General features: G+C 27.8%; 3 protein-coding genes, 1 long non-coding RNA gene and 1 other non-coding gene across 5 annotated transcripts; 3 read left to right on the top strand and 2 right to left on the bottom strand.

The window, feature by feature from the left end:
- The first annotated feature begins 20,875 nt into the window (after window positions 1-20,875).
- Window positions 20,876-22,209, top strand: LOC136087288 (uncharacterized). The gene is made up of 2 exons (XR_010641691.1): window positions 20,876-20,960; window positions 21,046-22,209. It is a non-coding gene; the product is annotated as an uncharacterized LOC136087288 (long non-coding RNA).
- Window positions 22,210-41,604: 19,395 nt separating this feature from the next.
- LOC136086719 (uncharacterized) lies at window positions 41,605-42,897 on the bottom strand. The gene is made up of 3 exons (XM_065809037.1): window positions 42,329-42,897; window positions 42,085-42,220; window positions 41,605-41,939 (listed from the first exon to the last, which is right to left on the bottom strand). The coding sequence occupies exons 1-2, from the start codon at window positions 42,692-42,694 to the stop codon at window positions 42,188-42,190; spliced, it is 399 nt and encodes a 132-aa protein (XP_065665109.1). The 5' UTR covers window positions 42,695-42,897; the 3' UTR covers window positions 41,605-41,939; window positions 42,085-42,187.
- Window positions 42,898-50,635: 7,738 nt separating this feature from the next.
- LOC136087659 (small nucleolar RNA U3) lies at window positions 50,636-50,846 on the top strand. The gene has a single exon (XR_010641971.1). It is a non-coding gene; the product is annotated as a small nucleolar RNA U3 (small nucleolar RNA).
- Window positions 50,847-74,752: 23,906 nt separating this feature from the next.
- Window positions 74,753-119,741, top strand: LOC105843992 (uncharacterized). The gene is made up of 6 exons (XM_065809733.1): window positions 74,753-74,901; window positions 99,569-99,634; window positions 108,209-108,355; window positions 114,856-114,960; window positions 117,484-117,597; window positions 119,533-119,741. The coding sequence occupies exons 1-6, from the start codon at window positions 74,808-74,810 to the stop codon at window positions 119,652-119,654; spliced, it is 648 nt and encodes a 215-aa protein (XP_065665805.1). The 5' UTR covers window positions 74,753-74,807; the 3' UTR covers window positions 119,655-119,741.
- A 592-nt stretch (window positions 119,742-120,333) lies between these two features.
- LOC100201231 (uncharacterized) lies at window positions 120,334-137,076 on the bottom strand. The gene is made up of 9 exons (XM_065809036.1): window positions 135,746-137,076; window positions 135,405-135,577; window positions 134,955-135,195; window positions 132,110-132,308; window positions 129,559-129,815; window positions 127,947-128,038; window positions 124,854-125,012; window positions 123,042-123,231; window positions 120,334-122,908 (listed from the first exon to the last, which is right to left on the bottom strand). Exons 1-9 carry the CDS (start codon window positions 136,827-136,829, stop codon window positions 120,477-120,479), a joined length of 4,827 nt encoding a protein of 1,608 aa, XP_065665108.1. The 5' UTR covers window positions 136,830-137,076; the 3' UTR covers window positions 120,334-120,476.
- Window positions 137,077-144,179: the final 7,103 nt, after the last annotated feature.

Here is a 144,179-nt window from a genome sequence, read left to right as displayed (position 1 = left end):
TGCTTTGCAAACAAGTCGGAATAGTAATTTCTTTTTGCATTTTTGCGGAGTTTTTGGAAATTATTTTTATAAATTAAGTAGTAATTTTTATAATTTACATTTTAGATATTTAATATACAGTTTTTGTTTCACTTTCGATGATTTTTTAAGTCCTTTAGTTATCAAAAGACACGATACGTTCATGGCGTTAAGGATTATCTCACGAATAGGGAAGTTTGCGTCATAGATGGATTTAAATGTTTAAAAAAAAGAATCGTAAATCAGGTTTATATCATCATTGTTAATATTGCTCCAGTTTTGAAATTTGTTCCTTAAAGCATTTCAAATTATTGTATACACGCTTTTTTATAGTTGTTTTTCTCAGGAGATTTAATTTATAAATTGCATTTATAGCAAAAAAAAAAAAATAATAAGAAAGTGATCTGAGACATCTGTTTTAATACTTTTTTTAAGCAGCTTAAAAAATGTATTAATACAAAAATTTTTTACAACTGCTTAAAAAATTTTAAGCAGTTGTAAAAAATTTTTATGCTTTGGTTTTTATTATACTCAAAACAGTCCAAATTGAAGTCCCCTACTATGTAATATTGTTCTACTATGTAATATCGTGTTTTAAAAAGTTGCTTAAGTGTTCAGTTCTTCCAGTAGGAGGCCGACAACAACAGCTTTTTTGAACGTTTTTAGATTTTTTGTTATTAATTTCAAATTGTTAAAATCTCTTGATCTTTAGCAGAAACACTCATACCGCGACTAATGTTATAAAAAATATTTTCTTTTGTGCAAAAAAGTACTCCTCCTCCTCGCTTATTAACTTTACATTCTATAAAAAGCGAATTAAAATCTGGGAGATGGAGATTAGAATTAGAATAAAAAAACTCTTTAGAACACAACGTTTCCGTTAATCAAATTATGTTAAAAAAATTTTCTGTTTCGCATAATAAATTTAAGTAACTTTCAAAATTTTTTTTAGACTTCGAATATTTATGTGTATGACATTAAAATAATCACTATTTTGTTCCATAATAAAATAATTTCTTATTTTATTTGGATAAAAATTAGAGCATTCAAACTCAGGCGTATTAATTTCGATAAAATAATTCGTTTTCTGGGTCAGATTCATCGTCTATGCTAAAATAGTCACTTTGAAAAAATTTAAAAGTTTTTTCAAAGTCATTGTTAATAATTTTAGCCATTTTCGCAGCCAATTATTTTTTGGAAAGAAAAAAAATATATATATAAGTAGTATATTTTTTTAGGACTTTGTGATTAATTTATTGTAAACCATTTTAGCGTATTTACCAGAGGCAAGAATTTCTTAGGCTTCGGCGAAGAGTTGCTTACGAATATTTATAGTTCTTTCGCTGAAATCTTCGTTTATGTAGACATATTCGTTCCAAAGTTTCATTTTTCGTATTTTTCTAGAATTAGTTCGTTAAAAAAATCGTTTAAATTATCCTTTTTTTTTCGAGTTTTAATAACAATGTAAACATTTTTTACGCTGTTTTTTATTTCTAAGTACCTAATTGAGCTTCAGTAAATAACAAACTATTGTTAATTAGTAAATAACTTTAGCAACATGTTTTAGGCATTGTTGACTGGATAATTTTTGATACCATTGTATGTTTATATTGTATGTACGTATATTATATTGTATGTACGCATGTCGAAATTTAGCAATAATAAAAAATAAACGACATAAGTTCCGTCTAAAGGTTATCTATACTTTATTATAAACAGCTTGGTGGTTAATTTACGCAAAAAAGTTGTATAGAATTCAAATTTAAAAGTCCAAAAAAGTAAAGAAGTGTTTAAGATAAATCTTTAAATTACTTTACATTATGTTGTTGTTTGAACAATTTTAAACACAACAGGTTTTTAGCATATTTATTATCAATTCTTAACAACTTCTTGGTTCTTTTATATCCACTTCTTCGCGTAATCTCTTAACACTTTTATAATCACTTCTTTTTTTTTTTTTTTATTTATTTATTTCGCCGTTTAATAACTTTTACAATTCACAAGGTTTATAAATAAATAAAAAAACTGGCGGGGCAAGTAGAAGACATTATTACGTCTTATCACCGAGCCCCAATCGTATTTACAATAGCCGGATAATATATTTATACTTTACAAACTATTTATTAAAATTATAAATGTAAAAATAAATAAAAATTAGTTTAACAACAATATTTATGTTAAGAGTAATATTCAAGTAAACAAGAAAAACTGAAAGAAAAGTAAAAAAGAAAAAGAAAAAATAAATTAATTAATTAAAGAGCACGTATTTTCAAGAGCCACACTATATAAGTATATTATACAAAGTATTTGTTGAAGAATATGAAAATAAAATTTATAACAATTTGTAATAAAGTAATATTTAAATAAAGAACAAAAAATTCAAAATATAAGAGTACTTAATTTAAAAAAACCGTTTTATGTATGTATATTTTTTAACCAATTTAATTAAAAGTAAAATAAATAACAACTCATTAATAGTTAAGAGGAAACACCATAACTGAAATAATGAAAGAACAAACAAACAAAAATTGATAAACTCTGAGACATATTTTATATAATTGAATTTTAGTTTAAAAGAGGCATTTAAAATCGGATATATTAAAATCCATAAGTAATAACACCTGTTTCGATTCTTTTTTAAACTGATGTATACTAACTTTTTTCGTATTTGCAATATTAGGAAACTTTTTCCACAAATAGGGTCCACGATATTGAATTGAATATGTAATTTGTTTTGAATTATATTTAGGGACAATGTAGCAACACGCATAGCTACAGGTTTTTAATCTGCCTAGCAACACGCATAGCTACAGGTTTTTAATCAGAATTGCAAGCTATTTTTTTTTTTTTTTATGTTATTTAATAAACTTATTTAACAATGGGTAAATCATGTAGAGTCAAACAAAGTACTCAAAGTAAAAAATCCAGAAAATTTTATTTAAATAGATACACTAAAACTTTGCCAATCGATTCATCTCTATTAGTTGCTCCTGTTATTAGTTATGAAAATGATCATATTTCTTGTAAACCTTCTTTAAATTTATCGATATCCTCAATAAAAATTGAGAAAATTGAGACAACTCAGCATAATAAAAATAAAACTGTTGGTTATTGAACTGTTGGTATTGGAATTTTGTCTGGTGTAATTAATCAACTATGTTGTTAAAAATGTTTTCAATCAGAATTCAATCTTTCAGAATATTTCCTCCAAAAAAAAAGGACTCAACTCAATGTTTAATATTTGCTGCTCTAACTGCAATGAAAAAACTGAATTTTATACTTGAAGAAATATTCTGTGAAAAAATTTTAAATTTAAATAATAGAATAGTTTATTCAATGCATCATGCGGTCAAGTTATTTCAGGATCAGAAAAGTTTATATCTTTAATGAACAATCCTAAACGTATGATTAAAAATGATTACAACAAAATAAATAAATCTGTCTCTGATTGTGCTAAAATTGTTGCAAAAGAAACAATAATTGATGCTGTTAAAGAAATTTGTCAATCATCTTCAAATATTATTGACACTGCATTATCAGCTGATGGTAGCTGGCAACATAGTGGGTTTTCTTCATTAAATAGAGTTATTACAGCAATATCAATGGCCACAGGTAAAATTCTTGATTACGAGCCAATGAGTTGGTCATGCAACGCACGTACTCTAAAGTTAAAACTTAAAGAAAATAATCCTTTTGCATTTGAAGTTTGAAAGTTATCACATGTTTGTAAATAAAGTTATCGTGGCTCTGCTTCTGGCATGGAAGTAATCATTGCACAAAGAATATTTGGTTGTTCTATTTCACAAAGTAAACTAAGGTATGTTAACTATTATGATGATGGCGATTGTAAAAGCTTACTCTTTATTCCTGGTATATATACTCTTCAAGGCTGTTCAACCATAAACCTAAAGCGTTTAATTTTCATAGATTATTAAAATCGACCAACATCTAAAAAGCGAAAACAAGTTATTCGTGGATGCAAAAAAAAAAAGATGACTCAGAGAATGACCAAGAAGATTATCTATATGATTCTGGTTCTTGTTCTTATAAATAACAGATTTTAAATTAAGTATTTGACATTTTTATTTGGTAAAATTGTTTATGTAATATTTAAATGCTTTTTTCTCAAACTATCAATTTTTAACCTCCCGGCCATCCTATCTCATTAACCGTATGTCAGATTTGCATGAAATTTTCACCAAATGTTTATTGCATCTAGTTTTACAATTGGAACTAAAAGTTTTACAATACTATTAGGAGTTTTTGATTTATAGAAGATTTAGTTCACAAAAATGCATTTTTTTAAATATGCTATTTTGAAAAACTCAGTATAGCTTAAATACTTTGTTTTTAAGAACAATTTTAGTTCAGTTTGTAGATTACTATGTTGTTAATCATATGCCAAAAAGTTATATTCTATATACTTTCGGTTACTGAGATAGAATGGCCGGGGTGGCCTAAACATTTTTGGGTGTCTGCCATTTTACTTCGTAACCATGGCAACTAATAAATTTATTTTGGATTACTTAAAATCCTGTTATATAGTTGTTTCTCAGAATATACTTGGTTTTTTGTTAAAAAGATTTTTTCAATAAATAATTTTTTGAGGGGTCTTATACCTTAATAACCACTTCTTTTTTTTTTTTTGCCGTAAAAAAATATGAATACAACAAATATTTCCAATATACAGATGGCCGGGGGCATATTTTGAAACCCTATACAGGCTCAGAATAGGCAGAAAAATGAGCAATCTGATTCGCTGATTTTGAACGAGAGGCAAGTGCGACTTAGTTGAAAAATATAATAAAATCAAAACAAACAGATTTTTGAAATAAATTTCAAAGTAATGATATAATAAGTTTATCAATACAAGTCATGTGTTACTATCAACACAGGAAATTCATTTTATTTTAGTACTCTTCAGAGTATTTAAAATGTATCAAAAATCTATTTTTACAAGAGAATTTTCACTCGTAAAAATTTCAATAAAGTTTATCTTGGTGATGAAGATTTTATCTATTGTTAATTAAAAAAAAATGTGTTGAAGTAAATTTGAAAAAATCTACAAATGTGTTTCTCTTAAAATATGCTCTTGGCCTTAAAGCATTCTCAAATACATAGTTTATATTAGTATGTTGTACGAGACTAATAGTGAAGCACTTATGCATACAAAGTTTATATGCAGTTTTACGTGACTACTGGCGAAGAACTTTATTTATAAACTGATTTACATGTTTATTATAAAGAGTTGAAAATTAGAGTATTTTAAAAAAGAAAATTTGTACTAATTGCAAACTAGCTTACATGTTCCATGTCAATATATGAGCTCTGAGGAGATTTTGTATTCATGCTTTGTTTCAACGATAGTTTGGAGGAGGCTGATATATTTTTTTATTACGTAACTTTAATAAAACCTCGTGTTAAACCATTAAAAACTTTTTTAAAATCTTAATAAAATTTTGGCAGGCTACATTAAGTTATAAAATATTTGAAAATTTAACAAAAGAAGTGATATTTATGTTTGTCTACAGAACAGTAATTTTGTACAGTTACATATAAACACTGACATTAAAAGCAAGAAAAATATTGAAGTCAAATAAGTTAACCAAATAAAAGTGGATTAAGGCATAAGTAAAAGTGGATTATGGCAAATGATTGTGGCATTTTTTGTATTGTATTAATTGAAAAAAAAAAGATTTCAAAAACTAAACTAAGTGGTTAAAATCGAACTTTTTAATGAAAAAAGAATAAGAAAAAAAAGAAAAAAAAATTATCAAAAAAAAAAAAAAATATATTGTCATGCTATGAATATTTTTGCTATTATAAAATGTGTTTTGTATGTATAAACTCTTGAAAAATTTTCCTTGAATTTGCATGTGTGCAATTTTGCAAGATTTCTAAGTGTGTTTCTCATCAAATATAATGTCCGTGTTCTATAAAGCATTCTCAAAACAAAGTTTATATGCAATTGCACCAGGCTTCTGGTAAAGTACTTAAAATATGCAAAGTATAAAGCTTGTTAATTATAAACAGTTTAACATTTAAAATTTTGGAAAAAGAAAATTTTTACAGATGTTTTGCCAAACAAGCTTACTTGTTCCGTATAAATCTACGAACCCTGAAGAAGTTACTGTTCAACCTAAATTTTGAGAAGGCTGATAAGGCGTACATCAATATTTTTCTTTATATAAATTATATAGGATGAAAATTGGATATTAATCTAATGGAAATAATTTGAATAATAAATTGGATAATAATCTATCAGAAACTTAACTGAGTATTAAAGTCAAAAAATTTAACTAAATAAAGGTGAATTGTGGCAATTTTTGTAATAAAAATAACTTCATCAAAATTAGCTTTTACATTTGAAGAAGCAAGTTTTCAAAAAAATTATTAATATTACATCAAAATAAAAAATGACGCATCTCTGTTTTTATATTAAAAAACAAGAAATATTCATAGAAATTTAAAAAAAGAGCACTTATTTTTATCGGTTATACCAAAAATTACATAATGAAACTATTCATAAAATTTGTAAATATGGAGTACATTTTATTTAAGGTTTTTTTTCTTATTTTTTTAGAGCAGACATATTTTCTTTTTCTTCTGGAGTATATAATGTAAAATAAATTATTAGCATTATAAATATATAAAATTTATCAAAGTTTGCTGCTTTATTTAATACTATTTACCATCAGTTGCTATTAAAGGATACACATTTTATATTAATTATAAAATACAATAACGAGTATTTTGTTCAGGTTAAAAGCTATATTTATACAAACATGTATTGAGTTTTGAAATTGAAATAAACAACAACATGAACTTGCATGTTTGCAATCTTTCTTGTTTCTACCTTTTTACACTTAGTTTTTCATAAAGGTATGGTAAGTTGAGAGTTATTTCTTTTGGTAATCAGTTTACTATATCAAAACACACTTGTGGACATCAGGTTATAAATTTTTTCTAATAGCTTATTATGCTACAATGCTTTGTGATCTTTATTACTATACATTATTAAAAGATATCTAAATTCGCTCTTGCTTACAATTGCTTTTAATTTAAGAGTGTTGCAAATCATCTGGGCTAGCTATAATAACCAATAAGCAATATTCTCAAACTTTTTTAGTGTTGTATATAGTTTATATATGGGAGTAATAAGTGTAAAGTTCTAAAAAGAAATTAGGCTATTTTTTCAAAATACTTTTCTTGCTAAATCATTGGATAAATGGGAACTTAATTTGAAAAAAATTATACCAAGTTAATAATAGTCTATTGATATTAGTAGATAAATTTTAAAAATGTTTCAAAAAATCTATCGTATGAGAATCACAGCATAGTCAAGTTTTACCATCTGGTTTATAGTTTGTTACAATGATTGTCTTTTTTATATATTAGAATTATAAAAAAAATTAGAAAAACAAATTTTTTTAAATCTTTATTTTTAAGAAAAAATTCTGAAAATCACGGATGTTTTGAGTTGTGAGAGTTGTAAGCATTTGTACTATATTGCACAAAATTGGATAGAAAAATCATATTTTTTTTTGCTATAATTATTTGGTTTTTTATAAAATTACTTTAATTCACTTTTATTATTCAATACATTTTTGACATTTGCTTTGATTTAAACATACGCGCAAAAGCCTCTCTTTCAAAATCAGCGAATCAGATTGCGCATATCTCTGCCTATTCTGAGTCTGTATAGGGTTTCAAAATATGCTGGCAGGGGCAAGAAGAAGACACAATTTGTCTTATCGCCAAGCCCCGAGATTGATTTCGTAAAAAAAATTATAATTTCGTATAGATTATATAAATGTTACCAATATATATAAAAAGTAAGACTTTATTTTTAAAAAGATAAAAAAAAACAAAAAGTTACAGGGTCATAAAGAATTTTTTTTCAAAAAATTTAAAAAAAAAAAAAAATTGAAAAACTTAAAAAAAAAAAAATTACTTTTAGAGTAATAAATTAATGAATAAAAAGTAAAATAACAAATCTTAGAAATAAATATTAAATAAATAAGTATAGAAAGATTAATATAAATTTGTACAAAGTAAAACTTGCAATAAAAATAAAAAATAAAAAAAAAAAATTTTTTCACGTGATACAATCTTTCTTAAGTCTTTTATAACCACTTTTTTACGTGATACAATCTTTCTAGCTCTCGTACAACTAACCTTACCACTTTCTTGCACAACCTAACTGAACAACTGTCTATTGCAAATCAATTTTTAATTCCAAAAAAAACAAAAACTATTCCGTAATAATGCATGGCGTAAATATTGGTACATAGTTCTTTCTTAGAATAAAAATTATATCATTTTTTTGGCACGTCTTTATAATGATTTTCTTAAAACATTCTTAATTATCAAAAATTCTTTAAGGATTTTCTCTTATTTTTCGCAATGTTATCTCCTCATTCAAGATGACTGCCGATGCAATCGTTTTCGTTTGACGTCAGAGCGACTTAATGAATTAATGATTTAAAAATACGATAGCTTTGTTCAATTCATTAAGTTCTTTTTCTTATTTATTTCCTTTCATAAATCCTTGTTTTCTTCTTTCATATTGATCAAATCATTTTCCAGTTTTTGAATACGGTCATTGAAGATTTTGATTATGGTATTCTCGAGCATTTCGAGTTCTTTTACTTTAGATAAAGAACATTTATTTGTCATTTCAATAAATTTTGTAAATCGATTGATTTCAACGATAAAATTGGATAATAATAGTAATAATTTTCTTATAAATTGTGTAATGCGAAACTTTAGTAAAGTTTCGCACTAATATCCTACTCAGTTTTCGATTAACAACTTTGTTTTCCAAGAATTCATTTAAAATTAAGCTTTTACCCGTGGATCGTTTATATGGAAACTTTTTTCAAAATTTATTATAAAAAGAATAATGTTCAAAACATATATTTGGAACAGCTCAGGAAAGAATGAAAGAGTCTCTTATTGCAAAAAGACTGATTTAATGTATCTCTTTTAAAATAAATACATAAATAATAAAAGTTATCTAAAAAATAGTTATTGACACAATTTTAATTAAATTTAATTTTTTGTTGAAAAACTATAAATATACATATTTATATGTATATTTATAAAAAATTATTAAAGATTAAAAACAACTTACCCCTATAACATTTTCAGGTTACATTACGTATTGTAACGTAAACGAGATTCGTTACGTTACGTGCAAAATGTCCGTTATTTTTACGTAACCGAGACGAAAGATTTTACGTAATGATACGTAAAATTGTAACGTAACAATACGTGCAAAATGTCCGTTATTTTTACGTAACCGAGACGTAAGATTTTACGTAATGATACGTAACATTGTAACGTAACGTTACGTGCTAAAGTATAATTTTTACGTATCCGAGATGTAACGAATAGCGTATTAATACGTAACATTTTGACCTAATAAGACGTGATCATGAACACCTGCGGCGGCTTTCTTATTGGCGATATTTAATTGTTATCTAGTATGCCAATAAAAAACTAATTATTGGCCTACATTAATGCTGCAATTTACTCTTGAAGCCTATTATAAAATAGCCTAATAAGAGTATACCATCGTCCAGGGAGTAAGGAGTAGACTGATACATGTCACACAATGTATATCACATATAAACTTAAACAAAAACCTAAGTATTAATTATATCCTCATCATATTATAACAAAAAATCTTACTATAGTGTAATTTAATTCTCAATAACGGATTGAAAAATTGTCAAAATTGACATTATATACACGTTTTTGCTTGTGGGACAATAAAAACAAAAGAAGTGTTACGCTGATTAAACAAAAAAAATTTAAAAACGTTTTATTTATATTAAAAGTTATAACGTAATTAGATTTACAATATTGTAATTAACATTAATAATAAGTCGTTTATGTGTTGTGTATGTATATATATATATATATATATATATATATATATATATATATATATATATATATATATATATATATATATATATATATATATATATATACATATATATATATATATATATATATATATATATATATATATATATATATATATATATATATATATATATATATATATATATATATATATATATATATATATATATATATATATATATATATATATATATATATATATATATATATATATATATATATATATATATATATATATATATATATATATATACGGACCCGTAACGTGAAAATTTTTAGAAAAAAGTCAGATTGTAATAGTAAATATATGTTTTTCCTAATTTTGCATTTAATAGGTGTGTGTAATAAAGAGAATATGCAAATAACGGGGGATCGATTGCACCGGATTAGCCTCCGCCCTCCTCCTCATATATATTTCAAATTTCATATAAAAATTATTGATGACGATTAGAAAAAAGCATTTAATTCAGAAGTTTATTATAACGAAAAAAATAATTAACATAGTAATAATATATTCTGTGTACATTTTGCCTTTAACTACTGTCTTTGGTAATCGAACTATCATCGTTGCAAATATCATCAAAGGCGTTACTGTCAGAATTATCATTACCAATAAATTCAGGTGCAATACTAGCCTTCTTTGGTGCCCGACTTGGTATGCCTATTAATGCGCGTTTCGCATGCATTGATTACTGCGCGTTTTGGATGCATTGGCATTCGTTTTAATTGATCCCCGAGCGCCTCTGCCACCTTATGGAGATTAATGCGTTTTTGCAATCTTAGCTGCAGAGAATCTTTAAAATATAAAAATAAAATCTACATCTTTAAAGGAATAGAATCGATAAAAAAAATAAAAAAAAACATTTATCCAATTACACAATTATTGAAATCACATTAGCACAACAGTAAAACTTTTTTTTAAAATATAAATAAATTTAGCGGCAAAACACCTCGAATAATGCCCCAAATCGTCCCCAAATTATTTGACTTTGAGCGCAAGGTAAATCTCAATATTTTGTAAAAAAAAAAAATGCTAATGTGATTATAATGGTCCAATTTCATTTTTAGATTATTGTGTCTTCTGGTTTTTTCGTATTTGTTGTTTAAAATAAAATAAAGTTTCGCAAAATTTAGTCAAAAAAATAAAACTTTATTGCGTATTTGTCCATAGTTATTTTTTTTCTAAATCTTTTTTTTAAACTTAAACAATATTTATGAAAAAACTGGAATACATGATAATCTAAAAAAAATTTGGGTCATTATCACATAAGAAATTTTGTTTTCAGAAAATACTTAGCGCATTTTCCGGGGTTTTTTGCTGCTTGAGCACAAGGTAAATGTCAATATTTTTAGAACTTTTTTTTTTGTAATCGTGTTTTTTTCATATTTGTTCCATATTGGGTTTCTTGTGATTTTCGTTTTATAATAAAAAATTTTTGAACACCCCTTATGTCTAGTTTAAAAGCCGAAAAATTCAAGCATAATTTTAACTATCATTGGTAATTGTATATGTATAAATGTATTTCTAATTAGGAGTCGTTCATTAAGTACGTACGCTTTTATTTCAATCCTTCTTCCCCTTCCCCTTTTTAGTACCCTCCACCTCAATAAAAGAACCTGCGCTTTTAACGTACCTACCTTTTTTTTAGTTTAGTGTCTTCTTTCTTTTATAATTGACCCCTGATTCCCCCCTCCCCCAAATCGTGTTTACGCCATTTACATATATAAATATAATGTTCAGACGCAATGGAGTGTTCATACATCAACTGTGTATTGTATTATGTACCTCAAAATAATACTTTTCTACCGCATTGAAATCTAAGTTTTAATCAAAAAAGTTGCAAAAAAACTTGAGTATTAAAAATGTTTTAATATGCCGTCTTCGGATTTATTAACGATTTACGCCGTTTATAAGACTTTAAATAAGTTTCATTTTAAATCAAGCCCACTAGCAGACTGATTTTGCTATTTTATAAGAAACAGGAATAATTTGAGATTTTTCACATGTAAATAAGAATTAAGTGTATATATAATAATTACATTGGATTGCTTGTGGGTTTTATTCAACAAAGATTACTTTCTAAACTTATAAATTTAAAAGCTTTTGATCAAATAAAACGTGATGTAACTTTATATAATCTAAATGTGAGACGCATTTAAAACACCTATAAATTTTTTTGACGTTATGTTGCGTCTTAGTTTACACTTATTATATAAGTGTCATGGTTTTTTTTTAATTAATATTTATAAGTTAAAAAAAACCATACTGGTATTTTTTTAAACTTTTAACAATATACAAAAAATTAGTTCTAATTTTTTTTTATAACAAATTTGTCACGAAAACAACGTTTCGATTCGCGAAGTTGCAACTTTGCGATTTGAATTTTTTAACAAAAAAATATTTTTCTAAAACTTTTTTTAGTTACTATTGTCTTAAGAAATGTATCGTTGAATACCATAACTCATAAATGAATTACAGTATTTAACAAATTTGTTGAATTAACAATATTGTAAATGCCCTGAATGCATTTGTCCAGACCATTGTAATAAAAAAAGTATTTAAAAAAAAAACTAACCCACAAGCAATCTAATTCCTTATATATATGATCTTTACTGTAACAATATGACACGTGATGTTACGTATTTAGTAAAAATTCATTCGCGAATTTAACGCGTCACAAATTTAATTTATTTTACGTTACCTTACGTCTATCTTGATACTTGTTAGAGTGTAACCAATTAAGACATAATGTTACGTTAAAAAAATCCATTTACGTCACGTAGTTTAGTTACGTCTCGAATCTGTATTTATTAACGTTATGTTACGTCTTATTTGGTTACACTTTATAAAGTTAAAAAGAAAACTAATTGAGACGTAACGTTGCGAATTGAGAATTTTTTTTTTTTTCGTGACAAAGTAACCAATTGAGACGAAGCTATTTTACAATAAAAATAAAATAAAAGATGATTTTTAGCAATACGGCAATATAAAACAAATATTTACTGCATTATCAAATTTATTTACTTAATATTAAATTAAAAGTTAGAGAATGTAACCTTTTACCAATTGTAACCGATTAAGACGTAACGTAACTTTAAAATGTTATAGGGGTTATAAGTTGTTTTTAATCTTTAATATATTTGCGTTATGTTTCCACACGTGTAAATAAACGTGTTTAAAGTTCTTATTTATGTGCTTAGCGACATTTTATTCCTGTATTTAAACTCAGTGGCGGATCCAGCATTTTTTGATCTTTAAGCTAACTTCCAGACATGGAGCTAACTCCAAACATTTATATATTTATACTTATATCAAATAATGAGGGTTTGCAAAAAATTGCGATGATTCGAAGCTGGGAACAAAAAGTCCACAAATTTTTGCTACATCTGCCCCAAACGTGAGAGCAACAAGTTGATGAAATATTTTTTGCACTATTCTTAACTAGACTTATATTCATCGATAATTTTTAAGTTTCATAGTATTATCTCTCAGCTTTCAAATATTATGACCATATAAAAATTACAACCCCCTCAAATTGAGGGGGGTTTAAACTTTATATGGTCATAATTTTTGAACGCTAAGAGATAATACTATGAAACTTAAAAATTATCGATGAATATAAGTCTAGTTGAGAATAGTTCAAAAAATATTTCATCAACTTGAAACTGACAATATTTCAACAACAAGTTGATAATTCTTTTTTAAATTTGCTCAACTAAACCTATATTCATCTATAAATTTTAAATTTTATACAAAAATCTTTTAACATTCCCAAGTTATTACCATATATAATTTATAACCCCCTCATATTGAAGTGAATAAACTTTAAATAGTCATATTTTTTTAACACTGACAGATAATTGTATGAAATTTAAAATTTATCGTTAAAATAATTTTAGATGAGAATGTTAAAAAATTAATTTTATCAACTTATTTTTTTTTTAATTTTTTTTTCAGGTGCCCCAAGAAGTCCTAACGGTCTTGTCACAGATTTAACCAGGAAGTTGACGCCTCCTTTCTTACCGTGACGTTGAAGTCCTGCATTATGGCGCACATGTATATTTCATACGTTCACCTACATCTAGAATTTGCAGCACAAGCCCGTTTTTAGTCACCTTTTTTAGCTTAAGACATAGCCAAACTCGAACAAGTTCAACACCGAGCCACATAACATATTGCCACCTTAAAACATTTTCTGTATACTCAGAGACTATCGAGCTTTAACCTAACAACACCAACTGAACAAAAAGAAATAGGAGACCTTATCGAGCAATATAAAATTATGAGCAAAATTGAAAAAGTTAACTTTCAGGTCCCTTAACTTCAACCAAACACTGAGTCTTCAAAGTACAGTCTTGACACTAAACAACTAAAAGCAGAACTTGTATGAAACTGCGCTGAAAGAAACAATTACCTTACCAACCGTATTGTAAAATTATGGAGTTCTTTAACCCAAAATGCAGTGGACGCAAAGAACCTGAACAATTTCAAAAACGAACTTTCTCTGCTCCGGTATTTTTACTTTAGCAGCCGTGGCACAGTGGTAACGCTCTTGCCTCAAAAACAAAGCATCCGTGGTTCAAACCCCACCTCTGAACAAGTTTTGCGACATCGGTTAGGAAGGAGGCGTGAACTTCCAATTAAATGCTCATCCTCGGTGTTCTGTGATAAGATCGTAAGGACTTCTTGGGGCACCGAAATAAAATTAAAAGATAAAAAAAAACTTAGGCTGAAATCGAAAAACTGTATTTTCATAACAGAGAGGCCTGGTGTGCCGCTCTTTGTCAACAATTTATAAATTTTGTTGACAATGAATGAACCAAACCTAACACAAACTATGTAAAATTGACAACATGAGACTTTACATTTTGTGGAGGGCGCAATTTTTGCATAGTACTAACTTTTGAGCGTTAAAAGATTGTAATATGAAACTTAAAGCCTGTCGATCAAATTAAATTTAGTATGGTATGTTAGTATGGTATGTTAGTGTTATGGTATGTTAAAATTTATATTTCATTAACTCATTGCCCTCACGTTAGGTTTAGGGGAGCAAACTTTTATGATACCAGGCTCCAATTGCCGCGTTTTTTTGTAAAACATTCTGATTTGATGTGAGCTCAAACATATTTAAAGTTAGAATTAACACAATGCCTGAAAGTGTCATATCTATAATATTAAAAAATTCTGGCTACGCTACTGTCACAAAATTGTTAATTATTTTTTGTGTTTTTAGCTAACAAAACTAAATTTTTCTAACTTCTTTATGTTTGTGATGGAGATTATGGTTGGCATGTTTGTGATGGAGATCATGGTTAGCATGTTTGTGATGGAGATCATGGTTGGAATATTTTAAAAAGTTAAAGTTTATTATTCAAATTATTTTTGTCTTATATTAGTTTCTTTTTTGAAGCTCTTTCTTTTTATCAGTTATTTAGGTGCTCTAAAAAGTTCTAACGGATTTATCACAGAGCACCACGGAATAGCATTTAACCAGGAAGTTCAAGCCTCAATTCTCATCAACGATGCACATATGGCCAGAGTCGGTTTTGAACAACGGACCTTCAGTTCTGTAGCCTGAACTCTAACCACTACACTGCTGCTTTGAGATGATGAAAAGATGGCGCAAGTTATCTAATTTAACTAAAAGTTAACAAATTTGTTTTTTAATTAATATTACTATTGGACAATAGTGATATTAATTAATATGGTGAAATGAATATTGAATTGTTAAAAGTAAATAAATGGCTCAGAGCTAATAAACTCACAATAAACTCACAATAAACGTAGAGAAAACTCAATTTACATTATTTTATAAAAAAATGCAGGAAGAAAACCTGCCACTTAAATTACCATTTCTTTTTATAAATAGTAAACAAATTAAAAAACAAGATTGTTTAAAGTACCTAGAAGTCTATGTAGATAAAAACTTATCTTGGCTTTTGCACATAAAATACATCGAATCAAAAATTAAAAATACTATTGATATAATGTATAGAGTCAGTCCTTTAATTAATACTTAAAGTCTTAAATAATATACTTCAGCCTAATTCATAGTTATATTAATTATGGTAACGTTGTGTGGGCAAGCACACAACCCTCTAAACTTAAAAGGATATTTAGTGTACAAAAACATGCTTGCAGAATTATTTACGGAAAAAAATTGATTTGAGCGTGCATGCAAGATGATGAATGTACACGAGATAAATACATTTCAACACATGATCTTTATGTATTATCATTTATAAAATCTCACACCGAAAAACTTCGAAACAAAATTTAAGATAAATCAAAACAATAACTACTCTCTGAGATCAAACGAGAGGCTCACATACACACTACCTCGTAAACTAACTAAATACAAAGAATATAGTATAACATATCGAAGGCCTAAGATATGGAACAGTTTTAAAAATAACCACATCAATATGGTGAAAACAGTTAATTCATTTAAGTTTTATAAAAAAAAAGAAATTTTGAAATCAATTGACAGCTTCGAAACTTAATATATACACTATCGTTTTTTTAATACACACAATCGTTTTTTAACGTAACTTTTTGATATATTCAAAGGAATTTATTCCTCTTATTGTCTTTTTTTTTTTTACGGAGTTTTGTTATTTTTTTGAAAATTTAAACGGAGTTTTTTTATTTTTATTTTTTTTTATAATTACAATTTTATTTTATTTTCACTTGTTAAAGCTCACATAGGGGCTCTATGAAAAGATTGTGGTGACTCTGGTCATCCATATCTTCTTTGAGCCCCGGCCTGTTTATATAAATATATATATTTTCTTTTTTTTTATGAAATAATTTTTTTATATTATTGTATGAACAGCAAAATATATGAAATATATAAAAAAAATATATATTGTTTCTTTTTTATTTGTTTTTTAATGAAACTTTAAAGAAATAGTTATAATAATAAGCTATTTTATAGGGATAAATTAGACACGCCGAGTATCTTATTTAACGTTTGTGAAGTAACAAATATAAAAATTAATTAAATATTACTTTATCGTGACTTTATAGTATTTTATGTATACATCACTTTGTAAAAACAGTTTAACAAAATACTGACCACAAGTTTTCACTATAGTCAACAAAATACTGACCACATATTTTCACTATAGTCAACAATTGATCTTTTTAAGTATTCATTCGATTATTCGCTTTAGCAAAAATGATCTAAATCTGAAAACAGATTAAAAAAAAAGAAGATTTAAGTTATCTAAACATGAAGAATGTGCATGATTATTGAGAAAAGGAAAAACGTTTCTGCTGTAATTCTGTAAATATAGTAAAACTATTTTTTCAATTTTAATTCGGTATGTGGCTAAAGGTTTCAAATTTATGTCGGTATGTGGCGAAAGGTAAACTACCTTGATATAATAAAGTGCACAAAAAACAAATATCAAGAATCCATTCTAGAACACATTACATACTAATTTTTACTTAGTTAAAAAGTTGATAAGACTATTTTGTCAAATTACTAAGGTTAAACCCAGTGGCCACGCGTCGTCGAGAGATCATGGACGTCCCCCAGACGACGCATGTTCTCTAGGAAGTCAAAAGACAAAGTTAAAAATATAAATAAAGATTAATAGAAGAAACTTTAAAAATATACTAATAAAATGACAAAAATAAGACAGGCAATGCACCCAAACAGTAAGAAGAAACAGAACAAAATATTGACTACAAAATAAAAAGTATGCATACGACAATGTAAGGCCTAAGAATGGAAATAAAATATTAATGCTGTGTAAACATAATTTGTTTAGTGATTAAGTAATTAATATCTTCTCAGAGTCGCTTTAATTATTACTAATTAAATTGTCAATATTATTACCCCGCGTAAGTCGCGGGGTAAAACATAAGTAGCAATGACATTTGTCAGACGGGATAAACTAATTATTAGTGCTGACCTTCATCGAAACGCCAGTAATAATAGACGCAATCGACAACTCATCGAAACGCCAGTAATAATAGACGCAATCGACAACTCATCGAAACGCCAGTAATAATAGACGCAATCGACAACTCATCGAAACGCCAGTAATAATAGACGCAATCGACAACTCATCGAAACGCCAGTAATAATAGACGCAATCGACAACTCATCGAAACGCCAGTAGTAATAGACGCAATTCTGAGGAGATGTTTATTACTTAATCACTACACAAATTATGTTTACACATAAGCTTTAATTTTTGTTTTGTTTTTCCATTCTTAGGCCTTACATTGTTGTATGCATACTTTTTACTTATTTATGTTTTGTTTGTTTGTTTGGTGATATACTTGTTGTTTACCTTTGTTCATCTTAAGTTTTTATTTAAAAATTTTATCTTTTATTTTTTATTATTTTAAGTATTGTTTGGGTGCATTTTAAGTATTGTTTGGGTGCATTTTAAGTATTGTTTGGGTGCATTTTAAGTATTGTTTGGGTGCATTGTAAGTATTGTTTGGGTGCATTGTCTGTCTTATTTTTGTCATCCTATTAGTATAGTTTTGAATATTCTTCTATTCTTTGTGTTTTTTATTGACAACTGTCAAAATAAACTTTGCTTAAAAACTAATTCTTCTCTCTTCTAATGTACTTCATTTTTCCCTCAATGGTGTGTGACCATTTGGCAAACTTATATGCCAAAGTTTTTAAATAATTCTGTAAATATAGTAAGAATATTTTTTCAAACTTATATCTGTATGTGGCGAAAGGTAAACTATCTTGATAAAATAAAAAACACAAATTACAAATATCGAGAATCCGTTCCAGAATACATTACATACTAACTTTTACTTTGTTAAAAAAAAATATGATTTGCTTATCCAAAGGGCAAAATTTTTCCATAACTATGGACAAAAATCATACAGTTGTAGTTTTACCCAATCAAAGCAACCATTTCATCATATGTAAGTTTTACCCAATCAAAGCAACCTCAGTCAGTATTTTATTGAAATATTAAATTCAGTCAGTATTTTATTGAAATAATAAAGTCAGTATTTTATACTTTAAAATACTTTTTTAAAATAATTTTAATAGGTAAAAACATTCATTATTTAATTTGATATTTTCTGCTAATTTTAATTGTAAAAATACTTAATAAATTCAAAATAAATTAAAAATAAATAAAAATTATGAATTTTTTACTCATTTTGAATTTATTTTTGATCTCTAATCTAAAAAAATGAATTAATCTATGGTACAATCTTTTCAGCTGATCTTTAGATCAACTGAATCTCTAAATCTAGATCAACTTAATTTCTAGATCTATATCAACTCAATCTAACGATCTTTAGATCAATTGAATAACGAATTGAAATTAACGTTTTAAAATCTAACGAATCGAAATTAAAGTTGTCTTAAATTTTTTTTATCCGTTAAGTAATTTAAGTACAAAACAAAATAAATAAACTTCTGCATAAATCAAACTTATAAAAATATGTTATACAAAGTTAAAGTAATGCATACTGAAAATTTAATCATATAATTGAATCCTGAATAAATCAGATCCTTTTTCGTATTCATCTGTACTCAATACAATAAAAGAAGAATCAATTTTTAAAAATGTTGCCTTGGTGATTTACATTTTAAAAAATTATTTAAAAGAGGTATTAGATCAATAAAAGTTAACTTTGAAAAACCAGATAATCCTAAAATTGAATCCATCTGGTGCAAATATCTAAATAATTTTGAAAAAAGTTTCATTTCAAGTACTCACTAATCACCTTACTCGAATTATCTATTAAAAACTTAGATTAACGTATTTATAACAACATCAACTCAACAAGATAACTCCAAGCACTTTACGGATCTCTAATTGCAGACAATAGAGATAGTATAACTATTTCGGCAAAAACTTCATTCTAATGCCAAACGTTGACATTCCCAATTCAAATTTCCGAATACATTCTGTGTCCATTTGATCAAATTAACTTAAAATAACAAAATTGTTTAATAGAATAATTGCATAGTTTATCACAATAAAAAATCAATCAAAATCAACTCAATTAAAACAAATGATTTAAAGGCAATATTTAAAAAAGCTGCTTTCATTAACTCTCACCGAGGTATTTTGTTAAAGCAACTTGTAAGTAATAAAAAAATATTAATAATAATTAACAATCTAATATTAATAAATATTAACAATAATTAACAATGAATGGTATTTTCTGATGTAAATACAGCATTCAAGAAGGCAAAAATCAATTGCTAGAAAATAAAAAAATAAAAAATCAAGTCAGTATGTTATAACAGATTTTGTTGAAGTTAATGATAAATAAAAATTGATCATGCAGCACAATAACAAGAAAAAATTAATTAATTTAAAGCCGTTTGGCCACAAAGTAATGTTTTACACTCAAGGTCCTTGGACTCAGAGCTTTCGGTGGCTTTTTCTTTTTGGTGTATTAGATGTTTTTTACGGGAGTATTCTATATCTTTTTAAATATTTTTACTTTATGATCTTATTTAATTGCAGAACTCTGATAGTTTTCGGGGCAATTTTTTCTTATTTGACAAAAGCATGATAATGCACAAGTTTGCTTTTGTCTAAAAGTCACCTAACACCAAAAAAAGCCGAGAATTAATTTTATTAGGTACTTGAAAATACCCATCAAAAACAAACAAATTATTTTTGAAACCTAAAACTACTGCAAGTTTAAAGACAAAAAAAAAATCATACAAAAGTACTTGTTTATTAACCAAACCTGGTGTAAATTTAACAATAAACATTAGTATGACATAATTTAGCATACTTAGTATAGTATATTTCTTTAAACAGTTGTACATATCGTTTAACAAACCAACTGTTAAAGGTAATTCATAAATAATGGTAAAACAATTGACAAAGGTAAGCACTCACTGAATAATCAATGAATGTTAATATTAAGAGAAAAAACAACAACATATTTTTAATCCCATTAGTAACTTTTCACAGAAAAATTTAAAAAATAAACAAACAAAAAAGTAGACAAAAATTAGTCAAAAATAAATTAGCTGGAGTTGATGGTATTTTTCTTTACTTTTTATAAAACAGTTTTAGAATATTATAAGTTTTATCAAAGCAGTTTATGACCAGCTTTTTATCAAACAGAGAGCAAAGAATTGTAACCAACAAGTATTCAATATTGAGCGGTGCCCCGCAAAGATGGTGTATCCTAGAACTAAAAATGTAAAGAAATGTAATATCCCAGAACTGAAAATGTAAAGAAATGTAATATCTCAGAACTGAAAATTTAAAGAAATCCTCGAAGTGAACAAAAAGTAGTTAAAATACATGAAATTCGCTTTTTTTTTAATTTACTCAAAAGTTTTAAAATACTTCTTTTATTATTTACACTTTCGTCGATAAAAAAAAAATTTACAGTCGTAACTTATAAAAAAATAATTACATGACCGGGGCTAGAAGAAGACAAATTTAGTCTTATCATTAAGCCCCAAAACTTCAGGGTTTTAAATGGGTCAAAACGCATTTTGAAAGTAGTCAAAACTATTGCCTAATTTCAAAATGCGCTTCGACCCATTGATAGCCCGTTCGACCCGTTGAGGGCCGTTTAAAAAAGTATAAAAAGTTAAAACAAATTAAAAGTATCAATACTCTCTCAGAATTTTTACTCATATACTTTTTATTTAAAAAAAAATATACATTTGTATTTGAAATGTAAGTATATGTTACAAAATTCAGGGAGAAAATTACTATTTTTTAAATTTTTTTTAACTTTTATACAAATAAAGGTAAATGAAACATATGAAATAAACCCTTACAGTAACTTTTGTGATGATGTTATTTGTAATAATGTTTGCGTTATGAAATTATTTGTAATAATGTTTATGAAATTATTTGTAATGCGTTATGAAATTATTTGTAATAATTATTTTATAATTATGCATTTTTCGGGGCTTAATGATAAGACTAATTTTGTATTCTTCTAGCCCCAGTCATGTAAATTTTTCTTTTATTAATTACGATTGTAAAATTTTTTTACTAACTGGCAAATACATAACATTATTATTATTAATGTTTGCGTTATGAAATTATTTGTAATAATGTTTGCGTTATAAAATTATTTGTAATAATGTTTGCATTAACTTTTGTTGTGATATTATTTATTATAAGTATCATTTACGTGCATAAATTTTTTTTTTTTTTTTTGGTTTTAAAATTGAGATATTAGTTAAATTCTTACAATATTTTAAAAGAATATGTAAAATCAATGTTGTAAACAAAAATACATATAATAACTAAAAAAAATACAAAGTAAGTTGTTATTTAAGGTAATGATAAATTTTTGATCTATGACAAAGGAATTGCGGAGTTTCCGAGAATGCATTCTAAGCTTCTAATTTTTATTCACATTTTTTTCTAGTTTACATTATTTATCACAAAAAAAAACTTTTAAGTGCATGTGTAAAATGGCCCTGTGTAATAAGTTTATGTTATAGTAGCTTTTTTTGCTATATATTGGTTTCAAGATGGACTTCTTTAAAGAGAATTGCCCAAATATTTGTCAAGGATATTATCATAATTTGAGAAGAGCATTTCACGTTAAATGGGATAAACATTGTATTCCTGAGCAAACAATTTTTTTTTTTTTGCAAGAAAAAGCTTTCAAATTAGTCTAACTTTGAAAAAGGCAGCTAGATTGAAATTTAGATTATTTGTTATGCTACGTTGCGCTTTTGCTTGTGATTATTATACAACAAATAGTATCGTTTAGTAAAAAAGCGTCTCAGAAGCTCGGTTAAATCAAAAAATTGGTATTTTTACTTGTAAATCTAACCTTACTAAACTATGTGTTTATATTAAAAGTCAGAAATTGTGCAAATTTAAAATTAGATCGCCTTTTAATAGTCGAAAAAGTAATCAATTCCATAAAACCTTTTGCTGACATTTCTTTAAATTATAAAATATAGTATTTCCTACCTGACTATAAACTATTAACTTAATGAGTTAATGAAAGATGAAGATAAAATAAATACAAATTGGTTCCCTAACATTAACATCCAAGCGCTGGATATGCAATGGAGCTGGATTGATTTAGAGTTAGGGAATATTTTTTTTGTTTGGAGTTTGCTAACCTTTAGGGCAATAAAACCATTTGTTATATCAAAAGATAATTGTTTCTAAAATTAAATTTTAGTTAACAATTTAGTCTTAACAATTTCTCTGATTTTTTAACAAACAAACAAAAAAATAATGCTGCTACCCAGTACAAATGAATTCCTGCTGGAGTCTATTTGTACTGACTGAACTGCACAACTCATAACTTAACTGGAATCAAACTAGGTTTCGCCTGTGATTGTTATAAGTTAAAGTTAAACAACTATTTAAAGAGCGTTTTTTTAAAACCTTAAGAAACTTGATTTAAAAAATGCAACTTAAACTTTACCCAGTACAAATGGATTCCAGCTGGAATCCATTTGTACTGGGTAAAGTTTAAGTTGCATTATTCAAAAAAAGGATCTGGAATCTTTCTCCAATTGACACTGTAATTGTGTAATAAATTTCTGCTTCAACTTATATCGTTATGCTTCTTTGGTGCTTGCATCTATTATATATCTAACACTACTTTTATAAAACAAAGTAAAAACATTTGCATAAAGTATTAGGTTGAGACAAAAGATTTTAGGGCTTTTAATAAAGCTCAAATTGTCATAACTTTAGTAATACCGATTCAATCAAAGTTAGAGCCAGCAGAATCAGCACATTTTTCCTAACGTGTTACACATCAATCGAATCTGTCTGTATAAAAATTTGATGCTCCGGATTCGATGAAGTCGATAAAAGCTATTTTTACTTGGTGCTGAATAGCGAAGCTTCAACGCGTGCGAACGGGCATTTTCAAGGAGCAGAATCGAATCTCTTCTGTTGACCAGTGCCGGCTGCTACTGACGCAATTTTCAGTACATTTTGTCAATTTCCTCACAATAAAACTCTGTTGTAAAATTTCGACCAGATTCCATAAATTGTAGTGAATCACGCCCGCTGCAGACCAATATACTGTAACTATAGCCTTCTTTTGTTGGGTTATCGCCATTAGAAAGTATCTTGGAGGGCTGTCAGTGTGAAACTGCTGTCCTAAACGTCTCATGTTATTGTTAAAGTTCTACTTTTCACAATTCAATCCAATAAAGGGTCATATCGGTTTTGCAGAAGCAAAGAAAAACGGACCTCAAATCGTGACAGTTTCTGTCGATCATTTAAGTCGTTGGGCACCCACTTTTTTACCTTTCCAATATGTTTTTAACCATCTAAGACTGCATGGTGATTAACGCCTAGTTCTTGCACAATCCCTCAAACCGTTTGTGATAGGTAAGCTTACACCACGGTTCTCAATTTGTTGTCTTGGAATACTGTAAGTCGATCACAAAAAGGTGCAACATCACAAGATCACAACAATCTTCAAGATTGAAATTTCCTGAAAGAAATTTCTTAAACCATTGTTAAAACGCAAAGTACGTTAAATATTTATTCAGCAACAAACAAATAAAAAACAAAAAGAACATTGCTTAGAAATGTATTTTATTTTTATTGATAATATTCAAACAAACATTAAGCAACGAAAAACATATACAAGACATACCTTATAATCTTACTCCTGTTAGGCTATAGTTATTTATATACTATAACTATTTTATAATTTAATTAAACTTTTCATCAAGTTCCAAACAACCTCTTTTTGAACCATTACTTGTTCAGATAATCCAATAAACTGCATAAAAACATATAAAATATGTATGTAAGATAACCAAAGCCATATTAAAGAAATAATAGGCCCAGAGGAAACACACTGTTTGCATTATGTAATCAAACTCTTTAAAATTTTCTGTTATATATTCTAACCTACTTTACTTTTATTTGATTATCAAATAGGAAAATTTGTGGAAACTTACGCAAATGAACGAGAGTAAAGAAATTCAAGGAGCATAAGAGAATACCCTCTTTACTTTTTTTATTTATAATGTATGTTAAATAAAAAGTTGCACAACAGTGTAACATTATTTCAAAAATATTTTTAAAAATGTTTATAAACATTATCTTTCTGTGTCATTTTTTGAATTTTGTACAATTTTTTTTTACTTTAGCATTAGTATTTTTTGACAGATAAAACATCATGCGATGAGACTATTCAAGCCAAAATAGTAAATATTTCTATTGCTGTAATCAGTGTCGTGGCTAGAGTTTCAAAGGTCACCCTCAAAACCAATCATTAGGACCCTAAATTCTTTAAAATTTTTTTCTAGATTTTACTATAAGAAAAAAAAATTCTTAAGTTTGCGGAAGGGCTCCTAAATATGCAAATGGACCTTTTAAATTTGCTTGGCCCCCCTTCCCTAAGCGGGGTAGCCTAGCCACGGCTCTGGCTGTGATGTTCTGAATAAACTGAGCCAATTGCTTGACTTTTCACTCATTAAGATTTCTTTAGTAATAAACTATCTAATTATTTTATTGTGAATTTAACTTCAATCCTAACCTTTCATCACATATTTAGCTTTCTCGCTAGTACATCATCAGGTACTTAAGTCCCATTTGAACATTACAAGCCATTACGAGTTAGGATTAAGTTAAGTTAACAAATTTATTGGTTAATATAAAGTAGCTATCGTCATGTATAATAAAATTATATTTTAACTAGATATTTTTATAATTTAAAGCTAAACGTGGAGATTTCCTACTCTGATTTTTACCCACTAAAAAAGTTTGGCTTTTTTAGTGGGTAGTTTTATTTTTTAATTAGACGTTAGAAGATTTTCACTTAATTACTTAATTGCTTTTATCTCGAATTAATTAATGTTATGTTGTGTGATGAAAGAGGTTTTCTTCAGCGTTATAACAACTATATATTACAACTATCACAATTATTGTCATTGTCTTTATAATATATAGAGAATAATTTTAGCTTTAAAACCACTTTTTAAATTCCATAAATGATGAAAGGGGGTTTTTACTTTGTTTAATGAACTGAAATTCAAAATGATTTTACTTCAAGAAAGTTGCTTTTAAGAATCTAACATGGATTTAACTCAACTTTTTTAGCAAAAAAATTACTTTCAGTAGAGTTTATTTTGTCATAATACATCATTAGGTGTTTGAGTTTGACTTGTATTATACAAATCTCGTCGTTTGAATAATATAAAGCATTACCAGCTAGAATTAAAGTTTACAAGTCTATTAGTTAATTTGAAGTAGCTTTTGTCTTTTAGACAGGCCATAAGTTGCTGTAGGTTGGTTCTGTCCAGTTATTAAAATATAATGAAAGTGGTGTTTAGGTTTCATTTTAGTGTCATTTTTTATTTGACATTATATATAATGATATAAATATATTTTTTTCAAATCTTATTTATTTTAGTAAAGTTCTTTGTGGTGTTAAAACTCATGATGGTCACTGTTCTAACGAGCTATCATCTCTATCCATCAACTTTGTTAATTGTTGATCGCTACAAACAAACTGTAAAAAAAACTACTAAAACAAGCAATTAAAACTTTTGAACAATTTTTTTTTAAGTTTTAATAAAATAAAATAAATAACATAAACAAAAATAATAATACAAAAACTAATGCTTAAAAACTTAAAACTTTCTCATAAGTGCTTTTTAGATAACATTATTATTATCAGATTTTTAGTCAACCATTCAAAAAAACTAGAAAAAAGTAATAGTTTTATGCTTGAGGTGTGTATACTGCAACCAAGACAAACTTAACAAAATAACAGTAACATCGTATTTACAAACAGGATGATATTTACATTATTCTATACTAAATATAAGAATATTATTAGTAAAATGAATCATTAGCAACAGTCAAATTCTAGAAAAAGTAAAAGTAATATAAGAAAGATAAAACTGGTAATATCGTGGGTATACTGGCAAACAACATTACCTCAAAAATCACTGTTTAGAGAAATCAATCATTTAAGTTAACGTCTTTTTCCAGTATACCAACGATATAATCTTCACAATAATGTATGTATGTATTTCCTTTTCTGAAAAATCAATATTGCAGCCAACCAATTCTGTGATAGCATGAAGCTAACAGTAGCTAGCAAATTTTAACTCAAAAAAAAAATCAGTCATTTACTGCTGATAATTATTGCGATATTGATGAAAATATATCTGAGTCCTCTACTATAAGCTTTCTTTTCTTATCATTCACTTTCAACTTCTGTGGATACACAATACACACCCATTATATACACAACCCATTACAAAGTTAGCATCTCCCTTTTTTTATTATACTCATCATATCCTTACTCGTGATTCCATTCTCAACTTCTATAAATATCTTAATCTTTATTGTTTAAAATACTATTGTCATATTTAGAGCTGGTTGTTCCAAATGAGGCCCTCTCTCTTTTATAAACGATTCAAACATGCATTAAAAATTTAGTTGGATCTGCTCTTGCATGTGAGACTCAGATTCTTTCCCATCATCGTAAGGTTAAATCAATTGTTCTTTTCTACAAATAATATCATGGTTGCTGCTCAAACGAGCACATGTTCCATCAACCAAAACTCATCAAACTTTTTGCTATGTTTAAAACTGAATTTATTACTATGACATCAAATCCTTCAAATCCGAGATTCATATACTTCCTCTAGGTAAATCTGTAGTTAAGCGGCGTAAAATAGTTTTATTTTTTCGCTTGTTGTGAGACTTGCTTAAAGTGGTGACTTTTTAAAATAAACATACGGAATATTTTAATATCTTTTTAAGTTTTTAAAACCCTCAGTCGATGTAGCGTCACTTGTAGCATGAGACTATAAGATAGTTGATGTAGCAGCACTCCCTTGTAACAGCAGGCTGTAAGATAGTCGATATATATCGTACTGAAGCCAATAAATATTTCGTTTATATTAAAAAGCCGTCACTTTGACCAAGTTTCGCAACAAGCGAAAAAATAAAACTATTTTACGCCACTTAACTACAGATTTACCTTCTTCTATATAAATAACCTTTTTACTTACAACCAGGGCTGAACAAAGTGGGTTTTTTGAGTTTTTTTAAAAAACCCAATGAAATAGAATTTCTTGGTTTTTTGTTTTTCAAATTCATATTTAAAAATTTCTTTTTATATAAAGTTTATTTACAAAAAACATTTTGAGTTGCTTTTGAAAAGATTCTCGTTTAGCTGCATTAAACCTCATTTTAAAAAATTGTGTTTTAAATAATAAAGTTTATATTTTATAGAACGTTTATGCCTACACGTAAAACCACAAAAGACAAATTCAGATTTGTCCGGTAACATACGCATCACCTGTTAATACTGATGATATTTAAAAAACAATTTCAATTGGTTATTAGTCATTAAGTTACATTTTAAAGATATTTTAATATTTTAACATTTTATTATCTTAAACAATTTAGTTCTTATATTCATTGAATTTTCTGGAAATCTCCATATTATGATCGTCATGCAGTCATTATGATTGTCATGCAGTCATTATGATTGTCATGCAGTCATTATGATTGTCATGCAGTCATTATGATTGTCATGCGGTCATTAATATTTGATTTTTTCATTTGATAATGATATCTAGCATTTAAAAATAAAACCCGAAAAACCCAAAAAACCCTTAAAAACCCAAAAAACCATTTTCTGAAACAGAGTTGTTACGACATAATATGTCTGGCAGATCTGCCGACATATTTTCAGACATATTTTCTGCCGACATAAAATATGTCCCACATATTTTCGATTGACATTTTTTGACATAATTTTATGTCTGAATTATTTTCTGCTGACATAAAATATGTCAGACATATTTTCTATCGACATATTTTGACATAATTTTATGTCTGAATTATTTTCTGCTGACATAAAATTTGTCAGACATATTTTCTATCGACATATTTTGACATATTTTTATGTCTGAATTATTTTCTGCTGACATAAAATATGTCAGACATATTTTCGATCGACATATTTTGACATAATTTTATGTCTGAATTATTTTCTGCTGACATAAAATATGTCAGACATACTTTCTGTCGACATATTTTGACATAATTTTATGTCTGAATTATTTTCTGCTGACATAAAATATGTCAGACATATTTTCTGTCGACATATTTTGACATAATTTTATGTCTGAATTATTTTCTGCTGACATAAAATATGTCAGACATATTTTCTGTCGACATATTTTGACATAATTTTATGTCTGAATTATTTTCTGCTGACATAAAATATGTAAAATATATTTTCTATGGACATATTTTGACATAATTTTATATCTGAATTATTTACTGTTTGATATTCTTGAAGGAAAAATCAATCTAACAAATTTATTGCGCATTTCAACTTAATTTACAGAGTTAAGTAAAAATAGTTTAACAAATTTGTTGCTTTTTTTCAATCAATTATAATTAAAGGGAAACAAAAAAAAATTTTTTTCTGGTGCCGAGCAAACAATTAGTTTTTTGGATTTCATTTCACATTTTGATTTCAAATATGCAACTCATTTTTTACCATCACGTCAAGTTATAAAGATATTTGGGTTCAGATCTTAAATATTTGGGTTAAAGTTCCTAATATTGTCAAAAAAAAAGTTGTTCAAAAGTATGTCAACTTGGGTCTCAAAAAAGGCGTATTTTAGAAGATAGTATATAGATTTTAGAAAACATAAAAATTTCTCTATAAAATTTTTTGGCAAAAAAATTATTTGAAAAAAACTCTTAAAAAAATGTCAACAAAATGTTTTTCAGCAATAATACAAAAAATACTTATTTTTATTACAAACGAATAACATCTTTAAAATCTCTATGAAAATACGTTTCTTTTGAGACTCAGGTTGACATACTTTTGAACAACTTTTTTTTCGACAATGTTAGGGACTTTTCCCCAAATTCTAAAGATTTGAACCCAAATATCTTTACAACTTGACGTGATGGTAAAAAATAAGTTGCATATTTGAAATCAAAATAAGAAATCCAACATAAAAAACAAATTGTTTTCTTGGCACCAGAAAAAAATTTTGTTTTTGTTGACCTGTGTTATTCTTCATAAAACTTTTATTTTAAATCCTATAAGCAAATATCTTTTGTTTCATAAAGGTCTTTTTCTGCCCTTTTTAGCGATGTATCATTTGATAGTATTGAGTCAATACTATCAAATGATACATCGCTAAAAATACTTTGTCAATACTATTGACAATGTATTTTTAACGATGTATCATTTGAGAGTATCGACTAGTATTCAAGCATCATTTGATAATATTTGATAGTATTTGATAGTATTGATTAGTACGGATTAGGATTGGCGATTTACCTTATTAGAATGTAAAAACCATCTCAAGCTGAGTTTTTATTACTGAAAAAGGTTTTTATTAATATGACTAAACTTAAAATTATTCTTTTGATTAAAATAATATTAAAAAAAAAACATTTTTAGTTATTTTTAACTAATAGTTGATTCATTCAATAAATTATTCTCCATTTTTGACTTTAAATCGTAAGGAAAACGAAAAAAATAATTATTCCAATATGTATTTCACTCAAAACATTTTATGCAAGTTTATGGCAGTTAAGTATGCTGTTATAATGCAATTGTCAATTATTTTATTGTTACATAAATCATAACTATTATAACTAAAAGTATATTATTCGTAATTAGTTAAAAATTATTACCGGTTAGTCTTCTTAATATGAATTTAATGAGTTGAATATAACTTTTGTGAAGTATTTCAAATTCTTCAGCTTAAATGAATTTAATTTGGCACGAATTTTTTGAAATTCTGTGAACCGTTTTTTTCATAGAATCTTTTGAATTCAATTTTTCATAATGAGATCTTTTTCAGGGTCAACTAGTAATTAAAAATAACTGAAAAAGTTTTTTTTTTATTATTATTTTAATCAAAGAAATAGTTTTAAGTTTTGTCATACTAATAAAAACCACTTTCAGTAATAAAAACTCAGCTTGAGATGGTTTTTACATTCTAATAAGGGAAAGCGCCAATACTAATCAATACTAATCAATACTATCAAATACTATCAAATGATGCCTCAAAACTAGTCAATATTAGTCAATACTATCAAATGTCAATATTAGTCATAATCAATAAATAAATCGTAATCAATAAATAAGTCAATAAATGCCAATATTAGTCAATACTATCAAATGATACATCGCTAAAAAGGGCAGAAAAAGACCTTTATGAAACAACTGATGTTTGCTTATAGGGTTTAAAGTAAAAGTTTTATGAAGCATAATTGATTGCAAAAAAGCAACAAATTTGTTAAACTATTTTCACTTAACTCTGTAAATTAAGTTGAAATGCGCAATAAATTTGTTAGATTGATTTTTTCTTCAAGAATATCAAACAGCAAATAATTCAGACATAAAATTATGTCAAAATATGTCGACAGAAAATATGTCTGACATATTTTATGTCAGCAGAAAATAATTCAGACATAAAAATATGTCAAAATATGTCAACAGAAAATATGTCTGACATATTTTATGTCAGCAGAAAATAATTCAGACATAGAGTTATGTCAAAATATGTCGACAGAAAATATGTCTGACATATTTTATGTCAGCAGAAAATAATTCAGACATAAAATTATGTCAAAATATGTCGACAGAAAATATGTCTGACATATTTTATGTCAGCAGAAAATAATTCAGACATAGAGTTATGTCAAAATATGTCGACAGAAAATATGTCTGACATATTTTATGTCAGCAGAAAATAATTCAGACATAAAATTATGTCAAAATATGTCGATCGAAAATATGTCTGACATATTTTATGTCAGCAGAAAATAATTCAGACATAAAAATATGTCAAAATATGTCGATAGAAAATATGTCTGACATATTTTATGTCAGCAGAAAATAATTCAGACATCAAAATATGTCAAAATATGTCGATAGAAAATATGTCTGACATATTTTATGTCAGCAGAAAATAATTCAGACATAAAAATATGTCAAAATATGTCGATAGAAAATATGTGGGACATATTTTATGTCGGCAGAAAATATGTCTCAGACATATTTGACAGATAACAACCCTGAATGTTACTACAGTGTGATAACAATTAAAAACTTTTTAAAACATTTCAAAAATGCTAGCTACCATTAAACATTTACCATTGAACAGTAGGGTGGAGCGATTTTGAAAATTTTTAAAATTTGATTTGCCTGGGCAGCAAATCAATATCTTTTGATGAAAAAAGAACCTTACTCTTTTTTTTTTTTAGTTTAAATGAGTTGTTGAGGTTCCTCTTTGGATTCTAAATTTTTGATGGGTCCTAATATTGTTTAAATTTTTTCTTTCTAAACTATATCAACTTGATACTTAAAAGAAGCAAAATAATATGCTGATTTTGAAAATAATATTTGTTTTTATTAAAAAATTAAAATTAAAAAAGTAGAGTTGTTTTTTTCATTAAAAACCCCCGTCCTCAACAAAACGGGGGTTTTAAGGTATATTTTTGCAAGTATTTTTTTCTCTAAAAAATTTTTTTAATAAAATTATTATTTATGAAACAAGCATTTTTTTCTGCTTTTTTTGAGTCCAAGGTTGATATGGTTTAGAAAAAAAAAATTCAAAAATATTAGGACCTGTCAAGAATTTAAATTCCAAAGAGGACCCTCAAGATCCCATCAAAATCAAAAAATATTTTTTTACTTTTATCTTATAATTAATAGACATTGATTCGTGTCTCAGTAATATTGGTTTTTAAACTCTTTTTTTTTTGCTATGAAAATCGCTCTACCCTATTGAACAGGTTTTGCATAAATAAAATGCTACTTAATTGCATATATAAAATACATGGCAATAATATTTAAAAAAAACAATGATATAAAAAAGCAACCTTAGTATTATCATTTTGATAAGCATACATTTAGATCAAAGTGACAAAAACAAACAATAAGTCTGGCAGCATTTCAGTATTTCTTTTTTTTGTTGTTGTTGGCGAAATCGTTCACGACGTCAAAATATTGCTATCAGCATATTTTCAACTTTCATTATAGACTTAAAAGTGTTGAATATTTATAACAAATGAAGTTTTTAATCATATTTTTTTTAAACTTTTATTGAAAAAGATGCTGTTACTAATCAGCAATAGAACTGTTTATAATCAGAAATAACACTAAGCAATTATATCATTCCAACTATAATTATTTTGAATATCTATTGAATTTTTTTTTATATAATTTTGAATATCTTTTGAAAAAAGTGTATCTGTGTTTTGTACAAGCAATCAAAAGCATGTCGTTATATGAATACTGGGATAAACTAGATTTTAGGGCGTTAGAAAGGAATACAGAAAAGTTAGAAGTACTTGATATAAAGCAGTGCCCATACAAGTATGCTGCTGACAAATGAAAAGATGACCCAGCAGAGTGACCTCCTATACAGTACCATGATCTTTATCATTATTTAATTAAGAGTCCTAAAGTTTTTTATCCAGGAGCAACAGAAAACTACAAGGGGTTAGAAGCATACAAGTACTTTGTTTCTGGTTGGGTACAGCCTTTATACCACATTGTTATAAATTTTGGTCATGAAAGACTATTTCATTTAAAAGACCATTTTGGTCTTTTAAACTTTTTTGATTTGAAAGGTGAAATAAATCCCTCCTATAAAACCAACAGTTCTCCTTATACTGCATGGATTGCTCTTACAAAAAATAGATTAGTGGTTTATAGTCACTGTAATTGCATGGCAAGGTTAGTAAATGTGATATTATACTTAAATATTTTTATTTACAGTTGGAAAGCTATTACTATTTATCTTTATGTTCTATAAGAACAGTAGAATTCTGGTTGAATTATTTTACAACATCTAGTAGAGTTCTTCAAGAGTTTGTTATGATATAGTAGAATTTTACAAGAATACAAATGTCCTAGAACATAACAAAAAAATAATCAGTTAAACTTTTAATGATTACTTTGTGCAAGTTCTACTATTTATCTGTACTTTTTAATACAATCTTTTAGACTTGGTGAAACATGCTCACGTGTGGCTGCAATTCTTTTCAAAATGGAAACAGCTGTCCGATGAGAACTAATTTCTAAAACCTGCACTGACATACCACGTCAATGGAACCAAATATTTACTCGCGATGTAAAACCTGCTTCAATCACAGGAATAAATTTCTATAGTGATAAGGCTAAGTGTAAGCTATAACTTAAGATGCGAGAACCATTTTTTAATTCAAATATTAATCAATTGACTTTAAGACTTCCTCGAACTTTAAGAAGCTTTTATCAACATTCATACCTTAATTTAAGTGAGCAAGACTTTATTATAGAAGCTAACAATCTTGCCGAACCACTAAGTATAACAGCTGCAGAAGTAAATTACCTTGAAGAAGCAACCAGAGTTCAGTCAGCCTGTGTATTGTGGCATAAGCATAGACTCTTGTGTTTACAATTTCATGCGAGCATCTCTTAAAGCTCCATCAAAATCTTTAGTTTTAAAAATAACAAAACCTAACTTTTCTTTATTAAATACTCCTTCTTTATTAACGGGAAAAGAAATGGAAGAAATTGCTCAAGCGGAGTATATAAATATTTGCTCTGTAAATGGCTATGCAACTGAATCAATTTGTTTATCTCCTACAATGATTCATAAAGATTTTGAAGTCATTCTTATCGGCTTTTATATTTGTCAACAAAAATTGTGGTTGGGAGTCTCGTCAGATAGCTTTGCTTTTTGTTCGTGTTGTGGTTATGCTGCCATAGAAGTTAAATGCCCTTACAGTTTGAAAGAAAAGGATTATCACATGCTATAAAAAGTAACAGGATTTACATAAAAATACAACATTCAAAATATTATTTGGATTTACCCCATCATTATTATGCACAAATTCAATATGAAACTTTTATTTTGGAGGTAAACTATTGTGATTGGATTGTTTGGATACCAACAGAATTTGTAGTGTGCAGAATTGAAAAGAATTTAAATTTTATTGAAAACATGATAGTATAAAGTCACAGCTTCTGGAGAGATGTCATCCTCCCTGAGTTAATGACACGCACGGTAGAAAACGCTGAACCTATTCCAAATCAAAAAAATTCTATACATAGTTATTGCACCTGCAACAAAAAGTCAACTGTGATGAAGATATAGCGGGTTGTGATTAGTGTGATCAGTGGTTTTATTTAAAATGTTTAAAACTTAAAAAACTTCCAACTTCAAAAGTTTGGTATTGCCAAAAAAAAAAGAAAAGGATTTTTGAGACTGGGGGGGATCCCTTTTTCATATAAGAATTTAATTTAAGGCGTCATACATCGACACCCACATAATTTTTACCTGTTTTAGATTTGACTCTTGAAAACATTATGCAAACTTCAAACTTAAGTATGCTCCTGCTTGTATATGAATATTTGCAACAAGTACAAGAATACACCAAATGTGAGGGCAATGACTTAATAAACTTTTTTTTTCACTATATAATTTTAAATTCATTGACTGATTATTAATTTTATTTATCGTTCTTATATTTTAATAAAAGTTTTAAGTTAAAACTTTTAACCAATATACAACCTCCCCATTTTGGCAAAAGCAAAAACTTTACGTAGACCATAACTTTCAACCACTTGAAGACTTGAAATATAAAACCTATTAATGAATTTAGGTAAGTTAGTAAAAAGATAACTTTATTAACTGATTTACCTAATATTTGATCAAACATTTCAGGGACTCCAAAACTGTTCCGAGACTCCAAATTTTTTTAACCTAGTGTTCCAGAGTGTCCGCTTAAAAACTGACTTAAAGTGTAATAGTCAAGTTCATATACGCATAATAGTCAATTTCATTCGTCAGCATAATAGTCCAATTCTGTATAATAGTCAATTTACAAAAGAATTTCTGAAGAAAGTCCCAAGGAAGTGAGGGGGGGGGGTTACTACTATTTGACCTACCCAGTAGTATTGCGCGCAACATAATTGTTGTTCCTACAGGCCGGGTAGAAACATTTTTATTCCAGTTTTCTAGTGAAAATAGGATATAAAAATAAAGTGTACCTATGAATAACCAATGAGTAAAAATTAAATTTTTAAAACCCTATAAGTCTACTAACTTTTTCAAGCCCGAGCCCGAAAAAATTAGGCTCGTTTATTAAACGAGCCGAGCTTGAACATCATAGGCTCGTTCATATAGGCTCGATCAAAGCTCGAATATATATATATATATATATATATATATATATATATATATATATATATATATATATATATATATATATATATATATATATATATAATATTAAAATATTTTAAATGAGAAAATACAACTTTATAATGGAACTTGAAGTTTCATGCCATTCGGTAATCATCAGCCATATTATTTAAAAGTTTTGAATAATATGGCTGATGATTGCCGAAGGGCATGAAACTTCAAGTTCCATTATAAAGTTGTATTTTCTCATTTAAAATATTTTAATATTATTATTTGATCTATTTTTTTCAAAAAGATATTGATCACTCTTAAACAGACAAGAGTTGTATTTCCAGCAATATACAACATTTATCAATATATATATATATATATATATATATATATATATATATATATATATATATATATATATATATATATATATATATATATATATATTTATTTATCCAATGCAATGAGAGCAAGACTTATATTTGTGAAAATGTAATTTGAACTATTAGAGTGCAGTGTTTAATAGGAATTATTATGTTTGTGAGAGTTTACATTATGTTTGAACTTTGAACATTAAGTTTGAACATTGAACCGAGATATGATATCTCCGCTCATACAATTACAACTCTCTAAAGCTATTCAATCACCCTCCATTCAATTAGGTAGGTGATAGTACATAGGCAAAGGAGAGGGAGTCTAAATTATAGGTTTCTGATAATTTCTGATTTTAAAAATTATATAAATACCCTATCCGAAAAAAAGTCCCAGTTATTTTAGAATTTTCAAAAACACTATATAATGTATATATTTCAAACACATAATTAAAGTTCATGCTATAACATTTTTAATATTGTGTGGCAATGAAAATAGCAGATTTTAAAAGTTGCAATTAATTTGCTCAGCATGATTCTTGGTCTATGATCCATCAATCGGTAACTGTATATTTAAAAATGAAGATAACTATTAGGTTTTATTACTATAATAATTGCAGTCTTAATGAATTTTCAATTTTTTTTTATTGAATAACTTTAAGAATTTCAAAAACAAGACTTACATAAACTATAATAATAATTAAAAACGACCTTCATAGTATTTAAAATAATAGTTACAAATACATACATTATTTAAATACAATCTCTCAAAATAGTAAGAGAAGTGCAAACTATGACAACTTAATCAGTTGTCAAATGTTTATCAACTTTATCAGCTGCTTTCTTGAATCGAACGCTTCCTCTTTTATACCTTTTACAGTGCGAATTGGCAAAACACCTTTGAAGATTGTATACCGATTTTTTACGAGTCCAATTACTCTCTTGATATGAATTCTAATTGATGCTATTTTCCTAAATGTTTCAACCTTATCTGCAGATAGTTGTAGTTTATTTTTTGTAAATGTTGGAATTAAAAGCTCAGAACTAGAATTTTTCTATCCGCTAAAATTTGATCACCTGGACAATGGTATTTCAAAGATGTAAAATTTGATTAAGGGACAATCTGATTGTCTGATGCTCTTCCACCTTAACATTTTGAAACAAAATTGATAACACCTAATGGTGTACATGAAACAAATACCTTTAAAGTACTGTGTTCTTTATAGTTGCTGTAACATTGAGCTTTTTCCAAAAATGGCCCAGGAGATTCAATATATCTCTCGAAATAGTCAATGACACAAGGTAATCTAGGAAATTTTGACTTAAATACTGGTGGGATTGTATCAAAAATATGCTCCCTACACTCCATTCTAATTTTAAAAAAATAATTTTTCTGCTATCACATCAACCAGTTCCAAAAATATTCTATAGCTGAAGTTTTGCAATAACGAGCTAACATTTTAAAAGTAATATTATGGCGCAACTTAATCGCTAATATTATTTGGTCCTCGTTATTTTCTTTGCTTGTTAATTGATCATTGTCATAACCTTTGCAAAGATAGTCCATTAAATATATAAAAATTATAATTTGATTGATGTCAGTCATTTAAAATTTTAATTTCAGCAAGTGGTATTTCATTAACTTCCATTAAGAAGCATTTTGATGTTGAATTGACTGAAAGGGAAGAAACAACTTTCTGCTTTTTATAAGGCGAATATTGTATTTCAGGTTTGTTAAAAGCTGCAAAAAAATGTTGGAATGTAATCTGGATCATTTAATGCATTTTTCTTTTCACCTAATAGAAATAATTCATAATTTTAACTCTTTAGTAATATATAATATATATAAATATATATGTGTATATCTATATATATACATAGATCTATAGTTTGTTGTCTTTGGGAAGAGCGGAAGGAAAAAAGTGATTCTTACGCCAACACATACGTCACTTTTAATTACTTTTGACTTTCGTCCAACATTTGCGTGTTGGACGAAAGTAAAAACCATTAATTTAATTACAAATAAATCGTTTTTTAAAAAAACTACAAAAACGCAAATTTAATTGACCATAATGTTTTAAAAACATTATGAATGTTTTTAACAATATAAACAACGTTTTTATTTTTATATTTTTTTAATAAAATGTTATTATTTTTAATTTTTTTAATAAAATGTTTTTATTTTTATTTTTTTTTTACTGTAAATCATGCGCGGAGTGTTGCTACATCGACTATCTTATAGCCTGACTCGCAAGGGAGTGCTGCTACATCGACTGACAAATAGCCTGACCCGCAAGGGAGTTCTGCTACATCGACTGAGGGTTTGGTTGGGGCAGGCAGTCTATTAATTAATAAAAAAAAATAATTCCGGTCTTGCATTTTAATTTTTACTTTTTGTCAACAAAATATGGAAAAAACTTTCGGACAACATCTACGGGTTGTGTATATATATATATATATATATATATATATATATATATATATATATATATATATATATATATATATATATATATATATATATATATGTATATACATACAGTGAGTTGCCAAATTATTAGGGACACTTTATTTTTTAAGTAATTTTAAAGTATAAACTACTTTAATGAATAAACACGTATCTTATATTGATTTTTTTGTTTTTATTGTTAGAGAGCTTTATTTAGAATATAAAATAACATAATTACTTATTCATAGCTATTTATTTTTTTATAAAAAGTTTTAACATAAAAAATAAGTTAATAATCTTAATACTTTCTAATGCCATATTTTTTTAAATTAATTGCTTTCAGGTGTCGGGGCATGCTTTCTATGCAGACTTTTGCATCATGCTAAAACTGGGGTTGCTATGCTACTCTCTTATATATCAAATGCTGCTTGATAGTGATGATTTCTTTGGCAATTTCCCTTTTTGTGAGCTCCCATAGATTTTTTATGGGGTTCATATTAGGTGAATTCCCTGGCCATGGCAAAACACTCACTTATTCAGGGTTCCTACAAGGTCATTGATTTTTCTTTGAAAAACAGGCTATTTTGTGACACCATTAAAAATATATTTAAAAAAATGATAATTGAAAAAGTAAAAACGTTTTATAATAGTAAAAACTGCATATATACAGTACTGTGAATAAGTTTTAGACCACTTGTACAATTAGAAGTATTTACAATTTTTTTCCTATGTAATTTTTTTAAAGCGTACTTAACTTTAATAATATATAAGAAAAGTTGAAAGAATATATTATTTTGAATAAATAAACAAAATTGATGAGGAAACATGAGGGATTTGTTTGTTTATTTATTAAAACGAATGCTGTTACAGAAATCATTAAAAAGTTTAGAGAAACTGGCTCCCTTGAAGATAGAAAGAAAATTATTTAAATGAAATGGCAAAGGAAGGAGTACTGGAATTGATGACCTGGCCTCCCCAGAGTCCAGTTTTGAATATAATTGAGCATATTTGGGATTACCTGGACAGAAAGAAGGTCAAACATGCTCCCCAAAATGCTGAAGAATGTTTTCAAAGAGAATGGCACAACATACCCCAGGATTTTATAACTAATTTGTATGAATCTATTCCCCGGCAAATATTGGCTGGGATTGAGGCAAAAGGAGAACATAGTAAACATTAAGAGTTTTTTATAAAGTTTGACATTGAATAGTTTGTAATTGTTCCATATTTTGTGTGAAATACATGTGTTTTAATAAATTTATAATTTAGAACTACAAACTTAAATATTAGAGAAGAATTCTCTGGGAATTTTTGAAAAAATGTAAGTGGTCTAAAACTTATTCACAGTACTATATATATATATATATATATATATATATATATATATATATATATATATATATATATATATATATATATATATATATATATATATATATATATATATATATATATATATATAAACCTTATCTTAATACTTATATTATAACTTATAGTTAATTGTAATTTAAGAATCTTATTTTTATATTTAATAATTATCTTATGTATTATTTATTTAATAATTATCTTATGTTTTATTTTTATATTTTATAATTATCTTACGTTTATAATTTATACTTGTAATCTTTTATATCTTAAAAATTTATTTCAAACTTCTTCAAGGAAAGAATTGAAAACAAGAATATTTTTTCTCTTTTTAAAAATTTTTCAATTGTGAACGGCCTTTCATTATTTTAATTCTAGTTTTCTTTTCTTTCCTATTTCCATATCTAATTCTGCACTTAGTTTTCTTTTAAGTTTCTGTCCTGCTCTACTTTTTGCTTGTCTTCTAGGAATACAACCCTTGACATTTTTCCAACACAAACTTTTAATAGTTTGTTTCCCTCGTCCAACATTTTTTTGGTAGAATCTATTTGTATTCTTAGCTGTTTTATGCTCAATATCTTCAAGCCTTCATTTCCTATCGTTGCGCTTTGCCTAAGTGTAATGGAAAAAGAAATTTAAATCGATGAAGCAACTTTTTTTATTTATTTGAGAAGTTTAAATTAAACTTTTTTTTTTTTTTAAATCACTCAAAAAATAACCTCTTCGTCTTTTTTTTTTTTTAAGGTCTACTTCATTTTTTCTTTTCTCAATCAAGTATTTTTCATAGGCTGAATGAGAATTTTAGCATCCATCAATCATTGCTGGAGTTACTTTAATAGCTTCTGAACCACCACTTTGAATAATGAAGTCGAATAATGATTCAAATAATGATTCGAATTGACTCAAGGGTATCTTCACAGATGTTGTTGCCATGTTTCTAAACAGAAATAAATAATAAAAAATATGATAACTAATAGTTACTAGTAATTTAACCAAACAATCATATAAATATTTTTTTATTATCTGGACAACACAAAACAATTAATTCTTGTTAATTTGCCTTCAGTAATTTTTTGTTGATAGAAAATTTTCTGAATCTGCATTTCCATGTGGAAGAAGTAAAACTGTAAATGCCAAATGTAAATTGGCAAGGTGAAAGTACTTTGCACTCTCATTTTTGTTTTCCAAACAGCGAATCTAGTAAAATAACTATACCAATTAGTTATGAAATGTAAAATATATTGGGCTTGTTTAATCAAGTCTATCATCTATTTTCACTGAACAACACAAAGAATATTTTATGCATTAGAAAAATCCTATAAAATAAAAGTTACTTTACTCTTTTCCAATATTCTTCAACATCAACACAGCAGTGTTTATAACCGATATTCCATACTGGAACAATAACAAGTTGCCCAATATGAAGAATATATAAAAGCTTTAAGAGATATTTCTTCTTTCTTTGAAAAATCTGGTAACTTATCATTTTTGAAATTCTTGAAACTCTTTCTTGACAATATCGCAGAAGTCAATCTTTGAAAATGTTTTCTTAAAGACATTTTGAACCAATGAGTCTAAGCCTAAAAATACTTCTTGTGATAATCAGTCAATTGCATTAACTGGTTTCAAGCCATCATGTTTCTTAGGATGTAAGTATATTGCATCACATATCATCTAAAAATAAAATCAGCTTAAAAATCAGCATATAGAAAATAAAATAATAAAAAATTATAAAAGTAAAATAAAAATAGCTAAAATAAATTGCTTAAAGAAATACAAATGTTAAGTTAAATGACAAGTGTTAATAAATACAACTCACTCGGATATCCAGCAGAAGATTCTTCAATAAGTAAGTAATGCTTTTGAACAAAATGTTTTTCATTAAACTGGCGACTTTCTTGCTAACAAGACAACCAAGAGATTCAAGCAGTTTTCTTACCAAGTTCACATTTGTTCTAAAAACATTACAAATTGTTTATCTTAAAAATAACATTCTAGCATAGTCAATTTTGAAAATAAAAAAAACTAAAATAAAAAGCCAACTCATAGGAAATGCATGTTACCTTGTGAATCTCAGCATTATTTAAGTCAAAGGTTTTCAACTTTGATATAGGCTTTAACCGTTTGGATGGTTGCAGAATAACATCATCAATAACAAACTTTGAGAGCAAACTCTTTAGAAGGTTCTGCATCTTTGGGAACAGGACTGTAATCATTGGCTGTTTTGTTTCTAATGCAACTGTGAAGCCTTTGAGATCATGAGCAATAAAGATGACAGAGTATGCAATGGCAGGCAACATTTTACTATTTAGTGCTTTCTTAATATGAATGTACCTTTCAGTTGTTGCAATACCTGCTTTACCATTGAACTCTTTTTGATTTGGTAGAACTTTTAAAAAATATTCTTGCAAATTGTCAAACTGCTCCATTACCCTCACTTATACGTCTTGAATGCTTATCCAACGAGTAGAGATATGTCTCAACATCCGTTGACCTTGAAGCTCAGTGAATGATTCCACAGTAAAATATTCTTCAATTCTTTTTGCAGAAAATTTAAAAAAACTGTACAAATCAATTTCTAATTGGTCCAAATCAATATGAAGCTCAGTGAATGATTCCACAGTAAAATATTCTTCAATTCTTTTTGCAGAAAATTTAAAAAAACTGTACAAATCAATTTCTAATTGGTCCAAATATGCTCAGAAACCAACAATTTCAAACTTTCTAAAAAAGAATTGAAAACTGTACGGAGCGTACATGACCCAACATTGGTAATGTTGGGTCATGTACGCTCTTTTTTGTACTGGTCATGTAGTCTTTTTTTTCAAAATCATTTTCTAATTTTTTTAAGAACAATTTATTGACATTGGGAACATCCATACTAATGGAGAATTGTCTCTGGTTGCAGCTGAATTTTCCCAAACAACTTTTTAAAATGACCAAGAAGGTCTTCCACAGTACACCTTCCTACAAACAATGCACCCAAGTACGATGTTATTATTTGCTGAAAGTGATTAGAATGGTACGTGGCATAAGCGTCATATTGTTTTTTTGTCTGTGATGTAGTTGTTTCATCAAATCGAAATGTGAATGGCAAACATTTCAACTCATTCCAAATAATTTTTTTAATATAAGGGGCAATGCCAAACTGAATCATATATTCAAGTTTATCAGATTTTTGTTGATATGCTTTAGCGATTTCAGAATCCGGAAACATACGCTTATACTTAGCATCGTCACTATAGCTGCAGAAAATGCACAGTTTGAATCAATTATATCTAAGCAACGAAAATTTCAGTCATAACTACTTGGTCTTTGGTACTTAATATTATTCTTTTTGTAGGTAGTTTAAGAGCTAAACTCTCTGAGTTTGTCACAAATATAGACTGTGATCTACAATTGATTTTGCATTTTCTTCATGTTTCTTTGACTTCAAATGTAGATTAATCTGGGTTACTCCAGCTGAAATGTTTATATCCACAAAACAAAATCTACAGAAGCCATGGTTAACAGACTTATTTGAAGCTTTTATCCATGGATAGCTCTTTTCCCAGGATATTTGGTATTTAGTCTTTCCCATACAGAAATATTTACTTCAAAAAAATTAACTATTTTAACTAAAAAATAAAAATAATAAATTGCACTCCTGGCTGCCTAAAAGGTTTATATCAGTATAACAGAGTCTAGAAAATCATTGTAAGGTTTAATCATTGCAGTTGAAACTTTTATATTGGAAAGGGCTTTCTCATTAGAATTCCGTAAAACTGGTTACATATGGGGAAGGAGAGGGTCCTTAACTTTGATTTAAAAATCTAAACCGCCTAAACAATAAAACTACCTAAACCCTAAAATAAAATTGCAGTATGAGGTAATCTTTCTAGTTGTCACATAAAACCCCCTGATCAGCAAAATAGGTTTATGTCACATCAAAAAAAATTGTTCTTCAAAATAATTTAATTTAATTTATGAATCCAGTCACACAAGTGAAAATTTCATTTAAAAGTAAAATAAACTTTTATAATTATTACCATAATTTAACTATTCATGTTTAACATAACAATATAAACAAAAGTTATTCAAAAACTCAATTTATAACATTTACATGGTTTAATATTCTATTTCAAAAAAGCAGATGTTAAAACTATGTTAAGTAATAGTCAATATACCTAAAACAAAATTAGTAAATTTTGTTTGAAAAACTTTTTATCTTGATTGTCTCCTAAATCCATAAAATATATCATTTTATATATAAACATCATCAGACTTTTAAAAAAAACAGGCTATTGCCTTAAAAACAGGAAAACAGGTCAAAATGGAAAAAACAGGAAAACAACAGGAAAACAGGCTCTGTAGGAACCCTGCTTTTTTTCAGTTAGGAATGCTGTAATACTTCTAGCTTTATGGCATGGTGCTGAGTCATGGATGAACATTTACTCTTCATTACCAGAAAACGATTCTTGGTCCTGGAGCAGGAGCCTGCTTTCCAATACTCGCTTGTACTGGCCCTGTCTTATGGTCCCTTATATAATGTAAATGCCTTGACTGAGATCACAGACCTTGACTGAGATCACAGACCACACCATTACACTTACAGGATGTTTAACCTTTTCCAAAAGGCAGTCCTGGTGGAACTTGTCGAAAAAATGAGCTTTTGTCCATCAAAATTTAAAATATTGATTTGTCCAAGAAGTAGACCAGTAAAACATTTCAAAGATATTTTAAATTATTAACCTTAAATTTTTCTGGTTTCTTACAATACTATAAATTATATTTACTCTACTCCAGTCTTCAATAGTTGTATGCTGGTGTTTTCTAGCCCATACCAGTCGCTTTTTTTTTCATGGCTTCAGTTAAACATGGTTTTTTGGTTGGAAAACAATTAAATTCTCTTCAGCTAACCTTCTCTAAACCATTCTTTCGGAGACGTTAATTCCTTCATTGCTTATCATTGTAGCTAGTTGAGCCGCACTTTTTTTCTGGTTTTAAGACAGATGTCTCTAATTTTATGGTCACAACGTGGAGTAGTGATCCTTTTTCTGCCACTTTTGCTGACATGGTCTGGTTCTAGAGGCACATTTGTATCAACTTTTTTTTTAACTTGGCTCACTGCTGACTTTGAAGCACTTGCAATTGCTGCTATCTCTCTCTGAGAATGTGTAGAATGAACAAGTAAGGTTTTCACTTCCCTACTTTTCTTGGGTTTAAGTCTGGAGACTTGCACATACTTAAAAAATCAATGAGAGGTGAGAATGGTTAGTCAGGATTTATGCATCAAAATTAGCAAAAATAATTAATAACTATAACTAATTGAACTATTAAATAATACTTAGGTTTCAATAGTTCTGAACTCAAAAAACTTGCAAAATATTGTCCCAAAAATAAATAAGTGAAATCAATTTTAAACTTACTCCAAACATACTTTTCAACAACTGACAGCTAATTGAGTAATAACCTAACTTTTTGAAAGACAGGGTAGACTGACACAATTGCCACAGTTTAAAAACAATTATAGTTATATTAGTAACTATAATACAAAAAAAAAATTAGTAACTAAAAAAGTAGTAACTAAAATACAAAAAAAAATTTATTTGCTCCCAAAAATCATTTTAAAATATTTAAAAAGTAAAGTGTCCCTAATAATTTGGCAACCCACTGTGTGTGTGTGTGTGTGTGTGTGTGTGTGTGTGTGTGTGTGTGTGTGTGTGTGTGTGTGTGTATATATATATATATATATACATATATATGTATATATATACATACATATATATATATATATATATATATATATATATATATATATATATATATATATATATATCTATATATATATATATATATATATAATATATAAGTTATTTCAAACATAACATAAATAAAATATTTTGAACAGACATAATGAAATTTTGACTTGGTGATCACAGCTTATTTTTGATAATATTCCCTTCTTTGTTAATATCATTACAGTTTACGATGTAATTGATCTTTTGGTATCAAATAATATTTTAGCCCTGGATATCCAAAAGCACAGCAACTCTTTGGCATTTTTAAAAACTTGACATATTTGGCTTAGTGTTTTCCATATTTTAAAGCCGGGTTAGGGCATTGAACAAAACGTGCTAATAAAGCACTTTGTTCAAAGTTTTTCCCCTACAAAGATGGCAACACGTTTTGAGACACAATTGCAATCGCAAGGATATAGTAGGCAAATACATCATGGTGGATCAATGTAATAAAGTCTCCCTCATATCCAGTTTTAAAACTTGACAGCTCTGGATAGGGTGTTTGTAATGTAGAAGAAGTACAAGGTATAACTTTTAGTAAGAAACAGCATAAATACCTAAAAGGAGAAAACTACCTAGAACTAAATCTGGATCTCCTAAAATAAGAAGCAAATGAACACAAGTTATGGTCAGAGACAAGACACAAATCAAGGATTAAAAAAAAGTATTTATATAATACAAAAATAAATTATGGGAAACTTATTCTAAATAATTTCTAGATTGTATTCATATCATCAAATTTTAGGTCAAACATTCGAAATACCAAAATCCTGCTTTTTTATGATTATAAGAATTTTCTGTTTACATTCACAAAAAAAATTTACTGGATGCCCCCCAAAATAAAATTAATTAAAAAAATAAACCTATTATTTCTAATATTCACAAAATATATAAAAATTCTGTATTCAAGACAGTTCATGAATCAAACAATTAAACACAAAAAAAAACATCTCTAGATTTGGTATCAAGTTTTTCTGATGTTATATCAAGACTTTATGAGCTTTTCTAGCAGTAAAGTTGGAAGTTACAACATCGTAATTAACTTTCTTCACATGATCTGTTTGGATTGAAAAAATAAGACAGTTGTTAAGACAATCCTGTCCCATGGTAGCTCTTAGAGAGTTCTTGACGTGAGCTAACTTGCTAAAAGATCTCTTGCCTTCAACCACAGATACTAGCAAAGTAAGAAAGTTACAAAGACAGATGCATATCTAGAGGAAATTTCCTTCAAATCCCTTCCTATAAATGTTATTCAGAAGATCTAAGGCCTGATCATTTGTCAGTAGATGGCATCAAACAAACGAAAAATGGTGGAACTCATCAAAAAACTTGCCTTCGCTAAGATTATTTGGATACAGAAGTACAAGATCTTTTACTTTAGATTCTCGACTGATAGTTAAGTTTGAATTGATGTCAGGGGTAAACCAGATGAAGGAAAATAATATACAATGCTGTTTCAAAGCTTGAAATCTGATGGATGAAGGTAACAAAGTAAACAATTTTCATTTATTATTGGATGTTTTTAATTTTTTATTTGGCATTCTTTTAGATTTTTTTTTTTTTTGTCATCTGATAATGCCCCATAAACATGATGCTCAGGGGACACCGACCCGGATCCCCCACCCTCTGTGCGCCCCTGTGTGATTTTGGTTTTTTAAATGTTTGAAAAACATTTAAAAATGTGTTTAAATGTTTGTTAATACATGTATTAACAACAGTTAAATTAAAAATATATATATGAAGTCTAAAAAAATTATAATATTTAAAAAAAAAAAAAACAGTTTATATAACCTTCAAAAAATATAAAAATAATAATTGTAAAATGTAATTCTTTTTCTATCAAATCAATATTGCAACTATATTTATATCAACTTGTATCATCATTTATATTTATCAACTTGTATTATCAATTATATTTATATCAACTTGTATCATTGTCTTGCTTTTTAAAAGCATTTAAAACATTTATTTTTAATACTTCACTAATGAAAATATAAAATAATACAAATATACTTTTTCCGGTTTTGCAAATCACACTTCTTCAGTTGCTATTGTTTTCATCACTAAATTAAAAAGTTTCTTTAATCAATTTTAACTTTATCATAAGTACCCTGCATGGAATATAAAACAATATTATTTTATTATCAATGTTTGATGTAAATAATTAGGCTTAATAATAATAGACTTCTCAACAAACATTTTTGTAGTGGATTTGCAGTGGATTTATATCGGCATTTTGATTGATCTCATTTTGAGCAGAGTTTTGCCAATCAGTTACTTAGTCGACTCTTAGTACCATCCCCTATAATACTTTTTTATAATTTTTTTACAAAAATTAAAAAAGCAATTAAAACTGATAAATATGAATTACAAATGAAGTTTTGATCAAACTTTTCAAAAAATTTATTAAATTGATGAAAAAAAAAATTAAAATTAATTAAATCCCAGCTATAACCGCTTCACAAAAGCCTTAGCAAACCCTAGCTGAATTTGAACATTTAATTTGTTGAGCATCATTACACTATATGGGACCTATATTTTACCCATATAAAAATCTCAACCAAAACTCAATCTTAGTAGACCATATAAATCCCAGCTGAGATCTGGTTTTACGGGTAACTGAAAATTTTCTACCAAGCCATCACTATATATTAGTGGTGTATATTGGGGTGTTTGTCGTGGTTGTAGTGTTTAAATCTTTTTTTTTAATATAAAATAAAAATCTGAACTAAAACATACTATAAAAAGAAAGTTTAAAAAAAAAAGTTTTCAAAAATGCATAATATTATACTACGATGAGTCTTATATCCCAAAATATATAATAATCAATTCATTAAGGCTAAAAAAAAAATTCTAGTTTATTAACAGAGGTATTTTTAAACAGTATTTCATTTATGTTTTTTATATTGACTTTAGAAAAGCTATCAACATAGTATCACTCATAAAATCGTGTGCTTTGATTTATGCTTCTGATATTGTTAGTATGCCTCTTTAATAAATTGAATCATTCTTAATAGGAAGTAAAAGCTAAAAGAAATAGAAAAATCTACTCTTGAAAAAAGTTTAGGTATTTATATATCTAATGGTTTGAAATGGGAAAGACAAGTAAGAAATCCTGTCATTAAAAAAATAATTGTCTTATTAAATAACACTTTTAGGTATAAAAAATAAATACCTCATAAAAAATCCTGTCATTAAAAAAATAATTGTCTTATTAAATAACACTTTTAGGTTTAAAAAATAAATACCTCATAAAATTGGCTTATTACAGAATATAAAATAAAGTAATTTCATGAGGTATTTAATTGAAAGAATTTCAAAAGATATCAAAGAACTTAAATACCAAATGTCAAAGTACTTAAGAAGGTTCAAAAAAATAACTTCTTAAATGATTCCAGAACTAAGATATTTGAGATATAATCAATAAACTAAAGTTGTTAAGGCTAATAAAAATATTAGCCTTAACAACTTAGAAGTTCTGAGATAAGGAGGTGACCTTATACAACAATATAAGTTATATAAAGGTTTCAAATCTATTGATATGAAAGAAGTTCAAATAAAAATGCATTCAATTAATACACTTAGTCCAGTCTCCAGTATTAGAGGTTACAAATATCGTGTTTTATCAGAACTTATTAGAGCTTGTATCGAATTCAACAAATTTTGTTAAAATTTTTGAAGCATACAACACTTTTTTACAAACAGGGTTGGTTTTAGATGGAATATTTTGTATTAAACAAAAAAAAATAACAATTAAATTTTTAGAAAACTATGGTATTGGCTTTGATAGACATCACCTGGTGTTCTTACTCAACAGTCTTTCAATTATGTTATGTATTGACTATTATATATATAACTCGTGCTTGTTTTTTTTTTTTTTTTTTTTTTTTTTTTTCATTATTCTTATTGGTAAAATATGGATTCGGCGCAAGTTGCAACCACAAGTCAAATATGCAAAAGTTAAATACTGAAAAAAGCCACTCGTTATTATGTTTTTTTAGCTATATAATTCTTCTATGATGTTTCAAATTGTTTTTGGGAGCATAAACCACTATATATATTTTATTCAAAATGTGTATTACTTCTATATAAATCAATGCAAAACATTTATGGATAATCGAGTAACGAAATCTATTTCTTTAGAAGCGCCAAAGCATTTAGTATACAGCAATTTATATAATATTTATACAATAACTTCTATACCACACTATTCCAGAGCCGCAAGTTTTAAAAACCAATTTACGACATTTTTTCCATCAGATTTAGCATTATATATTTTTAACTTGTTTCTTATCGTAATTTATACTACGCATTGTTTTTTATTCATTGTCTTTCTTGTAATTGTATTACAAGCTATGTAAAAAAATACCAACTCATCAATTATACTAGACTAGTTTTACCTTCTTTTTATACCGTTCATGTAAACATTTGTTTGAATAAATTTCAATTTTTTTACTACAAAATTATTTTGATTGGAAAATATAACGATTAATCAAAAGATTATAAAAAAGATAAGTTCTGTTATTATAAACCCACAATTAAAACAAAGATTAAAAAGAAAGGGCTTTTTTAAATTTAATATTACAGTTTAAGACCGTACTAATAAGGATCATTTCTTTAGTATGCGTCCTGTCATTGTAATTCTACAAAGACAACCCTCTAAACCATGATGATGAGCTGATGTGATGGTACCTGAGCGTGATACTTAACTCACTAGATTTTTACGAAAACCTAGTGGTTATAGATGAACGTTCTGTTCGTTCTAGTAACGAATGGAGGGTACCGTCACCAGCTGAATGGTTATGATTACTAACAATAAAATAAACCCTATGATCCAAACATAATGATATGGATCTACTAATTAGTTATAGAAAATAAACTTCCTGTATATCTCTTAAATTCATTATTATCTCATTAGGTTAATTATATCTAAGAATATAAAATTATATATTTATATGAAAGAGTCATTTTATATCTTTTAAAACATTCCGTATAACTTTCTATATATACAGATTAGCCTTATGGTAAAACATTTATACTGACATATTCGTCTAAGAAGATTGGTAAATATATACAAAAAAAAATCATTTTACAGAGATTCGTAAGGATAAAAGACAATATATAAAATTTTTGCATCCGATAAAAGCAAACAAAAAAATGCAAAATTAAAAGTAAAGAAAACTTGCTACATATATAGTGAATCCAATACGGTATTACCGTTATTTTTCAAGCACCGGTGTTAAGTTGGCTCAATACGGGCGTAATCACTCCACGTAAAACGCGCCTGTAAATGGAATATTTAAAATTTCCAGGCGCTATAAACAACATTGTTTAGCTTAAAATGATAGGGAAGAGGGGGGCAGCTTTGAAAATTTTTTAACTTTTTTTTATAAATCAATATCTTATTATTTTAACCACTTTTTTTTGTCTGAATAGTCAAAGCAATGATTAAGGAACAAAACTGCAGTGTTTTAATAAACTCTGAGCTAAAAATTAAGTCAGAATTCTAATTTCCTATTTACACGCATGAAAATATTCAAAATTGCCCTAACCTGAGATAGCTTTGAACACACCTGGGGCAGGTTTGAATTATCTCTGGCAAATGGAAATAACTAGATATTACTTTTTTTTTTAATAGAGCATTGATTTACTTTTAAATTTCATTAAGTTTAGGTTTCTATTAGTAAAAATATATATATATTTTTATACAATCTAATCTTATAATCACTCTAGGGAGTTGGTCTTACACTTCAAAAACACAAATGCTTGTGTTAGTGCATTGTTTAGTACGGTATTGTATTATAGAACATTTAAAAAATACTAACAATGTAATAAAGAATATATATATATATATATATATATATATATATATATATATATATATATATATATATATATATATATATCTGTGTGTGTGTGTGTGTGTGTGTGTGTGTGTGTGTGTGTGTGTGTGTGTGTGTGTGTAATAGGAACATGATGTGAATTATCAAAGGTAGCTATACTAAATGTTTCTATCAGAGGGCGATTAGTTACTTCAGCACTTTGAAAGATGTCATTGCAGAAAAAAAGTCGTGAAAAAGGATATATTCCAGATGTGGCAAAACCTGCAACAATATTCCTGGCAATATATGTTGTAGTATATGCTGGTGTCACTATGCCAACTAATCCATGTATTGTTATTGTTTTTCCTGGATTGCATACAAGCCAATCATTCTGAGAGATAGACAGTTTTTGCTTGAAAGGACCATTAACTGCCACATCCAAATGTTGCTTTCAATGAGTGCAATGACGAGAAAATGTTAAAACCACCATTCCATTTTCACAACAATAATTAATGGCATCTAATGTACAATGGCTTTCATTATTATCCATTAAGAGTAAAACAGGATCCTCTTTCGATCAAGTAGTTTTTCTATATGTTCTAGAATCTTTAAAAACAATGGCCTTATCATCCAGCCACTTGTTGGACTGTTGGCATAACCAATACAATCAGGTGGTCATCCTTTTATCATGGTGTCATGAAACTGTGCTCTTGGAAATATGAAGACAGGTGGAAGGAAATTTCTTATGGCATTTTCTATACCACACATAGTAACTAGTTATCCACGTTCAGTAGGCACACACTGTCCTACTTGTTTTGTTCCACATGATGCTATAACATGGGGTGCTTGTACTACTGTCGTAATGCTGGTTTCGTCGATATTATAAATTCTATCAGGAGTGAAATTATACTTTTTTTAAACTTTTTCATAGTTATCAAAAAAATGATTTACATTGTGCTGATTGAAACTTGTTAAACGAGACAAACTTGCATTTTCAGGTTTACTAAATGAAATTTCTTGGTGATGTTTCATGAAACCCTTTAACTACACCAGCTCGTTTATTTTCCATCCATTTACTTGGACATTTGCAAAGATTCATAGCATAATGAAATGCTAATTCTCTTCTTGTTTATATGTTAAGCCATAATTCATTTTAGAGCTTTTTATTAGGTTATCTCTTAACACTATTTCGTCATCTTTGTTAAATACTTGTGCAACAATATATTTAGTTGTCAAACCAAGCTTGTTCCTAGATAAATTTTAATACTTCTTTATTCTGTAATGTAAAGTATTACGTTTTGTATAATTAGTTTTAGGCCTCATTAATCCATTTACAACTTGGAGAACAGCATTATTAATATCTTTCTCTATGACTTCTGTCACTCTCTTTTTTTTTATTATTTCAAACCATTTTTAATATAAGACAATCAAAATTCAAGCCGTAATAATCAGGCAATACAGTGCGAGAAGTTTAAACGATTCAAAGGTGCCCGTTTTATTCAAAACTGCCCCAACATTATTTTAAATAATAAACGATGATTTTTTCAAACAAAATTATCTCATATATAGATATTTTCTGCTTAATTGTAAATGTTATGAGTTATTCTATCTTATAAATAACATTAAACATCTCACAAGTAAGAAACGTGGTCAGGAAAATCTTACAACTTTACATTGAAATGTTTACGATTTGTCTTCAAAAACAAATTAATCAAATATTTTGGTTTAAGGTAAATATTATCTTCTCAAAATATCTAGATTTATTAAGCTAAAATACAAAAACGCTTCAAAAATGCATTTTTTCAAAGCTGCCCCAGTTCAAAGCTGCCCCCCTCTCCCCTATTATAAAATTACGCAAGCCAAAAATTGGGCGGGAGAAAATGATAACTTGCCTTATGATTTTTTATAAAAAACTATTAAAAAAATTTTAATTAAAGATTCCTTATATTAGCAAAGCACTGATTTAAAATTACGTTACTCGTTTTAATGTAGAACACTTGTTTTATTTTTGCACTAACGTAATGAAAAAAAATTTTGAAGTTGTTACAGCTAATTTCCATGATGGATTGTTTACTATTTTAACCAAGTGCACGTGGAAACGCAACGCAGATAGAAAATATACGCTAATACAAACTATAGTTAATAGACTTAAGGTGGTTAAATGATAAAAACTTAGCGATTTCCATTGAAAAAATTAATTTTTATTTTATTAGCTAACTTTTTATAAAAATTAACTGACTTTTCAACCATATATAACATGACATGGTTTTAATAACATTAATGGTTTAAAAATTCGTTTTTTTGATTATGAGTTAAGAAATTTACTTAATTACGTCCATAGCAACCAATCTTTTTATTGATACATTTATCTAAGAACTAAACTTTAGATAGTTGTTTTTATTTTTGGGTATGTATAATTACTAAACCTGGCCCATAGCAACCGGGGAGGCAGCAGGGGCATTTGCCCCCACCCCCAATAATTTTTCAAATAAATAATTTTGAAGTTAGTTTTTAGAAAAAAACGATGACAAATTAAGGTATAAAAGAAAAAAAGATTAGAAAAGTCCTAAATTGTTATCCGTATTTTAGGCGTAAGTTCCATTGAAAAAAAGTTTTGACCTACCACTATTGCCCTCCTCCTCCTTCACAGTGGTGGATTAGCTTTTCGGGGCCCGGGGCTATTTTTTTTTGAAAAAAAAAGACTAAAAAAAAAGGTCCTTATAATTATTTCGGGGTCCCTTAATCCAGAAATACCCCCCCCCCCCCCAATATAATTTTTGTTTCTACGAGCCTGTAAACTACTTAAAAACCTAAGTTGTAAACCTGATAATGTTGTTAGCTAAAATGAGTGTATGAAATTTTTAATTAATATATTGTTTTTAAACTTTGAAGCTTGTTTTCTCAATTGTATTTTTTTGTCTTACTGCAAACTGCAAATCATTCATATCCTTTTAACCAATTAACTTCAAATTTTCAAAGTTGTTTTTTTATAGATAGAACTGCAATACCTTACTAGAACTAACCTTAAACTTGTTTCCATTTGAATATATTTATATTTTACATCAGTGCGGTAACTTTTAGCTTGTAATGTCATAAAAAAGCCGAGAAAATTTCTTTTTTATATTTTTATATATATTTCTTTATATAGTTTTCTTTTTTATTGATTTTTGTGCATTTAAGGCTGAATCAGCATAAAAAAGGTAAATTAATTTTTATTTCAGCATTTCAAATCAAATTAAGCATTATTTAGCTTTGCTGCTAATTTTGGTATGTAGAAAAAGTTAGGAATCAAAAAATATTTTTTTTACTATATAGCCACCTTAACTAGTTCGGAAACATAGGACTTTGCATAACAAAAACATTTTTAAAGTTTAAATTGCGATCCCAGGACATTGAACGTGCACAACATGAAAATATACAATGGTTGCAAAAGGAGACAACTGTAATTATTTTTGTAACCGTGAGTTTATAATGCTTTAAAAAACTTTCAAAAAAGATGCTGAAATTGAAAGCTATGCTGAATATATTGTAGGAGATGTACCTTTTTCAAAGTGTTTAAAAGAAAATGGAAGGCTAAAATTATATATCTCCAAATAGTATTCTAACAATGTTATAATAACTGGGCAAACTAGCAATTCTGAATCACCAGTTATAAACATTCTGTGAATAATCCAGATTTTTCAGATTTATATAAATTTCAGAGTTATTATAGAAAGTTTCGATTTTATTTTGAAGTCATTAGTTTGCTAAAGACATATGTTTTTATGCTATGCAAAAACATTTTTTATGTTAGCATAAAAAACGTTTTTGCATAGCATAAAAAATGCATAAAAAATGGTTAATATAAAAAATGATTTTGAAGCCATAAGTTTGCTAAAGATTGTAAGCATAAAAAATAAAACAATAAAATAAAAGCAACAAAAAATAAACAGAAGAACAATGCGGAAAAGGATCATGTAAAAATATGAATATATGCATTCGTATGAACTTTATAAAATACCGTCAACTTGTGCAAAAAAAAGACTTGAAAGTAATCTCCAATAAGAACAATAGCAATGAAAGTGACGACGATGGAAGCAAAACCAGTAATACTGAATGCTAAAGAAGACTTTTCCGGCGGGTTTCAAGTTGTAATGAACAAGAAGGATGACTTTAATAAACTGAATGATGATTTAAACTGTTAATTACTAAGATGCGCACCCTTGTGAAACTGTTTCACCGATCTTCGATGATCTAACGTTTCGTAAAATTAAAAAATTGTATTCGCAAGTCGATGATTGACCTTGAGTCCAATATCTGATAAGAAGTTCGATGCAATCGAACTTCTTATCAGATATTGGACTCTTAACTCTTGTTTCATGTCTTGCGCCAGTAAAATTGGATGTGGAAACATTGTGCCCAAATGATGCAACACTGTTGTCGGCCTATACAACACTAATGTTCATGATAATAACCTTGGAGACACGGATTTAAATGTTATATTAAAAGCTATGCTGGTGTGACGGTTCAATGAGCAATGTACAACTTTTTCTAGTTTTCCACACTATCTGCACAAGTGTCATCAACCTTGTGAGAATTTGGATTCAGTACTATCTTTTGAGCACCTTAGCAAATCAAGCATTGTAAATACCATAGCTCGACTAATGATCGACTCATTCAGCAAGCATATAATCCTCTTTCTCCCATCAGCGTTTCTTCTAATAGCGATGTTGACAACACTGCAAATTTGTCATTCAAAGAGAAGCATTGACATGGCAAATTTGAATAATAAGAAATCTAACAATACGGGAAGATTGAACGTTAATTAATCAAATAATTTATCAAAAATCATATGCAATGAAATTTTTTTGAGATTTATAAATTATTTTAAATTAAACTAACTAAAAATAAGAATAAATTATTTTTTTTAAGGCAATTAATCAATTAGTTTAGACATCATCATCCGGTGAAATTTTTTTTATCAGTTTAGACCAGGGCTATTCAACTAGCAGCCCGCGAACCAAATGTGGCCAGCGAAGACCTAGCAAGTTGCCCTCCAAAAATTTTAGTAGATCTTAGGCTCTTTTACGCGGCGGTTTTTATTAAACTTTATGGACTATTTTTATTCTTTATATAACTTATAGCTCTGCAAGGGATAACCTTCGATCTTTTTTTAATTTGTTTATTAGTGAAATTTAACGTTGCGTAATTTATTGACGATCTAACATTAGGAATGACACGAGCATTTCTGACGATGATAAAAAAAAACATGAAATTGTTGAAATATTGAAAAAAAAATAAAAAAAAAGTTTTCAAGCAATCAGTTATAAATTAAGTTAAAATCATGGCTGTACCCACACTTTAGTGAGGCATAAGAAAACAAAATTAGAATAAGACAATCATAACTTCAACTATTTATATTATTCACTTAACCTGATTCAAAACCCATCTGCTTACTGTGCAATGATTGCATGTCAGTTTTTAAGGAATGCAATATCGAGCGTCTTTTCTCAACAAATTATTGAGATTTTGGGAAATCTTATTCGAAAGGTTCGGATGCTAGAAAATCAAAAGCTAAATTATTAGTAACTCTTATAAGCGTGGCAGTGCAACTCTCGTGCAATCTTGTACCCAACAGGAATAATACACAGCTGATTCGCTGCATGTATTATTTATACCAGCAAAAAAGAAGTGGCCATTCGTTAACTCAGAAACCGTGAAAGATTTTCGGGTGCTGAAATTTTTGAATCTTTAACTAAACTGGTTGAGCTTACATCTGTTGGCATTGATGAATCCACAGACAATACAGACAAGGCTCAATTATATGTATATCTACGGTTTTATTTTATGAAAAATGTTTTCGTGAAAAAATCCGAGCTTTAAACTGCATTAGGAAATTTCATTACAGGAGAAGTCATTTCTGAAAATTTATAACATTTTTCCAAGTAAATGGTCTTGATATAAATATAACATGTTTATTAGTAACAAACGGTGCCCCATCAATGCTAGTTAAGTGCCAAGCTGTGACAGCACGATTATCTGCAGTAGAACCTCAGATAGTAGCAGTAGTTTCATTTATTTCGCCGTTAAGAATATATACAACGTACAAATATGACAATAGGAAATGATTGGAGTTAAAGTTGTTTAAGTTAATGTATCATTATAAATTTATTTAGATAACTTCTAAAAAAGACTGGCAATATTTAGAATATTAAAATCCATATTTACTAAATGATATTTTAAATTATCTTTGAGTTAAATTTATCTTTGAGTTAAAATTTGAGATAAAATTATCTTTGAGTTACAAGTTAAATAACTATGTATAAAAGTAATGGATAAATTTTCATCTAAAATAACACATAAGAAGTTTACAGATGTTTGTCTAGTAAAATTTTTTTTTTAATTTATTTTCAGATCAGGTAATTTTAGGGGAAGATTATCTGTTTTACTTTGTTTATGAAATAGTATATACTTAGTTTTTGTTACGTTAAGCGATAGTTTATTACATGTAAACCATTCGTTTACGTTGTTTAACTCTTTATTAATAACTGTAAAAAGCGTTTTAATATCCCTATATGAATAAAACAAGTTGGAGTCATTCGCAAATAAAATTAAATTTAATAAGTTTGATGTAAAAGATAAACCATTTATATAAAGTAAAAATAATAGCGGTCCTAAAATCGAGCCTTGAGGAACTCCGCATGTCAATATATTTTTGGACGTTTTACCTGTTTCATATTGTATAAACTGTTTTCTGCTTTATAAATATTCTTTAAACCAGAGCAAGTTATTACTTTTTATTCCATAATGTTTAAGTTTTTAAAAAGAATGACATGGTCGACGGTGTCAAAGGCTTTAGACAGATCAATAAAAACTCCTAATGTCAAACAATCATCATTGAAGGCATTTGTTACATGGGTTACTAGCTCGGTCAAAGCGTAATCGGTTGAGAGATTTTAAATCAGATTGCTTGTTGTTAAATCAGATTGCTTGTTGTTAACGGTAAACAACATGTTGTTTACCGTTAAGTAGCTGTTAAGCCTATTATACACTATTCGTTCAAGTAACTTAGAAAAGCATGGCAGAACCGATATTGGTCTGTAATTTGAAGTATTTGTGTCATCACCAGATTTGAAGATATGTGAATCTCGAGCAAGTTTTAGTTTTTCTGGAACAGTACCTGATTTAATAGAAAGATCAAAATTGTGATATAGAGAGGCTTCTATAGTATGCACGCTAATTTGATTAAAACCTGCACTAGTGTTATTTTTAAGACTATCTAGAGCAGATTGCAACTCATAAATATCTAGTTTAGATTCATTCATTACTTTATCATAGGTTTATAATTAAAAATCATATGAAAAAGATCTTGACAGAATTTTTTCAGCTAAGTTCGGCCCAATATTAAGAAAAAAGCTGTTTAAATTTTGAGCAATTATTGTTTTAAAATTTAAATTTATTATCTACTAAAAATTTTTTGGCAGGTTATTTTTTTCATAATTTTTTGAATTTCGAATAATTTTATTTAATTACCTTCCACGTCTGTATAGTGTTTCCGTTAATTTTTTCTAACAACTTTGAGTAATAAAGTTTTTTGGAGTTTTTTTTAGTTTTTTCAAATATATTTTTATAATGTTTATAGTTTGTTTCATTTTCAAAAATTTTAATTTTTAAGAACTTTTCATACAACTTTTTTTTCCTTCGAGGATTTTAGTAGGTCCTTTGACATCCAAGGACATTGGAGTGACTTGGTATTTAAAACAATTTTTTTCTCAGGAAACGCATTTTCATACTGATTACAAAAATGATGAAGAAATAGTTCTTAGGCATTGTTTGCCTCACTTGATTTTAGTATAAGGTCCCAATCAATCTTATATTTTAAAAGGTCTTGGAATTGTTGTAAGGAGTTTTCATTGATTTGCTTCTTGTATCTAATAGTTTTTGAAGGCTTATTGTTAATTGTAATATTTGTTAATTGTTAATTGTAATATTTATAGTAATTAGAAAAGTAGCAAAATGGTCTGATAAGTCTGTCTTAATTATACCATTATAAATAGGGTTTTTATAAAAATTGTTCGTGATTATATTATCTAGTAATGTTGAAGAGTTTTTAGTTATTCTGGTTGGGTTATTTATTGTTGGAATAATATTATGTTGAAGAAGAGTATCTATGAAATATTTAATGTTATTTAAAGCATGTCTCATCAAGTCCAAATTGATGTCCCCGACTATGTGTACATGCTTTCGTTCTTTAGTGACTTAAGTTAAAAATGTATTTAAAAGAGTTTTAATCACTTTTAAATTGCCAGTTGGTTTCCTATAAGTAGTATTATTATGTTTTTTGTGGTTTTATTAAGAATTTCAATGCATAATGACTCACAATCTGTTTCATTAACATAGGTCATTAAGTGGACAAAGCTGATTGAATTGCGAACAAAAATACTTACGCCTCCGCCACAATATTATTTCCGCGGTTGATGAATTGACGTGTAATTAATTCAAAATGTAAATTTTGTTCATCATATTTGCACCACGTTTCTATTATACAAATAATGCTAAAATTGTGTTTCATTCCATCCAAGAAAAGTTTTAAGTTTCCAAAATTTTTATTTAGACTTCGGATGTTAACATTTAATGTTGAAAATGCTTCATTGTTTTTTTAAATATTGTGCAGATTCCCAAACCGCGTAGTATTTACTTTCAAAACTAAATTTGTCGAAACAATTTGTATCAATGTCATTATCACTAAGATTATCAAAAGAAAATTTAAATTCATGGCGTTCCTCCATTTAAGATATAAAAGTTAAATTAATAGTTAAAAAAATTTAAAAAAATACTTATTTATATATATATAAATACTTATTTATTTAGCCTTCAGATTATACTTTTTTACTAGATACATACATGAGCCCTCCCAACACCCCCCCCCCCACCTTATCACACACGAAATGAAAGATTGTAAATTTTGCATGGATATAACTTTTGTAATTTATAATAGTTTTGAATGAAATTTTAAAGTTGTTGATGAATTTAAATTTAGTATAAGATAGTAAAGTTCAAAATTTTACTTCATAAATGCCCTCACGTTTGGGAATAGTTGGCAAAATTTTTTGGATTTTTTGTTCCAATGCCTTCATCGTAGTGACTTTTTGCAAAGCCTCCTCATTTGGCATAGGCATAAACATACTTAGGTTTGGAGTTAGCAAAACACCCATAATTATGAGTATTCATAGTGTGCTCAAACAATAACGAAAGTTCGATAAAAACAAACTGGAAGAACAACGTTATAAAGATATAAAAAATAAACTGCCCGAAGACCGGAACATTTTTTCCTAATTTCAAGAACGCATTCATGGATAAAGGCAAGAAAGCAGTAAAAGAACGTTTAGCGTTGCTTCGGGCAAACAAAAAAATTCAACCATAATATTACCTACTAAACGTCTACAATGACACCAAAAGATGCGCTAAACTCTAAATTATTTATCTATATGTTTTTAAAAAAATAATTTTAAGAAAATAAATTTTCTTTTTTATATCTCATATACCTATAACATGAACTACGCGGTTGATATATTTTTAATTTATAAATTGAACCAAATAAAGTAAAGCATTGACGAAATAAAGTAGCACATTGACTAAATAAAGTAATGCATCGACGAAATAAAGTAACGCGTTGACGAAATAAAGTAACCCATTGATGAAACAAAGTAACGTATTAACAAAATAAAGTAACATGAATAAAATGCTTTAATCTACTTAATTAATGCTAAACAAAATTTTTATTTAATTTTCACCAAGTAAAGCAACGTTCTTATGTTTTATTTTGATATCTTAAAATCAGTTCAATTACAAAGTATTGAGAAATAAATAAAAATGTCAACAGATGTTTGATTTTGGACGAAATAAATTGACGTTCCCCTATTCAAGTAAACTATTCAAGTAAAAACTAAGAAAAACAACGAATAATCGTCTATACATTAATTTATCATAAATATACCATATATTGTGATTATATAACGTAAACAATTAATTAAGATAATAATATAAATCAGTATCAATAAACTTATATTATCAATAATCAGTAGAGTTTGTAAGGGACTGATTCTCATTGAGTTAGTAAAAAAAAAAAAAACTTTTTAATTATAGTGTTTCTTGCGAGAATACTACAAGCTAACCCGGCATGGAATCAATAATTGAATTATTTGATATATTTGAAACGTATGATGAAACTTAAATTCTGTAATAAAATTTTAAAAATATACTTAAAAAAGTTCGCTTTTTTCATAAAAGTTTAAAAGTTGTATAGGTTGAAACATTTAATAACGGTAGTTATACATAACTCGTTGAGATTTTAACACTTCTTTGGGAGTTGTTAAACCTTAGGAAAGATAAAAAATTTAGTTTTTATTTTAATTTTACTATTTAAAATTGTTAATAAATTTTTTCAGAAAAATCATAAAAGCAATTATAATATTTATAAATAAAATGTTTTGTTCGGATAAGACCAAGACCGTTATTAAACGTTTCAAGGCATAAAATTTTTAAACTTTTAGGAAAAAAGCAAATTTTTTCAAGTATATTTTTAAAATTTTATTATAGAATAGAGTCTTCAATATTGTCTATATAAAAAGTAATTCAAACTTTTTTTTTGGTTGGTTCCTATCAACCAAAGTAAAGAGATAAGTTGTTTAAACTATAATATTTTAGTTATATAAATAAAAGTAACTTGTTATGCATATAAGCAAGCAAATTTATTTTAAACCTCATCAATAAAAACTTTTTTTTTAAAATTTTTTTGCAAATAAAAAATTTTTTTTTTTCTTTTTGTCTTTTGCTTTTGTCGCCCCTATTATTTAGGCGCTACTACGGCTCTATCAGTCGATGTATATACATCAACTAATACAGTCGATGCATATTATGTATACATATATATTTTATTTTCGCGAAGCTTCCATAAGATAAGACGCTCTTTTAAAAAAAAAAGACAAAAAGTTTAATCATCACGCAAGTGAAAGAACTATTAGAAGCTCATGAAAGTACTTTATCAAGTTTTTGGAGAGAGAATAGACAAACTTGAAGGTAAAATAGAGCAATTAAAAAATATTGCTACCATTAACAATGGGATGAACTTTTAAAACGAATATTACGAAAAAATCATAAAGTTTTAGTCTCAAAATTAAAGAAAATGAAAAAAAAAACATTTTAATCGAGATTTTTATAGACAAAATTGTTAAACTAGAAGATCGCAGCGGGAGAAAAAATCGATGTTTGAAGGTTTTGAAAAAAAAGAAAATGAATCATGGGATAAAAGAGGGTCAAAAGTAAATAATTTTATTAAAGAAAAACTAATTATAAAACATGGCATTCAAATTGAACGGGCCCACACAACTGAAAAAATAAAAAACAAATCTGGACAAAAAATGAGCCGAACAAAAAAAATACATACATTATTATAAACGACTAAGTGTGGAATTGCAAGAAGTGAACTTGAAATTTGAAGCCATACTTCAAGTCTAAAATTTGATTTGAGCAAAAACAAAGAGCGAACTTGAACTCAAAGTCAAACTTGAAAACTCGAGTTTAACTCTCGCCGTTTTCAAGTTAGACTTGAAACCCAACTTGAAAAAGCAAAAATCTTTTCCGAATGCAAGAAGCAAACCTGAAATTCCAGTTTTTACTTCAAATCCGAAGTCTGGCTAAAGTGTTATGCAAGAAACAAACTTGAAATGAATTCGTTCTTGAAAAATCTGATTTCAAGTCGTTTTTTTAAGTTTGGTATAGACGAGTCTTGAAAGCAAATTTGAAATAAAAAAACAAATCGCCATTATCATTTTGTAAACATGTGGTAAAAAGTTACATAGAATTTTTTTCAATTTAATCAATTCATAAGTGAATTACTAATGAATCATTATTTTATACTTTATAAATACATTTGACCAGTACAACATCTGTCAATTGTATGTCGGTTTTATGGCACTGGTTCATTACAGGTGAGAAAGTATTTATATTATTACTATAACTATACTATAATAACTATAGCTATACCAAATTAAATATATATGTGTGTGTGTTTGTGTGTGTGTGTGTGTGTGTGTGCGTAAATATTGTCAACCTACAAAAAGAGTGCTTAATGTTTTTAAAGAACAGAGCAACCCAGTGGGCACCGGACCAAAATAAAGACGCCTTTTGAACGCCCAAAAGACGTCCAAAACTTTCAAAAGACGTTCGATACAGTCAAAGGATGTCTTTTTTATGTCCCGTGCCCACTGGGAATAATAAATTAGTAAAAACATTTATCTAGTATTATCTTTGACTGGCTGTTTCTTCATCTGTTGGTTCATATATATAAAATCATCATCATCTTTCTGATGATCTTATAGAAAGAGAAACAGCCTGTCAAAGAAAATATTAAATGTGTTTCTACTAATTTTTATTTATATATATATATATATATATATATATATATATATATATATATATATATATATATATATATATATATATATATATATATATATATATATATATATATATATATATATATATATATATATATATATTTATATAGTGACAATATATATGTGTGAAAAAATGCATAATTGTATCAAAACAGAACAGAACATTTTTCTTTGAACAGCCAAATAATTAAAGGTCCCTCAAAAGAAATTTGTCTGCTTGTATTCAATGGACTAGATGTGTTCACGGATCACAAGATTTTACCAACTCAGCCATTAAACAGGTTTTAGAAGCTCATCTGCACGTCCTTGTTATAGGTGATAACATCCCATATTATCACCACCAGTGTGACAGAGGAATGTTGTTTGGGAATTTGTTTGCAATATCCCTTTATAAATAAAACCAAAAAAATTTTTAAATAACTTAAAGTATAAAACTGAGAAATATTATTTAAAAACATAAAATTAATTTGCTTTATTTAAAGGTTTTCCCTTCGCGAATACTCTGTCTTTATTGGTTGCAAATTTTTTTTTCCAATTGCGCCTTCAAATCAACACGCCTTTTAAGTTTTTCAAGATTGACTTTCTCAAGCGCAATCTTGAAGTTTTCAAGTTTCATTTACGCATTCGCTTAAGTTTTTTTTTAAGTCTAACTTGACAAAGTCAGACTTCAAAGCTCAAGCCAAACTTCACTCAAGTTCGCTTCTTACATTTCACCCAAAAGCTTTGGAATGAACGGATTTATCTTAACGATGACTACAGAGAAAAAACGATTGAAAAAAAAATACTCTTTACAAAAGCAAAGATAAATAATGAGTTGAAAGAAAAATAACGAAAATTTTCGGCATTTTTTAGAAGAAACTGAAAACACTTTTTATATTATATATGTTACGTCATAAATAATCCACCAAGTTTTCAGAAAATAATTTTGTTACTCAAAAATATAATCTAAAGTTATGTTCTTATTCTATTCAGTACTGGGGACCTGTTTTGCGGAAAAATTTTCAGTATATTGTTAATATTAAAGAAAAAACATTTTTGCAATTCAAGTCTGAATTAAGACGTTATTTACGTTATTTACGTTACTTACGGGTTTTAATGTAGTAGATTTTAACTACTCAGGCTCGTCTTTAAGTCATCCTGGCCCCCCAGCGAAATACCGGTTGTGGCATCTCCAAACTTTACCCTTACCTCCCACTCACAAAATTCCCTACTTAAAGTTTAGGCCTTAAACACTTTCAATTAAAGTCGGAACAAAGCTCTTGAAATGGAGACATTCATTTGGAAAATAAATGTCCTTAGTAAACTTAACCAGGTGTAGTATGAGAATTTTACTACCGCGTTTTTTTTTTACACTCCAGTAAAAATCGCGTATGAAATTTTTACTACCATTATGAGATTTCTACTCTCATAAAATATTTTGCGGAAAAATGTATTTTATGACTATTTTGACAATATTTGTTAATGTTTTGAAGATTGTGACTTTTTGAAAAGCAGTAAAGAAGCGATTCCGTTTAAAATAAACATTTACTTAAAATTTTTAAATCAATTGATAAAATGTTAGGCATTATTAATAAACAAGATGTCCCCGTTGGACGCTTTAACCTAACTCTTTGTTTTAAACTCGATGGAACGAATATATATAAACATTTATAAAAAAATTCTATAAACTGCTTCTTTAGACCAATCTATTTTATCAAACTAGCAATGAAGATGAACATAAGTCAGTTTTGCTAAAATTTTCTAATCAAATGCGCAACGAGGTACGCGAGGAAATTATTAGGTATTTAAATATTGCATAAAGATTTATTTATTAAGATTCATGATAGTTTGTGATAATAAATTACTTGAAGATGCGACATAGGTAACCGACAAGGATATAGTAGGATGTGCTTTATTAATTGGGGGTAGATATCCATATAAATATACAGAAAATATGAAGTGAAAAAAATATAGTAATTGAGATTAAACAGCAATATTTAAAGTTCTTGAAATAAATATATTATTAAATGCACTAGATTTTTAACTGTAAATCACAGCATTAAATTGGATTCCATTTGAGTTGTCTAGAAATATAAAATAATTACTTAACTTATTAGGCCGTAAAATACATGGGTAAGTCATCCATTTTGTTTTTGCTCCATATTTACTGTATAGGATATCTATCTCGATAATTGAAGTACATCCAATTACCTCCGCATCAGTTACCCATGTCGCATCTTTAAGCATTATAGTTTTACAAATATGCGTTCGAATTGGTATATTCAAATATCCCGTTATATATTTACACATGATTTTGAATTGTTATCAAATGAAGTTGTTAACAATTCAAAATCATGCGTAACAGCAAAATAATTTTTGCGTAGTTTGAAATCTAAGAAGTTGTGGATAAAAACCACAATCCTCCACCTGTTTTTTCAGAGTCTTTAATTTGATGAAAAACTTTATAATTATTAAGTTGAAAATTAGAATTGTTTTCAATTTCCTTATCGCGGCACCATGTTTCGGTTAGACATATAATTTGAAAATTAATTTTGACATTAAATAAAAATTGTTTAAATTTCTCAAAATTTTTTTGGAGGCTCCTTATATTAAGGTGTAGGATAGATAATGTAGTTGAATTTATGTCAGCAGTAATATTTAAGATATCTGAAATATAGTAATAAGGACTTATATTTAATAATCCCTCCTCATCATTATAAAATTTAATATCTAATCTGCTGGATTTTTAACGGTATATATTTGTTTATTAGGAAAGGTTTGAGATTACTTATGTCAATATTATTAAAAGCGCTATTATCAAAATTATTCCTAAAAATCGATTAGTTTCCATTTTAAAAATATAAATTTAAGATAACAAATATAAATTAAAAAAAAAATTAATTACTTTTCCTTTCGAATCCACTCACGAACGATTAGTTTATCATAAGATATTATTGCAAAGCTCTCGTTCCTTTTTTATTCGCTCTTTTGGATCTTTTCTTATTAATATTGTTTCCGCGCAGTAATCTTCATTATCGTAAACTTTTTTTTCTTTTCACTTTTGGATGTTTTTTAAAATAGCAACTTTATCTTTATAATTTAGGAGTTTTATAACAACTGTTCTATACTTTTTCTCTTATTCCAATGCTATGGGCCCTTTCAATTTTTATATTTTTCAATCCAAGTAAATCTTCGAAGAGTTTTTGCACTTTTAATTCAGTCTCATTTCAATTTTCGTTTTCACTTCCTTTTAATCAGTCAATTCTCAAGTTATTTCTTCTTGAGCGGTCTTCTATTTCCCGAAGTTTACTTTTTATTTTTGTGATTTCACTATTATCTTTTATCTTGTTATTAATTTCTTTTGTTTTTTCTTCAGTAGTTCTAATTTAACTGAGATAATACCATCGTTTGCGTGAATGAATTTCAGCATTTCACTGAATTCAGTTACCAACAACGTCACGGATTTATTTTTTAATTCAAGCTCGTTTGTAATGGTAATTATTTTATTTGAGTTATTAATAATATCTTTATCATTTTTATCAAGTCGTTTAGTAATAATTTTCACATTTGCAACTGTTATGGAAGGAAATACTTTTTTGTACTCTTTTAATAATTTTCTAGTTTCGTTTAGGATGTCGATTTCAGAGAATAAATTTTCGATACAATTTATATCCATAACAAGAATTTGAACGATACCAAGAAAATAGAAGAAAAATGTTTTTAATAATAGTAAAAATAACAACAAAAATAAAAAAAAGTTTTAACTAAAAGTTTTCTAAGCTTTAAAACGCGTTTGCTCTCTATTGAAGACCTTGTATTGTGATATGACTTTTATTGAAGGATTTTTTCCAGATATGATATATACATTTCCAGATATGATAAAAGAAACTGCTCTAAAAAATCTGTTTCCAACTCCTTTAATTCTATGGATTCCCCAAAAACAAAGAGTTAGGTTGATGTTTTCTATTTTTTCATTTGAAACATTTAGGGTGGAATGCAAGAAGCGAACTTGAGTCAAGTTCGACTTGAACTTTACATTTTAACCAATAGTGGCAGAGTATTTTTTGTGGGGAAAACCCATACTCTGCCGCTATTGGTTAAAATGTAAAGTTCAAGTCGAACTTAACTCAAGTTAGCTTCTTGCATTCCACCCTTACACTGCTTTCATGTCACTGATCTCAAAATATAACTGGTTAGCGTATACGGCCAATTTTTTGAAGCCAGTTTTGTCCTCCCAAGATGGCGGCGAATATGGTTGATTACAAATTAAAAAACTTTTGTCGCGAACTTTTATATCTTTCGTATATAAATATCATTTAATGTACAAGCCTCAAATATAAATATAATTTTCGGTTTTACATAAAATTAACAAAAACAACAAGAAAAAACACAATATTACTTATTTACGTATTTTCTAAGATATATATATATATATATATATATATATATATATATATATATATATATATATATATATATATATATATATATATATATATATATATATATATATATATATATATATATATATATATATATATATATATATATATATATATATATATATAACATTAAGTTTGTATTATATCTTTCTTTTTTTCTTTCTTTTTTTTAAATAAATATAATTAAATTAGATAAATTTTTTTAGTTAAAGTTTTTAAGAAATAGTTAATTTAACATTGGTAAAGAACAATTAAGAAACTTGTATTATACAAAGAATCTGGTAGTTAACCTATTAGTAGAAGTAAAAAACAAATAAGAACCTAGTATTTATCCAAATTAACACCTTCCAACTAACTTTCAAATAATTATTTTAAATTAGAATAAAAAAAATATGAAATAGTTTTAATAAATTTTTTAAATTATTGACTTTTTTAATTTTACTTTAACTATAAATTACCTGCTTAATACTGTTTATAATACAGTTTATGCACCTTTTAGTTCTTAACTACCCAATGCTGTGTGTAGAAGGTTAATAACACAACTGTATGGTAGGCAGCTATATATATATATATATATATATATATATATATATATATATATATATATATATATATATATATATATATATATATATATATATATATATATATATATATATATATATATATATATATATATATATATATATATATATGTATATACATATATATATATATATATATATATATATATATATATATATATATATATATATATAATCATTAATAAATAGACATTATTGATTTTTAAATAAGACAAGTTTTTTTAATTGCTTCCAAAGCTTTTTTCCAGTTAGTTTGGCAGTTTATTCTTTTTCAAGGTGATAAAGGCGTATTTTTGCATAGTTTTCTGAAATGAGTTGAACCAGCCAAAATAAATGGGTATTACTTATTGCTGAGTCAAACATATAAGATGCTAGTTCAGTGAAAATTTTAGAGAAATCCACTAATCTCAAAACAGCACTTGCAATTGCTTTTTAAATTCCGATTTCATTTGGAAGATGGCCATCTGTTGAAGCAAGCAATCTTTGGAAACACTTTTCACTTTCTTTGCATATGATGATAACGCTTATGGTTGGTTTAATCAAACCTCCTGTCTTTTAATTTTAAAAAGCTATTTTGTTCTAAATGAAAAGGGAGTACTAGTGCATTTTGACATTTAATGCAGATAATTTATGTTGAAGTCATTTTTGCTACATATCCAGCAATATATGAAATTGAAGCTTTTTTGTATTCAGATAGGTTGCTGAAATTTGGAATATCTGCATAATCATGATCACTACTAGTTAGTTTTCTCTCCATCAAATCATATTTTCTGATTAATTTAATTTCAGTCATAGATATTTTAGTGCTGGAGTCAGCAAAAGAATCGTCTAATACATTTAATATATGTGTTTTATCTCTGATGCTGCAGTTACCATTTGAAGATTAAATGCTACTTCGCATCAAAAGTCGTTTATATGTGGCTTTAAATTGTTGGCAATTGGAATCGTTGTTAAACATTCCTGAAGATCTTACAGCACAGAAAAAGAGCTCTAGATGGTCTTGACTGAGCTTATATGTTTAACAAATAATTTGCCTGATTCTATTATTATTACTGTCTACTAAAATACCAAGATCTGCCAGTGTATTTCTGAGAAGTTTTAACATGTGGCATACATCTAACAATACATACACTTTTTCAGATGACTTACTTGGATTGGGAAACTGGATAATAAATTTCTTGATTTCAAGATTGCACCAAGTTCAGAAAGCATTGCAAAGTTGTATGATGGACTATCGCAAGTTAGCAAAACAATTTTTACACCAACATCAAAAAGTATCTTCAAACAATTTCTAACTAAATTGGCACGTTCCGCTCCATTCAGTCCATCAATAAAAAATAACCACATGGTATTTTCCAATTACTATTTATTGAAACCACCATTAGAACAAGTGCATCTCTTGCCAATGGTAAAGAATCATCGTTATTAATCCCATTTCCAAGATCAACAAATCCTCTAAATTTATTTCCATCCCATTGTACCTGCTTATTTATTGCCATCTCATCAAGCATAAGAGAGCACAAAATCTCACGACCTATTTTTTTTGAGGCACATACAGCAGCTTGCAGAGCAATAAAAACAGCTTTGGTGAATCCAGGTTTGGCTGTTACTTTGGTGTACCAATGTCTTATTTGAGATTGATGTGGTAGTGCCAACTGAAAAGTCTTTCGAACAAACTCGTAAGCTTTAGAAGAATAAAATTGCAAAGTCATTGCAAAAGATCGCAGCTTGTCTGGAAATTTATTTCTGATACAATGTTGATTTTTTATTGATGAAACTCTTTTCATAATTTTTAGAAGTACTCCTGAAGATGTTGTTGTAAGCATTTCTTCACATTGAGATGAAATTAAGTGATTACTTTTAAGGCATTGAACAACCTTCTTTAAAGACTTGACTTTAGATTTCAGACGGCGATTCTTATGCTGTGCACTTTTTAATTTTGATTTTAAATTTAGAATTTTATTCTCTTGCACTTTAAATGATGAAAAGTTTCTATTCACATCAATTAGTAAACTTTCCACACCTTCATTTTCCAGAGAAGTTAAGCTTACAAATGGTGCTTTTCTTTTTCTGTTGACCTAGCAATCCAATATTAAAATTATGCAAACTAATTGTGCTTTTAAAGAATGGGAACACTTTTGTTGACAATATTACAATTTATTTGAAAAAAATTGTTGAGTTATTTTTGATTATAAGTTAACTTATACAAACCTTTAAAGATTGTTTTGGAAATGTAAAAATTGTTGGCTCAGAATTTTGCCTCAAACAAATTGTCTGTCCAGTCTTATCAAAACAAGATTTTTCAAAATGTTCTGAGCAAAGTGTGACATTAGAAGAGGGTATGTAATTTTCTTGCCCAATGTTATGTTTTCATTTTTTTTTTTCTTTTCTATATCTTTTGGAAATCTAAAGCCATGAGTATTTATATTATTAATTCTGGTTTATTTATATTTGAATATAAATTTTTTTATACAAATAATAGTTTGACTTACTTGTGAAAAGAAACCTTTTCATTCAAATTGTTTTTTGATCCAGTTCCATTTGTACATCCAATGACACAGCAACTTCGCATGTTTATAAAATTATTTAACTGTTGCTTTACAGCTCCTTAATATAAATAAGTCAGAAAACTATAATATATAACCATAATAATTAACAGCAGGTAAACAGTATGTATAACTTTAGTTAAAAAGATATTTCAAAGCAATGTTTTGAATATTTCTATATTAAATATTTAATAAGTACACTTTTCCAAACAGTGGAAAAGTGACAATTTAGAATATTTTAATAGAGGATTTATGCAATAATAATATTTAAGTATAATATAATCCTAGAAGGAACCCCTGAGTTTGTGTGTACTCACAGCACTTACCGTGCTGTTATGTTATTAACCTTCTAGCATATAGCATTGGGTAACTAAGAACTAAAGGGTACATAAATTATACATAAAAATTAACTAAGTTTGGAAATTTCGCTAATGCCATTTAATATTAAATTTAATTAATTAATACTAAATTTAATATATTCAAAAAGATAACTTCTTTTTTTTCTCTAACTTTTAATTAAATAATTTTTTTTAAATTATTTTTCTATTTTGTATTTCGGTAAAGCCATATAGAATGTTTATTGACTTTAACCGCTAGGAATTAAAATCGCCGCCATCTTGGGAGGCCAATTTTGGCTTTAAATTTTTTTGAAAAAAAAGCAATAGAACCAGCTATCCAGTCATATTTTGAGATCAGTGTTTCATGTTGAGTATTATCGCATGTGTTGCTTGATTCGACGTCTTTGATAATTAGCTCAGTTTTACTATTATCGTCATGATAATTTTAACAATATCTATGTCACTGCAGCAATATATTGATTACAAAGGTTTCAATATTTTCATTTAAACACTCGCTTCTTAACTGCTTTTTAAGAAACCACAGTAATTAAAACGTTTAAAAGTATTCACAAAATACAACGTGGTTGGATTGAAAAATACATTTTACCGCAAAATATTTTATGGGAGTAAAAATCTCATAATGGGAGTAAAAATTTATTATGAGATTTTTATAAGGGAGTAAAAAAAAAGCGAAAGTAAAAATCTCATACTACACCGGAAAAAAGAAATTTGGTGACAGACACGACCCAACGCAACATATTTCTCCATTATTCCTTTTCATTCTGAAATTTTTTAACAAAATCACAATCATTCCTGGAACTGCATTCACTTCGATTAACAATGAAGGCGATTGAACTATGATGTTCAGCAGGCTGCTTATGCTCACTGATTGCCTTAAGAGTAACTTTCCAGTTGTAAAATACATCTTAGCTCGCTAAAGAACTCCTAGTTTCCCCAAAAAAGAAGTAAGGTTTGCAGTAAACACTACTACTCTTAGCAGAATATACTAGCCAATTACGTTCTTTCGAAACATGCAATTAACTTTGGCAAGGACGCAACAACATACAGGTTTTGCGATTTGTCTTAGATTTGCCTTTTTCTTTCTCTTGCCACCAGACTTTCTCTTGCCAGACTCATACATGTTGTTAATTGATCACTTCAGACATCTACTTGATCTCTTCAAACTTATTTTTTGTATTCTGAAAGTTCGGATGATTTTTCACTAATATTTTCACTTATTTGATCAAATAATTATTTGAATCAATTTTCTTTAAAAAAAAAAAAGAATTATTAAGAAAAGGTTATACTTATGCTGGGTAAAAACGGGGCTGTGTCTACTACTTTTAGAAGTTATTAAAATAAATTAGCACCATAAATTTAAAAATCTAGATCATTTAACATAAAGAAAATGTCAATATTAAGAACTTCAATGTCTTATCAGACTCTCATTGAAAATATTTTTTTGAAGTAACCTACAATTTACTTTAATATATTTTATGATATTGCAACAGAAATTTTATTTATTATTTTAAGAAAATATTGCCCATAATGTTAAAAGGAATTGAATTTTCAACTAAATTTTCAGGTAAAAGCCGAGCAGCCGTGGCGCAGTGGTAACGCACCTGCCTCAGAATTTTTTAAGTTTTTTTGGTTTATTGGATCAAGACCATATAGGGAAAAGCAATTATAAGGGGCGAAAATTCGCATTTTCTAATTTTATTAAAGTTTCATATAACACTATTTAAATTAATTTATTCTTTTTCAAACAATGTTCTGTGTTAAATTTATAGTAGTACAAAAAAAATTAAACCTATAGGAGGACGATCACCCCCATCGCCTCCAGATTTACCCTTGAATGTACAAAAAACACTATTAAAAATTAAATTACACTGCATTTCTAGGTCAAAATAAATAATTTATGAACTAATAAGAGTGTATAAATATAAGTGTATAAATATAAGAATATAAGTGTATAAATTAAAAAAAAACGAAAAAATTGTCGCGCGCATTATGGCTGTCAATTCAAAATCCTTTATAGAAGCGAAAATCTAAGGAAAGTACGTTATTTGGGAAGTTTAACGTTAAAAAATAATAAAGTCTTTGAAAAATAATATTTAATATTAAAATAGATTAAGATTGAGTAAAGTTCTTTGAAACATTAGCGTCAAATTTTTTAGTACTAGTAGTTATAGTAGTTATTAGGTTAGTAACTATGAAAATTTCAACTTTTGAAATATGTTTATTTTGTTTTTATATAAACTACTTTTAATACTGATCTCATATGAGATAATATATGGATAACAAATTTTGCAAAACAAAATAAATTAATATAATTTTAAATAAAAAACTAAGTTATATTATAAATTATTTTAAATTTGTTACTTAAGTCTTTTTAATAAGATACTTTATATATATAATAAATTCATAATATTCTAATGTTATAAAATGGCTTTTATATATTATAAATAATAACATTCTATTATATATTAAATATATATAATGCGTATAAATAAGGTATAATTTATATTTTGGTAATTGATTTTTTACACCATATAGAAAACAACATACAGATAACATAAAATATTTATATTTTTCTCATATAACAAAAAAGAAAATGTTTGAGCAAGTGGAAAATGAGATCAAAAAATTAAAGTATTTTTTAGCTGAAATCAAGGAAAGTAGAGAGGAAAATTACTTGCAAATAGAAGGTTGATTTTTTTTTTTTTTTGCATTTTTGTATACTTGACCAACATATTTTTTTTTTACACTTTTATTATAATTTTAATTTTAACTTAATAGTTCTTTGTTAGTTACCATTATAAGTTAGTAGTTATAAACAAGATTCCCATAAATTTCTTGTTTATAACTACTAACTAACAATGGTAACTAACTTTGTTAGTTACCATTATTAGTTAGTAGTTATAAACAAGAAATAATATGTGTTAAATGATAAGTTTTGCATATTTTTGTTGGAGATTTTTTTAATAATACATTTTGCTATTTTTTATTTTAAAAGAAAAAAATTCAAATAATTATCTTTTTGGAAAAAATAGAAGTATTCCCAACCTAACTTCAAAAGCAGGACTTGTAAATTAAAAAAAAAAATACTGCAGTTTGTTACGGTCAAAAATAAAGGAGAAAAAGAGGTTCATTTTTTTAAGGTTATATAGGTATATAAAGTATCTTATTTACTATATTTATATGCGGTCATAGGTAATTTTATATAGGTATGCATGATGCTTTTCTTGGTTTATTTTTCAAAAAGTATTGATTTATTTTTGTTTCAACTTTTATGATTAAAGAAAGTAAAAATATAACAATACTAAACAATATTAGTCATTCAAAATAAAAATTAAATTTCAATTAAAATAAATGCAGAATTATACTTTTAATGCAATAGTAGGTAATATCACACTGTCTTTTATATAGGAATTAGTTCATGATGTCTATCATTTGAGCCCATGAAATAATAATGCACAGTTATGAGATTTATGAATAAACACAGTAAGAAAAGAAAAGGATATACAATGGCTGTGTATTATATTAAAACAAGTGTCAGTGTATTATATTAAAGTTGCACTTTCCACAAATAACACAAATAAAAAGCTGACTTAGATAATCAAAAACACAAATTAGTATGTTGTAGCAACTCGCCATTGATTTTTTATTTTCCACTTTAAAGATATTGCTATTGTGACCATTATCCTAGTTTATTTGTAGTATTATCCTTTTTTTTATATAAGCTGAATGTTCCTATATTCTGTCTACAGATATTTTCACATTTGACTTTTTTTCAAAATGTTTTTTCAAATTTCAAATTAACTTAGATATATTTCTTAAAATTTTAATTATCTAGGTTCTTTAAAAAGGTATATGAAAAATTACAATACTATTGCAATCTTTATATATTTCTTTATACATAAATTATGAACATAAATTAAATTTAATAAGTAACTTATTCATTGTTGATTAGTAAGCTTTAGTTAATATTTATGCTATTGAATGTCTGCAATGCTATCTCTTAGCCATTGTGTCGGGGAATTTTCGTCAAGATTTAGTTAAATTAGGCTGACAAATTGTTGAGTGTTGATTGAAATTTTACATGAGAAATAAATTGCAATAATTTAAAAAATCTATTTTTGAGTGTTATCTTTTTAAAAAGATTCAAGATAAGAAATATTTGTGGTGGATAGATCATTAGACCAAACCAGTGAATAATAATAATGGTAATAATCAGATATTATTTTTATTAAGAGTAAAGGCATTTTTTATTAATAGTAGAGGCATTTTGTTATATTATTTTTAAAATTTTATAAAAAATTTAGTTACTCTAAAATCTTAGAATCTAAAACACTTTTTTTGTTTATTATTTTTTCCTAAAATTTTGATTAAGTAGTTATTTTAAATAAACAAATTTTTGTGTGTTTAGTTTACAAAACCAATTAAAAAAGTAAGATTCTAATTAGGTCTCAAATATAAATTTTCTTACTTAATGTTAGGTCTCAATTGAGGTCTCAGTTTGAGACGTAATAGGGTCTTCATTGGTTTTACAGAGATTTTATTTAGAGAATTGCATTGCAATCTTAATAAGTTACTCTTTATATATAAGAGTAACCAATAGAGACATAATCACATCTCAAACGTTGTCTTAATTTAAAATTTCAATTGGGATATAGGGTAATTCCATGTCAATTGAGCCAGAAAATTTCAAAAATGTCACCATACGTCTCAGATTTTGCTGATTTTAATACAGTTGAGAGTACTTAGTAAAACAAGAAATTCTTGAAAATTTTAGCCTCTAGCTTCAAGAGGATCCTGAAATATGATCATTTTGCTTTCAACTGATCTTGGCTATGCCCCTCTTGTCCTCTCAGAATTGAGACCTTTGTTTAAAGGTTCCAAGTCACATAGCTTAAAAAATATTTGATATTTTGATTTAAAAATTTGTACCTGACTATTTTCAGGGTTGAAGAATCTAATGAAATAAATTAAAAATATAAAAAATATTTTTAAGTACCTGTAATTATCAATTTAAATCAATTTAGGCAATTTTTGATATACCTGATTTTGATGCTCAAGAAACCCACGTGGCCTTGATGATATTAAAAAAAAAAATTTTACACATTATTCTAAATTTTATGATCTTTCAGAAAACATAAGAATTTTGATCTGCAAGTATATGGATTTCCATATATGGATAAGGGCGCACAGGCCCCACTTTTTTGTAGCGGAATCTTGCAATACATTTTCCACTACCTTTCAGACTAGCTAGAGCTATGAAAATTTCTGTATTTTTTTAGTGTCAATAAACGAGCATTTTAAAATTAAAAAAGAGCCCAAGAAACTAGGGGAGGGGGCTGGGGGCATGTGCCCCACTTTTTTGAGCAGAATCTTGAGATGAATTTTTCACTATCTTCCAGACAAGCTGCAGCTCTGAAACTTTCAGCATTTGTGTAGTCCTGATGAACATGCGTTAAAATTATTTCAGGTCAGATGACCAGATAGTCCATGGGGCTGGGGCACCTGGGACCATGCCCCACTTTTTTTCTCAAAAAAATTTTTTTTTTTTTAAAACACATAAATGTGTCTTAAATTTAAGATAACTTTGAAAATATTGTATTCAAAAATTGTTATTGCTTTATACTTGTTCTGTTTTACTTCATTATTTCAAAATAAAATACAAAAAAAAAGAAAGTCAAGATAATGTTAAGATTAGCTTAGATGCATCGACGGTCAAAGTATAAAAATGTCCATTTGTTGTTACAGGTGCATCAATTATACAAGTTATGTTGGTAGTTTTCACCCAACACTCATCTACTCTAGATGGCCAGAAAAGTTTATTAAAAGGACGGTGCGGGTGCATGAGCGTTACCATAACATCTTGCTCTATATTATCAATTTCATTGATCATACCAAGCTAATCAAACGCATCGTATTTACACATAATGAATTCAACCAATTTCAAGGCATCAATGTTATTTTGCTGATCATTTTGAGAACTTTGAATTCCAGAAAAAGAAAAATGCCTGTTATATGAACATCTTCACTTGTTTGTTTAAAGCTAATAGTATCTATAGATTCTGGTTTAAATTGATGATAGCTCCTAGTTGCAGGAATTGTTTTACTTAGCTCAAAACGTGTTTTCAAAGTGGTGCGCAATTCTGTCAGTCTTTCTTTTTCAATCTTAAAAAAAATAATCCCTTTAATATTGTTAGTACAGTAGTCAAACATTTTGTTACAATTCAATATCTGGTCATTTATGGGCCTTTGTAGACTTGCATTTGTAGTTAATCGTTTTACAGTGCCACCAATACCATCACATAGTGACTTACCATGGCTTGTAGCAAAAAATGTCTACTCTGCATCAATGTCAAAATCATTTTTATGGAGACAGATATTGTAAAGGTTTTTGTGATTTTTATACTGTGCAGCACAACCATCAGAAAAATAAAGAATCTTTGAAATTTTAGGATGATATTCTTTTAAATAGTTAACTATTTGTGTTTGAACTTCATACACAAAACCAGTGTCATGCTCATTATCTTCTGACATGAAGCAAAACGATTTTTCTTCAAGTTGGTCATTTTCGTTTAATAAATAGAGGGCAACGGGGTGCAATGTGCATTGACTTTTGCACCAATGGTAACTTTGGATTTCATCTTGAATCACAAAAGTAAAGTTTTCTGCAAAGTCACCTAAGACAATACAGCAGTCTTTTGCTAAATTTTCCTTTTGTTGCTTTAGATATCTTGCTTGACATTTTGCAATGTAGGAATGAGCTGTTAACTTGTTTATTGCCTTTGATAACATCAATTTGTATTCTTCCATTGTTGTTGTCTGATAGATCAATGTTGTTCTGTCTGTTTTCTGCCACTGATTGAATGACACCTCCTCGTCATTGTCAATTAGTTGTGCATCCAGAAACTTCTTTAAAGAAACTATACCTGGACAGACTTTCTTTAAAGAAAGTATACCTGGACATCGATGAACCATACACTCATTACTTGTAACATCACAAACAACTTTTGTCATAAGATCTTTGTAAGTACATTTTATTTGTATAGCATTGGTCAAGAGTATTGCATTTTGGTGGAGGGTACATACACAAACAGAATGAGTGCCTGATGCTCCAACAGTTATACACCATTTTGGTCTTAAACTGCAAAACTTAGAAAATCCAATAACTTCTTGAGGATATTTAGTTTTAAAAGAAACATAAAGTTCTTTAAGATTACATAAAATAAGGCTCTTTTGCATGTGTTGTTTTCTACCTACTGTTTTCTCTGGCATCTTCTCTATAGCAATCAAATTTCTTTAAATCAATCTTTCTACAATAACTTAGTTTATGACAAGTATCATTTAACTTTTTTGCAAAATCACATGAATCCATTCTTACTGTAACACTAAAAACAAGATTGAGATTAATTTAAAAATGAGAAACCAATAGTAATTAATTTTATGAAAGCAACTTAAGCAATCACCATGGTAATACAAAACTAAACAGTGATTGATTTCTTTTATCTTACTTTGACAAAAAAAAAGTTTCCTTTTCACAAAGTTTAATTATACTCAATTTGTTAATGTTAAAAATGTTAATGATGACTTTAAAAGGTAACAAATTTCTTCTATACTAGTGTAATGACAGGATGTTTTTTATTTCTGTTAACAACTTGCTGTTACCATTTTAAAATTAGCAAAATATATTTTTCTTTTTTAATTCAAATTTTAAATTATACAAAATAAAGTTCTGTTAAAATCATTACTTTAAACTGTTTTTAATCTTATACATGCAAATCAAAATTCTTATAAACATTAAGCTTCTTAAAACATTTTAAAAAGATTATTGAACATAGAATGATCAAAACCAAATGGAACAAATATAAATCACAAAAATTTGGGAAGCAATGTTATCAATGTTTCCCAAATTTTTGGGAAACATTGATAACATTGTTAAACATATGAAATGTTTAACGTTGTTAAAAATGAAAATCTAAAAAAAAATTTGAAGACAATAGTTTTAAAGTTATCTTAAATAAGTTTTAAAGAAAAAAAAATTTTTTTTTGAGAAAAAAAGTGGGGCATGGTCCCAGGTGCCCCAGCCCCATGGACTATCTGGTCATCTGACCTGAAATAATTTTAACGCATGTTCATCAGGACTACACAAATGCTGAAAGTTTCAGAGCTGCAGCTTGTCTGGAAGATAGTGAAAAATTCATCTCAAGATTCTGCTCAAAAAAGTGGGGCACATGCCCCCAGCCCCCTCCCCTAGTTTCTTGGGCTCTTTTTTAATTTTAAAATGCTCGTTTATTGACACTAAAAAAATACAGAAATTTTCATAGCTCTAGCTAGTCTGAAAGGTAGTGGAAAATGTATTGCAAAATTCCGCTACAAAAAAGTGGGGCCTGTGCGCCCTTATCCATATATATATATATATATATATATGAGGAGTGGATTTGCAAAACCTGATAATTCACTTTTTTTGTCATTTCGAGATAATTGGCAAAAACTGTTTTCAGAAAATCTGTTTGTTATGCAGTTGTAATTGAAACACTATTGTATGCATATTAATAAAACAATGTTTTGAACAGATATTGGTAAATCCTAATCTGCAGAATCAGATTTAAAACGAATATAAATTTTGGTTTTGCATGTCAAAAGGTTTTTACTCGGTTTTGCTCGGGATAAATGGTTTAGCTTAGTTTTAAGACTATACTTTTATTATTAAAAATAATGTGTTGTTTAAGAAAACATCCAAAGATTACTGTAATAAAAAATCATGAAACTTTGTTACAAACATCATTTGGCAATGCTATAATTGATTTAAAAAAAAATTTTAAACACAAAACAAAACAAAACAATAAAAAGCAAAAAAAATTTAAACAAAATTTTTTTAAACAAATAAACAGTTTTTAAAAATTTAACTTGTCATAATCTTGTTTGAAATTTTAACAAAAATCAAACTCTAAGACCAATGTCTTCTTCATCGCAGTCACAGTCCTCATCACTGGCAGCGTTTTCATCTTGTATTGTAGAGGTTGATGTCAAGATTGAATAGACTTCAGTTCTGGGAATGTTTTTCCAATCAGGACCATACACAACTGCAAGCGAATGATGAATGTCTTTGAGCTTTGGTGCACTGATTGGACGCATTACTGATGTTACTAATGGATTGAATGTGTGAGATTTTCCATGTATAAGAAGTTGTATTGGTTTTCCTAAATCACTCTTGTAGTTCACTTCTGACTGAACGGTGACATAAACTTTTCCTTTGCTTGTGAAATGTTTTTGCAAAATGATGCGTTTAAGTTCTTGAAATCCGTTTAATGTTTTATATGTCGAAGTACAAGATTTTTTCCAGTCTTTCACTAACCATTCCCGATTAACAGTGTTCACTGTATTGCAATGTTTCAAGAAAATGTCATGGAAACCGCTCGGTTTTAAAATGTCAGTGATCCTTTTCTATGCGACCAAACAATCTGTCGCATGGTAGAAATGAGTGTCCCCTTACAGGAAATATTAGCTCAACTTTAGTCACATGTTGTGGCGAATTAAACAGCCATGATTGTACCATTCCTAACATGATATTGTTTTTATTTTGACCTCCACAGCCATCACTAACAAGTCGAATAGTGTCAACAGCTTCATTAAAAGTTAAGGAATTAGATAACTTAGTTGTTAAGTAGTGGAAAACGGCACTTGCTATTTCATTTGATCCTCTTCCCGACTGAGACTCTAACCAAGTGTATAAGTGATTGGAATTGTTATTCAAATCCCATAAACCGAAATTGTACAAACTTAATTGCCTGGAGTAGTAGGAAGCGATTGGACTTGTTGCAAGTCATAAGCTAGTGTGTAGACATTATTTTTGGTTTCTTTTAGAATACTATAAAAAGCTTTTGCTCTTAGTTTGTGTACTCTTAGCTTAACAATAGGATTGACTTTCTCGTTTCCTTTAACATTTTTAAGGAGATTTTTGAGATTGTCACATGTTGTGCATGTATCTGAAGCTGGTGCTTTGAATGTATATATTGAATTCTCCAACAAAGACTCGGTAAAACATTTTGTAAGATAAAGACAGATCCCTCTGCTGCTGCTGACCTAGTGATTTTTTGAAAATCTTGTACACATTATTAATACTTTTTAGTTGAGTTGGCAGATACAGTCTTACGCTTTTGTTTCTCCCATAATGGCTCTCTGTTGCTCGCAGACTTCTAATAAAGTTTCTTATCGCTTCTTTTTTTTTAACATTTTTTATTCCTACTCTGTTTCCACCTCGATTCTCCTTAGCTGGCTCGTCTGATGTGTAGTGGCGGGATATTATTCCGGACAATCGACTTGTTTTCACCGGATGTACAGCTTTTAAAAAAAGTTGTTTACAGACACAAGTTTTGGACTGCTCCGTTGAAATGTAGAATTGTGCTGAGAAAGTTCTGTTCTTGGTCTTGACATCGTTAGTTTGTTTTGATTTTTCAGATCGTGTATGCAGAAGAATAATGTTATCTTGTGTAAATTTTTCACAAGACTTGAATAATTTCTGATGAAAATTCCAAACATCGTTGACGTCAATTTCTTCGCACTTGTACATACTAGCATTTTTCTTGTTTCTTCCATTATGATTGCATGTTGGTGCCCATTGAAATTCATTACCCACAGAATATCTGTGAAGAAATGCAAAAATTATGTTTATTACATTTGTTTTAATATTGTTATCTTTGCAATAAATTATTCTATCAATACCTACTAATTATGGTAGGTTTACTGTTGTTGGTGCAAAAATAAAGTTGCTCTAAAGTGTAATAATTTAGTTTGGGTGTATCTTTTTTTAGCAGACCAATCAAAAAAACCTTAACTACAATATTTTTGGAAAGGTAAAAGTACAATATGAAAGGCCCTATCTACATTAAATTTTTTGGTTACATAATATCGTTGCTATCTATATATTTGTACGACATCTGATCAAGAAAGAACAATTTACCAGTTGACTCAACTGGTAATTCTTTGTTTTTTCTTGATCAGATGTAGTACAAAATCATAGATAGCACTGATATTTTAGTAATAATAATAAAAATGTTTCTCATTAAAAACAGAAAGAACAACCTATGTACAATGGGCTTTTCATTATGCAGATAGGGCTTTTCATTAGGCAGATAGGGCTTTTCATGCAAATAGGGTTTTGTTTGTTTTGATATCGTTTTTTGTAGATAGGGTGTTAGCAATTCGCCCCATTTAACAAACATTTATAGGTGTAGAGCCTCCAATTTTATGGAGCAGATGGATGATGTCATGACGAGCATTTCTGAATAAAAAAGTTGTTTTTGAGATTAGCAAGTTAGGGCCTTCTTATTTTGGAGGACAGAGTACTTTGGTAACTAACTAATTGTTAGGCGGCATTGGCTCCCAGCTGTATCAGACCGAATGGGAATTGGATGGGGATGGTCTGCCATAAACCATGTTAAAACATTATGCATGTGCATGCAAAAATAAGGTAATATGTCATGCGATTCTGCATAAACAATTTAACATACTAAAACATTATTAGCCTACCTTTGTTTCTTAACAATGCTCTGTCGAGACCTTCGTGCAACACGTTTTCGTGTACCTCTGTTGGCTTCCCTAACGAGAACAGTGCCATCAAAATCCGCATTATTAATAATATTGATATTTGGTACAACGTCCACCATCTTTGCAACTGCTTGTCATCTGCTAAAACTGCTTTCTGATTGGCTGTACTATTTATCTGGTTTTGCATGGAACATAAAAAATAAATTATCAGGTTTTGCATGGACTACTTAATTTTAACCACTGAATTTGTGATAGAAATATTGGATTCTGCATGTCCTGAATTATTTTCCTGATGCAAAATTACAAGACCTATCCAATGGTGTGCGCAAGTCAGATTTAATGAAAAAGTGAATTACCAGGTTTTGCAAGTCCATTCCTCATATATATATATATATATATATATATATATATATATATATATATATATATATATATATATATATATATATATATATATATATATATATATATATATATACATACATATATATATATATATATATATATTTTTATACTGATTCATTTCCAACAAGGCAAGCAACCACTATTTAGTTAGTACTATTTAGAAAAAAAGAATAGAGTTATAGAGCAAGGAAATGGTTAAAAGACTTAAAGAGTTGTAGGTTGTCTGAGTCAGGAAAACATTAAGATAGGAGAGAGTTCCAAAAGGTTGAAATGTGGGTAAAGAAACTAGACAAATAAAAGTTTTTAGAGCATGCAGGGACAGAAAAAGTAAATGAATTAGACTTAGATAGTTGGGCCAACTCAAATAGAGTGGATCCTACTACATTTTTGGACCTTGTCTAGAAGAGAAAGAGCATCAAATATGACAAAAGTATTCCATACAGGGACGAATAAGATATAAATCAAAAAAGTATTCCATACAGGAGCGAATAATTTAGCAATCGATTGTATATATGGGTTTCATAAAAGGTCAATAGTAAAAAATAATCCAAGAAGGCATAAAGAAGAGGACTCAATGAAAGGGTTGCCATTTATTAAAATAGTAATGTGGACAGTCAGGGTGTAAACTAGCGCCGTCAAACGCGATATTCCTAAATGCTCAAAAAAATTAAGTTCCCAATTTAAAGGTGAAAAAATCCAATTCTCCAAATAAAGTTTGAAAAATTATAGTTTAATAATAATTCTAAAAATTATTGAAAGTTAATTATTTTTAAAAAATAATAGAAAAATAACATTAAAACATCTAATTTATCAATTAGCAGTCTTGATGCAGTGGTAGCGCACTTTTCTAAGAATCAAAGGATCTGGGATTCAAACCCCACCTCTGGGCAAGCTTTGCGACATCGGCTAGGAAGGAGGCATGAACTTTCTATTAATTGCTCTTCCACGGTGCTCTGTGATAAGACCATAAGGACTTCTTGGGGTACCTAAATAAAATAAAATAAAAAAAAAATTGTGTAAAACTTGAAATAAAATTGCTGTTATTGGTATCACTACGTGATTACATAACTGCAAAAATGTCTCTTGGAAAAAACTTCTTGAGAATTGGAATTTTCCGAGCGATTTCAGGGATTTTCTCGGAAACCTGCTTGTAAAATTAATTTCTCAAAGTTTGCAAATAATTTTTTAAACAACAACAGCAAATATTATATAAAAAAAGTTAGCAAGAAATAGAGTACAATCTAAAAAAATAACAAACTTGTTTGGTTTAACACCCGCAAATGCCATTTTTTAAAAAGTTTTGCACTTTTTGGCTGAAAAGTTAAATAACTTATTAAGTCTTACTGCAAACTCTACTTCAAGTAGTACATGTGCTTTGTCAAAAAAATATTGAGAAACCGTCTATGTCATATACTGTTGAAATTTTGATAAATTACGGGTATTATAGTAAGTCTTTTAGTTATTGTTAATCTTTTTTTGTTTAGTATTTTATATCAACTGAATTACGTAATATTGACAAAAATCATTTTTTACTCATCTACTATCTTTTCTTGACTAACTTTTTTAAAAGACCACCTCTGAAATATAAGTTAAATATAAAAAATGTTTTATGATTATAAAAAAACTGATACTTTACCGCTTGCTTTTATTTAAAACGTAAATAGGTATGTGTGTGTGTGTGTGTGTGTGTGTGTGTGTGTGTGTGTGTGTGTGTGTGTGTGTGTGTGTGTGTGTATATATATATATATTATAGTTATGTTTCAGTAATTTTCTTTTTAATGCAGAAATTGTTATTTTTGGTTCATTTCAAGGTTGATGCTATACAAAAAATTTAGTGATTTTTGTTACACAAGCTTACATTTATAAAAAAAACTTAAACTCTTCAACTCTTTATTGTTTTAGAGATGTCCCAATATCTTGACCTTTTTTTTTAATGCTGTTTATTTTTTAAGAACATTGTGTTACACAATTAGCTTTGATTTAATTTGATTTAATTTAGCAATTAGCTTTGGTTTAAGTAATATTTGTTCAATAACTGATTAATTGATTTGTTCAATAACTGATTAATAATTGATTGTCAGATCAGGTTATCCTGCTACTGGTAACATGTAACCCAGTACAATCTGCTTCATGTCCTGCTGCCTTGTAGGATATGCCTTTTTAGGCAAAGGCTAGGAGATGCCAACTCCGATTTAAAACACCCCCTGCCTTGGGGCTCTTGGTTGAGTAAAGGCTAGAGATGGTGTCTCGATAAAAATACTCATCTTGGGCAGATGTTAAATGCACCCGGCTACTGTCTTGTAGAAGGCCTCCTAGGCAAAGACTTAAGGGGTAAACAGATTTCTATCTGTTGACCAGCCTCGCACCCCTTCTTCATCTATTAGGCTGGCGCAGATGTATTTTTAATACATTGTTTCCAGTGTAGGATGTTGAATGCTGGATCTTCTTGACTCAATGCATGGGTTTGCTTGTGTCACTGTTTTAATGACTAGGCAACTCATTCTATTATCTCCTAATGAGGGTACAGCTCTAAAACTCAGTTTTATGGTTCTGAGGCCGGCTGGTAGTCAGGTTTCCCGAACTCTGTGGTAGCTCTCAGAGAGGCTGATTCCATCAACAGCTGAAAAATATCAAAGTATTAACAGTGCCATGTTGCGCATGGATGGTGTCCCTGTTTGTACTTTTGGTGTGCATTGCGGAGGCCACATTTGGAGCCCTTTGTTACGGCTTAGGGTTTATTAGTAGTAATGAGGCAATTGCTTGGGCTATTAAACGGTGTTCTGAGTACTATCTATGCTTTGAGTCAAGTTCTTCAATCTAATTTAAAAATGAATAAAGTACCAAAAATTACAAAACACAAAAAACCATCATCATCACCAAGTTCTCTAAACCTATCATTCACTAATATTCGTGGTCTTCGAAGTAACTTTTCTTCTGTTGAGTCTTATCTCTTGCAAAGTTCACCAGACCTACTTGCTCTTTGTGAGACTAATTTGAGTTCGGCTGTCTCATCTTGTGATCTTAGTGTTGATGGTTATCTTCCTCTGATTCGTAAAGACTCCAATAGTCACATGCTTGGCCTGGGCATTTACATTCGTAAGAATTCACCTGTTTGTCGTGAAACTAGGTTTGAATCCACAGACTGTTCTTTCATGTGCTTTCGTTTAGCACCACTTCACTCTATTGCCTTTCTCTTTGTTCTATATCGCTCTCCTTCATCTCAAGACTGCACTCTTTTTGATGTTATTTCTGATCATATTGACCAAGCCCTCTCTCTTTATCCATCAGCTAATATAGCTGTTGTCGGTGACTTTAATGCTCACCACTCTGAATGGCTTGGCTCTAGTATCAGTGACTCTGCAGGCATTAAAGCCTACAACTTTTGCCTTTCTCAATCTCTAACTCAAATAGTCAACTTTCCAACTCGCTTTCCTGACAACCCTAATCATTTACCTTCTCTACTCGACTTATGTCTTGTTTCTGATCCTAGTCAGTGCTCAGTTTCTCCGCACTCACCCTTAGGTTCTTCTGATCACAGTTTGATCTCTCTAAAACTAATATCTCATTCTTCTTCATCACCTGAATCCCCCTATTACCGAACCTCTTTCAACTACAGTAAAGCTGACTGGGATTCTTTCCGTGACTTTCTTCGTGATGGCCCTTGGGTAGAAATCTTTCAGCTTCCTGTCGACAAATGTGCTTCTTACATAACTTCGTGGATTCAGGCTGGCATGGAATCTTTTATTCCCTCTCGACGATTCCAGGTCAAGCCTCACTCTCCTCCATGGTTTTCCTCGCACTGTGCTGCTGCGATTGCCAATCGAAATCGTTACTTCCATATTTATCAGCAAAACTATTCTCCAGAAAACAGGCGTCTGTTTATTACTGCTCGAAACAATTGTAAAAAGGTTTTGTCTAACGCCAAAACTCGCTATTCTCAGGTCATGAAATCTCGTATCTCATCTCAAAAATTAGGCTCTCGTGACTTCTGGAGAATCTTTAATAATATCAATAATAAGGGCAAATCTATAATTCCACCTCTCTTGTATGGTTCAGACTTTGTCACCTCACCTAAAGACAAAGCTGAATTGTTTGCTAAAAACTTTTCATCAATATCATCTCTTGACTCCACTAGTTGCATTCTACCTGATATTGTCAAGAAACAGGTTGATCCATTGCTTGACATTCGTATCACTCCAGCATCTGTATCTAAAGTGATTTCCTGCCTAGATTCTTCTACAGCTTGTGACCCGGACAACATACCTGTTATTGTCTTGCAGAAGTGTTCTCCGGAGCTGTCGTCTATACTCTCAAAACTATTCAACAAGTGCTTATCAGAGTCTTGCTTTCCAGCCTGCTGGAAAGCCGCATCTGTTATCCCTATCTTCAAAAATTCTGGGGAGCGATCTGATTCGTCTAACTACCGTCCCATAAGTCTTCTTCCCATCATAAGCAAGGTTTTTGAATCTTTAATTAACAAACACTTAATTTCTCATCTTGAATCTAATAACTTACTTTCTGACCATCAATATGGATTTCGATCTTCTCGTTCTACAGCTGATTTGCTAACAGTAATAACTGACAGGTTTTATCGTGCATTAGATGAAGGTGGAGAGGTTAAGGCCATCGCTCTTGACATTTCAAAAGCGTTTGATAAAGTTTGGCATGCTGGTCTTCTCCATAAGCTTTCTTCTTATGGTGTATCCGGCAACATCTTTAAGATCATTGAATCCTTCCTTTCCAATCGTAGCATAAAAGTTGTCCTCGATGGACAACACTCTTCTTCTTATTCTGTAACTTCAGGGGTTCCTCAAGGTTCTATCCTTGGCCCTATACTCTTTTTAATTTACATTAACGATCTTCCAGATATTCTCACATCTAAGGTGGCATTGTTTGCTGATGATACTACCATTTATTCTTGTCGTGATAAGAAACCAACACCCTCTGATTGCTTGGAGGGGGCATTTGAGCTTGAAAAGGATCTCACTTCTGCTACAGCATGGGGCTCACAGTGGCTGGTGAACTTTAATTCAGATAAAACTCAATTTTTTTCAGCCAATCGTTATCGCAATAATTTAGATCTTCCTATATTTATGAACGGTGATGTACTCGATGAGTCACCTACTCTTCATCTTCTAGGATTAACTCTTACTTCCAATCTTTCTTGGAAACCATATATCAAATCAGTTGCAAAATTAGCATCTGCTAAGGTTGCATCTCTTTATCGAGCTCGTCACTTTCTTACTTCGGATTCTATTCTCTATCTCTATAAATCTCAAATCCGGCCTTGTATGGAATACTGTTGCCATATCTGGGGCGGATCGTCTAATGATGCCCTTTCTCTTTTAGACAAGGTGCAAAAACGCATTGTAAACATAGTTGGACCTGCTCTTGCAGCCAACCTCCAACCATTATCACATCGTCGTAATGTTGCTTCTCTTTCTCTTTTCTACAAATACTATAATGGGCAGTGCTCTAAAGAGCTAGCGTCTCTTGTGCCATCTACTAAAATTCATTCTCGTGTTACTCGTCATTCAATTAAGTGTCATCCTTTTTCTGTGACTGTTCCTAAGTGCTCCAAAAATGCTTATTCGTCTAGTTTTTTTCCTCGAACATCAGTTCTTTGGAATTCGCTTCCTTCATCTTGCTTTCCTGATTCATATAATTTGCAATCTTTTAAGTCATCCGTCAATCGTTATCTTGCTCTACAATCTTCATCTTTTCTCTTACAGTAACTTCCAACTTTAATTAGTGGCTGCTTGCAGCCTTGTTGGAAGCGAAGATGTTTAAATAAAAAAAAAAAAAAAAAAAAATTACATACATATATTAAATGTAAATTAAATACGTTTAATAACAAGAATATTTTTTTTATTACAACTGGTACTAGAATTTTAAAAATTAAGAAAACTGGATTCACTGAATTCAAAAAATCAAGAAAGTTGGATTGCTTGAATTTAAAATGTAAAAGCAAATTTAAATGTTTGAATGAACCATAGCTATAATAACATTTTATGACTTTGAATGAAAAAATAATTGTTGGTATTCTTTGTTGTCACAATAGCATACAAGTGCTTGCGATCAATTTTTTTGTAATTAAACAACAATGCAGCGCTGCAGTGGAGTAAAAGAAAAAATATATATAAAAAGAGGACCTCACGCATTCCCAGAACACATTTTATTCTCATGGGGGGGGGGGGGGATTGGGAAATATTTTGACAAATTCCCAATTTGTCGATACGCTGTATCAAATTTTTTCCTGGTTAACACCCTGACAGTATTGTGATAGTTGATTGCAGTAAATAACTGAGTTTTGTTGGAGTTATAATTTACAAGCTACTATGAGCCCCAATCTTTTACAGAAGTGAGATCAGATTCAAGGTTGGCTGCCTGTTCTAAGCAATCAAAAAGAGAAGACTTTTTGTCAAGACAGGAGTATAAAGTTGAATTCTCAGAAAAAAGAGCTAGTATTGATGTAAGGTTGTTAGGAAGATCATTAATGTAGATAAGAAACAAAACAGGATCAAGGATAGAACCTTGAGGTATCCCAAAAGTTACTGGAAATGAAAAATATTGTTGGTCTTCAAGGATGATTTTAATAAAGCGGTTAGATAGAAACGAATTGATGTTCTCAACACAACGGCCTTGGTAGTACCGCTCCAAACTTGTTTCTCCGCGCCAAACTTGTTTCTCCGCGCAGCGACCTTGTTCATCAAGGTTCGTGTTTCGGAGTTATAGAGTTGAGAGAGGGTTATAACCACTATTAAGTACCCTCCTCATTTAGTGGTCTTCTCGGCCTTAAGGAAGGTGAATAACGAAAAAAACAACAAACAAACAAACAAAAAAAAAACTTTTCTAGATACACAAACGACTTGATATTCTCAAAAACTTTCCAGATACACCATAAGAAGCAAGCTTATGTAGAAGACCAGCATGCCAAACTTTGTCAAAAGCTATATATATATATATATATATATATATATATATATATATATATATATATATATATATATATATATATATATATATATATATATATAGGGCGCGACAAATCGTTTTTTTAAATGTCAACGTTTGTATCTTTATTTAATGATGAAGGTCTAATTTAAGAGGTATATGTCAAATAAGCCAGTTTTATTTTTAATTTTTTAAATTTTTAATTTTTTTTATTCAAATAATTTTTCATTAAACTATAAGTTTTATATTCAAATAACTTTGATTCTAGTTATTAAGTTATTAGATGAAAGATGCTTATGAAATTTTTTATTAATTTGAAACAATTTTTCACACATTTGCAAATCGCGTGCAAATTAATGATAACTAATATGCAATAACTTAATGACTGTAAACTGTTATCCATTAATACAAAATAGTGAATTTTTCTCTTTTTAGTTTGTTAAGTTTGTTTACTTATAAAAAAACGCATAAACATGAAGAAATTAAAATAAAAGGGAACTAAAAATAAAAAAAAAGTTATTCATAATGCTTTTATTAACTCCTTTTATAATTATTTCAGCGTAACTTAAAATTATATATATTTCAGCATAACTTAAAATTATATATATTTCAGCATAACTTAAAAAATTATTTTAAAAAACTTTTAAAAGTGCAGACAAACATTTCACTTTAACAATAATAAGAAAATTTAAAAAAAGCACCCTTTTGAAGAAAGCAATGTTTTAGCATGGTTTCTTTTAAATTAATTGCAATTGCATTCATTTTAACTAAAATTTTGCATGCTTTTGTAAACGCATGTAAAATCCATGCTAAACATAATTCCTTTCTTCAGTTGCCTACTTAGTTAAAAGTTATAGAAGAAAGTAATCATATTTTAGCATTAACAATATTTCGCCTGACTTTTTTTTCCTGTGAACTTTCAGAAGTCAGACAAGGAAACTTTGGTTTTTGCGCTAATCTATTTCACAATATGTTCCTGTGGCTTTACTTTGATGTTATAAAAAACAATGGAATATTGTATAGTGTTAAGGGTTTTTTATTGTTTATTTTCTAACCTTTGAAAAAGATTTAAATTTGTTTTAAATTAGGTTTTTACAGTTGCGTTATAATAAAAAAAAGATGCTTTAGAGTAGGAAATAAATTAAATTTATTTTTATGCAATTTCATTTAACTTTTTACAAAAGCAGTTTAGTACCCCTATCATTAAAAATGTTTATTAAATATTTTTTCCGCATGATTTTTTAACTAAAGTTTTCTTGTCTGACTTCCAAAGTTTACAGGAAAAAAAATTCATACAAAATATTGTCTAATTTTAGCATGGTTTTTTTTTAAATTCATTTTGAATTTTAGTAACTAACTGCTTTTTATTATAAATATGTGTTTTTATAATAAATAAAAAGCTACCAATTGCATAATTATTTGGGGAAAAAATTGCTGAGGTAATGTGTTTGTTTTTGTAAATTTTAATCGAATGCCAACATTTGTATAAATAAATAAAAGTCTTTTTTTAACAAACGTTCGCACGTTGTAGTTTTGTTATCCCCTGATATATATATATATATATATATATATATATATATATATATATATATATATATATATATATATATATATATATATATATATATATATATATAAATATATATATATATATTAGATAAAAAATCAGAACTCAGTTTTTATCTTGTGCTGTGGATATCTTTTGGGTCATTCCATGCCAAATGGACCAAGGTCCAACATGAACTCCCTCGAATTTTGATGAAACTTAGTGAGTTTCTTATTATTAATGAGAAAAGCAATTCCTGAAAATTTCAGCCTAAAATCTTTTGTGGTTCATGAAATATGGTCATTTGAAATTTCTGATTTTTCCAAAAACAAAAACTTCAGTAGCAAAAACATGTTTTGTTCATACTTTGAAGCTCTATATTTAAAAAAATAAAATTTGAGAAAACCTTCTATTTTTTTTCATTGTATACAACTCTAGACTTACTTTAATAAAACTTTGACATTGAATTCTCGAATGTCACATTTTTTCCATAATGGTTACCTAAAAAACCTAACAAAATTGTTTGCAAGTATAAAATGTTGATTTTTGATGAGTCAATATACAAAAGCTGCAGTTTAAGAAGTGAAAAGACTTTATTTTAGTTTCTATATATGGTAGGCTTCCAAATTTTTAGAATTTTACTGATAAGATACAATTCAGTAAAAAATTATAGATTTCTAAAAATGCCTGCAGCTAAAACTTAGGAAAATGTGCCTCCACTTTAAACCACCGGTAACCTAGGATCAACACTGGTTTTAATAAGATTTTTTTTAGAAACAATAAAATAAAGTTATTGTTGTACTTTAGTTTGTATATTGTAATACAAAGTGTGTATAAATTTAAAAGTATTTCATAATCAGTACTAGAAATAAGACTTTATTAAGCCTGAATTAAACTCAGTTTTTAAATACCCCTTGCTCTTTCTGCCCCCTCCCTCGTCTATTTACTTTTTAACATGCACATTTTTTTCCAGAACTTAGAAAAATATTGTAATTGAACACTTCTCTTTACATGGTGTGTCTGGTTTTATGTCTATTATATGAAGTGCCTTTATGCCCAAACACACCACTAAACATACACATATAAAAACTGAAATTTTAATGTTTTCATATAAAAGTTATAAGTAGCCTATTAGGTAAAACTGAAACAAAAGCCTTTTAATCTAATTTATCTAATATTTAATATCATGACTATCAATTTTATAATATTTTTCTAATCCATTCACTATTCCACCCCTTTCCATTAACTTGACTTATTTGATTATCATTTTCAAATTTAGATTACAACTTATACCAAGTTATAAGAGTTGACTTGTCAACACAATGCACAAGTTGATTATGTAATAAAGAATATCATTGTGTAATAAACAATCAATATAAATATTGAATCTTTTAAATGAATTTTGCTAAAAAGCTTAGACCAATATGGTGTATTCCTGTTGGAGGTGCTTCAAGTCTCCATTAAGTATGTGTTTGTGAGTACCATCAGAGTGCAAGACTTTTAGCATTACAAGTACCAGATATTTCAGACTTTAAAGACTTCGAGACTGCATGCTACACAGTTGCAATAACTGCCCAGATACCAACTCACTAAAAGAGTATCTTGCTGCTTTGTTTGATAAACACTGCATGGAAGATATCACCTTTAATCAGTGGCAAAAAGTCAACAAAAAACATGATATAGTTCCAGTAACTCTTCCAGTGGATGATTTTATTGAAAAAGCTTGTCAACAAATAGACCAATTAAGAGACCACCATTATATAGCCAAAAATTAAGCAGCATATTTGCAGCAACTAAAAATAGCATTACCAAGTAATCATACTTTAGTATTATTAGACTTTGCTGAAAATAAAAGTTTTTTAATTCAAGATGCAGTACAAGGTTTCTATTGGAACAACAGTCAAGCAACATTGCATCCTTTTGTTATTTACTGTATGGAAGAAAATATGATAAAATGTAAAAGTGTATCATTTCAGATTATTTGCAACACAATACAAACTCAGTTCATTGTTTCATTTTTGAAGTAATAAAACAAAAGAATTGATGCTTTACTTTACCCACTGCATTTATTTTAGTGATGGTGCAGGTTCACAATACAAAAATTATAAAAACATATCTAACTTATGTCACCATGAACTAGATCATAAAGTATTTGCAGAATGGCATTTTTTTGCTAAATCACATGGAAACAGTGCTTGCAATGGCACTGGAGGCTCTCTCAAAAGACTTGTAGCTAAGGTCAGTTTACAATCACTTACAATGTACCTGAGAAAATGGATGATTGGTGTAGACATAATATCAAAGGAATATATTTTCAATACATTACAAATGATGCAATTCTATTACATTGCATAAAGTTTGAAGAACGTTATGCTACTTGTTCAAAAATTCCAAAATCATTATCTACTTTACAGATGAGATGGGTGTCATTTGACAATATGTATACTAATGTAAATGTTTCTAAAATGCAGCATATGGCTCCACTTGCTTCTCTTTCACCAGGAATTAATATAGCATGTGTTTATGACGCAAAATGTTTTCTAGGCAATATTGTGGAAATATCTGAAGAAAATCAAGATGTTCTTATCAAGTTCATGAAACAGTCTATTTCCTTAAACACTTTTACTAGGCCACATAAAGAAGATATTTGCTGGGTTCCAATAACGCATATTTTATGCAAAATTTAATCTTTAAAAGTTCAATCAACAACTGGTAAATGGTATAAACTTTTTTTTTTTTTAGATTATTCACCTCCCCAAGGCCCGAGGGGGCCACTACAGTCGAGGAGGCTACTCATTTTTTTGTGTTTTTTATTTTTTTAGTTGTTATTCGTGGTGCAACCTTGCCGAGCAAGGCCGCTGCGCAGGAAACTAAGTTAAAGAAACTATCAGCTCAAAAAAAAACTGAATTATTTCATTGTACAATAGCATAAGTAACATATTTAAATATCAACGTAGCAAAATTATTATAAATTTGATTTATTTGTTTTAAACAGTTTATTAGCAAAAATTTGTTTAAAAGATTCAATATTTATATTGATTGTTTATTACCCAATGATATTCTTTATTACATAATCAACTTGTGCATTGTATTGACAAGTCAACTCTTATAACTTAGTATAAGTTGTAATCTAAATTTGAAAATGATAACCAAATAAGTCAAGTTAATGGGGAGGGGTGGAATAGTGAATAGATTAAAAAATAATATAAAATTGATAGTCATGATATTAAGTATGAGGTAAATTAGACTAAAAGGCTTTTGTTTCAGTTTTACCTAATATGGTACTTTTATATGAAAACATTAAAATTTCAGTTTTTATATGTGTATGTTTAGTGGTGTGTTTAGGCACAAAGGCACTTCATACATCAGACATAAAACCAGACACACCATGTAAAGAGAAGTGTTTAATTACAATATTTTTCTTTAATTTTATCAAAGAAGACACTCCACAGTATTTTTAATATATTTTTTTTGTCGTTTTTTTTTTTGTTGAGATTTGTAACATCTGATGATTGCTATTTGCGTGCAACTCTGAGTAATGTTTTTAATAAATCGAGTGTCATATTTATTTAGTTTTTTACTATATATATATATATATATATATATATATATATATATATATATATATATATATATATATATATATATATATATATATATATATATATATATATATATATATATATATTCCTTCAGTTAAATCTATTGAGAAAAAAAAAGAAAAACTTAATAAATACAAGTTCTGAGGACTTCAATAAAGTTGTACAAAATGTGAATTGAATCATTTTTAAAATGAATGCAAATCATATTTAATATGTCAGAAAAGTAGATGAAGTGTGAGAATGTACATTTAATACAAATAGAAAAAAACAAGATAATTTAAAATAGAGAGCAAAGCTCTATTGTAGCTTTTGTGTGTTCAATCACAGCTAGGCATTTTTTTTGGGTAGAAGATTTAATTTGTATCAAATTACAAACCACTTTTGATTGTAATAAAGAACTTTTAAAACTGAAGTCTGCTAGAATTTTTGGTTTGATAATGGTATAATCTATAAAGGGTTGTTTGTATTGTTCATAGAGAAACTGTTTTTCTGTTGTTCATGGAGAAACTGTTCTATTCTGTTCTTCATGCAGATGGGAAGATTGCAATTGTCTTTTCTATCACACAAAAAGTAAATATTGCAAACCTTGAGCAGATTAAAAAAAAAAAAAAAGTTGAGACATTTAATTCGGACTGGAAGCAAGCTATAGAACTTCATCCAGTTTTTCAATTTTTTCCAAATTTTTTTAAATAATTCTAATTTGTTTATATATATTTTTTTTGAATAAATGGTTTGTTGCTCCTTTAATCAAATGAAGCTTTGGAGGAGCTTGTAAAGCAGCATTTTAATCAAATGAAGCTTTGGAAGAGCTCGTTAAGCAGCATTTTAACATTATGATATGTCTCTGGTACATCTTTACCAGTGCTGTAATAAAGTGATCCTTTCGCAGATCCTTCTTTGAAATTTGATGACTTAGTATCTCCATATTTTTTTCTTTTGTTTTTAATTGTTTTACCAGGATTTGAAACCATATTTAAACAAACCTAAATTATTTATAATAAGTAACACTTGTTAAATTTTTAATTAGAAACAAAAGTAGCACATTTAAAAATCAAATGGTCGTAAGAAAAATATAATTAATATTAAAATGTTCAAAATCTTTAAAAAAGAAATCATTAAATTGGTAATAAATATGTTTGAACTCTGCTACTAACCCGTACAAATTTTCTGTTTTTTATTTTGAATCTATATCCTTTTCTTTGCTTTATAAATTTTTGGTGTTAATTTAGTTCTATCAACTTAATTCTAAAGTTGATTGAATGTCAATACAATTATAAATGCTGTCTATTATAGTATATACAATAGTGTGCAAAAGTTTTAGCAATTTTAATAAAAAAAACATTATCTAAAAAAACCTAGAATTAAACTTAAAATGTTTATTATTTTTATTTTATTGCTTGTAAGTAGTGATACATTATGTAAAATGAAATATGTAAGTAGTGATACATTATGTAAAATGAAATATGTAAGAGTGTTTTATGATTTTTTAGACCTACATAAAATTTAAAAAAACGGGGAAAGCAAAACAGTTATTTCCTAGTCGATTGTTGAGCTTAAAAAGATTCACCTATCTAATATTGTGACTCACTTGTAACTATCTCGATCAGCTGTATCTCAACTTTAAAGAAAAAGCAACTCCAATGGTAACATCAAGCCTGAACAAAGGTTGGAAAGACAGCCTAAAATTGCACTTCATACAACAAGGAGAATTGGAAGAGCAGTAAAAGCAAACCCTTTTATATCATCACAAGCATTGTGACAAAGTATTTCTGAATAGGGGTCAAATATATTTGATTAAATACAAATACATTAGTTCTAGGTTTCCAAAAACAAATTCAAATACAAATATATGCAATCAGTGTTTTCTAAATACAAGTACAAATATTTGTACTTTAGGTTAAGAAAAAATATATAAATGTTTTCATGACAAGACTGATAGAATATACTACTAAAAAGAAGAATGTCTACTAAAAAGAAGTCTACTAAAAAGAAGAATGAAAACAACTCTTCTAACAAATAAAAAATCTTAAAAACAAGTTTTAATTTATTTTAGTGTTAAAAATGGAAGAAGAAACAAAAACCTCATGGATTTTCCTTAAAAAACACCGGTTAACCTAGTTTATGGAATTGCAAATGCATTTCAATAAAATATAAATACATCAAGTACTGTTACAAGTTTTTTTAATTAATTACAATATGAATACAAATACAGCAAGTATTTTTATTCATATTTTTACCAAATACAAATACAATTAGGCATTGGACCCCAACCCTGTTCCTAAAATGCACCATGTTTCTAGGTCAACTCTTAGTCGTGTATTAAATAAAAATCTTGATTATCAGCTGTCAAACCCCTAAAAAAAATCAATGATAAACAAAGCATTCAATGGAAATATAAATTCTGTCAGAAAAATTGGACACCACAGCAATGGTCAACTGTGATCTAGAATTGCGAGACTACCTTTCAACTATTTGCACATGCAGAACAATAGAATAAGTTTAATGACTTTGTAGTTCAAATCCCTCCAACCCAATCTTCACTAGACCAACTGTCTTAGCATCCTTCATCAGTAATGATTTGGGGGTGTATGTGTACTGTAGGACAAAGTAGCCTATGCTTTTACATAGCAGGACTTCATTTTTCATGCAGTTGTACTTTTTGAAACACCATATTCATTTAATGCAACATAATAAGATGGCAAATCAGATAAGAAAGTTTTTTTTTTTTAGAGAATCTGTTTTTTTAATGTAGTTCCTTGGCATTATTTTAATACTAATATTTCTAATATAAAAATTGAAAAAAGAAAAAAAAACTTTATTTATATTAAAGTAAAATTTTTGTAAAGTAGCACTTATTATTTTAAAAATGTATATAAATGATAGAACTGATATTTGCAACAATAACAACAAATCCTATGTTTACTAAATTTTCACTGAACTCATTTTTTAAAATGAATTTTTCATCAAAGCAAAAAGCTATATTTAAAATTTTATAATACGCAAAAATAATGCTAAAATACTAATCAAATAATTTTTAATGTGATTTTTTTATTTATAAAAATAATTCATATAACCCCTAGTTTACTTTCCTCCAGTTTAGCCTATGTATATATAAAAGAATAACTTTATTGTGAATATAGTATATTTTCTGTTCGAGAGGATATAAGTTTTAAATCATTAACAGTGCAATGCAGTAGTTGTTAAAACAGTTGTTGGTTGATAGTTTTAGTTTATATTAGATTATTGACATAAATTGTATTTAATTTGTAACCAATTCAAATAATGCTTAAATTATTTTTTATTAAGATCGAGTGAAGCAATATAAGAACAAAATAAAGAAATATCAAAAGGAAACTGAAGAACTAACTTCATGTAAGTTATTTAATTTGTTAGTAACAATTTTATTATTAGGAGAAAAAACAAACAAAGCTATTTATCAGTTGTTAAAATATTAAAAACCTATCGGTATGCATTATTTAAATACTAACATAATATATAGAGCTTTTAATGGAATGGTTTATAATCCCATACCTGGAAAAAAAAAAATGTATATATATTTATAAATATATGTATATATATATATATATATATATATATATATATATATATATATATATATATATATATATATATATATATATATAAATTAATTTAAAACATCAGATAATACGAATTCTCTCAATACTAAATAATTTATTTGAAATTTTTGCCGGATTATAGGTACCGGCATCAGCATATAATATAATTACAAAAAATTGTGACTGTTAAATAGCAACAACAACAACAACAAAAATTTTTTTTTATTTTGATATCACCTTGTCAAAGGCTTCTTTTACTTAAGTATTAAAAAAAAAAATGAAGTCTAAAAATTTGTTTTAACATATTGTCCAAATTTATACGATCGTACATTGGAGAACATTGATGTTTTTGTATTTCCAAGGCTTCACGGACTTTTCTTTCAAATTTTTATCCTCAACTTTAAGTGTTTCTGCCCTATCCCATTCAATATCCTCATCACAATTTACTTTATGCAAAGCTAATGCAGACTGGTTTAACTTGCTCTAATATTTATATATATATATATATATATATATATATATATATATATATATATATATATATATATATATATATATATATATATATTGCAGCATAGCAACCATTTTTATCATATTTTTTATCAGTCAATATTTTAGGCATTTTATATATTTACCAAACAAACAAGGTAAGCATGGTAATATTAGGAATGTGGTGGGAATAGAACTTGCAGTAATGTAGGCAAAAGTTATTTAGGGACACAGTTTAAAAAAAAAATCATCACATGTCCACAGATACTCTATGTACTGGTGTACTGTAAATGAGTCCCACGGATGTTCTAAGGGCCTTTTTTTAATTTATAAGTTATGATTGAATGTGGGAGCGTCACATTCTATCACAATTTATGCTATCTTATTGACAAGTGAGCATGTTATATACACTTTATGCTATATTTTATATAATTCTCTTTACTTTTTATAATGCGGAGTAATGAGGAGGCTACTTGTGGTTATAACCCTCTCTCAACTCTATAACTCCGAAACGCGAACCTTGACGAACAAGGCCGCTGCGCGGAGAAACAAGTTGAGCGCGGTACTACCAGGGACGTGGTGGGAATCGAACTCGTAACCTCTTGCTTATGAAGCGAGCACTCTACTATTACACCACTACCGCTATGAAATACATTGATATATGATATACATTGATAAATTCAATCAATTTTAGCTAACATATTCCATTAGAAACTAAGAGAGAGGGCCAGTGGTCTTCATTAACTGCTGGTTTAATCATCATTCCAATGTATAGTATTGAAAGTCCTTTGCTAAATATAACCAACCAGACCAATGTTATGGAATTAAAGGCCTGAGCTCCAATTTTTTTAAATTTAAATTTATATTTAATGGATCAATGTTAATGTCGAAAAAAAGAAGGCATTTCTGCACATATCAACACCTAAAAATCTTTTCTTTACAAACTTTTTATCTTCAACATTAAATGAAAGGTTAACTGCCAAAAAAAACTATAATGAACAAAGTATAACTATCTAAGTGTCTGGCTATCTATTTATTCTTTGGCCAATTTTAATTTTGAAGCAAAATATTATTTGGAAATTATGATAAGAAAAATTAACAAAACTAAAAATTTATATAGTATTATAAAATACGTAATATATAATATAAATATGATTTTTCTACTGCATTTACATCATATACTGTCAGAGGCTATTCTAGACTGTTTTCAACAGCGTTGACCATGTTTTGGCGCCGCCCAAATTAAAAATTGAGGACTTTTTTTTTTACAGCAAATATTGTTTGATTTTTTTTGCGGAAAAATGTCTATATTCGGCAATATTTTTGACAAAATTCTCGGGGAAGGGGGGGTTGGGAGAGAAATTTTTTTCCTGGAATAGCCCCTGACTGTATAATGTAAAAACAGTTGAAAATCAATTTAATTTTTTAAAACCAGAAGATATCTATTAAATTAAAAAAAAAGAATGTTAGAAGAAAATAAAAAACCTAACAAGCGCAGGTGTTGCTATCTTATTTTAAAACATTGTGAATTGAAAATGTTTCATTCAATTTTTCATATCATTTCGATGATTGTAAAAAATTGGTTTTTTTAAAAACACATGGCACACAAAAAAGCGTCAACAATGTGTTTTAATTCATTGAGTTATAAACTTAACTAGCGTCCAACCTAGTGGAAATTTTTAAACTGTTGTTTAAAAAATTTATATATATTAAAAAAATATTTTTATAACAAAATAATTTTTTATAAAAGTGACCTTCATTCCTCAAAACTAGATCATCAAAATGATGAATAATTTAGCTTAAAAAATACTGCTGATAACAAATTTGGCATGTTATTTAAAAATAATTTTTTACTTCACTTTCAATGAAAATGCTGTTTAGAATTTTTTTATGAAGGAAAACTAGAAATATATTTTGTGCTCCTTAATTTGTTTTGTAGAGATGTTTTGTAAAATATAAAGTAAATTTAAATTGATTTTAACTTTTATTTCCTTTTTGATTTGCGTTTAAAAAACTTCTTAATGTCTAATTCAGCCATCGGAATTAGGAAAAGTAAAGTTGGCAAAAAATTGCTGACCTGAATCTGTTTTAGGTGGCATTGGGTCAGCAATTTGAATCATGGTTCAACAAATCCATAAACTTACCAAATTTTAACATAAAATTAATTGAAAAACAGACACCAAGTCACTGACGATTTGAATCATGGTTCAACAAATCGACAAACTTGCCAAATTTTAGCATAAAATTAACAGAAAAACAAACACCAAGTTTACAGACTTTTCTTTTAAATGTAGACATTTGCTAAAAAAATGTGAAAAACAAACGAAAGTTTTGCAATTTTAATTATTTTATTTAGAATTAATAAAAAAAATAAAACTTTAGATTTTCCATTTTTATTTTGATTGTTTTGTTTACAATTTAAACAAAAGGTTTGTAATTTAAATAAAACCTTTATTTTGTTGTTTTATTTTAATTAATTTATTATGAATTAAAAAAAAATATATTTTTCTGAATTATATTTGTTAATTTAAATTGTAAAAATAATGTAATAAAAATAAAGACTAAAATAAAAATAAAGACAAACATTTGATATTTTATTTAAAATAAGAACTACTAGTTTGACTGAACTTTCAATATCATTGTATAAGTTTGGTGACAACATTCTTATCATCACAATATCATAGCATAAGTTTGGTGAAAACATTCTTATCATCACAATATCATCGCATAAGTTTGGTGACAATATACATTCTTATCATCACAATATCATCGCATAAGTTCGGTGACAACATTCTTATCATCACAATTTCACAAATTTAAGATCCAACTAACACGTCACAATAACAATAAGCAATATCACAAATTTAATTTCAAAAACATGAAAACTTGTTTTCAAGTTTTATTTACTACAAAGTTATGAAATAAAATCATTTAATTCAATTTTAAAAAAAGTTTTTTTTTAATTAACAACTTTGATAACTTATATAATAGTTTAATAAAAAGCAAAAATAAAAAATTATTTTTAGCGAACAATTTATTTAGATGACTCTGAAATTTAAATTTTATCATTACTTTTAGAGTTTGCTTAGTTTAAATTTTTATAATATGTACGAGTTTGAAATTTTTATCTGCAAACAAATTATTTTTGTGCTGTGAATATAATTTTTTTGTAAATGATTCACATACACTTAAGTCACATTTTTCACAATTAGCATTTCATAACATTCCTGTTAATTGTTGTTTTTATTGTTTAGTGATGCATTGCACATAATCCATAAGTGATCAAAGTTAAAATATTTTAAAATTTCACTGATTTTGAAAAAAAAGAGTATTTGTTATTTGAAAATCAAAAATGTTTTTATTCAAGTATAGTATAAAAGTATACTTGGTGACTCTTAATAATATTAGTTATAAATTTGATCATTTTATTCAATACTTGGCTTATTTTAAATTTCAAGAGTATGCATAATTTTAAAACTTTTGTTTTTCAAACAAATTATTTAAGCAAATTCAGAATAAAAGCTTCTTTTATTTATTCCATGCTTTATATAAAGTTACTTTCTCTCTCTCTCTATATATATATATATGTTTGTGTGCCACAAAATTTGAAATCAATTTTTGAAAGCTTTTTTCTCAACCAATTTTGCTCAAATTTTGCACACTTAATCATTTTCGATGACAATACAAGGAAATGGAAAAATTTGACCAAAAAAAGTTAATTAAGTTAACAAAAATTTAATTTGTATTTTCCCATACATTTTATGTATTTGATATGAATTGCGTATTACGTCACAAAAATCATTGATTTGCAATTTATTTGCAGTTTCGAAGACATTAAAGCGCAGCGATTCAAAACCTATTGTTTTAAGTTATTAAGTAATAAGTCTTAAGTTATTAAGTTAAAAACCTATTGTTTTAAGTTATTAAGTTAATAAGTCTTAAGTTATTAAGTTAAAAAACAAAAATTTAGTAAAAACAGTAATTTTTAAATTTAAAAAAAAAAAAAAACAGTAATTTTTCCTTCTACAAAAGATAACAAAAAAAGAATTTCTAGGCCCAATAGAATTCTGCTTGCATAAAGCATGGATTTGAAAAAAGAATTTTTTTTTTGATTTACTAGTGGTTCTTATGTAAGAACTGATAACAAATATTGGAGAAAAAAAGTTTGTAAAAATTGAAGTATGCTTGCATTTTTGTTATTTATTCCTAAATGGCCAAAGTTACATGGCAACCTAACTTAGGCAATTTTATGATATAAAATTTAAATGTATTTGTTTTTTCGTTTTTATCTTAATAATTTTAATTAGAATTTGAATAAAATTTTTCTTATTTTAAATTATCAAGTGACTTCGTAGTTTAAACTGTTTTTTTGAGCTTTGTCTCACTATAAGATGTGTGTGTGTGTGTGTGTGTGTGTGTGTGTGTGTGTGTGTATGTGAGTGAGTGAGTGCATGTATGTGTCTGTGCACATGTGTGTGTGTGTGTATGCCTAAGTTCAGTATATTATCTATTATCTATGTAATGCAGAAGTTTGGTTAATAATCACTAACTATTCATTCTTATAATATCTCATAAAGCCACTCATTGTGGTTGCTATACTGAAAGACTAGCGCTTTATAGATTTATTATGGTTGCTTGTACAAAATACCACGAAATGAACATCAACTTTTTTTGTTAAACTTATTTTGTTAAATGTTTTCCAAGACTTCAAGCTGTCTAGAAAAAGTTGTTAGCCATACTTAGTCTTATTACTTTGGTTGAATTAATTTACATAATTAACATAATTAACTTTATAATATAAGTAACTTATTTATTAGTCACAAGTAACTTTAATAATTTCTGTCTCACATATCGCTTTTATAACCAGGGTGGAGTTTGAACTTCCAGCTAAGGTTTTATAACCAAAGTGAGACTTAAATCTCTAACTAAGGTTTTATAACCAAGGTGGGATTTAAACATTTAACTAAAGTTTTATAACCAGGGTGGGGTTTAAAACTTTAACAAAGGTTTTATAACCAGGGTGGAATTTGAATCTCTAACTAAGATTTTATTGCCAGGGTGGGATTTCAACTATTAACTTAAGTTTTCAGAAAAATTATTATAGCATCAGTAGAAACATCCCAAATAATATTCCATGCCAGGATAAAATAGGAAGTTTAAAGAAGTGAATGGTGAACAAAATAGATAGAGGCAGGTTTAGCAGTTTCCATTAGACATCAGTAGTAAAGGATCTAAGAAGACATAAAGTAGAGGACCTAGTAAGAGTTGTCATGTCTGTCTACTTTAGACTAGAGTGTATAGCTGTGTCGTTAACAAAAAGAATTATTTTAGAGGTAAAATTATTAAGATCAATGTTTTTAATGTTCAAAAAGATACAGGGGATTTAAAGGCTTAAACTTTTTTGACCCTTTTTCTTAAGCCTTAAATTTTTTATCCTGGAGTCCCTGGAAGCTACATTACATAAAGACTCCAGATTCAAAATAGATACTTCCTTTACCTTAAATGATTTGTTTTTTTTTTCCTTCAAAATAATTATCAGAGTTGTTAGTCCTTGGCCTTGGCCTTGGCCTTGCTGTAATGTCAAAAGTTAAGGCCTTGGTCTTGGCCTTGAAACTGTTGGCCTTGAACATTTTGGCCTTGGCCTTCTGCCTTTTCTTATTGAATTCTGAACTTTCGAGTTTGCATTTTAAAAATTTCACTACAGTTGATTTTGTTTATTATGCTTACTTGAAAGCTTTAGAAATTAATTTTGTATTTTTTTTTTCATAGTTTAAGTTGCTGTTTTTGATTACCCATTTTAAAACAATAATCAACGACATGTTACTTAACAGAAGTTTGTAATATTTATATATTAAGTCACATGATTTGTTTTAACATTTTTTATTAGTTAAAACATTTCAAAATTTAAAAAAAGATTTAATTTTTCCTAAAATTATAAACAGAATTTTAAATATTTTTTGAATTAAAATAGTTTTTCTTTAAATTTTAGTTTATTATAAAGTATTTATTTATACTGTTTTTCATCTGTTCATAAAAGTTATCCGTTATGTATTTTTAAGCTATGAATGTTTTGTTTGATGATGAGGAAGATCATTTGAATGATAAGGCTGATCCATCATTGTGACAAGATTCAGTCAAAGATAACATAGATCTAAACCAATCTCTGAATATATCTGCAAAGCGAATACTTTGCTTTGCTCATTTTCTGCAATTAGTTTGTGATGGATTAAAGTTGCTAATAAATTTCAAATTTACCGATTCAAAATGTTCTAAACTTCAAAATCTATTACATCAAAGTTCTCTATTTCTTACAGCCTAGAAAATCTAATATTATCAGTCAAAGATTTAAGAATTGGTGCATATATTGGAATTATTTGCTAAAGCAACAAATCTTGTTTAAAGTGATGAAGTAGTTACAAACAGTTGTGTTGTTTAAGTTGTTCTGTCACTATCTAAAATTTTAGAGAAAATATTAAGTAAAACAGTTTTTTCTCATTAATGATTCAAATCCTGTTGCAAGGACTACATAACCGTTCTTATAGTGTATTTTCATTTCTTTAAATTAGATAATATTGCACCATATTAAAAAATTTTTAATCTGAACTTTGATGATAACTTATTTATGATGGGTAGTGCAATGGACCCAATGTATGCATATCATTGGCTTGAAGATCATCTTGGCACATATGAGCTAAAGGAAGAAGTTAGAAACAAAATAAACAGTGCGTTGTTTTTCTGTTGTTTTTTTTAATGGTGGTGATGGTGGAGGGGGGGGGTTGTGTTGTTCTTGAGCAAAGATTTGCTCAAGAACAACACAAGAAACCATTTTGGCATCTACTAAAAATAGTGTTACACTTCAGATTTAAAAGCTCCTTACCAAAAAAAAAATGCCTTTTTGCAAATTATAGAAAAAATCATGTTTTACATTAGCATTGTCAGCAACTGGCAAACTATCTTGAATGCATAAATTCACTAGATTTTAATCAAAAAGAGTTTTCGTTTAAAAAACTGTACACAATGTAACAATATTCAAAAGTTAGAACTATATTTGATAAATATTTCTGTGTCCCAGCAACGTCAGCCCCTGTCAAGGGTATATCTTTTCTCAGAGTGGATTAATAATGTGCCCTCATAGAGCTCATATGTCTGATTCATTGCTTTAAACTTTGATGTTTCTTAAATGTAATAAAGACTTGTAGGCTATATAGTGGCAGTTAATGCTTATGACTTAACATGCTTAATGCTAACAACTAATATCAGCATATTTTAAATAAAAATAAAAAGTTAAAATTTTAATTCTTTATTTTTATGTATTTTTGTTTTTGGCTTTCTTATAAATCTCCAAATATATTTTCTTATTGACATTGTCAATTTCTGCGCATAACCTTAGTCTAATTTCACAACACGCGGTTTTATTGTTACAGCAGGTGGTACCTGCAGTTTTGTTAATAATTGGCCTTGACTTAGAGCCAAAATTTAAATCTTTGGCCTTGAAAATGTTTGCGTAGGCCTTGGCCTTGGTCTTGTTCTTGGAATATGTAGCTTTTTGCCTTGCTATTTTTTGCCTTGTTTGTTAACAACTCTGATAATTATTATATTATTGTAACAATTTTATTTTGTTAATGATATATAAAAACATATATAATAATAAAGTCTCTCAAAATTATTGTTTTCAACCAGAACTTAATAGTAATTTTAAAAAATGACCAAAAATTGTATATTATCTTATATTATTGCTTTTGTTTTCTAATTCTAAAATATGTTTATAAATTTTAATACTAATTATAAATAAAAATGCTAATTATTATAAAAGTTTTAGGTTTTAGTACAAGTTGAAATTATGTTTTATTAAATAATAAAACCATATTTTCTTTTTTAGCCAATATAAATGATCATCCAACAATAATTGAGCTTGTTAAAGAAGTAGAAGAGTTAACAATTGCTGCACAAAATGTTGCTGAAGATAATATTAAAAAAAAGAAGTATATACACGATAAAGAAAACTATGTCCAAAAAGTGTTTCAAGGTGTGAAATATTTAATATAATTAAAAGTTTTTGAAAAATTTAAAAATATATTAAATATAGAAATAATAAAAAAAATTTTTTAAATAAATTTAAATCATCAATATAAATTTCTAAATCACAGCAACAATTTTAATCATTATAACATAATAAGAATATTTAAAATGACTTTTTGAGTTTTTGGTTATATTTCAGAACAACTAATGTTATAATAACAACAATTTAAAATTATATTTTATGTGAAGGATTAATTAAATATTAAAAAATTATATATATTTTAGACATCTATTTAAGGCAAAAATATTTTATGTATACCAAGGGGCAAATTAAGTGATCATGAATTGCAATGGGCTTTAGCCATTTAAGGGTCTTAAAATTATATTATTTCAAGCAATCTCTATTGCTTGTTTTTATATTTCTAGGCAAACGTTTTTATGAAAAAAAGTTTCATCATGTTTTTCAAATATGTTGACACAAAATAACGAAATATATTACTTTAATATATATCAATAAAGTAATTGTGTCAGACGAACATAAGGTTATTTGTTTGTCAGTTCAGTAGAAGCCAATTTTTAAATGTATGAAATTTAAATTAATAATATATATAAAAAGGATGTATATTCATTTATTATACCCGGTAAGAACAAAGAAAATAAAAATATTGTTTTAGTTATAGGTTTTAATGTTAATTTTAACTTTTGAGATTTAATATTAAAACTAAAAACTAAACTTTTTTGATTAAATTTTAATTTGAGCACATTTTTTTTTATCAATTTGATTGGTCATGTTATCAATTTGATTGATCATGTTATCAATTTGATTGGTCATGTTATCAATTTGATTGGTCATGTTATCAATTTGATTGGTCATGTTATCAATTTGATTGGTCATTAAGTTAAATGAGAATTTCTGTTAAATAATAATCTCAATAATAACTAAATAACACAACTTATATAAAAAAAACTTCAACCCCAATTTTTTTGTTGGCTGCCCTGTTAGGAAGCCTTAGCACAACTCAAGAACCACAGAGCGCAATTTAACTTAAGAAAGTTTTGTCCTTTTTATTTTATTTGTTTTCAACTAAAACTCAAGTTATTATTTTGTTAAGGTTATTCAAAGTTATACAAAGGTGTATTGCTATAAAATAGTACTTCCCTAATTGTGATTTTGTGTTATTGTATGTGCTAGTAATAGCCACTGCCACCAAATATTTATTTGTGTAACTTTCCTGAAATAATGATGCTGTTTTAACAATTTTTAAAAGTTAAGGTGTGCGGTAAAAACATATAATATAATAATGAAGTAAAGTTTATGTTTTAATATAAATATTGTATGTATACTTTCATTACATTAGAATAAATTTACTTTTTATTTTTAAAATGAATATTTTTATTCTGCCTAAGATTTCTTTATTTTATTTTGTATTGTTGTATATAATTACTTATATATTTTCTTAAGTGCTATAACTATATAAGTATAAATAAGATTCATATAAAAAGTAAAGTCATATAAGAAATATAAAATAAGTAATAAATATAAGAAGATTTAGATTGTTGCGATAACGATTAGCTAAAAAAAATTGAGTTTTATTTGAGTTAAAGTCTGCTAACTGTTAAGAGCCCCTTGCTGTAGCAGAAATGAGATCAAAGCTCGAATGCCCCCTCAAAACAATCAAAAAGTGTTTCTTATCAAAACATGAATAAATGATAGTATCATCAGCAAATAATGCCACCTTAGATGTGAGAATTTCTGGGAGGTCGTTAATGTAAATTAAAAAAAGTATGGGGCCAATGATGGAACCTTAAGGAACCCCTGAAGTTACAGGAAATGAAGAAGAGTGCTGTCCATCGTAGTATAAAAGTTGTCAAGGAAAATTTTTATACTTTGATTGTTAAGGAAGGATTCAGTAGTCTTCAAGGTGTTACCTTATACACTGTAAGTAGAGAGCTTATGGAAAAGACTAGCATGCCAAGTTTATCAAAGTCTTTAGAAATGTTGAAAGCGATAGCCTAAACCTCACTACATCTATCTAATGCACAATAAAACCTATTGGTTACTACCGTCAACAAATCAGCAGTAGAATGAGAAGATCAAAATCCATATTGATGATCAGAAAGTTATTTGATTCAAGATGAGAGAAAAAATTTTTATTAAAAAATCTTATTAAATTAAATTCATATAGAAACTCGAAGCTAGTAACTTTAATTAATATTCATATTAAAAATAAATGATATTCGTTTAAAAAATATATGAGCAAGTAACCTGTGTAAAAAGATCTCTAGTTAACTTAATCTTTTTCCTTATTTTATAACAATGTTTTTGCAGCATATAATTTAAGTTAATTCATTGTCAATAATTTAATCTCTTATTTCTAATAATATTCACCTCATAATTGAGGGGGACACTAGTAGAGGAGGGTCCTTATATATATATATATATATATATATATATATATATATATATATATATATATATATATATATATATATATATATATATATATATATATCAAGTCTTCTCAAGAGATGCGAACAGTCGCACACCTTAAATGACAATGAATATAATATATTGTTTTGACCATTTGGCCACGGCTCCTTGCATGTTTTACATTAGTGCATTTTAAAATAACTGAATAACTTATTGTAAACAAATGTAAACTTGAAAATTAACTAAAAACTGGAAAGAGAAATAAAAACTAAAAAAAAAAAAAAAATAAAACAAAGCTATAAAAATAAAAATTTTAACAAATGGATAAAAAATAAACCAAAAAATAAAAGCATAAAATTAATATATGTTTTAATTTAAAAGTGTTTCATTACAAAGCATTTAAAAAAAATTGAAGCTTCAAAGTAAATTAATCCAAACTTAATTACTTTAAAACTTAATTGAAACTCTGAGATTTTCTCAAACAGAACATTTAAAAAAAAGCTATTGTTAGTAGGACTTAAACCCTCATACAATTGTTAGTAGGATTTGAACCCTCATCCAATATATATATAAATATATGGAAACATAATATATGATTGCTACTTGTATCTTATGAGAGTGCTCACTGACTTAAAGTAGGTTAAAACTTCTCAAACCTTCCTTTAAGTACCTCTCAAATGTAAAAGATCAAGAAATATAATCTGGTTTAACACTTACATATAATAAAAGCTCTTTGATAAATATAGGTAAAACTTTCTTACAATTAATCAACAAAAATTTTCTTAAACCAATCCCACTTCATATCTTGTTTATAACTCAACAAAAGTTACAGCTACAGGTGTAAAAGCAACAGCAAAAATGAGAGATTCAAAACAAGAAAATTATTTCGATTACAAAAAAATATCTACTATGCTTACTTTCGGGTGCATAAATAAAAAAGGAGGGTGGGACTTTAGTCCAGATCTAAGAAACGGGGAGATCTTAATAAATGGACAGGTAGGAGTTTTTTACAGAACATGAGTAAATAATTTAATTCTAGTGTGGCTTCCTGTCAAATGCGCATTTTTTACAGCTGTTTTAATATATTTTAATATAAAAATAGAACTTAATATCTTTACATAAGTTTTATACTATGGTGAGAAATGAAAAAAAGTTGTGGGTGGGAAAATTTAATAAACGTCCTCTCTTGTGTATTAAGCACCTAATAGTATACAAAAACATAATTTTTTTGTATAAAAATTCTATTATACTAATTTGTATAAAGATTACCTTAAAACAGTGTGACTTTGATAGGTTTGGGGCATTTTTGCTTAAATAATTTTTCAGTATAATTTTTTTTTTCCTGATATAGCATTTACTTCTCCTTTATAGGATTCCATTGGAATTTTTTTTTTTTTTTTTGTTTTACTATATTTTTTTTATCTCCAAAATATCAATCTCACCCCTTCCTTGCGGATGACTTTGATTACCTAATAAATTTATAATAGCTTTTTATTTAAGCTTCTCACAAGTGTCATTGATAGTCTTATGGAATTTTACTATATAAGAACACAATATAAAAACAAATTTATAACATTTTATCAAATATATCCATAGAATGGACAAAAAAAAAAAGTTTTGTGTAAAATAACTAAAAAATCACACTTTTTAACATTAGACATCTTTGAGAGACATAGCTTAAAACCTGGTGTCAAAACTTGACTAGTAATTAAGTAGTATTATGTAGTACATCTAAACTGCTGCAGGGTACTAGTTATAAAAATAAATGTTTGAGAGACTAGCTGTTATTGTCCATAAATCAAATGCTTTATGATCTATTATTTACTGAATGTTTCTGATATCTGTTGATAGCGTATCTGATACACAAACTTAATAAATTGTATCAATCATTTTTACATTTGGGAACTCTAGCTGATATCTATCATTTTTCTTTGGTTGAAGATGTTGCAGTATAAATGAGAAAGGTACAATAGCAACAAGGCTTTCTGGAACTGGATATTTAAACAGATTTTTAGATTCTTTAACTTTCTTTAGGAACCTCATATTAGGAATTTTGAGAATTTAAAACGTGCATTATTTTTCAAGCATGCCTTGATAATGTTAGATAAAAAATCTGAAGTTAAATTATTTCCAACAACAAGCTTTGTTCCTGTAAGAGTTGCTGTTTCAGATATTAAAATTTCAGATAACCATCACTCTAATATTCTAAAGTTGAACCAACTAGATTTTGAACTCTCAAATATACTTCCAGAAGGACCAAGTGTCCACTCTATGTAACAGTTTGCAACGTTATAAAGAACCATGGAAGAAAGAAGCTGATAAGCTGCATTCCTGCAGTACATAATACTAACAGGTCCTTTAGAATGCTGTATTTTTCTTTCTACACATTTAAGGCCACGTTTATAAATTACTGTTTTAGAGCCTGGGTTGTTGCTCATTTGCCTTGTCGTAGTTGGATATATTAGAATTAGGAATGTTTTGCAGTATAATAGATAACTCAAAATATGAACAAACTGAATCTATCAATATCAGCTCTTACTGGTTATACTTTGTCAGCAATTCTGGTAGGTTAATTGTTGCGAACAATAAAGGGTTTCATCCAATAAGGACCATTAAAGTTGTTTTTAAATTTTGAAACAGTGATACTTATCCTGTTCACATAGTCTTTCACTAGCAGGTATATATCCATACTATCCAAAGGTATTTTCCAATTTGTCAATATGCTAAAAATTTGTAGCATCTTTTTTTTTTGGTATTGGGCTTCAATCTGGTCTGTCTTTTTAATCTGGTCTGTTCTGGATATCTCAAAGATCATTCTGTTCATTGAGATATCCAACAAGGCATTTTGCATTGCTTCTACGAGATATGATACATATGACCTGATTAAATTGGGTATTTTCACAATTTTTTTTTCACTTTTTGAAGACTATTTTCAGTAATTGAGATTTTAATCCTATTGTAATTTTTTAACGTTTCAAGCAATTATTTTTAGTTAAAAAAGACATGTCTTTTTTATGTCTTTATGTACATAAAAACATAAAATATTAGCAAATATACAATAACAATAGCAAGAACAAATATACAAAAACAATAGCTAGAACAAATATGCAAGAACAATAGCAAGAGCAAAATAATAGCAAGGAATATGAGAATTTATAAATGTAAATCCGATTTACATTTATAAATTCTCATATTCCTAAATTATTTAAAAATTTAAATTATAGCATTTTGGGCATTTCACACATGGACATGTAAAAGTTGTTATTTTATTGTTTAACCCAAACACATTTGCAAAAGTTAGAATCACTTCACAATCATTATAGTTCCAAAAATATACACAGAATGTAATTTTATACCAGAAAAGAAATTGAAATTAGTTGCTATTTTACAATTACATTTTCAGGCAAACACTTTTGTAACTAACAAGCAAAATTATCTGTCACCTCGTTTTACTGTATGTATGAACATTTATTTAAAATAATATTTCTGTTTTCTTTTTTCTACTTTTTCTGAAAAAGTAATTAAAAAAATAAGTATAAGTGGACATTATTTTAAGTTTTGCAGAATATTGTACTTTGCAGAATATTGTATAATTAGTGTAAGTAGTATAAGTATACAATGTTTTTTAGTATTGAGTCTAAATCTGCAGTAGTAAAAACCTATTCGTGACATCACATTGAATTATCTACATATAAGAAATATTTATTATTTAAAAAAAAAAAATTTCAATTTTATTTTTCTATTTTTCAGTTTTTTATTTTTTTTGTTTCAAAATAGAAAGCAGGTAGCAGTGATATATATTATTTTATATTGATATTTATTATTTTATGTTGATATATATTATTTTATGTTGATATGTATTATTTTATGTTGGTATATATTATTTTATGTTGGTATTTATTATTTTATGTTGATATGTATTATTTTATGTTGATATATATTATTTTATGTTGATATATAATTTTTTATGTTGGTATATATTAATTTATGTTGATATATATTGTTTTAAGTTTTGTTAACAAGTGTTTTCTCAAGTAACAAAGATGCATATCAAAAGCACCATTGTTTATTTTTAGATATAGCTGTTAAGGAGCAAGTAGCAGAAAATAAATCCAAGAAAATAATGAAGGGTTTGCGTTTTTTTGAAGAAAACCTTGGTCTACGTATAATTAGGTACCCAGGTAAAAAAAAGACACTATACTATCTTTTTTTTTATTTAATATAGGCAACATAGCAACAATTTGGTTAAATATTGTTGCTGAAAAATTATATATATAAGATTTAAAATGATAAAGGTTGGTTCTCTATACAGATCATGAACATTTTCTGTTCAGTCATAATCATCTTGTTTAGTAACACTTTACTGTCGCAGCCAGTCACTTATTTGTATAAAAAAGATCCAGCAAAAAAAGATAGCAAATAAAAATTGAACAGCATATTTAGTTTCAACAATATTTTTTGCCTATTATTAGTTATTTAAATATTGTGTTAAAAATAAAGATATTTCTCAACCAATTCTGGTTCTAAATCAATTTGATATTTATTAAAAAAATCTTTTGCTTTTTTTTTTTTCACTTTAATAAAGTTTCTGTGATAAAGCAATGGAGGCTGTCCTTATTAACACAAGTCTGTTACAAATCAAATGTGTATCTGGTAATACTCTTTTGTCTAATTTCTCTTTCCTCCTTGGAGTTCCTAGTGGTTCTTGTAATTTTAAATTTTAAATAACAATTTTTTTCTTTTTTTTTTTTTTTGATAAATGATTTTAGATACTAGTAAAACTTAAATAGTTTTGACTTTAGTATTCTGTTTCAATAGTTTTTAAACTGGTCTTTATTTTTATCAGCAATGATAAAGTATGTTACAATATAACTGCTTGTTCATTTCTTTTAATGTAAAATGTTGGATGTGGAAACAATTATGATGGAAAAAAATGTACCCTTTAATTCAGAAATAGTTACATTTGGGACATTGTTTTTAATATTTCAATAAATTTTTAAACTCTACTTTAAAAAATATAAAACTGTCTTTGCACACTAATGTAAATATTGTGATAATGAATTAAATTTGGCTAATAGTTTGATACATGCTACTTCCATTATACTTATAATTATTTGATCATTGCTACTAAACACTGATCTTCTAGATGATAAATCATTGCAACCAAATACAATGAAAAAAAAAAATTGAAATGTAATATAAAAGCCATTTTCTTTTAATTTTTATATCTATCCAATACGTTTGCAGCATTACGCATTAGTGAATTGTAATCAAATTTTCATACAATGCGTATCAATCTGCATTGATATGCATTTAAATGTGTGAAAGTTCTGTGAATCACTTTTTTGTTGAGCAAAAAAAAAAATCATCATCAATATTTCACCGACCTTTTGATTCCAAAGCAAGTGATCTAATTACTGCTCAGATATTGCAAGTAAGTTGGATGGGCCAACTACTTGCAATATTTGAAGTTGTAGTCTGGTAACCTTTTTTCAAGTAGGAAGGAAAAAACTATAAGAAGAGATGACTAGCTGCCAAGATAAATTGTTGCATATCTACAGATAAACAATATCTTTAACAGTATCATTTCCTAAATCATTTTTCCAATATCAACAACAATATCATTTCCAATATCCCTCTTAATATCTTGGCTTTAGAAGAGCTCAAACATTCTGTGTTTGGAGGCATAATAACATCCATTATTAAAGATCTACTATTAAATAGAATAATAATTCTCTTGAGATGCTTTGATGCAACATTCTACAGAAGTCATAAGATTAATGTCACTTAAAAAATCCAAGAATAAAATCTCTAAAATCCATTCAAAAAACATTCAAGGAAAACTTACTTTTTTTAAAAAAAACCTAACCTCCTGGCTGTTCATCAGAGTGACAGCGAATACAGAGGAGTTTATGTATAGCAGCATCAATGCATCCACAAAAAGTGATACACTGTGATAACATTTTTAGTTCTAACTTTGCATATAACTAAGCTCTAACTTTGCTTCGAATTTGTTGGCTGTAGTGGGATTAACAACATATGTATGTCTGTCAATATATATATATAGTTGTCAATTTTGTGATAATACTGAACGTAATGTCCAAATTTTGAGGAATGTTAATTAGGAATGTTCACTGGTCTTTTTCTAAATAACGACACCAAGAAGTAATAGCAAATTCTAGAAGTGGGTGTAAATAAACTATATATAGTCTTTTTAATGTTTTGGATATCTTATAGTACTGTACTTTGTACTTTAGTACTGTGCTTTATGACATCGAAGTTTTTGTTATGTAGTGTTGACAACACTTACTTTTATAATGTTGTTTGCATGTATATATATATATATATATATATATATATATGTATATATATATATATTTATATATATATATATATATATATTAAGTTAAATATCAAATTATATTTACAAATTATAAACATAATACTATATATTTAAACTATATATATTATATATTAAGTTAAATACTATTAAAAAAATCAGTTTCTAGGACTCTTGTTGACAACACTATGAAATTCCTGGACTCTAGTCACTAATGCTATTATATTATATATAATAAGTGATATAGTGTTTATCAGTGATATCCTGAATATAGGGAACTTAAATATATAAAAAAATTAAAGATTTTATGTGTCATGTCAAATGACACATAAAATCTTTATATAGATTATTATTTTTCGTTTAGATTCCCATTTAAAGTTCACTTTCACATGCATTGATGAAGCTGATATTGATAGAGAGTTTTCTTTTCATTTGACCTTGGTTGAGTCGAAGAAAGATAATACCGTTTTATATGAAGGTAGAAATTATTTTTTAAATACCACTTTATGACTACAAATGCTTAAAATTTAAAACTATGATCTACAACTAGTGGATTATGTATTTTAATTTATGATATATGATATCTTTATATATGTTATGCAAATAATATCTATAGATATTCAAGTCTTTTATTTTGTATATGACAAAGTTCGATAAAAATTAAAAACAGAAATGCAAATGGTGGGATTCGAACCAAGGCGCTTTGCATCAGAAACGCTGCGACCTAACCACTTCGGCCATTTAGGTGTATTGAACTTTTTAATAGTATTTAATAAACAAAAGATGTAAAATGGCAATAAATCAAAATTAAGAGATATTACCGCAATGCACTTTTTGAGTAAAAATTATGCTGTAAAACTTGACTTATGTTTTAACATTACATAGTTTAAAATTTACATAAGTTAGATATTTAAAAAAAATATGTTTTATTATTTTTATTCTTGATCTTCAAGCACCTTAAACTAGTTAGTTCTTAAATTACGATTACTTTATATATGTATGTGTGTGTGTGTGTGTGTGTGTGTGTGTATATATATATATATATATATATATATATATATATATATATATATATATATATATATATATATATATATATATATATATATATATATATATATATACATATATATATATATATATATATATATATATATATATATATATATATATATATATACATATATATATATATATATATATATATATATATATATATATATATATATATATATATATATATATATATATATATATATATATATTAGGGTGGAGCGATTTTGAAAATTTTCGAAATTTGATTTGCCTGAGCAGCAAATCAATATCTTTTGGTGAAAAAAGAACCTTACTCTTTTTTTTTTAGTTTAGATGAGTTCTTGCGGTTCCTCTTTGGATTCTAAATTTTTGATGGGTCCTAATATTGTTTAAATTTTTTTTCTAAATTATATCAACTTGATACTTAAAAGAAGCAAAATAATATGCTGATTTTGAAAATGATATTTGTTTTTATTAAAAAATTAAAATTAAAAAAGTAGAGTTGTTTTTTTCATTAAAAACCCCCGTCCTCAACAAAACGGGGGTTTTAAGGTATATTTTTGCAAGTATTTTTTTCACTAAAAAATTTTTTTAATAAAATTATTATTTATGAAACAAGCATTTTTTTCTGCTTTTTTTTGAGTCCAAGATTGATATGGTTTAGAAAAAAAAAATTCAAAAATATTAGGACCTGTCAAGAATTTAAATTCCAAAGAGGACCCTCAAGATATCATCAAAATCAAATAATATTTTTTTACTTTTATCTTAAAATTAATAGACATTGATTCGTGTCTCAGTAATATTGGTTTTTAAACTCTTTTTTGCTATGAAAATCGCTCCACCCTAATATATATATATATATATATATATATATATATATATATATATATATATATATATATATATATATATATATATATATATATATATATACATATATATAGAGATATATAGATATAGATATATATATATATATATATATATATATATATATATATATATATATATATATATATATATATATATATATATACATATATATAGAGAGATATATATATATATTAGGGTGTCCCAAAAAAAAATATTTTTGAAAATATTAATGTTGCCTCCCCCTTAATAAGTCCTATATGATAAAAAAACATTGTATTTAAAAAAATTTTGAATAAAAAATATTATTAGGGGTCCCTCAAGACCCTTCAAAAGTATATCATGTTGGTTCTCAAATGAAGCGAAATTGTTTGAAACTTTTAAAAATTATAATTATATCATATAAAAATAAATATGTTAGATTTAGCAGCATAAAAAATGAAGTTTATTAACTAAAAATGAAAATTTTTATTAATGCATATCGTTAAAAGTTTTTAACTTCATTTTATAGTGTTCGAATGCAATCCACAACTGCCGATGTTAGAAAATATTGTGAAAGAACTTAATCTATCGAATAACCTTCGCAAATTTTTGTGTGCCGTTAGAAGAGAATTTCAAGCAGCTATTATTTAAATTTTAACTTTCAACGGAAAATTATTTATAATGTAAACTATTGTATATAATAATAGTGTATATAAATTAATATAATTATGTTTAAGATTTCTTGTGTTTTAGCTTTTGTTATTAACTCAACAGCTAATTAACTGGTACCTAAGTTTCGAATATTGACAAGCAATTTTGTTATGTCTTGTTATTAAAAAAAATTTCTATAAAATTCTGCTAAAACCTTATTGCATCTTCTAGAAATGCTCCTGCATAATATTAAAGAAATTCAGTCTAACTTATTACGTTTGTTAACGTAAACTAAAGTAGTAGAGTGTTCAATGAGGCCCTTGAAGAAAAAGATTTTATACAGACAATCAGTCTATTTTATTGTATTAAGTTATTGCTAACTTTTATTAATACTATTATTAGTAACTTTTATTTATTATTTTATTTATTTACTTTTATTTATTATTTTATTTATTTAACTTTTATTATTATTATTATTACTAGCTTTTATTCATTATTTAATTGTTATTTTAAGTCTTTAGTTATCAAAATATCAAAGTAGCTAAAATGATATCTCTTGACTTTAAATATATTATTATTGTATATTGTAAGTATTTATAATAATATCTATGAATATTGTCTTCTATTATTTTATCAAAATTATTATAAAATAACATATAGGTTACTATAATCGACTGCATTTTTCAATTCAATTTTTTTTTCACTAAACTCATGAAATTTTTAATACTTTACAGCAGTTTGTATTTTTTAACTATTTCAAAGATGTTGTTTTTATCGAAGTGAAATCTTTGATCGATATTACTTTTTTAATTTTTGAAATTGCTAATTAGTTTTCTTTTGTTCTTTTTGGCGTTTCAACGAAACCGCTCTGTCAATTCGTGAATACAAATTATCCATGCTTTCTTTTACAACTTTTTCGAGCTTTGATAACTTTCGCTTTGAATGGAGTTTGTTGTTTTTATTACTTTCATTATTTTTGCTTGTAATTTTATGAGATTTTTTTTTCTTTGCTTTAGAAGTTTTTATCAGCGATTTTGATTGGTTAAAATTTGGAGTAATGAAAATACTCTTGTGTTTATTTTTGTGGTGATCAGACAATAAAGGATGACGATTTAGTTTCTTTTTCGTTTGCTTTTTCCCTTTGCTTTTTGAATATTGTTTTGAATATTTATGTCTAAGAGGTTTTTTGCTATCTTTATTGTCAAATTTTGTTGAACTCTGTGTCTTGTCTTTTTTTTCTCCAAATATGACACTTTTTTTGGTACCGGTCACCGTTGGTTTAGAATCGTTGTCACTAGGTTGATTTTGAAAATCTCCAATTTTTTCTGGGTTAAGAGAACCTATTTGCTCCGGGTTTAATGAAACTTTAATTGTTTCATCAGAGTCATTTATAGCTGGTGCCGATACCTTTTCATCTAACGATACCTTCTCTTCTGGATTTAAAACTGGAGTATCTTTCAGATCGTTTGAACTCAAAGTTGTTTGTTTATCGTCAAACAAATTTTCTGTAAGTTTAGTCGGTACTACATCTTTTACTTTAGCAACATTATTCTCCTGGTTTTCTTCAACGCGAAGATCTGTTTGTTCCATGTTATTTGGGTTTTGTAATTTTTTCGATCCAGTCAATTCAGGAATAAATCCGAAATTTTCTTTTAAGTTTTGATGAAGTAAACTATGAATACGTTCTTTATTTTTTAAAATCTGCTCTTTAGCTATTTCGTTGTTTAGAACTTTATGCACGCGTGGAAAGTCTTTAAGATGTTCCCCATCATTTTGTAACTCTGTGTCTGTATTAGACTGGTCTTGCTTTGCTTCTTTATTTTCTAACGCATTTATATAAATTTTTGTATCATCTTTTTGTTCAAAATTGATGTTATCATTTCCATCATTGTTTGATTCTTGTGGTTTTTTCTCTACAATGTTACTAGCCTCTTTTGTAATTGCAGTTTCCTTTATCCCACTTGCAGTCGTTTTTATTAATTCTTTCGAACCTTCGTCACTTGTTTTTGATATGTTATTTAAATCTTCTTCTGTTTCCTTGGAGTTTGTGATTTCTTTTGAGTCTTTTTCGGTTGCTTTTTGCATTTGCTTTAGATCATTGCTAAGAAATATTTTATTGCTAAGTTTATTTCCTTCTTTTAATTTTTTAGTATGAAGAAAAAGAGTCTTTATTTTTGAAGAGCTATCATCTGCATCTTCATCGTTATTTTTATACTTGTCAAAGTCTTCAATATGTAAACCAAGAAAAGGATAAAAATTAACATAGTTTGGGTCGCTTTTATTTACTGGGTTTGCCGGATTACTGTTAAATACAGAGGATGCCGAAAACCCTGGTGTCTTATCATTCGAACTAAATTTTTCTGGTTTTGTTAAAGTTGGATTACTATTTTCATTTAAATCTCTTTGTTCTTCCAATTTTTTTACATATTTTTTTCTTAGTTTTTCATTTTCATAAAGTGAAGTATTACTGGAAGTTTTGTCTGATAAAGAAGTATTGTTAAGATGGTGTTCCTCTAACTTATGTGCGTGATTACGTTTTTTATGATTATTCTTTCCTGAAACATCATTGAAGTTGCTCATAGAATTGAACACTTGATCAATCATATTTTTTTCGGTTTCTTGAGTTAGATTTGTGTTGCTTTCTAAAAACGGAATTTTAACCTGAAAATATCCTGATGGTATGGGTGAAACCGATGGTTGGTGTGGTATGAGTGGAACCAATGGTTGGTGGGGTATAGGTGGAACCAATGGTTCCACCCATTGAGTAGGTTCAAATGCTGATTGATTAGTTTTATAAATTTTGTTATCCAAAACTTTTTCATTTTTGTTAATTTCTTGTATTTTATTATTGTTATTTTTTTGAATTTCATCGTATGAGAATGATATTGATTTGTTTATTTTAGAATTATCTTGTAACAAAGTTGAGCTTTTATTTGATAACTTCATTTCTTGATCAACTTCTTTTTTGTTTTGTGGAACTTCTTTATTTTCACTTATTTTTTTTCGGTCTTCTATGATTTTTGTGAAATCTTCTTTAGTCAGCTTACTTTTCATAGGAATTTGAAACTGGGGGTTTTTTATGATTACCGCGACAGGATTCTCTGTTACGCCGCACAAATGGTTTTCCATTGCTAATTTCATATAACCCCCTTCTCCCCAACTGCTAGACCACGAGTTCTTTACAATCCAATATTCTCTGCCATTCAGTTTTCCGTAGCCAACAATTAATGCTGAATGATGTGTTTGGTTTGAAACTGAAAGTTGAAAGAATAGAATTGAGTAAATATTAAAAAGTATTAAGTAAATATAAAAAATAACTTTAAAAAAGAATTATAGGGGCATCAAATATATAAACAACAAAGCAAAACAAAAAATATTTATACTTACGGCATTCCTTGTCATCATATATTCCTTTACTATAGAATTTGAAGGACAAAGGTTTAGTATTGATTGAAACAGCTACAGGTCCATACTTTGCGACCACTCTTTTTAATGCGCTTATATTGTAAGGTTGAATGTATGAAAACCCATCGATCTGTGCCCCAAAAAGTGTATCATTAAAGTGACAGTATCCTTCCTAAAATGTAAACAAAAAGTTGCTAAACAATAAAATTGTATCAGCAATTGGTTTACTTACCTCCTGCAATAAATAAACAATGCTATATTAATATGGATTTTAATAGATAATAATGGATTTATTCTGATAATACTTTTTCCAAGCAACAACAACTATAAATAGGTAGTAATGTGCAATTATTGAATATTTATTATATATAAATTATATGTGAAAATTGTTATAAATATGTATTTGTTATATAAAAAAGCTCATCGCGTGCTAAATCCATAAAAAGATGATTTCAAAGTAAAAAAATATGCGTATTGTTAGTTGCTAAATTGCAGAGTTATCTTTTATTGTCATGATTACACATCGTAGTTATAAGTAAATATTTGGCTTCAAATAAAATATATTATATATAATTCGTAGCCATTGCAAAATATGAAAAATGACACTGCACAATGACCTAAAAATTTAAGAATGCCAATATGCGCTATGTACTAATTTTTACCATGCTGAGTTAAGATTTAAAGTTATTTTATACCACCCACCAATGTTTTCAAATTATCTTGATTGTTTCCCTCTGCATATGGTTAAACAATAAGGAGTAGATACACAGCCAATTGACATTAAACAGGTGCGCTTTTAGGTGGTGGTTCGTCAATGTCATGGGCTCTAGGAATATCTAAAAGCAAGTTTATCAAATTTACTTGTTTTTGTTGAAAAGTAAAAAGTAAAGCTTTTCGACTGTTTTATGCGTTTTTAACTGTTCATTTTAGGATCATTAACAAAAAAGTTTTTATCGTGTATTTTTGTTTTAATCGTTTATATTTATTGTGTATTTTATTTGGTATGGTTAAATTAAATGAATTTACTTTTTTGTTGTGAGAGAGTTGCAAATTTTATAAAAAGTAACAAATTTTTTTTTTTTGAGAAAAATATCAAACACAGATCAAATGTTTGATAAACATGTTTTCATGGCGTCATCGTGATGCAAACTCAATGAAACAATGTCAGGTTTGTATTTTGTTGGTGATATATGCAATCGTTAAGTTAAAGCAGAGGACAAAAAAAAAAGTATTCAAAGATTTAACCGAAGCCAGAAAACTGCAAGGTAAAATATCTTTTAACAGTATCGAAGAACGAGAATTTTGACAATCGATATCAAAGTAATACTTTAAAAATCGACAAGATTATCAAAAACACCAATAAAAAAAGATTGAGAAACACAAAAGAAAGGATAATGTAACTTTTTAGCTTAAAAATTCGAAAGAGATAAAAATTGAAAAGCTTATAATATGAGAGGTGTTTTAGAAAATCTTTAGCGAACAATAGGTTTGAGTAAAACAAACTCAATAGTGTTCTAATAAATCAGCATCTTGAAAAAATTAATTAGTTCTAGGTTTTTAGAATATTTTTAAATTCTAAATCCCTAATTAGTTTTATAAAAGTTAAGAAAAAAGATTTGTAATCAAAGGACGTAAATTTGTTTTTAAATGATTAAAATTATTAAAATAAATAATTAGCATTATTTATTTTACATTAATATAAACATGAAAAAGTTTATTACTCATAACGTTCTTGGTAGAATCACCTAAAAACAAATTTACATCCATTTTTAATTCTGTTCAGACACTTTTTACCTGTCCTAAATATTTTCCATAGCTTTTATCAGTTGATACTCCGTGGGTAAATATCCAGCTTAATGCGGACGCATAATGTCCACCTTTGCAACCGTGATTACCGTATCCCCAACTACAGTCAACTAGTTGTTGTGAAGACACTTCAATTAATTTACCAGTCTAAAATAAAATAAAAAACATAGTTTTTTGTTGCATTGAAAATAGTATAGCATTGAAAGTATAATCGACAACTACAAGTAATTTACAGTGGAGGTTGATTGTCTTATACAAAAATGGAGTTTATTATCGCGGGATTAAAACAATATTACATTTTAAACTATAATTTATTCAATTATATTGCATTTAGTGAGACGGTTTCTATATCTGTTCTCAAAAATAATGACGAAAATCTGTTATGCTCATAAAAAGTATACTTGAGTTCCTATATTTGTCAATTTCAATAAAAAAAGACATATTTTGTTTGTATAATTTAGCAAAAATTCCTAAAGTTAAACTTTAGGAATTTCACCTTGACTTGTTTCTTCTGCTTATCCTTGTTTTAACCTGCTTATCCTTGTTTTAACCTGCTTTATATGTTTTTACTCTAATCTTACCCTGAACTTGAGGTTAAACAAAAAAGATTTCTTTTTTGCATGATCAAATATGATTTAATCAAAATAAATAAAATCAAAGATTGAAGAACCAAAAACATTTTTGGAAGAATACCGAAAAAAAGATTACTCCTCAAAAACGGAATTAATAACTTTTATAATATAGTTTGAAAAGTCAAGTTCCTATTGGATATTACAGGAAGAGTTTCTATAGTATATGAATATGGATAGTATATGAAGTATAAGAACCTCAACTATTGAAAAATGACTTTAAAACACTTTTAACATTGCTTTCTAATACAAATCATGTTTCTCCAGATTAAATCAAACACATACATGCAATGAACTAATTCGATTGTCATAAGATTACCCACATCTAAGAAATATTTACTCTTTTTTTAGTTATTGTCCTAGGCAAAAATCCCTACGTAATTATTCGAAGCCAAATGTGCGCGATTACTCAAAGATATATCTTTGCATATACAGTACCTACTCAAATTATTAGACTCAAAAAAAAATTCAAGATTTTGTTACTTTTTTGGATTTTCTTTGTTAGGTAGGGGTTATTGCTGTTTACTTTTTATTATTTATATATAATATAACTTCCTGTCATTCATTTTTTGTTTTAGATTAGAAACTTTTACGAAATATATACACTTTTAAACAATATTTTAAACTTTATAAAAGGTATGGTAAATTTTATCAATATAAAATTAAAAACATTCAGTTGTTTTTATCTTTCATAACTCAAATTATATGTCTTTATATGTTCAAATTATATGTCTAAATTATTGTAGACTGTCTAAAAAACTCAAATAATGAAATTTCAGTTGGTTTTAAGTGTTTTTTTAAAGTATCCCTGTCATATAATAACTTATTAAATGTTGTTGTGGTTTTAGGATTAACAATGGGTAAAGCTAGTGATGTTTCCCCACGTAAATTAGCTAAAGTAGCTGTTCTTCTGCAAGAAACAAATCACAGTCAAAGAAACTTGCCAAAATTGTAAAAATCTCACAGGCCACAGTTAGAAGAATAAATTCTAAACTCAAAATGGGGGTCAAATTAGATGCACAGCGAACAGGCTGCTGTGGCCGAAAAAGAATAACAAGTGCTAGAGATGATAGAAAGATCAAAAATGTTATTGAGCAAAATCGTAAGATGCTAGCAATAAAACTGAAAAGCGTTTTGAAAGACCAAGGAATCAACATTTCACTTGGATCTTTAAGAAGGTGAACTTGCGAGTTAGGATTCAAGTGCAGAAAGCCACTGAAGAAACCAAAACTTACCACTGCGATGAACAAAAAACGTCTTGCTTGGGCTAAAAAACACTCTTCTTTTTCTCAGGATGACTGGAATAAGGTAGATTTTCCATTTATTCTCTCCTGAAACTTAAACAAATAATATTTTATTAATACAAGTTTTCAAAAGATACTTTTGCATTAATATCTTACCCCAATTGATTTTACTAATACTTTAAATATTAATAAATATCAATAATTATTGCTATATTCAGGTTGTATTCAGCGATGAATCTACCTTTCAAACTTTAGAAGACAAAGCCACATTTTTCCGCCGCAGACCACGAGAATAACACAAGCTACAATGTATCATAAAAAAGGTAAAGCACCCAGCATCCATAATGGTTTGGTCATGCATATCAAGCAGAGGTACCGGTCAACTTTACATTGTACAAGGGACAATGAAGCAAGATCAGTACAAGACTGTCCTACAGACCACCCTGATTCCACAGATACGAGATTGGTTTCCTAATGGTGAAAAAAATAGCTTTTATGCAAGATGGTGCTTCATGCCATACTGCAAAATCCATAAAGATATTTCTTGCTAATGAGAGTATCGAGCTTCTTGATTGGCCTGGCAATTCTCCAGATATGAATCCTATTGAAAATCTGTGAGAGCTAGTAAAACGCAAAATCAGTGCGGACATAATAACGAGTAAACAGAAGCTCACAGAACAACTGATTGATGTATGGGTTCGAGATCCAGAAGTTAAAGCATTGACCTCAAACTGCATAAATAGTATGCCCAGGCGTGTCAAAGCTCTTATAGAGTCAAAAGGACTCACCACCAAGTATTAAATTTCTTAATATACTTTGTATATAATAATATATAGATTATATAACAAAAAAATTAAGTTGCGATTGATTGTATTGCATTTTAGACACACAAAAAAGACAAAAAGCTAAAAATTGAGTTTGAATCTAATAATATGAGTAGGTACTGTACTTAAAACCATACTTACTTAATTACTGGAAGGCGTTTCAACGCAAATGATGAAATAAATTATATATTTATACTTAAGACCAAGTAGTAGTAGTATTAGTAGTACTAGTTTATGTTTATTGCGATCAAACAAAAATAAATAATCCAAATGTTTGCAACACAGTTGCTAAAAAGATCCTGCTCTCTCTGCAATAAAAATCACAATTCCCAAAATATTAAGTGTATAAAATTTGAAAGTTATTTAGATTTTTTTGTTTCCTACCTTTCGAAACCAGCCTCCTTCAGCAGCACCAGCGGCAGTGAAAGCATAACATCCGCTGCATATACCTTGACCTTTTACACTTGTTACCGCGCCTATAGTTATCATATAGAAAATTCAAAACATTTTCAATCAGTTTTTTTTACTAACTACAAATACAAATTATATAATTATATTTCACTTTCAATATTGTAAATATATTTTAATTTGGTTGGTTGGTTTAACAATAGTTTATTATTTATTTAACTAATTTTCGGCGTTTTGAAATTAAACATTTTATTTTAATTCATTCAAATTTATTTTTATACATTTTGCAGATATAGTGGTAAGGGAAGTTCGTCTACCTAGAGCCGGATTTTTTCAATGCCCAAATTCCTGGCCTCAGACTTGTGTAAAAATGGTGAAACTGATATGATCACATCTCTATACTAATTACTTTGTATTAGTATAAGTATATTGGCTTAAACTATAAAAGTCCATCATGTAGAAGGGTTGAAATATTAGTGGCCCTGGGTACAAAAAGCTTTTTCTACATTGTACCTAGGGGCAAGAGCTATATGTAGCATAGCCGCTCTCTGAAAATTGGGTTTAACTCCAAATAAGTTAAAAAAAAAGATAGACACATAAATTTGATTGAAAATCTATTTAATCTTAGATTGTTTTCAACATATTTATTTAGTGTTACTTGATTGCAACTCTTAAATAAATAACAAAATTGACAAACAAGTCTACGCGTAAAATGGTCATCAAAAGAACCGCGTGAAAAAAAACTCTGCACAAATCAAAATTCATCAATCTACCTCGTTATCAAGCAATTTCTTAACGCAAATATGGCCCTAGGTACAAGAAATAAAACTCTTGAAAATGTTATCTATTAACAAACTCAATTAACAAAAAAAATGGAAGGAAACTTATTGAATATTGTATTTAGGAGGCCTCGGATTCACGAACTTTCCCAAATATCTAATTGATGTCATGGAGGTACACTATATGTCAACCATACATTGGCGTACACTATATATCTAGTATTTTTAATTGGCAACAGTGTAATTTAAATTAGTTTGGAATAGTAAAAATTGACAAAACTTTCATCTATAGATTAAAGTTTTATATATAAAAAGAAGTTAATATTTAATTGTATGTTATACTAAAGAGCTAGCAAGTAACACATAAATTGAGCGCCGCCTAATTTTGTTTTAAAGACATTTTTAGATGTCTTATATTAAGAGTAAAATCGACGGAAATCTTGAAAATGATTTTAGTATTTTAATCAAGTCTCAACTAAGTAGTCGTAAAAATTAAATTTTAATTTGTACATATAATAATATTTTATTATTTTAAAAATGTTTTCTCCAAAGTTTTCCTCTATTAAAACTTTGATGTATTTATTGTTAAAAATTCAGTTTAACTTTAAATGCATATCTTTCTCAATCATTAACCTATTTTATCTCTCATATATCCATTAACCTCACTTATCTCTCTCCTCTCATATCTAAATAAACTAAGCATTAATCTGCAGAAACACAATCATAAAGAAAAAGTGCAAAATATGCAAAAGCTTGGCTTCAATAAAGTAATTTTAACATTTATTTGAAAAAGAAAAAAAAAATTTCACCGAATTCTCTCCAATCAATTTCTTCTGGGATTTCATCTTCATTAACTTGAACGAAAGGTTTTTTATCAATATCTCCTTTGTTATAAATATTGCTTTTGCTATCAGGAATGTCAGCCATGTTTATAATTCCTTTATGTTTTTTTGTATCTTTGGCAAGATTTCCATGATACATATTCAATTCTTCTGCAGACATGTCGATAAAGTGGTTGGGTCTCAACTTAAATTGAGTATTTTTTCTGTTGTGCGAGTCAACAAATCTATAAATAATTAATACAATGTTTTTATTAATAAGTATGGATGTGCAGTGGTAAATTTAATGAATAGTCATCATAACACAAAAACATCAAGAAAAAACGTAGTTGCAACTAAAATGATGGCGTAGATAAAACCAGGTTAGCTATAAAAATAAACACACAAAAAAAACTAAAAATATTTTGGTCAAAACCGATTTTCTTCAACAAAAAAATTAAAAAATTGACTCATTTTTGAAACTGTAGATTTAAAAAAATAAGGTTTTGGGATTTGTAAAGAAACTGCCACGGTTTTTAAGGTGGTTTTTTAAAATGTCTCTACAAGGTGAGTATCAAATGAGGGAGTAACAAAAAAAAAAACTTACAAAGAATTAAAGAACAACATAAAAAAATACATCAGATAGCATGATAACATTAGTAATTACTTATTTTTAGTTATTAAGGTGCTCCAATAAGATCTAATTGTCAAATTGCAGCGGACTGCGGAAGAGCATTTAATCAGAAATTTCACGTCTCATATCTCATTCCTTATTAACGTCGCTTTTATATGCTGGTTAGTTTTAAAATCAGTCAAGCTGAAAAAGCTAAGCTTATATTTGGAAACTCTATAAATAAAACTACATAGGGAAAAAGGCATTTAGGAGCCGCTCTTGGTTCGGAAGCATACAAAAAAGCGAATTAAGAGGATTTAGTGAATAAATGGTCTAACGAACTTAGCAATCTCTGCGAAATGCTAATACACAATCCCAAGCTACTCATGCAGCTTTTGTTAAAGGATATAAATCTAAATTCACATGCTTCTTACGCACGATTAAAGCCTTCGAAAAATTCGTAACACCAGTTGAAAAATTATTATCGGAAAAATTTTCACCTGTGTTTTTTGGTATTGAGTGTTCCATAACCAAGGAGAACAGGGAGTTATTGGCGCTGAATCCATCAGAGGGAGGGCTTGTAATTTGTAATTTAATAACTGAAAACAAGGAACAACATACTGCCTCCAAGAAAGTAACCAAGTTACACATAGAACCATACTTGACCAATTAGAATTTGTGAAAAAAAAAGATGATTATGGTAAAACGGTATCAGAAACAAAAACGAAAACAAACATCGATGGTTAAACACTTTACCAATCAAGGAACAAAATCTAGATTTGAATAAGGAAGAGTTTAGGGACGCACTCAGATTAAGATACAATGTGCCACTTACTAATTTGCCATCCTACTGTGCTTGTGAAGAATTTGACGAGCTAAACGCGATGTCATACAAAAAAGGTGGCTTTTTGTGCAACAGACATGATAATATAAAAGACTTTTTAACTGTTTGTCTAACTAAAGTTTGTCCTGAAGTTAAAGAGGAGCCGCATTTAATTCGGTTGTCAAACGAAAAATTTCATCTCAGAACAATACAAGCAACGAAGCCTGGGTATGAAAGCAAAATGGTTTTGAAGAATCGGAACTACATTTTTTGATGTTAGAGAAACGCACGTAAATTCCAAGTCTTCCAACAAAACAACCAACAAAACAGATATTTCGTAGACACGAAGAAGCAAAAAAAACGTGAATATTTAGAACAAGAAAGCCATAAAAATTTTAATTTTAGTTAATTTAGCGCTGCGCTATCGTACGCAAAGGCCGGGGAAAAGGAAAGTCTTATATAAATAGGGTGACCACTGGGTCACCCTATTTTATAAGACTTTTTTTTGACGAGTAAAATTTTATAAGGAATTATGTTCAATACCTAACTAAAAAAAATCAATCTTTGCAATTAGGGTTTCTTGATTGGTATGGTAGATATGTTGTTTTAAGTTAACAGTCCTCGAACCTTGCACTTTTACACTTCTTCATCTTTATATTTTTTCTGTTGCGTTTTTTTTAAGTAAAAAAAGGCTGAACTTTTATTTAAAGCTTTACTAAAAGCAATTGTTTTTTTTTAGAGGATTTCGCTTTTTAGCCTTATTCACTTGGTTTCTTGTGCACATTAGATTTACTTAGAAACTAGATTTCATATCTCAAAGTGTTGAATTTTTTGCGTGTGTTAAATGTGTGGCTGTAAAATATTTTTCAAACTACCTTTCAGCCTTTCTGTAAAGTGTTGTAACATTTGTTAAAAAAAAAACCTAAAAAAAAATTTTCTGTCTTAAATATATTGTACGAGCGCATGCGTTCTAGACATTAAACAGTAGCCTTGTTTATGATTTAAGAACTTGAAAAATAAAAATTCTTTGTTCAATTGCTTGAAAACCTAGTTCTAATTTAGGCAAGTAATTTTTTAGACTAAATAAAGTTTTAAACACCTTCTACCTTGCATTATGCTTAAAAATGTGTGTCCTTTTTCTTTCTTCTAGTATAGACGCATTTGCTTTATTTTGTTCTGATTTATACACGCTGTATCTTTCTTGGATATCAATGGCTTTTTCTGGAGTAAAAATAGCAAATTCCTGCATGGGGTTGCTTAGCAAAGATGATTCTAACGAACGACTCCAATTGTAACAACTTAAATCTAAAAATAAAACTATTTAATAAAGTCATAACTAATAATGTATTTAATTATAACTTCATATTGCTTAAATGGGTTTTGTATATAAAAAATAGTATAAACAAAAAAAAAAAAAAAAATCTAACAAAATATTTAACTTAAAGTTCTATTATATAAATATAAATATTTTTTTTTCGATGAAAGATCTTATAATCGAGGTCATTTACAAATAGTTAAAAACTAATCTTAAGAATACTTTGAAATAGTATTAATAATACAAATAATTATGATAATAATAATAATGATGATAAATTAACAATTATAAGGATAATAAGAAAATTGTATAATAATAAACCAATATCATTTTAAAAATAACAATTGAATATTATGCACAGACAGGAAAGTTAGAAACAGTTAGGGGTTGTCCATAAAGTACGTACGCTTTTTTATCGTCTACCCCCCCCCCCCCCCTTATTTTGCTATAGGCTTTTTTGAGTACCCTCCACCTCCCTAAAAGTACCTATGCTTTTAACCTATTTATCTAACATTTATGATATTTTTTTCAATTTAGTGTTTCCTTTCTTTTATAATTGACCCACTGCCCTCCCATCTCATATACGCCATCTGCAAACCCCCTCTTCCCCTCCGAACGTACGTACTTTATGGACGATCCCTTATATACTGACAAAACGTAACAACCTACCATATAACTAAAACATTTACTGCAAATAAAGTAACAATGATTTAATAAATATAATAATATCTTAATATCAATAATCATTATAAAAACAATAAAAACAATATAAATATTTCATTAAAAAATAACAATAAATAAACAAACAAAAAAAATTTTCGATAACACTCACAAATTAAAACGTGTCACACACAAATATTTAGTTACGAAAAGTATAGAGTTTTCATAATAAATGAAAATATTCAAATAAAAAAGGAAATCATAGCACCCAGCAAACACATATCGTCCCTCAAAATTATGATAGTTTAAAAATTATTCTTTTCTGTTTCTTCAAAAAAGCAGATATTTTTATTTTATTTATTTTTCTTTATTTATTCTTTTTTTTTTTCTCCTTTTTTTTTTTTTTCTTTAAATTTGTTCATGAAATGCATGATAAAAAAAGCGTCTACCATTCTGGAAGTCTCTGCGTTGTCTGATATAGCTATTAGTAATTGTGAATATAATATATAATAACATTATATATAATAATATATCATTATTAATATTATTAACTTGTATAATATAATAATATTATATACATTAATTTATCATTTTTAATAATATCAACTATTAATATTACTGATTACATTTTTCAACAAAGCTTAACCATAAGTTTGGTTTCAAAAAGAAATAAAAGTTTGAGCGCGATCTATAAACTTCCAATATACCAAAGTGGCGTAGGAAGGTTTTTAAATGTTTGAAATAGCCAACTTTAAAACAAAAAGAATATTCCAAATTTTTTTTACTTTCATATGTATGACGAAAAGATTCTTAACAAAAATAAAATATTATTATGATAGGAGAATGGGAACAAGAAACCCTAAAATCTTATCCCCTTTTCCTACCCTAAACGTGAGTGCAATGAGTTGAATTATTTATTTTTTTCATAAATATAAACTAGTTATGTATTTATTGACAGATTTCAAAGTTCTTGTTTAAACTGTTCAGTGTTCAGTTTTTATGACCATGTAAAGTTTGTGGTCCCAACAAATTAAGGGAAGGGGGGGGGGTTATTCTTTACATGTTCATAAAAACTGAACACTGAATAATTGAAAAATAAAATTTAAGGTCTGTCAATGAATACATAACTAGTTTATATTTATGAAAAAATAAATAGTTAAACTCATTGCCCTCACGTTTAGGGTAGAGGGAGGGGGTTATGGTAGAGGATGTTTTAGGATTTTAAGGTTTCTTGTTCCCTTTCTCCCACCACAGTAATTTTTTTTTGTGAAGAATCTTTTTGTCATACATATGAACGTAAAAAAATTTAGTATATTCTTTTTGTTAAAAAGTCGGTTATCTCAAACATTTAAAAGCCTTCCTACGCCTCAGTACATAAGCTTTCTATTTAACTTAGTAATTGTAAAATAATAATTATTGTTATAAAAGTTAGTAGAATAATAATAATAATAATAATAACATTTTACTAAATAATACTAATAAAATTTTTTTAGCAAAAATAAAAAAAAAAATTTTGTTGAAAAAAGAGGAGGTAAAAAAAAAAAGAGGAGGTAAAAAAAAAAAGAGGAGGTAAAAAAAAAAAGAGGAGGTAAAAAAAAAAAGAGGAGGTAAAAAAAAAAAGAGGAGGTAAAAAAAAAAAAGAGGAGGTAAAAAAAAAAAGAGGAGGTAAAAAAAAAAAGAGGAGGTAAAAAAAAAAAGAGGAGGTAAAAAAAAAAAGAGGAGGTAAAAAAAAAAAGAGGAGGTAAAAAAAAAAAGAGGAGGTAAAAAAAAAAAGAGGAGGTAAAAAAAAAAAGAGGAGGTAAAAAAAAAAAGAGGAGGTAAAAAAAAAAAAGAAAAGGAGGTAAAAGAGTTATAACAAAAAATAATAAGTTAAAACTAGTATTGATGAAAAAATAGAAATAAAAAGAAATATAAACTATTCACACTTTAAACTATAAAAACACACATCAATATGAAGAAGAAACAGCACAAGTTACCATTTGGAAGATTAAATATATCTTCTTTTCCGTCCCACTTTTCAAACGTAATATAGCTAATTACGTAATGGTCGTAGTAGGACCCCAGCATCATATCGTACCCAACCATTTCATATCGGATAGGTCTATGAGGTTTTGATTTTGTTACCCATACTGTTTGATGATTTCTCATTCCAAATGCAAAGTATTCATATGTCCATTTTGTTGTTAAGGTACCCGTATATACTGTTGTTGAGTTATACTAAATTTAAACAAAATTTGTAAATAAAAAGCCTTTGTGTATAAAAATAGACTAAACCTATGAATTAAAACTTACAATAAACCATGTCATATTAAAACTTACAGTAAACCGAGTCATATTAAAACCTACAGTGAACCGTGTCATATTAAAACTTACAGTAAACTATATCATTTTAAATTAACAGTAAATCATGTCATATTAAAGCTTACAGTAAACCATGTCATATTAGGTGTGATTATTTGAGGAATAATTGGCTGATTTGTAGTGCCGGTTAATAACCAACATCCGTCAAAGCTTCCGCGTCCATCTGTATACATAGGCACGTACTTGTAGGCAATACCGTGATCACCCAAATCACCACGTTGAAAAGTTTTATCGGTACCTTAAAATATTAGACTTTTGATTTTCATTACTTAATAAGAAATCAACGTCCTAACGTCCTAAAAAAAGTTAATCAAGCGCCAATAACGTAGAGCTTACAGGAGCAAAAAAATACATAAATGAAAACGCAAAACTCAACAAATAAATACTTAACATTAGATATTCTTACCGTAATAATAATCTATGCGACTTTTTTTTTTACTGGGTGCATACCAAATTTCAAAAGGTTCAGCAATATTACTATGAGGGAGAATAAGGACACCTGAAGCATGATAATTTTCTTCAAAAACTGGAATTGTATCCTCGGCTTTTTTTTTTGTTATAGGAGGTAAAAACCCTCCGTCGCGTACATGGTTTGTTTCTGCGATGGGAAAACTTTTAGTACCGTGAGTCTGAGACCTAGTGAGTGATATTTTATCTCCGGCAAATTGATTTTCAGCAACAGATAACTTATCTCCAATATTTTTAGTGGTTTTTAAAATTGTTTCTATAATATTATTGATCTTGAAATCATTTTTATGCTTGACGCGTGTGTTTAAAGCATCTTTTTTTTTCTTAACCACGTGCTTATCAAGCACATGTTTAGACGGTGTTTTATTCCTTTTATACCCGTTGCTTTCTTCATCATATTTTCCTGAATATTCGTCAAAGGTAACATGAAAATTGTTTGCTTTTACAACATCAGAGGTCAACTTTGCAGAACTGATTAGCGAATTGTTTTTTATGTAGCTAGCGATAGAATTGTTTTTCATGTCATTGGCAATGGATTCATTTTTCATCTCCTTACTAATAAAATTATCTCCATAAGAAACATTTAAATTTTGATTGTTTTTATTGAACATATTCATTAGTTCAAAAAATGATGAATCGTTTTTATGGTCTTTTGTTACTTGAAGTGCTTCTCTCATTGTGTTTTTGTTATTTAATTTTTTTACAAAACTGTCAACAATACTTGAATTATCCTCTCCAGAAATTTCTTCATCATTTTCATACTCTGTTGCACTTCCTTCAAATAAACTTCCACTTGGAAAGTCACTATCTCCAGAATGTACAAAGCTGTATTTTAAATCAGTTGCGACACCATTCAAATCTAGTTGTTGTCTAGTAGAAGTAATCTTTTGTTCACTTTGCGTTGCTATGTTACAAACAACTCCACAAAAAACGCAAGCCACTGATATTAAAGAAAGATACCTTTCAAAATAATTGGTAAACCATATACTACTGCTTGCTGTACTTACTTTTTTTGTAGCCATTTTCCAATTAATTATTTGGAAATTAAAATTAAATCATTAATTAAATGCTGTTATAATCACGTGACAAGCTATACAAAATTGCATTTTAATCTCAATATACTGACTTTCCTGTCAAGCAAATTTTCATACAAAACAATCTAACCCAAACAGTCAAGTGTCAGAAACGTTCGAACTTTCCTATAGAGAAACAGTTTTAAACAATTTCAAACAAATTTAATTGATGCCTGCTTGTTTATGGTTTGATAACAGCTGGGTTATGCGTTTGGTGAGTTTTCCGAACCCAGTCTTCAAATAAATCATGCACACTACTTTTATTTTATAAATTTTGTAAAAATTGTTTAAAATAATATTGCAGCGATGCGTTTTTTTTTTTTTACATTTACGAAAAGGAAAAGCAAATAATATTAACATATATATAAAAAGCATATCTTAAAGCAACAAATATAAACAAAAAATCGACAAGCTGAAATAAAAACAATGAACAGATCGGCTGACGTACAAGTTAATCGTTTTTACAATGAATTACGATGTAAAAATTATGACAAGTCTGTAGAAATAAGAAAAATTAATATCTAAACAAAATTTTCACGTCCGACCGGATATCTTTTCAACCTTATATTACTGTGCGTCAAATATTGCAGTTTATATGCTTTAATATTTACTCTTACACGCAATACAGTTTTCTCTTTTTCTTTTTTCTGAAATGCTTCAATACTTTACAGAAAAGTAAAAATTCTTATTGCGGTAAAAAGTTTTAAAAAACGTTAAAAACGGAAATGGCGAATTATTAGGTTGCGTAAAATACGCTATAGCTTTTTACCAAGTTAAAAATTACAATTGTTAACTAGGTAAACGGGGCTTTTGTTATTTAATTATAACTAAACTAACAAATGAACCTTTAGAATTATTCGTATAATTATTAAATCAAATATTATCAAATCTATTCTATAAAACATGCCCTAAAAAAACTTATATACACAAAAATACACAAAAAAAAGTACATTTTGGTCAAAATAAAAGTGGTAAGTTTTCACTCTACAAAGTTGCTCAATCATTTAACATACCAGTAGCAGCTCATTGTCCATGACAAAGGTGAAAACAGTTTGAAATGGTTCAAACACAAGATTACTGTTACAAATTAATTAAATCTGGTAGATATGCTTATCAAACTATCCGATTAGGGGATGTTTGAACTTACAATGACATAATTACACTATAGTAATAGCAATATATTTGAGCTGTGAACGATAATTCGCTGAGTGTCCCAAGTACACTAAGACAGCTATATCATCATTCACCATAGTTATACTATCTATATTCCATATCAAGTCAAGTTTAGCTTTAAAAGAGTTCACAGAAATAGAAGTAACGACATCAGTAGATAGTCGATTCCAATAAAAAGATGCTCTGTTTGTTAAATACTGACACTAGTTACCAACAATTTGCAACACCAAAATCAATCTTATCTGTTCCAACGGTACACCGGTCTATTTCAACAGTACACCAGGGAGAGATTTGCACAAGCTTTCATCAAGTGGAGTCATAAGTAAGCTTAGAGTCGTTGGAAAACACGCAAGTGAGCCACTGCATAAAATACTTATCTTCCATTTGTATGGAGATGTTGCATTTACAACATTGTCAGGACCAATAACTTTTGTACAGGTGTTTTTATAATTTAAAAATGGTGTGTGGCGCAAGACAAGCTGCATTAATAAAATTTTTAACTATTTAATTAATTTTTTCTTTGTTACCAACCGATTTTGATGGTCATTTTGCTTCGTGCAAGCAAACTATTTGTTGTTTGCTTCGGTTTCATTACTTATAGTTGTTTCACGCACACAAAAAATAGTTGCGAAGTATTATTATAAATAGTCAGGGGATTACAAAATACCGGTTTTTTTTACTTGACATTAATAAAATTGATCAGTCATAATAACAAATTGCTAATGCGTTTAAAACTCTATCATTTTAACCTGATTCTTTATCATTCCAACCACTAGACTTGCTAGTACTAGTAACTATAACACCTCAGCTACTGCCTTTTGAAAATACATCAACAACTTCTAGCGTCAACATATGTCGTGCAGCATCAGCTCAAAGGTTAACTCGCCTGCAACCCTCACTGTTGTAGTAACTTCGGCTTTTGAAACCAACATGTTGACAAAAAAAACTAAAAATTGTAAACGTGTCAATAAATAATGATTTTATTAACAAATTTTTTAGAACATGCACGAACGATAGAAGAGATAATAAAAAATTGGTTAAGTTGTTGGACTACTGTGGAAGACCATCAAAATTTATGAAATGATATATCATTTTGGTTGCAAAGATATTTTAGAAGTGTTTAGTCCTGTTAAAAATCTTTGGAAGCAATTAAAAGATGCCATTTAAATGAAAAAAGCAATTGAGAACGATGATCAGTTGCATATCAAGCAAAAACAAATGCGGGACTAACTAAATTGTGAGTTAATAAATCAATGCCACATTGTTTTAGAAGAGTTTAAAAACATTCCGTATCATACTAACATCTTGGGTCACAATACAAAAATATTTGCAAGGTTTCAATTAAACTTTTCAAAGTTGCTTTACTAAAAAAGATTTACGTTTTAATTTTTTTACATTGTTTTAAACTTGTTACATAAATTATTTTCTATACTGTAAAATCGCATAAGTTCGATCACTTAAGCTTTTGACATTCATTTAACCCGCATAAATAAACATTTTTTAATTTTTTTCCAGAAACATACAGACAATTTTACAATATCAATTATATTGATAATTGGTATTGTAAAAATAAAAAAACAAAAAATAAAAACTAGTACTCAATATTTAATTTCAAATGAGAACTTCTACTTTGACCGAACTTTCAATACCATCGTTCGGTCGCTATATTAACCCTAATAACGCTACACGTCACAAATAATGGAAACAAATTTTTAAATGTTGCTTTATTGTTTAATAACGATATAAAATCAGGTAGGGTTGAAAATTTCCCGGAAATTTTCAGCTCAGGAAATTATTCGGAAATTTTGGAAATTTTCAAAAAGCAATAACATGTTTTATAATTAATGAATAAAATTTTATGTCTTATTTAGGCAGTTGTTATGGACAATTTTATGGTAAAATATTGTAAAACAGATCATAGAATTTTTAGAAAGTTTCCTTTTTTTGATATTTTGTTGAGTTTTTTTATTATAACTTTTAGTAGCAACTATGATAATTTGTTTTCAAAATTTTCTAAAACAGTTTTATCCTGTTATTTGCTGAGTATTTTAATGTTCATTGCCGTAGCAAGCTTCATTTAAGGTTTAACATAATTTGCACCTCTATCCCTAAAGGGGATAAGGCATTTCGTCGCTGCAAAGCAAAACTATCTTTAGTCCATTTTTGGCAAAATTGACTTTTTTTACTTTAAAATACTCCTTAGGTGCAAAAAAGTCACCTCACAAAGTATGGAACCAAAATTGATTCAACTTTTGCAACTTTGAATAAAATTCAAATATCTTATGTCCTACAAAAAATAATTAAGAGACATCGTGGGTGCAAAACAAAACTATCTTAAGTCCATTTTTTGAAAATCAAAACTTTTTTGGTTTAAAATACTTAACACATATAATAAATACCTGAAAACAAGTAGATTTAATTGAAAAAATCAAATGCAGTGATTAAATTTAAAACTTTAAATATTTTTTTCTTAGAACAGCCAAAACAGACTTAAGATGCTCTTGTTTTGCAGCGGCAATTTAATTTGTAGAATTTTGTCATATTTTATATAGTTTTAAGAATATCTTATATCTATTTGCGTTGTTGCTTCTCCCAGCAAACACAAAACGTTCAAGTACGTTCGACGAATGTTGCAAATGTTTGAGCACGTTCTATGAACGTTCTTGAACGTTCGTTTAAGGTTTTGTGTTAGCTGGGCTTATAAACTCAAATTTTTAATTTTTTATTTATTATATTATAAAAAATAATAAAATTTTTTATTAGTATTTTAAGAAGATCAAACGCAGTGATGAATAAAAAACTTTAAATGTCTTTTTCAGAATTTTCTCAGAACAGCAGAAATGGACTTAAGTTTTGTTTCGCAGCGACGATTTGTCAATATCTATTAAATTTGCCTACAAGTTTCTGAAAACTGTAAAATTATATATACAAAAATTTGATTGAATATTTACCGTATTTTACAATTTTTTCTCGTAAAAGTAAAGAAAATTTTTTTGAACAATTTACAAATAAAGTAAGCAATAAAAATAAAGAACTAATGATTTCGAGGTCATAAATTCCACCGCTATGTTTAAATAAGTGCTTTTAAGTCTTGAGCCTAGAGTTTAAAGCCATGCTTAGAACATGTATCTTGCTGGCAGACATTTATATCAGATAGCTAAAAGCTTAGCAACTTGACCAACTAGCTGATACTGGCTGACCAATAAAGTTGCTGGCTTCTGGCTGCGCAAATTACTCTGAAATATAATTAGTATTGTTTTCGACAAAAAGAAAACAAATTTAAGTTTAAATTAAGACAACTTTTATTTTCAATAAAATAAAGAGAGTTATGTTCATGTTGGACGAACTTACTCAACTTAAATTGCTTCTTTTTGAGTTCAAAATCAATCCAGTTATTGAAAACATGGACTCCACTGATACACTCAAGGCTTGTATAATAAAATACTCTTTGCAAGCACTGCTAAGTGTGGATACTTTGCATGATGGTTTTGCCAAAACAATAAACAATCCAGTTCTTCATCTGTCGTAGGTGTATGAGAGATAACTTGCTCTACTTCCGGATCAATTCGATAGTTTTTTTCTGCAGAAGTAACACTTTTCTTCATCTCTTGAAGTAGTTGTCGCTTAGCACTAGAACATGTTTTTGAACCTTTATCATTTTCTGACTCTGATATTACTAAAAACAGACAAATAAGTTTAATAAAAAGTGATATCAATAATAAACAAATGATACTTGATGAACTCAATGAGTTAATAAAATATTTCTAATGTCTAACAATTATAAATAACGACTCCGTGTTCCACAATTAAATAATATGAAAAAATTAATAGTTTTTATAACAAAATTTATTTGTGTTTCAGTAATTTTTTCCAAAACAAAAACTTCTTTTTTTGTTGTTATTAGTTGTATAGACATAGAATACCTTGAATTAAATCTAATTGAGTCACTTTTATGTTTAAAGCATTCTCCAACAAACTTTCCTTTATGTATGTATGTTATCATCTTGTGTATATAAAATTTTTGTTGCTGGATTTAAAAAACGGTATATTTTTGCAGAAGTTGAAAACTTAAGTCTTTGCTCAATTTTTCTGGAGCAATATTCCTTTAGTTTTTTATTTCATTCAAATCACAAGAATTAATTGAAAAAAACTTTAATATTTTGTGTTTAACTAATGGCAAAATAGAAAGTGAATTTCCAGCACTGACGACATGGGTTAATGATTCAAATGGTTTTAAAAATTTAAACAATTCTGAAATCAAGGCTTGTTCATCATTATCTAAACAAAGGTCTTGTCTACCACATTTCTTACATAAAATTTCTACAGGATCTAATAACTGGTTAATAAATTGATTCTATCATAAAGAGAGCACTGTTCCATCAAGTGCCTTTTTGCTGTTTTAGACTTCTATGCTGTCTTTTTAAAAAATTATTATCAAATTTTTTTTTACAGGCAATACCTTAATTGTTTGTTTCAACCATGTTTGCTTTATCATAAATTTGAATGGGAAGTTGCTGCTCTAAATCATTTATGTCTTTCACTTCAGGAAGAATTTGAAGGTTATTGTATAATTTTATGTCTCCTTCACGATGTGGTTCCTCTAAAAGTAAAGTTGACTTGAAGTTCAGGCAGGTTACAATTCGTCTGAATTTTTCTAACAAACATTTTGTTTCAGTACAATTGTTTATGCCATTACATGTCAATATTAAATACAAGATATGAGCCAGACAATGTTGTGGATCCTTTGAGCCTAAAAGTCTAGAGGTTTTCATCATATTCGCTGCACCATTGTACACACTATGTATCTCCCTCATATCTCTACAAAGTCTCTGAAAAAATTCTTGAACAATGTCTTTGATAAAATTACGACAATTTTCACCTGTATGACTTTCTAAAGGCAAACAAACTAGAGTAAAAGTTCTTTTAGCCAGTTATCATTAATAATGAAACACTTTAGACCTATATAATTAACTTTTTTGTACTTGTCGGTCCAACCATCAAATAAAGTTGTTGCTGCATCAACATCTTTTAAACTTTCCAATACAGATCGCCTTAAAGATTTATACATATCAGGTAATGCAACTTGACTCATAGCAGAACCTGTGGGAAGTTTTAACCCAATGTTTTTTTTCAAAAAACTTTTTAAAACCTTCATTATCAGAAAATGGTAGTAGATCTGTAGAACATCAAAGGACAAGATTACGACTTCATATTTTGATGAACTAGCTATAGAGCTACTGCACCATCTTCATAAAAGTTGATCATTTTTCATTTCAACGGCCGGTTTGTCTGTTAATAGTTTGTGAACAAGAAATAGATAACTTTTCAAATTACTGCTTGATGTAGAAATTCTAACCTTGTGAATTTTCGGTAAATATCCTGCACTTGAGGACTTTTTCTTTTTCTATCAAAAAACACTGGCTACAGTAATAATGTTCGTCGTCGATAACTTTACAATTTTGTGTCAATATTTGACCATAATATTTCCATACTAATGATGAATCTGTGGTTGTTTCTTTATATGAGCTACAAAGTTTAATGTTCAAGTATTTTAAAGAACTGTTATGTAAAATACGAGATTCTTCTCGATCCATTATAAAGTAATACAAACTCTGTTTGTGTTTAATTTATGTAACTTAAGTTGAAAAACGTTAGAGCGATAAAAAAAATTTATAAGCCAAGAATAAAAAACGCAGTATTTAAAATATGAAAGAAGTGGCGGACGTTGATGTAGTTATATAAAAAAAGGGTGTGCTTTTTAATTACTTCATCTCATAGAGAATTTAAATACCAAATCGAAAAGCTACTCACACAAAAAAATAGCTCCTAATAACTTGTTACTTTTAATCTATACAAGAGGAATTTAGGTTATTAAACTCTTCTCTTTTTTTTCCTGCCAACAATAGTGACTTTGAAATCGGCTGCGGCTGAACATATTGTTCGATTGGCGGCTTAGTAGTTACTAATAATGCAAAGTGGCGGCTGTAAAATCTAGGTGCAGGTAGCGACGGCTTCTCACTAATGGTGGCGGCTTTGATCTCTACTTAAGTCTCACTCGCTACAACCTTGCTAGAGCACTTTTTACTTTATAAATCAATAAATTAGAAAATGAGGGGAGGGGTTGGG

The sequence above is a fragment of the Hydra vulgaris genome, chromosome 11 (assembly GCF_038396675.1).
Source record: "Hydra vulgaris chromosome 11, alternate assembly HydraT2T_AEP".
NCBI lineage: Eukaryota > Metazoa > Cnidaria > Hydrozoa > Anthoathecata > Hydridae > Hydra > Hydra vulgaris.
Note: the sequence above shows the minus strand (reverse complement) of the source record. Positions and strands in the feature narration are given on the sequence as shown.

Coding starts and splice junctions, on each gene's coding strand:
- LOC136086719 (XM_065809037.1), bottom strand. CDS start 42,694: ATGGAGCAGTTTGACAATTTGCAAGAATATTTTTTAAAAGTTCTACCA. Junction 42,221..42,328: donor ATAATGCTGAGATTCACAAG/GTAACATGCATT, acceptor TAATGTTTTTAG/AACAAATGTGAACTTGGTAA.
- LOC105843992 (XM_065809733.1), top strand. CDS start 74,808: ATGTTTGAGCAAGTGGAAAATGAGATCAAAAAATTAAAGTATTTTTTA. Junction 108,356..114,855: donor TGTCCAAAAAGTGTTTCAAG/GTGTGAAATATT, acceptor GTTTATTTTTAG/ATATAGCTGTTAAGGAGCAA. Junction 114,961..117,483: donor ACGTATAATTAGGTACCCAG/GTAAAAAAAAGA, acceptor TTTTTCGTTTAG/ATTCCCATTTAAAGTTCACT.
- LOC100201231 (XM_065809036.1), bottom strand. CDS start 136,829: ATGGCTACAAAAAAAGTAAGTACAGCAAGCAGTAGTATATGGTTTACC. Junction 135,196..135,404: donor CTAATATGACATGGTTTACT/GTAAGCTTTAAT, acceptor GTTTAAATTTAG/TATAACTCAACAACAGTATA. Junction 129,816..132,109: donor ATTTTTAAGCATAATGCAAG/GTAGAAGGTGTT, acceptor AATTATTTATAG/ATTTGTTGACTCGCACAACA.